We start from the raw sequence: 121,896 nt of genomic DNA, 5'->3' as shown, positions 1-121,896 counted from the left end.
ATAAACAAGCAGGATTTCTGGCTCTCACAGACCTGTAACTTCTTCTTTAAGAGGCTCCTCTGTCCTCCACTCGTTACCTGTATTAATGGCACCTGTTTGAACTTGTTATCAGTATAAAAGACACCTGTCCACAACCTCAAACCGTCACATTCCAAACTCCACTATGGCCAAGACCAAGGAGCTGTCAAAGGACACCAGAAACAAAATTGTAGACCTGCACCTGGCTGAGAAGACTGAATCTGCAATAGGTAAGCAGCTTGGTTTGAAGAAATCAACTGTGGGAGCAATTATTAGGAAATGGAAGACATACAAGACCACTGATAATCTCCCTCGATCTGGCGCTCCACACAAGATCTCACCCCGTGGGGTCAAAATGATCACAAGAACAGTGAGCAGAAATCCCATAACCACACGGGGAGACCTAGTGAATGACCTGCAGAGAGCTGGGACCAAAGTAACAAAGCCTACCATCAGTAACACACTACGCCGCCAGGGACTCAAATTCTGCAGTGCCAGACGTTTCCCCCTGCTTAAGCCAGTACATGTCCAGGCCCGTCTGAAGTTTGCTAGAGAGCATTTGGATGATCCAGAAGAAGATTGGGAGAATGTCATATGGTCAGATGAAACCAAAATATAACTTTTTGGTAAAAACTCAACTCGTCGTGTTTGGAGGACAAAGAATGCTGAGTTGCATCCAAAGAACACCATACCTACTGTGAAGCATGGGGGTGGAAACATCATGCTTTGGGGCTGTTTTTCTGCAAAGGGACCAGGACGACTGATCCATGTAAAGGAAAGAATGAATGGGGCCATGTATCGTGAGATTTTGAGTGAAAACCTCCTTCCATCAGCAAGGGCATTGAAGATGAAATGTGGCTGGGTCTTTCAGCATGACAATGATCCCAAACACACCGCCCGGGCAACAAAGGAGTGGCTTCGTAAGAAGCATTTCAAGGCCCTGGAGTGGCCTTGCCAGTCTCCAGATCTCAACCCCATAGAAAATCTTTGGAGGGAGTTGAAAGTCTGTGTTGCCCAGAAACAGCCCCAAAACATCACTGCTCCAGAGGAGATCTGCATGGAGGAATGGGCCAAAATACCAGCAACAGTGTGTGAAAACCTTGTGAAGACTTACAGAAAACGTTTGCCCTCTGTCATTGCCAACAAAGGGTATATAACAAAGTATTGAGATAAACTTTTGTTATTGACCAAATACTTATTTTCCACCATAATTTGCAAATTAATTCATAAAAAATCCTACAATGTGATTTTCTGGATTTTTCTTTCTCATTTTGTCTGTCATAGTTGAAGTGTACCTATGATGAAAATTACAGGCCTCTCTCATCTTTTTAAGTGGGAGAACTTGCACAATTGGTGGCTGACTAAATACTTTTTTGCCCCACTGTAAAAGGTGTTTCACAAAAGTAGTGCACTGGGCCTTTATTAGTATTAACGGCCCGATATAGACTCTGTAACTCAGCAAAAACATTTTTTTCCAGCATCTCCAAAAGGTAGTTGTATAACTAAGAACAGTATCTTTCAGGATTCAATAGTTGGAGTTGTTGCCCTGCCCCTTTCTCTGAAATTGTCATTCTAATGGAGTCTAGAAAGAACAAAACCCTGTCCTCAAACATTTACATCAAAATGTGCAAAGTTATGGGCAAAGATACAAAACATCCACATCAAATTAAATATTTTTCTTGATCAAATAACATGAAAAACAAGCTCTTTTTGTGCTGTATTTATTTACCATCCTTACAAACCACTTAATGTAAATGTACATTACTGTAATGTACATAGGCTGGTCATCTAGGTTTGTACCTGTGACTTTCCATCGCCATTAATGAAAACAAAGCACAGTACAGTAGAGTACATTGAGACATCAAGTGGTTTGTGATGATGTGATGTGATGATGTACTGTAGCTCAGTTGGTAGAGCATGGTGCTTGCAATGCTAGGGTTGTGCGTTCGATTCCCACGGGGGCTAGTACAAAAAGTATGAAAATGTATGCACTCACTACTGTAAGTTGCTCTGGATAAGAGAGTCTATTACAATGGAAAAGGAATTAATAGACCATTTCAGTTTTCACATAGAAATAAGTTGCATTTGCAAGGTATTTCAAGAAACTGGAAAACATATCAAGCAAGTATTTTTATATTCCACAAGTATTATGAGATTATCTGTTTCGTACAGATAATTATTAGACGCAAGTTACAAATGCTGGTAACACTCAAGTACATTGGGCCTTTACTATAGTCCTGTATTAGCAGACCGATATAAACATCTTCAGCGCGGGAAAATATTTTTCTGCATCCCCCTTCCCCAAATTGCAGCACCCCCACCCCAAACTACTTCATGTGGCTATGCACACCACCCACCCGTCTGTAAATCACACAGTTGCTCTGGATGACCACTCTGTAAGGCACAACTATTGCCCATTGTGAAAATGGGACCCCCTGTGATAATATCTGTCACTCCAGATTCCATTACATGCATCTCTGTGGGTTCATCTTGAGTGAGATGATTAAGAGACTGATCTCTCAAAGTTGGGAGGAAAGATTGTTCCCCATTTACTGTAAAAGAACTTTCATCATTCAGTAAACTTCAACTGAATTTCCTCATTGCCTCAGACAGTTTCCTGAATAGTTGTGACCTTTGTGTCAGGATGGACAAGTGATGTCCATAGTTGGTCATGTGTCCTTGTGACTGTGTCCAGTGAGGAACTTGATCATTTAACTGGTACATAAAGTGCATCGTCTACTACCACAGCAACTTCATAGAAGTAGTCCAGGGTCATGTAGATTATATTTCTTTATGGTTAAGGTTAGGATTTGAGTAATTTGATCCTAAATCTGTGGTCTACCTCGGGCTGGTCTTTCCACTCAACTGTCTGAAGTTGTCCTCTCTGTCCTTGTATGCTAACAGTCTGGTATTCACAGCAAATTTTGAAAAGATCTTTGATAAAGTAAAACTTCGGTGACTCTCTTTTAAAATGGGTCAAAGTAATGTTAAGCATTGTTTAAAAATTGCCTTTTTTCCTTTGTGCAGATTGCCATGTCTCGTTTTCGATTCATTGAAAAGTTTTGTTGTCCTGGATGTCTTTTGTTTTTTGCATTGTTGTTTTCTCTTTTCCTTTGTCTTTGTCTTTTTTCTCTTTTGTTATTTTTTTTGGTTGTTGGGAGGGTGGGGTCTTTGGTGGGTAATGGATTTATTTTACTTTATTACTTTTTTTCGATGGGCGGGGCTGTGGAGGTAAGGTCTCAGATGGTTGAGGAACAGCTCTCTGGAAACTGTGGGGTGGGGGAGATCTTGGAGGGCTGGTGGCCTGGAGGTTAAGTGCTTGGGCCTGTGGCTGATTGGTCGCTGATTCAGGTCCCCATTTTTGACCTTGTGGGAGATCTGTCAACGTGCCCTTGAGCAGGGCGTTGACCCTGGTTGCTTCCATGGGGTCGCTCTGGATGGGAGTCTGTTAGGTGACTGAATGTAATGTAAATGTTGAGCGGCTTTACTGCGAGAAGTAGATTGTATGTTTTGATATTACATTTAAAAAAAAATCAATTTAAGATAGACCTCAACCTTTCACATGAATGGTCAATAAGAGGATGAAAATTTGGCCTGTGGATATGAACCAAGGGATGACCTGCATACTCACAGGGATGTTATCAGGACCCCTAGACATGCTTGTGTAATTCTGCCTGATTATAAAAGGGGAAATGCTGGGACAGGAGTGCGTGTCAGGTTGTTTCCTGACCAGGATGTAAGGTGTGATCTGTGTGTTCTGTTTCAGTCATCAGTCTGGTTGGCCAGAGAAGAGGGGTCACCTCCTTTCCCAGTCGCCTCTCCCCACCTCCTCTCTCCTCCTCTCCCCTCCCTTCTTCTACCAACAGAGAATACCTGGAATGTTTTATTGACAAGTAATTGAGTTGTATTCTCACTTATAATGCAATATACACTACCTGTCCAAAGTTATACATTGTAGAATAATAGTGAAGACATCAAAACTATGAAATAACACATGGAATCATGTAGTAACCAAAAAAGTGTTAAACAAATTAAAATATATTTTATATGTGAGATTCTTCAAATAGCCACCTTTTGCCTTGATGACAGCTTTGCACACTCTTGGCATTCTCTCAACCAGCTTCATGATGTAGTCACCTGGAATGCATTTAAATTAACAGGTGTGCCTCCTTAAAAGTTAATTTGTGGAATTTCTTTCCTTCTTAATGCGTTTGAGCCGATCAGTTGTGTTGTGACAACGTAGAGGGGTTATACAGCAGATAGCCCTACTTGGTAAATGACCAAGTCCATATTATGGCAAGAACAGCTTAAATAAGCAAAGAAAAACTTTGAAAGTTTTTTAAAATACAGTCACAAAAACCATCAAGCGCTATTATGAAACTGGCTCTCATTAGGAACGCCACAGGAAAGGAAGACCCAGAGTTACTTCTGCTGCAGAGGATAAGTTCATAAGTTCATTAGAGTTACAAGCCTCAGAAATTGCAGCCCAAATAAATGCTTCAGAGTTCAAGTAACAGACACATCTCAACATCAACTGTTCAAAGGAGACTGTGTGAATCAGGCCTTCATGGTTGAATTGCTGCAAAGAAACCACTACTAAAGGACACCAATAAGAAGAAGAGACTTGCTTGCGCCAAGAAACACGAGCAATGGACATTAGACAGGTGGAAATCTGTCCTTTAGTCTGGAGTCCAAATTTTAGATTTTTGTTTCCAACCACCGTGTCTTTGTGAGATACAGTGTGGGTGAATGGATGATCTCTGCATGTGTTTTTCCCAACATAAAGCATGGAGGAGGAGGTGTTATGGTGTGGGGGCGTTTTGCTGGTGACACTGTCAGTTATTTATTTAGAATTCAAGGCACACTTAATCAGCATGGCTACCAGAGCATTCTTCAGCGATACGCCATCCATCTGGTTTGGGCTTAATGGGACTATCATTTGTTTTTCAACAGGACAATAACCCAAAAACCTCTAGGCTGTGTAAGGGCTATTTGAACAAGAAAGAGTGATGGAGTGCTGCATCAGATGCGCTGGCCTACCAAATTAAGATGGTTTGAGATGAGTCGGACCGCAGAGTGAAGGAAAAGTAGTCAACAAGTGCTCAGCATATGTGGGACCTCCTTCAAGACTGTTGGGAAAGCATTTTAGGTGAAGCTGGTTGAGAGAATTGCAAGAGTGTGCAAAGCTGTCATCAAGGCAAAGAGTGGCTATTTTAAGAATCTCAAATATCAAATATATTTTGATTTGTTTAATGCCTTTTTGGTTACTACATGAATCCATATGTGTTATTTCATAGTTTTGATGTCTTCACTATTATTCTACAATGTAGAAAATAAAGAAAAACCCTGGAATGAGTCAATGTCCAAACTTTTGGCAGGTAATGTACCCCAACAGCTCCTCAGCAGTGACAACATGTCAAGTACTTCACAATATACACAATATCATTAGAACTAAGGCACATTTGTATCTCACATAGCAAGCTGCCTGTATAGTTGTACTATGTGGGATCTCTGCCCCATCATCACAGAAAGACAGTTTGGTTCATCCATCTCTCTCCAGCCCCCCTCAGGGGTCATAGGTCAGGGTGTGTGCACAAGGTCACCAGGCTCTGATTGAACCAGGAAATGGCTAATTGCAGAGGAAAGGAGATTTCCTGAGCTGCTAGCATTAGCAGCCAAACCCTGCCTGGGCCAGACTGAATGACAAAGAGGAAGCACTTTATGACTCCCATTAAAGCAAACGTGTGTGTGTGTGTGTGTGTGTGTGTGTGTGTGTGTGTGTGTGTGTGTGTGTGTGTGTGTGTGTGTGTGTGTGTGTGTGTGTGTGTGTGTGTGTGTGTGTGTGTGTGTGTGTGTGTGTGTGTGTGTGTGTGTGTGTGTGTGTGTGTGTGTGGGTGGGGGGGGTGAGCAAGCATGCACGGGTGAGTTCGTGAGGGAGTTGGAGTGAAGGTTAACATGGGATATGATTAGTTTTCTTTCCCACCAGTCCAGGAGGACGAGTTGAAATAACATGGAGTGAGAAGAGACGGTCTGCCCAATCACAGGGCCCTGATAGCCTGATCACTTATGTAATCAGACAGCTGCAGACAGTTTTGTTATTGGACCACCATAGCATTGTATGTGGACAGTGTTTCCCATCCCAGTCCTTAGGGACCTCCAGTTGTTGTACATAATCACCAGGTTTCAACGGGTGAATAGAACAAATCATTCTAGCACACCTGGTAATACCTGATTCTACTAGTCCACTGAGCATCAAGCTGCTTCTCTCACTGGCCTATTGCTGGTATCATCTAGTCCACTGAGCATCAAGCTGCTTCTCTCACTGGCCTAGTGCTGGTATGATCTAGTCCACTGAGCATCAAGCTGCTTCTCTCCCTGGCCTAGTGCTGGTATCACCTAGTCCACTGAGCGTCAAGCTGCTTCTCTCCCTGGCCTAGTGCTGGTATCACATAGTCCACTGAGCATCAAGCTGCTTCTCTCACTGGCCTAGTGCTGGTATCGAACACGTACAACACCTGGGGGTTGAGGACCAAGTTTGGAAACTGTAGACACAACTTGAATAGTGTTGTCTGTCTGTCTGTCTGTCTGTCTGTCTGTCTGCCTGTCTGCCTGTCAGTCGGTCTGTCTGTCTAGAGCTGGGGGTCTGTGAGTCCAGAGCTCTGGGGTCTATGTAGACAGACCAGGGTTACACAGCATGTCTTCCTGTAGAGGGTGGAACTTCCGATCAATCAGCAGCAGGGTTGTTTCTTGTGGGGTTAAGTATACAAGCTCACTACACGAAATGGTACTAAATCTTCCCATCCATCCATTTTGTGCAGAGAGTGTGTAGTGAAGGGCCCTAGCTAGAGAAGTAAGATGAATAGAAATTCTACTCATGCTTCAACACTGAGCAGGATAAAAGCATGTCATTTTAATCTAACTCATTGTGCTTATATCTTGCAGCCTTCTGGGCTCTGGAACAGCATGCTATTATCCAGCCCTATCTCTAGACCTTGGCACTAGAGTGGCAGGAACAGACTGGCAAGGCTGGGTACAAAAGAGAGGGGGAAATAAAGAGAAAGCGAGAGGGAGGGAGAAGGGGGGCACCCAGGGACCGCCCTGGCTCAGCATAGGAGTGCACCAACACCCTTCCACCCCGTGGGACCGGGACCCACCACAATCTCTTTGACCTCTTAGCTCTCTGCTCTCCCAGGCAGAACACAATGGGTCGACAGGGAGGAGACAAGTAGCATGAGACCTGGAGAGACCAGACCAGACCAGCCAATATCCCACACCAGCCACTGTCAAGACGCACTTCAAGAAGTAGGTATGTTGCTTTATCTTACTTTTGGAAATCATTTGAAAATATGTTTTACAAAGGACTTGAGTTGTAAAAAATAACCATATGATTTGATTTTTTACAGGTGCTTCTCCCTTTGCAGCATAAGGGATAGGCGGATAAGAGTACCTTACAAACGCATCACCATCATGAGTCAAGGTTTGCTATCATACAGCATTCTCTCTGTTACTGTACTGTCATCCCTCTATTGAAACTAATACTACAGCCTAGCTCACTGTCATTAACAGCATGTTGTGATCGACTAAACTCAGCTGCATACCTGCCAGAAGGGTGATTTTGTGTCAGTCTGGACACAGGGATGAGACACAAGCAGTGGTGGAATTAAGCACAGGCGACATAGGCAGCCGCCCAGGGCGGCATGGGGCGCCTGCACCCCCAAAAAAATTTTTTTTTAAATTGAATGTAAAAAATATTCTGAAGGGTGACATTTGCACGATCGGTTTTCTATTGCTCATTTGCACATCACGTCAATGATATTATGTCACCGTGTGGGACTGTGGGTCAATTAACCTTGTCAGAGTGGGCCCCGTGATTCTAGTTTGTGAGCTATACAGTCCACTGCCTGGGAAGGTCTCCCACTCAGAAGTACGAGATGGGGAAGGGGCGGGGGTAAGTTGACCTCAGGTCTCCCCACTGGAAGCCAGAGGGAGGGGGAGCGGGAGAATCTATCAAATAGCGCACCTCTAACTTTGTACAGTACTAATGCAATTAGTTGTGTAATTTAGTTTGTGTGTTTCTTGTTTGAAGTGCAATAGTGTAATAATCAGGTTCTCTCCTTTATAAATGTGTTATTATATTTGTGTATTGTGTGATATAGGATTTGTGCAATTTAGTTTTGTGTTTTTTTGTGTGTTTTTTTGTTAAAAATAAATAGAATAGAAATATATATATATATACAAAAATAATACTCATAAGTATCAAAAAGAAGTAACAAGGACAAATAGAAACAAATTGTAGTATTACCTAGTGTAATAATGAGATTATTTTTATTTGTATGTTTGTAATACAATTTGTTTCTATTTGTCTTTGTTACTTCTTTTTGATATGAATGAGTCTTATTTCTGTATCTATATTTCTATTTATATAATTTAAATGTTAGGATTATTTATTTGGGTTGTTCCAGATGTCTGAATAAAAATTACAGTTAGTGCAGAATAGTGCTTTTTGTTGTGTGTTGGGGGGGGACAGGGATGAGACAGGAAAATGAGACAAAGAGATAAGACACAGGGATGAGACACAGGGATGAGACACAGGGATGAGACAGGGAGATGACACACAGGGATGAGACACAGGGATGAGACAGGTACATGAGACACAGAGATGAGACACAGGGATGAGACAGGAAAATGAGACACAGGGATGAGACACAGGGATGAGACACAGGGATGAGACACAGAGATGAGACACAGGGATGAGACACAGAGATAAGACACAGGGATGAGACACAGAGATGAGACACAGGGATGAGACACAGTGATGAGACAGGGAGATGAGACACAGAGATGAGACACAGGGATGAGACAGGGAGATGAGACACAGGGATGAGACAGGGAGATGAGACATAGAGATGAGACACAGGGATGAGACACAGAGATGAGACACAGGTATGAGACACAGAGATGAGACACAGGGATGAGACACAGATATGAGACACAGGGATGAGACACAGTGATGAGACAGGGAGATGAGACACAGGGATGAGACACAGGGATGAGACACAGAGATGAGACACAGGGATGAGACACAGAGATGAGACACAGGGATGAGACACAGAGATGAGACACAGGGATGAGACACAAAGATGAGACACAGGGATGAGACAAAGTGATGAGACAGGGAGATGAGACACAGGGATGAGACAGGGAGATGAGACACAGGGATGAGACACAGGGATGAGACAGGGAGATGAGACACAGAGATGAGACACAGAGATGAGACACAGGGATGAGACAGGGAGATGAGACACAGAGATGAGCAGGAAACCATAGTGGGACTTTAGGGACCCGACCAGAACATACCGGAAAAGGGAGGAGAGGACACACAAATAACTGGTAAAATCACAGACAGACAGATGCCATGTAGGTCCAGATTTGTGACCTTGTGTTACAGTGAGTGTGAGTGAGATGGTAAGGGTAAAGATTTGCGGCTTGAAATTATGTCCGACTAGTTCGCTGAAACAATAGAAGCTGTCTTTGTATACTGGTTGGTTTGTGGATGTTGTTTTAGAGGAGTGACAGCCTTTAGACCTGGATTCAATCAGATTGAGCGTTAACTAGCGCTAACCAGCGTTGGCCGGATCCATATAGCTGATGTTTTGACGGTGTTTGATGTGTAACTGTGGTATGAGCTGACGAATCAGGGAGCGGCTGCTGTTGTGTGTCACAAACCACTCCCTTACTTATTATCCCTCCTGCGTTAGTTCAAAATGGTACTAGACAGTGAAGGCTCTATCCATGGTAGAAATAATGACTCTCAAATGTCAAACCATTAATGTGAGGCTAATGCATCTTTTGATGTTAATTTCGATGAGGGGATTGTAGCCTGTCAGTCTAATTTGAGTGTTAAAACTTCATGGGATTGCATGGGATTATAGTCGGGATTGCTTGTGGATTTGACAGCTCTAAACACAGTTCTACCTCCGACACCACCAAAACAACCGCTATGCAGATTTTGGCTAAAGCGGATCTGATTGACTTTCTGAGGTTCTTTTAAAAAGTTGTGAAGCAGAAATCGGCTCTGCAGTACTGGGTGTCTGTGGGTTGCTGCGGTTTAGTTCAGATATTTAACAGCAGTATTTTCTGTACGAATCACTGCTTACTAACTTTTTCTGTGTTGGACCCCATAATATGCAACAACAACAAAAACTCTCACAGACTAACTGTTCACCTTTAAATTGGATACAAAATTAGATTTTTTAAAAATCAACAAACGTGAGCTTTCTAACAACGTGCCAATGAGTGAAGGTCCAGGACAAGTTAGTGCTTCATGTGTCGGTGACATTTGAAGGTTGAAGGTATGGTCGATGGAGGATGTAGAGGAAGGGTGGAGGAGATGTCCTGCTTAGAGAGAGAGAGATCTCTCCCCTGACTAGCACAGGATGTTAGTGAGGGGGGAGAGTGTTCCGCAGGGGAAAGAGATGGGAGGGGGGGTTCAGAAAGAGGGGGTTGATTGAGGGCCCTGTCCCACAAAGGACTCACTCTTACTGGAGATAAGACCAGGACAAAAGAGCAGGGCCTGAGCGAAGGCCCCAAAACTCTGCTGGCCCAGGAGATTCTCTGGGGCTCTCCAAGTGTTGTAGCCCTTATTGTGAGTTTCTCATTCTTTCGCTCTTTCTCTACCACTTCCCAGTCCATCCCTTTCTCTATTACCCTTTTCACAATCAATTATTTTGTGCATGTAAACAAAATATGGAAGCATATGCAGTTTGGTTTCCTCAGTTTTGTGTTGTCACCCATAGAGAAACCTTACCAATGTTTCAACTGCCTTGTATTTTAATGCTCATAGGCCAATGGTAATATGTATTCGTTTGTGTGTAGGGCTGGCATGATTTAAGTCAGCAGCATGCCACCCTGCATAGCACTGCTGGCTTGCTTCTGAAGCTAAGCAGGATTGGTCCTGGTTAGTTCCTGGATGGGAGACCAGATGCTGCTGGAAGTGGTGTTGGAGTGCCAGTAGGGGGCACTCTTTCCTCTGGTCTAAAAAAAATAGCCCAATGCCCCAGGGCAGTGATTGGGGACACTGCCCTGTGTAGGGTGCCGTCTTTAGGATGGGACGTTAAACGGGTGTCCTTACTCTCTGAGGTCATTAAAGATCCCATGGCACTTATCGTAAGTGTAGGGGTGTTAACCTGGTCTCCTGGCTAAATTCCCAATCTGTTCCTCAAACCATCATGGTCACCTAATAATCCCCAGTTTACAATTGGCTCATTCATCCCCCTCCTCTCCCCTGTAACTATTCCCCAGATCGTTGCTGCAAATGAGAACGTGTTCTCAGTCAACTTACCTGGTAAAATAACAGATAAGTAAAGTCTGTGAAGCCATGAGGTTCATCACTGTCTGTCAGCTGGAGGAGGCCAGAGGAACACTGTGGGCACATTTGAGTTGAGCTAGTGATGGTAATCATTTGACATTGTCACTCATACCAGAAAAATAACTGGTACATTTACAGTTGTAAAGAGCTGTATTATGTAATGATTTACTCTGTTAATTACTTTACCAGGTAAGTTGACTTCTAACACATCTGTTACAGCAACAATATTGCAATGCATTAAAAATAAAATAACTCCAATTGTCTTCCAGATTTGTTTTGAATTAGGTCTAAGTTTAGCATTTTGGAAATTGTGACATTAACAAATAATTGACCTATATGAAATTAAATGGAATTTTGAATATGATAATAACTGGGTTTGGTGATGTGCTGTTGGCTTTACACTAAATAATAAAATGTCAACACTGAAAAATGTAAAATAATGTTCTTGTCATTTTTTCTTATGTTGTCAGTATTCCAATCTTGGGTAGCTACGCATCACGCCCATTGCATCGTATACCATCTATCCAGGGCATAGAAACCTGTCCCCACATTGCATCTGTTTGCCTGCCATCTGAACACTTAAACATCTGCGATGTTCATTGGTATTTCCGATAGAAAAGCATTTCCCTGTCGATGTCCAGTACTGAAGGGTACTTTAATATGAAACCACAAAAACAATTGAATAGAAGGAAGCGCTGGTCACTGACTTTGTCCTTCCCAGAAGGCAACTTCCCTTCGACGCCTCAACTCATCTGAATCCAGCAGACGTGATAAACCGTTACAACTTGTAGACTAAAATGGATACTTTGTTTTTCGTTATCTTTATACTTTTTCGATGCTCTTCGACAAGTAAGTAGTCTGTCTTTTAAAGTGTGAAGAGGTTGGTTAATTAACTTGCTGATTGTTACAGTAGTCTAATAACCACATTTATTTTGCGTGAAGATAGTCAACAACGGAAACTTTAGTTCATCCTTGTCTATACAGGGAAGGGTCAGTCAGTGAACGAATTTTTTGATTGAGGTTATTCCAAATATTATGACCCAAGTAGGTTATCTCGCTGTAACAATAAAGAGTTCATTCTTTGTCAAAGAAAATATTTATTTTATCTCATATTGACCATGATCGTATTTAACGGACAGCTTTAGCCTAATATATTCACTCCGGTTTGAGATGAGGAATTATTCGTTAATAACAATAACGTCAATTTTACCTATTTTATTCAGCTACAACCAAAGAAAAGTACTAGTTGTAATCGAATAAAACTGTTGCCTTTTGAGAACTGATTTAACATAATCATGGGAAATGTTTGTAAACTATTTCTGTAAGCCTGTAGTTTTTGTAGCCCGTAGGTATTTGAGAAATGTTGGGCCTTATGCATTTCAAACATTACATTACTAAATTGCCTTCAAAATATTAATAATTTGGCATTAGTTGTTCATCCTTTCGATGATTGTTAGTCCCCCACTATTGACCATCTCTTTGTATCTCCCATTTAGACGGTTTCCTTATTGCGCACACACCAAAGAAACTGTGCCTGTCAACCCACAAAACGACTGTGATCCTCGGCAGATGCAATGTCACCAGTCCCTATCAACAATGGGAATGGACGAAAGATATGAAGTTGCATCACACACAATCAGCCAAGTGTCTCTGGGCCAACCCGAGCAGTGCAATACCTCGGCACGCGCGCCTGGCCACGATCAGCGACTGTGACAGCGCACCTGCTTGGAAATGCTACGACAAACGAGGAACTTTCGGGTTAGCGGAGAAGCCCATGTACCTGAAGAAACAAGGTTTACGGGTTGTGATCCGAGGAGACCAGAGGTATTCCAACTGGACTAAGTATGAGGAAATCTACTCTGGAGGGAGACAGGTGATTACCCATTTATGCCCGCTTAAAGGTGAGTGTTCTACTGAGGATTTAGGCTGCAGGTCTTATGTTCGTTTGCATTCAGATAATAATATATATCTGTGCATTCAACTACAATACATCAATTATAAGTAGGCATGCCGATTTAGTAGCCTTGAACTTTATGGATATTTTGTCTTTCCTCCTCTGAAGTTTGAGAAGAGAACATCTTGTAAAATGATAAGGCCCAACTACAGAATTAGTAGCCAACAGTATCTCTACATGGACCCAACAAACTCCTTATGATATAATTTACCTAGTTTACAGTAATGCAACGGATTGTCATTTTTAAAAAGCAGAATTATCACACAGATAAGATCTGTATCTAAATTACTTGCACCATGTCAGCTTTGGACTTGTCTGACATTGGTATGGTGTGAATGCTTGAGGAAAGCAGAGGATGACACTCTTGGTACTGACTTTCCTGCACATTGTTGTCAAGTGTTTTATCAGCCCACTCACTCAGTCAGGAAGAACGTCAGCAGTGTTCTTCCTGTGAACTTAATGGCCATACAGGGGACATAGAAGAGGCTATTAATTTCACACTTGAAAAAAACTACACATGCTACAATGTAAGCCTAACTGGTATTGTTTAATGTTAATTTACACTAAATGTTTATTCAGGCCACCTGTTATCACATATAATAAAATGGTAACACTTAATTTTTTTGATAGTCCATCTGTAGATGATCTACAGACAATCAGTAACATTTCAACTAACTATCTACTAACCCTAACCCTTATCCTAACCCGAAACTTAACCCTTACCCTAAAGCTAGCCGTAACTTAAACTTAACCCTTATCCTAAAGCTAGCCGTAACTTAAACTTGAACCCTTACCCTAAAGCTAGCCGTAACTTAAACTTGAACCCTTACCCTAAAGCTAGCCGTAACTTAAACTTGAACCCTTACCCTAACGCTAGCCGTAACTTAAACTTGAACCCTTACCCTAAAGCTAGCCGTAACTTAAACTTTACCCTTACCCTAAAGCTAGCCGTAACTTAAACTTGAACCTTTACCCTAACGCTAGCCGTAACTTAACTTTAACCCTTACCCTAAAGCTAGCCGTAACTTAAACTTTACCCTTACCCTAAAGCTAGCCGTAACTTAAACTTGAACCCTTACCCTAACGCTAGCCATAACTTAAACTTTAACCCTTACCCTAACGCTAGCCGTAACTTAACTTTAACCCTTACCCTAAAGCTAGCCATAACTTAAACTTTAACCCTTACCCTAAAGCTAGCCGTAACTTAAACTTTAACATTTACATTACATTTAAGTCATTTAGCAGACGCTCTTATCCAGAGCGACTTACAAATTGGTGAATTCACCTTCTGACATCAGTGGAACAGCCACTTTACAATAGTGCATCTAAATCATTTAAGGGGGGTGAGAAGGATTGCTTTATCCTATCCTAGGTATTCCTTGAAGAGGTGGGGTTTCAGGTGTCTCCGGAAGGTGGTGATTGACTCCGCTGTCCTGGCGTCGTTTAACCCTTTGATGTGGGTGTTTCCTCCTAGCGGGTGGTCCTATTAACGCTAGCCCTAGCCCTAGCCCTAACTCTAACCTTAACCCTTACCTTAACCATAACCTTAGCAAGCAGTTGCCTATAAACATAGTCAGTTGCTTATCAACAGATAGTTTGTCTGTACAGCATCTACAGATGGACTATCCAAGTAAAATGTGACCAATAAAACCAATACCTAGCTATTTATTTCACCTAATTTAACTTTTTTGTTAAAAAGATGAATAACATGACAATAAACCATTTATTACCATGTTATTAACATATTGATAAGGTGTTGTGAGCATGCAGTGTGTTTCTTTTAGGAGGAAACACCCACATCAAAGCACAGCGTTGTCTGGAACTTACGGTCAAATTCTTTAATTTCCCATTTAAGAACACTTGGGCTGGGTTAGCGTTATTACTTATGGAACACATACAGTATCTTGAATTTATTTCAATGTTATCCAATAATATTACAACCATGTGTATATGTCTAGTCACAATAACCCCTCTTTCTTCTAGGTTCCACCACCATCTCAACCTTAACCCCCACAATGTGTTCATCCACACACCAACCTTTGGCATACACCCATGTCATCAGAACAACCCCTATAACAATAATAAACACACACTCCTCATCAAACACTATGAGGACCCATAGTAGGACCACCCGGCAGATCTCTAAATTAAGAGTCCCGGTTACATCGACCAATAAGGTGGCGACATATACGTCTGTGGTGGCGACTCACACGAATGACATCGTCAAGCCTCGGACAAGGACGGACACGATGGGTCTCATTCCAAGTTCCATCCCAACGGCCGTCACAACATCACGGGCAGTTCTCAACCACAGCCATGATGTTCTCTCGTCCAGTCCTGCTTTGTCCACAACTGACTCTGCCATGGACCAAACGGTGAGTGCTCCCACCGAAAATGCCCTCCTCGACTCGAGGAACGAAGCCAAGACTCCATCAGTAAATCAACCAACTTCCAGTTCCACCACACCTAATGTACATGAGATGGTGTCAACTGCAGCTACCACTATGACTGTGGTTTCCTCTACAATTTCCTCAGTGCCCAACACAAGTTCTAAAACAGACTCAGCAGCTACTTCTACGGCAGTGGGCGTTACCTCTGATGCTAAAGTCACAACTTCTGCTGCTTTATCTATCTCGTCCTCTGTTTCAACCACTAACTCTGATTCTACCATCACACCTACCAGTACCACAGCTTTCCCCAAAACTAGGAAAGTACCCCCCAGAAAGTTTGTGGTTCCATCTACAACCAAAACCACAACTGTGCCGACTACAACAACAGCTGCCCCTACATCTCCTACTGTTGTCAGAACAACAAAGACTACAGCAAAATTCACAAGGAAAGTAGCCAAACCCAATGCTGCCACAGCCCCACCCACAACATTTTCAATTCAGCTCACAACATCCTCAATTTCACCCACAACCTTTTCAACAGTAAAGACTATAGCAAAACCCACAATAAAAATAGCCCTGCCCACAACCTCTACAGCCCCATCTACTGCCTCTTCAACTCCACCCAATACCACTCCAATCACATCTACAACAGCCCCGCCGACAATATATACCACACCACCCATAACTATAACGAACCCACCTACCACAACCACATCCACAACTACTACAGCTCCACCCAGAAGTACTACAACCACATCCACAACCACACCCACACCAACTACAGCTCCAACAACAACTACTACAGTACCGACTACAACCACAGAGTTGACCTCCATCCCACAGGTGCGTGATGATGACAGTCACTTGAAATTAACATTTCAATCGATTTTGAATTTGTGAAATTCCATAAAGAACGCTCAAAATCATATTTGCATGCATATTTGTACAAGGAACGTTAAAGGCAGTGAAGCTTGGAACAGACCTTCTGAAAGAAGGGCTATAGTAATGGCAATTTTTATTATTATTTATTTACCTTTATTTAACCAGGCAAGTCAATTAAGAACAAATTCTTATTTTCAATAACGGCCTAGGAACAGTGGGTTAACTGCCTGTTCAGGGGCAGAACGACAGATTTGTACCTTGTCAGCTCGGGGGTCTGAACTTGCAACCTTCTGGTTACTAGTCCAGCGCTCTAACCACTAGGCTACCCTGCAGAGTAAAAACAAGTAAATTCTGCAATCACAATAGTAGGCTATAAATTACACCCATGTCATGCCCTTTTAACCTACTGTATCCTATTGGTTTTAGTTTAAGTAGACCTAAAGTTCTTCAGACAGAGAAGGCAGAGAGACAGACAGGCAGGAAGGAAAGTAGGGTGGGGTATCATGGGGAGAGAAGGAGGCTACTCAAGGTGCTGCTGTCCAGACTCAAGTGAAGGTTAAGGCTGTGAGCAAGTAGACAGACTATTTGATAGGAACTTAGGCTACTGTAGCTGTTAGAAAAAATGTATATAGAGGGCGGAAGTAGATGCTGATATGGAATCAATTTCCCGAGCAGTCTGTCTACCTGACGCCGGTGATGGTGCAGCCTGAGAATTGAGGAAGGGTGTAGGAAAATAATGTGGACTAGAGATTTAAAGTGACGAGATGGTAGCGTGGGAAGAGACTGTGCGTGGTCTACTTTGCACAGATTTTGGGCACCCACAAAATCACAACGAGATGCCATGCTTGGTTAGGCACGTGCCACCCCTGTAGCCGCCTCCAACATGCCATTGTGAAATTCAGAAAATAAATATACATTGTTATTTTATGGAGCGATTATGACAACCAATGTTGGAATATATTTGATTTTTATTTATTTGTATTTATTGACCTAACGGATTTAAATCAACGACCGCAATGTTCAGATGTGCAACTATTATTTTGATCGTTTGTTTATGGTGGTGTTGTGTCGAGGTGAGTCATGGTTAAAGTCAATTTAACCTGGATTATTTTCCACTTGCTGCCTACTGTTGCTTAGCCTATCTTTTGGTTACATGTTGCCACTTCTGTGTTCCTTTCAGGCCGATACCACTAATGCTGTCAAATGTTCAGTCAACCTGACAGAGACCATCGCCAGGACGGATTCTATTGCACTCAAATTAATAACATCAGGAGAAGCTTGTAATTTCACCGTGTTTTATGAGAATAGTCGTTCCGATATAACGGATTGTGATCTATATGGGCAGTATAGTAATGTGTATATCTGCGATATAAGGGATTTAGAACCTGGGACGTTACACCACTTTGAAGTGATATCGAAGACTGATGGAGAGAGGAGAAACGTATCAGTGCGAACAGGTAAGCTAAGTGTTATAAACCAAAATTCGTTTCTGTTATATTTTAACCTATTTAATGGTATTCTATTCTAAATGTATTTTAGACTGTTAAATTGACTTTAATTCATCTTAAACGTCCTACAATATCAGAACCCCCCCTCCCCCAGTACCATGCACGATATATGTTTTCTGTTGATTTTAGTCTATTTCTATTGTTGATCATGATATTCGAATGATTATATTTCGTTAAAGATTAAGTTTTACACCTGATTAATTCAAAGATATCGAATTTGGCAGTTCACTTCAAACAGTTAGTAGTGGCATGATTCCTCTGATATCATAAACTCACCATCATTAAATATATCTAACACATATAATATCATGTTAGGACATCTTAGGTTCTAATGTATTGTAAACATCTAATTTATTCCAACAGCTCCTTTTGGTTGTCCTTCTGTTGGTGTTTTATTGCACAAACGTTGATACTTAAATTGTATGTAGCAACATTTAGAATTTAGCTTTCATATAATTTTACTGTAATATTTGATGTATTGTGAAATGGCTTGAAATTGTATATGTTCATTCATATCCTTTTGTATTATTTGATTTATGCTTACAGTAGTCAAGCCTTTGTTCTGCCCAGTATTGAACCATGTTGCACTGAATAGATTCTGTGCATCGCTTTGATAATGAAGAACATGGAGAATAGAGAACTATTGTGCCAACACCACTGAAGCCCAGTACACTTTATCCTTTGTAAAAATCCTTTGAACATTGTCAAGGCCACAACCTTAGAATGTCCTGCCAAGAACTTGGAGCCAGCCCTCTGGTCATTGGTCTCACAGCTCTAGATTAGAACCAGGGAAGTTCTGGAACACATTTCTGCTCCAATCACCTAAGGTTGTAACAGTAGAGGTCAGTAACAATGCAGAGCATCTAATCTTAAGTGTTTGTTTCCAGACAGATCTCCTTCTCCCCAGAGCCACTTCCCGCCAAGCATTGTTTCTTTGTACTAACGGATACAGGAGGCCTACATGTTTTGTTTTCACGGGACAAATAGATTAGACTACAGTGCACTCCAGAACTTTGCATTCAAAGTGTGGCCGAGATTTTTTTTCTTGGGTCTTTGTGTGTGGACTTTGAAATTTCCATTTTTGACAGAAGCCTACGAAGGATGAAATCCTCAAGATTAACAGTTCAAATCACTTGGACTTCCAAATCACTCCAGTACTGTTTTTATATTTACAGATACAATGTAGTTACTGTGTAATACAGTAGTGGTCTTGTAAAGTGCCCCAATGTGGCTCTAGGATTGGACGGACAATGTCCTTGCTGATTAGCCAATGTGATTCCTGGGGTTGCTCTGAAGAGCCCTCAGAGGGGAAGCATTACGAAGAAAGGGTCAAAGTTAATTGCTGAGCTGTGGGGGGCACCACTTACCCTGTTCTGCTCCTCTCTCTCCATTTGGTCTTTGTTTTTGTCGTTTCCTGTCAAGGCTCGCTCTCTCGCTCAAGACGCATGCAGGTCTCCCAGCGAATCGCCACATTCTTTAAAGAACCAAAACAATCTTATCGTTCTGCTCCATCGCAGGCAGCCACCACTGGCTTTCAGTGAAGCACAAAGACAGGATACAGATATTCTTCATGACCTTTTCTCCTAGTTGTATAATATCAAGATGTTTAATTGAGGTTTATATAATATCGACAAGATGCTGGCCCCTTGGCCACTTGTTTAAAGGATGTCTTTGTTGTCTATCATATTATTTATAGCAAAAATACTAACACATTCTCTCTCTCTCTCTCTCTCTCTCTCTCTCTCTCTCTCTCTCTCTCTCTCTCTCTCTCTCTCTCCTCCCTCCCTCCCTCCCTCCCCCTAGATCCGGTTAGTCCATCCAGGTTGGACGTCCTACCAGACCAGGTCCAGGCAGCGCAGTATAACAGTCAGGGTCACGGTGGCTCCCCAGGCCTGCATGTATCCTGGCCTCGCTCTCGCGGGCTGGTCGACTGGTATGAGCTCACACTACAGGACACTAAAACAGGAGAGAGCCGCAATACTCGCATCATGGGCACTGCCGTCCCTCAGTCAGGCTTTACCGCCCTCACCCCTGGCACCCTCTATGGCCTCAGCCTGGTAGCAATAGCTGGGAATAAAACTGCCCCGCCAGTGCTGGCCACTGCAACCACAGGTGAGGGACCATCTTGCTGTTGTTATGTGGTTTCACTGGTCTTCTATTTGCATGTAATTTTCAGGATTTCTACACCCAATGTGCTGACCACCTGATATTTATGATAAACAAATTGTGCACGATATTCTACTGTCTGCTCTACTGCCATTCTACCATACCCCTATTCCTATACTCACTCCAGTTCCTCCGTGTTTGTTTGACTTGGATAACATAGAAATCACTGATCTACTTTGTTAGACTTCAACAAGCTGCTCACTGGCATTGACCACTTTGTATTTCCCCCCCAGCTCCCTCAGCCATCAGCGGCCTCCAGCTCTTGGCTTCCTCCAACAGCCTGGAGGTTTCTTGGCAGCCCGGCCCAGGCAGGAGAGAGCGTTTCAGAGTGCTGCTGAGGGAGCGGCAGGGCAGCCTGGTCAGGAACATCACCCTGAAGAGTAGCGTCACCTCCCACATCCTTAATGACCTGTTGCCTGGGACACTGTACACTGTCACTGTGGTGACTGAGGCTGGAGGCCTTCAGAACGCTGTCTACAAACAAGCAGTCACAGGTATGGTAACAGTCACAGAGGAAATGTGTCATGCTAGTTATGTTTGGGAGGTAAGGTAGCAGTCACAAAGGAAATGTGTCATGCCTGTTCTGTTTTGGTGGTAAGGTAACAGTCACAGAGGAAATGTCATGCTAGCAATGTTTGGGGGGTAAGGTAACAGTCACAGAGGAAATGTCATGCTAGTTCTGTTTGGGGGGTAAGGTAACAGTGGTGACAGTCCTCACATGTATTATGGTAGGGACTCTGAAATTCACCTGTTGGAATAGTAAGACTGATACTTTTTTTGGTTGAAGTGTTCACCCATCCAACCACTAACCAAGTCTCCTCCTGCTTAGCTTTTGTTATCCAGCAAAGAGGAGTAGGGTCCTCGGGCTGCAATGTCAGTGAGTTCAATACAGGTTCAGGGTGGAATGTTTAACACACATTTATCTGGCTTAGTTTGCAGGGCTTTGTTTAACTTTCCAACACTGCACCCTTCTCTTTAAACAGTCCCTACCACCACCATGGCCTTGCTCTCTGTCGGTCGTTGTTTCCAAGATATTTTAGGCTACTCTATCCCACCCTTCCCTTCCTCTGTCTGCAGCTGGCTTGCCAATCAAGGCCTTCCTTCCCCTCCCAACCCACCATACAAATACGGATAGCCAGTAACACACTGCACAGCCACTGGACACAATGCTAGATTTTGTAATTTTTTATGGTCCTTCGAATTGGACGGGAACAATTGTCCTGGAAAGGTGTCGGTGTCCAAAAAGACCTGCTGTCACCTCCCTCAAATACATCCCTCTCAATCAACTGAAAAAAACAGAGTAAAAAAGTCCCTCTTTTTGGGTTTCTGAAACTCCCCCTCAAATGGAAATGGCTAAGAGGGATGTGTAGCCCATCATTCAGCAGTGCTCCCACTAGACCAGACTCTGACACGTGTTGTTTTTCTTCCCCTAGTCCCCGCGGCGGTGTCAGACCTCCTCTTGGAGAACAACGGCAGTCTGGACTCATTGAGGGCCTCCTGGGTCACAGCTATGGGCAGCGTGGACACATACCTGGTCTCCCTTGCAACCCTGGGTTCAGCCGATCAGGACAGGATGCTGCCACCCAATGCCACAGAGGTGGTCTTCCGCGGCCTGACCCCTGGACGATCCTATCAGTTGTCTATGAGGTCAAAGGTCGGAGAGCAGATGACTGAGGCTGTGACCATGGGCAGAACTGGTAAGTTGTTCTGGAGGGTCAATGTCAATGTCACACCAAAGTTTATGCCTATCTAGTTCCATATCAAAACTGTTTAAAGGGAAAAATTAGGGCTGGTCAAAAGCCACGAAATACTAATGTGCACCACAATCCTTAACTTCACCTCTGCATCTTCAATGAAGATCTGGCTGCATGAACACCTCCATTAACCTCTCTCTCCCTCCTCCCTTTTACACTGCCTCCTCTCTCCTGCCTCCCTTTACTCTGCCTCCTCTCTCCCTCCTCCCTTTACACTGCCTCCTCTTTCCCTCCTCCCTTTACACTGCCTCCTCTCTCCCTTTACATTGCCTCCTCTCTCCCTTCTCCCTTTACACTGCCTCCTCTCTCCCTCCTCCCTTTACGCTGCCTCCTCTCTCCCTCCTCCCTTTATGCTGCCTCCTCTCTCCCTCCCCCCTTTTATGCTGCCTCCTCTCTCCCTTCTCCCTTTACACTGCCTTCTCTCTCCCTCCTCCCTTTGCACTGCTTCCTCTCTCCCTCCTCCCTTTACACTGCCTCCTCTCTCCCTCCTCCCTTTACACTGCTTCCTCTCTCCCTTCTCCCTTTACACTGCCTCCTCTCTCCCTTCTCCCTTTACACTGCCTCCTCTCTCATTCCTCCCTTTACACTGCCTCCTCTCTCCCTTTGCACTGCTTCCTCTCTCCCTCCTCCCTTTGCACTGCTTCCTCTCTCCCTCCTCCCTTTATGCTGCCTCCTCTCTCCTTCCTCCCTTTATGCTGCCTCCTCTCTCCCTCCCCCCTTTTATGCTGCCTCCTCTCTCCCTTCTCCCTTTACACTGCCTTCTCTCTCCCTCCTCCCTTTGCACTGCTTCCTCTCTCCCTCCTCCCTTTACACTGCCTCCTCTCTCCCTCCTCCCTTTACACTGCTTCCTCTCTCCCTTCTCCCTTTACACTGCCTCCTCTCTCCCTTCTCCCTTTACACTGCCTCCTCTCTCATTCCTCCCTTTACACTGCCTCCTCTCTCCCTTTGCACTGCTTCCTCTCTCCCTCCTCCCTTTGCACTGCTTCCTCTCTCCCTCCTCCCTTTATGCTGCCTCCTCTCTCCTTCCTCCCTTTACCCTTCCTCTTCTCTCCCTCCCCCTTTACGCTTCCTCCTCTCTCCCTCCCCCCTTTACACTGCCTCCTCTCTCCCTCCTCCCTTTATACTGCCTCCTCTCTCCCTCCTCCCTTTACGCTGCCTCCTCTCTCCTTCCTCCCTTTACACTGCCTCCTCTCTCCCTCCTCCCTTTATGCTGCCTCCTCTCTCCATCCTCCCTTTACACTGCCTCCTCTCACCCTCCTCCCTTTACACTGCTTCCTCTCTCCCTTCTCCCTTTACACTGCCTCCTCTCTCCCTTCTCCCTTTACAATGCCTCCTCTCTCCCTCCTCCTTTTACGCTGCCTCCTCTCTCATTTCTCCCTTTACACTGCCTCCTCTCTCCCTTCTCCCTTTACACTGCCTCCTCTCTCCCTTCTCCCTTTACACTGCCCCCTCTCTCATTCCTCCCTTTACACTGCCTCCTCTCTCCCTTTGCACTGCTTCCTCTCTCCCTCCTCCCTATGCACTGCTTCCTCTCTCCCTCCTCCCTTTATGCTGCCTCCTCTCTCCTTCCTCCCTTTACCCTTCCTCTTCTCTCCCTCCCCCTTTACGCTTCCTCCTCTCTCCCTCCCCCCTTTACACTGCCTCCTCTCTTCCTCCTCCCTTTATACTGCCTCCTCTCTCCCTCCTCCCTTTACGCTGCCTCCTCTCTCCTTCCTCCCTTTACACTGCCTCCTCTCCCTCCTCCCTTTATGCTGCCTCCTCTCTCCATCCTCCCTTTACACTGCCTCCTCTCACCCTCCTCCCTTTACACTGCTTCCTCTCTCCCTTCTCCCTTTACACTGCCTCCTCTCTCCCTTCTCCCTTTACACTGCCTCCTCTCTCCCTCCTCCTTTTACGCTGCCTCCTCTCTCATTTCTCCCTTTACACTGCCTCCTCTCTCCCTCCTCCCTTTACACTGCCTCCTCTCTCCCTCCTCCCTTTACACTGCTTCCTCTCTCCTTCCTCCCTTTACACTGCTTCCTCTCTCCCTTCTCCCTTTACACTGCCTCCTCTCTCCTTCCTCCATTTACACTGCCTCCTCTCTCCCTTCTCCCTTTACACTGCCTCCTCTCTCCCTCCTCCCTTTACACTTCCTCCTCTCTCCTTCCTCCCTTTACACTGCCTCCTCTCTCCCTTTACACTGCCTCCTCTCTCCCTCCTCCCTTTACACTGCCTCCTCTCTTCCTCCTCCCTTTACACTGCCCCCTCTCTCCCTTCCTCCCTTTACACTGCCTCCTCTCTCCCTTCTCCCTTTACACTGCCTCCTCTCTCCCTCCTCCCTTTACGCTGCCTCCTCTCTCCCTCCTCCCTTTACGCTGCCTCCTCTCTCCCTCCCCCCTTTTATGCTGCCTCCTCTCTCCCTTCTCCCTTTACACTGCCTTCTCTCTCCCTCCTCCCTTTACACTGCCTCCTCTCTCATTCCTCCCTTTACACTGCCTCCTCTCTCCCTTTGCACTGCTTCCTCTCTCCCTCCTCCCTTTACACTGCCTCCTCTCTCCCTTCTCCATTTACACTTCCTCCTCTCTCCCTTCTCCCTTTACACTGCCTCCTCTCTCCCTCCTCCCTTTACACTGCCTCCTCTCTCATTCCTCCCTTTCACTCTGCCTCCTCTCTCCCTTTGCACTGCTTCCTCTCTCCCTCCTCCCTTTACACTGCCTCCTCTCTCCCTTCTCCCTTTACACTTCCTCCTCTCTCCCTTCTCCCTTTACACTGCCTCCTCTCTCCCTCCTCCCTTTACACTGCCTCCTCTCTCCCTTCTCCCTTTACACTGCCTCCTCTCTCCCTCCTCCCTTTACGCTGCCTCCTCTCTCATTTCTCCCTTTACACTGCCTCCTCTCTCATTTCTCCCTTTACACTGCATCCTCTCTCCCCCTCCTCCCTTTACACTGCCTCCTCTCTCCCTCCTCCCTTTGCACTGCTTCCTCTCTCCCTCCTCCCTTTGCACTGCTTCCTCTCTCCCTCCTCCCTTTATGCTGCCTCCTCTCTCATTTCTCCCTTTACACTGCCTCCTCTCTCCCTCCTCCCTTTACACTGCCTCCTCTCTCCCTCCTCCCTTTACACTGCTTCCTCTCTCATTCCTCCCTTTACACTGCTTCCTCTCTCCCTTCTCCCTTTACACTGCCTCCTCTCTCCCTTCTCCATTTACACTGCCTCCTCTCTGCCTCCTCCCTTTACGCTGCCTCCTCTCTCATTTCTCCCTTTACACTGCCTCCTCTCTCCCTTCTCCCTTTACACTGCCTCCTCTCTCCCTCCTCCCTTTACACTGCCTCCTCTCTCCTTCCTCCCTTTACACTGCCCCCTCTCTCCCTTCCTCCCTTTACACTGCCTCCTCTCTCCTTCCTCCCTTTACATTGCCTCCTCTCTCTCTCCTCCCTTTACACTGCCTCCTCTCTCCTTCCTCCCTTTACACTGCCTCCTCTCTCCTTCCTCCCTTTACACTGCCTCCTCTCTCCCTCCTCCCTTTACACTGCCTCCTCTTTCCCTCCTCCCTTTCCACTGCCTCCTCTCTCCCTCCTCCCTTTACGCTGCCTCCTCTCTCCCTCCTCCCTTTACGCTGCTTCTTCTCTCCCTCCTCCCTTTACACTGCCTCCTCTCTCCCTTTGCACTGCTTCCTCTCTCCCTCCTCTCTCCCTCCTCCCTTTTATGCTGCCTCCTCTCTCATTTCTCCCTTTACACTGCCTTCTCTCTCCCTCCTCCCTTTGCACTCTCCCTCCTCCCTTTACACTGCTTCCTCTCTCCCTTCTCCCATTACACTGCCTCCTCTCTCCCTTCTCCCTTTACACTGCCTCCTCTCTCCCTCCTCCCTTTAAGCTGCCTCCTCTCTCATTTCTCCCTTTACACTGCCTCCTCTCTCCCTCCTCCCTTTTACGCTGCCTCCTCTCTCCCTCCTCCCTTTATACTGCCTCCTCTCTCCCTCCTCCCTTTGCACTACTTCCTCTCTCCCTCCTCCCTTTACACTGCCTCCTCTCTCCCTCCTCCCTTTGCACTGCTTCCTCTCTCCCTCCTCCCTTTACGCTGCCTCCTCTCTCATTTCTCCCTTTACACTGCCTCCTCTCTCCCTCCTCCCTTTCACTCTGCCTCCTCTCTCCCTCCTCCCTTTACACTGCCTCCTCTCTCCCTCCTCCCTTTACAATGCCTCCTTTTTCCCTTCCTTAGTGCCAGACAAGGTGTCTCAATTGACCATGGTGGGCCTCAGTGACGGCAGTACTCTGAAGATGACATGGTCACCGCCTAGAGGGGAATGGGAGAACTACCGCATCCTGCTAATGAATGCCACAGTGGCTCTGGTCAATAAGACACTAAGCAGGCCCGTGAGACAGTACTCCTTCTCTGGGGCTTCCCTGGGGCTGGTGCCTGGCAGGCTTTACACAGCTCAGATCATGGTGGAGGCTGGCCCATTTGGCAACATTGCTCACTGCCAAGGAATGCTAGGTAAGTTATATTACAAATATTTTGATGCTTAGCTTGGTGTATATGTGGAATGTTTTTATCGGTCAAATTATATCAATGCTGGATGGCTCTTAAAATGAAATTGTCATGGCTCCTGAAGTTTAGCATTTTTTGCCCTCTCTCTCTCTTTACTTGTTCACATCTCCTTCCCCCTTTTCCCTCACCCCCCTTTCCGTCCCCTATCTCCCCCTTTACTTATTTACTAATTCTCTCCCCCTCTCTCAGCACCTCGGCCTGTCCAGCAGCTGGTCGTCGGTCACAGTGATGAGACGTCTCTGAGCGTGCTGTGGTCTCTCCCCGTAGGAGAGTGGGATGGGTACACTGTGGTCCTGAGACAGGGGCACACCGTCGTGTCCCAGAGGACACTGTCCCGTGACGCCAGGGAGTGCACCTTCAACGTCCTCACACCCGGACGCCAGTACGCCATTGCTGTCACGACCAACAGTGGGGGCCTAAACAGCTCAACTTCAGTGATTGGACGAACCAGTGAGTCACGTTTCCCAAGGGATATAAATAATGATGTTTTTGCCCCAGTATGGTTATGTTCTTGACGAGACACTAGAACTCTCAAACTCAACTCTGGACCTCGAAGTCAATTCCACAGCGTTTTTTCATTATTTAGTATTATTATTTTCTTTATTTAACCAGGCAAGCCAGTTAAGAACAAAATCTTGTTTACAATAACGGCCTACCCCGGCCAAACCCTAGCCCGGATGACGCTGGGCCAATTGTGCGCCGCCCTATGGGACTCCCAATCACGGCCAGTTGTGATACAGCCTGGAATCGAACCAGGGTCTGTATGGGCGGCAGGTAGCCTAGTGGTTAGAGCGTTGGGCCAGTAAATGGAAGGTTAGGTTGCTGGATCGAATCCCCGTGCTGATAAGGTCAATTCTGTCGTTCTGCCCCTGAGCAAGGCAGTTAACCCAGTGTTCCCCTGGCGCCGAAGACGTGGATGACCATTAAGGCAGCCTCCTGTACCTCTCTGATTCAGAGGGATTTGGTTAAATGCGGAAGACACATTTCAGTTGAATACTTTCAGTTGGACCACTGACTAGGTATTCCCCTTTCCCCTAGTGACGCCTCTAGCACAGAGATGCAGTGCCTTAGACCGTTGTGCCACTCGGGAGCCCAAATTGTTACCCTCGGGAGCCCAAATTGTTACCCTCTAATCAGGGACTGATTTAGACCTGGAACCAGGTGAATGCAATTAATTATCAGGTAGAACAGAAAACCAGCAGGCTCCATACCTGGCAGGGTAAGAATTTAAAGTTCTTGCACTACAACATTGCTCCATACAAGTTTTGTAGTCATATACTGTAACAGAGTTGTTGTAGTCATATAATAATGAGCTTTCCCCCATTGACTGAACTGATGCTGTGTCTCTGACTCAATGACTCTTTATGATCTCAATTTCTCTGTAATGTCTCACATCTCTGATGGCCTCTCTATCTCTCTCTGTCTACTCCCAGCCCCAGCGCAGGTGACCAGTCTGCGTGTGACCAACGGTGGCAGCACGGACAGCCTCCAGACCCAGTGGGAGCAGGCAACAGGAGAGCTGGACTCATACCACGTGCTGCTCATCCATGACAGCAGCGTGATCAAGAACGAGAGCGCCCCAGCCCACACCATGGCCTACAGCTTCCTAGCCTTGAAGCCTGGAGCCCTCTATAGTGTGGTAGTAACCACCATCAGAGCAGGACAAGCCTCCAGGCAGAGCGTGGCAGAGGGACGCACAGGTAGACAACTTTGTGATTACTGATTTATGGAGCCTACTTTAAATGTATAATGTTAAAATAGATACATTTTTAAATGATGTTTAGCTATCACACATGAATTCAGTTAAAGGGCACTGACAGATTTAACTGTTTGTGTGACAAACACCAGTATGCAAAAGAATGTATTTTATTATATTTAGGGTTGACAGGATATTATTCAGAACTTTTAGCTTTTATCTAATACAACAGGAATTTATAGGAACCACTGCCTCATGAATACTCAGGAAAGAAAAAGGTGTAGATTCATGCACAGAGCGGCAGGTGTTTATTAAGCCGTTGCAGAAGGCAGGAATTGTGGTCACCGGCAGGCAATGGTCAAACACAGGTAGGCAAACAGGCAGGTAAATCAAAACGAAGACTGAGCTGGTTCTCACAAACGAGCTAGGATAAGGCTTAGTAGAGTCAAAACAAACAATACCTCACAAAGGCACAAACAGAATGAACTCAACTAAATAAGGAGCTGATGAGACCTTGTGAGTAACTAACACAGGTGAAATCAATGAACAAAAATGAAAGACAGGGCTACGTTCCAGAACACAAAGAGACAGGGCTACGTTCCAGAACACAAAGAGACAGGGCTACGTTCCAGAATGCAAAGAGACAGAGCTATGTTCCAGAATGCAAAGAGACAGGGCTACGGTCAAGAATACAAAGAGACAGGGCTACGTTCCAGAATACAAAGAGACAGGGCTACGTTCCAGAACACAAAGAGACAGGGCTACGTTCCAGAATGCAAAGAGACAGAGCTATGTTTCAGAATGCAAAGAGACAGGGCTACGGTCAAGAATACAAAGAGACAGGGCTACGCTCCAGAATACAAAGAGACAGGGCTACGTTCCAGAATACAAAGAGACAGGGCTACGTTCAAGAACACAAAGAGACAGGGCTACGTTCAAGAACACAAAGAGACATGGCTACGTTCAAGAACACAAAGAGACATGGCTACGTTCAAGAACACAACGAAAAGAACACAAGGTTGACTAAGAAAATAAATACAGAACCTTACACCGACTACACAGCAAACATGTCAAGGTCTTCCTTTCAAAGACTTCCCACCATGAACGGAAAAGGATGGGGGGTCTTTTTTTGTATTGTTGAATTCCAGCTACCTTAATCTGAGAACGTTTTCATTTAAATGAACAAAGAATATACAACAGAATATAAAGTTCTTAAAGATACTTCCAAACTGGGCACAATGGTGGGTTTTGCTGATGCATCTAATCCTTTATACATACACTACCATTCGAAAGTTTGGGCTCATTTAGAAAGGTCCTTGTTTTTGAAAGAGAAGCACATCTTTTGTCCATTAAAATAACATCAAATTGATCAGAAATACAGTGTAGACATTGTTAATGTTGTAAATTACTATTGTAGCTGGAAACGTCAGATTTTTTATGGAATATCTACAGGCGTACAGAGGCCCATTATCAGCAACCATCACTCCTGTGTTCCAATGGCATGTTGTGTTAGCTAATCCAAGTTGATCATTTTAAAAGGCTAATTGATCATTAGAAAACACTTTTGCATTTATGTTAGCACAGCTGAAAACTGTTGTCCTGATTAAAGAAGCAATATAACTGGCTTTCTTTAGACTAGTTGAGTTTCTGGAGCATCAACATTTGTGGGTTTGATTACAGGCTCAAAATGGCCAGAAAAAAATAACTTTATTCTGAAACTCGTCAGTTTATTCTTGTTCTGAGAAATGAATGCTATTCCATACAAGAAATTTCCAAGTATCTGAAGATCTCGTACAACGCTGTGTACTACTCCCTTCACAGAACAGTGCAAACTGTCTCCAACCAGAATAGAAAGAGGAGTGGGAGGCCCCGGTGCACAACTAAGTACTTGTCGTACATTAGAGTGTCTCGTTTGAGAAACAGATGCCTCACAAGTCCGCTAATTTCTATTTCTGCTTTTGTACCCTTTTCTCACGGTCAGCCAACCTTTTCTCAGCGTCAGCTAACCTTTTCTTCCCTTTCTCTTCTCCTTCTCCAGGTTCTTTATCCTCTCCTGTTCTTTCTTTTTCTCTTCCTCTGGTTGAAGTTTCTACTCCTTTTATTTTTATTTCTCCTCCTTCTCCAGGTTCTTTATTCTCTCATTTTCTGTTTCAAACCTAAATTTCTCTTCCAGTTGTTGTTCCTTAATCTCATTCTCAAGGATCTTCAATATCTCCTTTTTCTCTTTTTTTCTCTTCTTCCAATTTACATTTCTCCTCCCTTTCTGTTTGCTTCCTCTCCTTTTCCAGGTATTTAATTCTCTCTTTCTCTTAGTTCTTTTCTTCCACCAACCTGAGTTTTTCCTTCTTTTCTTTTCCTTCCCCAACTTCTCCAGGATCTTCATCCTCTCTTTTCCTTTCTTTATCTCTTGTCAAATGTCTCCGCTAATCTTAAATCCCCTTCAGCCTTCAAGTATGATGTTGATGTTTCCAAAATGCCGTAGCAGTTCAGACGTCTTTGTCTTGTTGTGTCCCGTGTATATATATATTTTTTCCTTTGTATATATTTTTAATATTTTTAACCTCAGTTTTAAAATACTCTCCTGCTACCCGCCTCACCCAATGTGGTATGGATCTTCAATTTTCTATACTTTAGCACCGGAACCCCCAACAGAAGCTAGCTAGCTAACTAGCTACTAGCTAGTAGTCAGTTAACCTTAGCCCGGTCACCTCCTGCCAGTCTGCACAGCACAATTTTTCACCTTTTCATCGCACCTGGGTCATCGCAGCTAGCTAGCTGCTATCTGAGTGTCTACCCTCTGGCTAACATCTCTGTCTCGATGCAAGCACCAATGAGCCTGGAACTAGCCTCGTGCTAGGCCCATCTCCCGGCTAGCTGAACAGGTCCACCCGCCACTCCTTGGGCTACAATACATATTTTGCCAATTAGCCTGGATCCCTTTTACTGCAGACACAGAGCCCGGCCAATTCCATCACGACTGGTCTACCGATGTAATCCGCCCGAGGGTTTTCAACAGACTTTTTCCGTCGCGACGTCACCTTAAGGCCCTTCTGCTAGCCCGCTAGCCGTCTGAATCGCCGTGTCTCCAGCTCACCTAGCTACACACGGGTCCCTATGATCACTCGGCTACGGATGCCTCTCCCTAATGTCAATATGTCTTGTCCATTGCTGTTTTGGTTAGTGATTATTGTCTTATTTCACTGTAGAGCCTCCAGCCCGGTTCAATAAGCCTTAGCGAGCCCTTTTGATTCACCTCCCACACATGCAGTGACCTCACCTGGTCTAAATGATGTCTCTAGAGACAAAACCTCTCTCATCGTCACTCAATGCCTAGGTTCACCTCCACTGTATTTCACATCCTACCATACCATTGTCTGTACATTATGCCTTGAATCTATTCTTCTGCGCTCAGAAACCTGCTCCTTTTACTCTCTGTTCCGAACACACTGGGCGACAAGTTCTTATAGCCTTTAGCCATACCCTTATCCTACTCCACCTCTGTTCCTCTGGTGATGTAGAGGTTAATCCAGGTCCAGCAGCACCTAGCTCCACTCCCATTCCCCAGGCGCTCTCATTTATTGACTTCTGTAACCGTAAAAGCCTTGGTTTCATGCATGTTAACATTAGGAGCCTCCTCCCTAAGTTTGTTTTATTCACTGCTTTAGCACACTCTGCCAACCCGGATGTCCTAGCCGTGTCTGAATCCTTGCTTAGGAAGGCCACCAAAAATCCAGAAATGTCCATCCCTAACTATAACATTTTCTGACAAGATAGAACTGCCAAAGGGGGCGGAGTTGCAATCTACTGCAGAGATAGCCTGCAGAGTTCTGTCACTTTCCAGGTCTGTGCCCAAACAATTCGAGCTTCTACTTCAAAAATTCTCCTTTCCAGAAACAAGTCTCTCACCGTGGATGCTTGTTATAGACTACCTTCTGCCCCCAGCTGTGCCCTGGACACCATATGTGAATTGATTTCCCCCCATCTATCTTCAGAGCTCATACTGTTAGGTGACTTAAACTGGGACATGCTTAACCCCCCTGCAATCATACAATCTAAGCTATATGCCTTCAATCTCACACAAATGATCAATGTACCTGCCAGGTACAACCCCAAATCGGTAAACACAAGCACCCTCATAGATATCATCCTGACCAACCTGCCCTCTGCTGTCAACCAGGATCTCAACGATCACTGCCTCGTTGCCTGCGTCCGTAATGGTCTGCGGTCAAACGAACACCCCTCATCACTGTCAAACGTTCCCTAAAACACGCCTTTCTAATCGACCTGGCCGGGGTATTCTGGAAGGATATTGACCTCATTCCATCAGTAGAGGATGCCTGGTTATTCTTTAAAAGTGCTTTCCTCACCATTTTAAATAAGCATGCCCCATTCAAAACATTTAGAACCAGGAACCGATACAGCCCTTGGTTCACTCCAGACCTGACTGCCCTTGACCAGCACAAAAACATCCTGTGGCATACTGTATTAGCATCTAATAGCCCCCATGATATGCAACTTTTCAGGGAAGTTAGGAACCAATATACACAGGCAGTTAGGAAAGCAAAGGCTAGCTTTTTCAAACAGAAATTTGCACCTTGTAGCACAAACTCCAAAACGTTCTGGGACACTGTAAAGTCCATGGAGAATAAGAGCACCTCCTCCCAGCTGCCCACTGCACTGAGGCTAGGAAACACTGTCACCAGCGATAAATCCATGATAATTGAGAATTTCAATAAGCATTTTTCTACAGCTGGCCATGCTTTCCACCTGGCTACCCCTACCCCGGTCAACTGCCCGGCACCCCCACCCCCACCCCCACCATTTCTCCTTTACCCTGCAACTAACCCTGCAACCCCCACAGCAACTTTCTCAAACATCCCCCATTTCTCCTTCACCCAAATCCAGATAGCTGATGTTCTGAAAGAGTTGCAAAATCGGGTCCCCTACAAGTCAGCTGGGCTAGACAATCTTGACCCTCTCTTTCTAAAATTATCCGCCACAATTGTTGCAACCCCTATTACTAGCCTGTTCAACCTCTCTCGTATTGTCTGAGATCCCTAAAGATTGGAAAGCTGCCACAGTCATCCCCCTCTTCAAAGGGGGAGACACTCTAGACCCAAACTGTTACAGACCTAAATCTATCCTACTCTACCTTTCTAACACGGAACCCAAACCGGCTGCGCGCGTGCGCCATCATGCTCTATCGTGCATACATTTATTTTGTCCTCCTACACCAAACGCGATCATGACACGCAGTTTAAAATATCAAAACAAACTCTGAACCAATGACATTATTTTGGGGACAAGTCGGAAAGCATTAAACATGTATGGCAATTTAGCTAGTTAGCTTGCACTTGCTAGCCAATTTGTCCTATTTAGCTAGCTTGCTGTTGCTAGCTAATTTGTCCTGGGATATAAACATTGAGTTCTTATTTTACCTGAAATGCACAAGGTCCTCTACTCCGACAATTAATCCACCGATAAAACGGCCAACATAATCGTTTCTAGTCATCTCTCCTCCTTCCAGGCTTTTTCATAATTGAACTTATATGGTGATCACATCTACACTTTCATAATATTACCATGACAACCGGCAAAACAGTTTGTCTTTCAATCACCCACTGTAAAGGCGTGCGTAACTGGCTGCAGGGAAGTCAGGCGCAGGAGAGCAGAAGTGGGGAGCAAACGGAGCCCTTTATTGCGGCGAACAAGACACGGTATTCAGAAAACTAAACACACACGGTTTACAATAAACCGGCTCAAACCAGCCTGGAGTACACATACATTTACATATAACAATTACACACACAGACATGGGGGGAAAACAGAGGGTTATATGCAAGACGAGTCATGAGGGACAAGACAAAACAAATGGAAAATGAAAGGTGGCTTGAAGACCGGTGACGTAGACCACCGAACGCCGCCCGATCAAGGAGAGGGACCGACCTCGGCGGAAGTCCTGACACCCACGTGGGCATAACCAATGAGGAGATGGCACGTGGGTACCTGCTTCTATAAACCAATGAGGAGATGGGAGAGGCAGGACTTGCAGTGCGATCTGCATCAGAAATAGAAAGGAGTCCTATTTTAGCCCTTGGCATCGCAGACGCTTGTTAGCGCACGCGAGCAGTGTGGGTGCAATAATTGAATAACATGGATTTCTACATTTATTTTGTGAAGCTCGCGCACGCGACGTGTACGTTCTGGCCAGCATGTTAGGTCTTCGAAAACCAAGTTAACAAACAGATCACCAACCATTTCGAATCCCACTGTACGTTCTCCGCTATGCAATCTGGTTTCCGAGCTGGTCATGGGTGCACCTCAGCCACGCTCAAGGTCCTAAACAATATCATAACCGCCATCGATAAAAGAAAATACTGTGCAGCCGTATTCATCGACCTGGCCAAGGATTTCGACTCTGTCAATCACCACATTCTTATCGGCAGACTCAACAGCCTTGGTTTCTCAAACTACCTACTCGCTTGATTTACCAACTACTTTGCAGACAGAGTTCAGTGTGTCAAATTGGAGGGCCAGTTTTCTGGACCTCTGGCAGTCTCTATAGGGGTGCCACAGGGTTCAATTCTCGGGCCGACTCTTTTCCCTGTACACATCAATGATGTCGCTCTTGCTGCTGGTGATTCTCTGATTCACCTCTACGCAGACGACACCATTCTGTATAATTCTGGCCCTTCTTTGGACACTGTGCTAACTAACCTCCAGACGAGCTTCAATGCCATACAACACTCATTCCGTGGCCTCCAACTGCTCTTAAATGAAGCATCGTTACCCATCGCTCCACAAAAGCTGCGGCCCTTGCAGAGCAAGGGGAACTACTACTTCAAGGTCTCAGAGCAAGTGAAGTCACCGATTGAAACGCTATCTAGTGCGCACCACCACTAACTAAGCTAGCCATTTCACATGAATCTCTCAACAACTGTAGATACTGTGCTGAGGATTGACACATGCCTGTTTGTTTTACTGCTCTTGTTGTGGAGTGGAACCACCCGGGCTGTTTTGAGATCCTTGGGAAATGTAACGCTACTAATAGAAAGATAAGCATAGGTCAGCAGTGGGGAGTTACTGCTTCCTACAAGAGCACAAAACGTGTAGGCTACATATCAAGCTGTCTTAATTCAAGGGACAGTGTTGTATTTTGAGACAGGCTTGATTGTAGGCAGAGGGATAGCCTACATTATCTAATTCTCTGTATGGTAATAATAATTCATTATACTTTGTAAAGTGGTTTCTTGCATCTCACAATACAATGCAATTTACAGTCACCTATTTGGCCCATGGTGTTACAGATCAAGTAAAAGATCATTAATTAATGTCAAGCTCTTCATAATCTAAAAATGTTTTCTAAAAGTCTCATGCAATGTAGGCCTGCATTGAACACCACATATAGGTTACTGTAGGCTATATCATAGAAATCAAAACTATTTCCACGTGAAAATGTAATGGGATTTGCTCCATTGGGATTGTATTGTTCAAGTTTCCGCTCACAAGACCAAAAATTTGCTCAGTGCCCCAAAAACTTTGAGGGAACATTGCCTACATCTCACAATAATCTGAATAGCCTCCCAGTGCCGAGTCACCTTCCATTCCATTCATGACACTCAGTCCATTTCTGTAAGGTCTCCCTTTCTTTCTTTGCCGTTATTTTTTCAATAACTTTCTTATGAATGGCACATGAATGCCTCAAGCTTGTTGGGGTCACCTATCCACTGAACACACGCTACCAACTTAATGTTGTGTTGTAGCTTTTAAGTTATGTTCCTTACATGTCCCACAGTATTACTGAAGAGAAAACATGAACAACTGTTAATGTTCCAGTATTTACAAGAAAAATAAGCTATTAAACAAGTTTTTACTTTAATTTTATTCACATACATTTTTTGTTCAGGCTTCCCAGCTGCAAATATGAACAGTGATACACAGAATGACTGACTCAGTTCCCCTCTCTCTCCGTCTTCCAGTCCCCGCTGCCGTAGGCGAGGTGACGGTCAGCAACAACGGTCGTATGGACTTCCTCAGCGTGTCATGGCGTCCGGCCAAAGGTGACGTGGACAGTTATCTGGTCACTCTGGGGGACCAGGAGAAGACGGTCCACACCCTGGCCGTGTCCAAATCCAGCCCAGAGTGTGTGTTCAAGTCCCTGGTGTCTGGACGGCTCTATAACATCTCCATCACCTCCAGGAGTGGTGCCTATGATAATCACACCATCGTACAGGAACGCACACGTAGGTCTACCATGTCTGTCAGTCTGAAATGGGGCTCCTCTGCTTCAGTTTTCCATTCCGTGGTTTTCCTCATGAAGTGTCTAGTTAGACATGATAATACACTGGTCAATGTCTCAAAGTTCAATTCAATTGAATTCCTCTCCCCAGAGCCCTCTAGTGTCCAGAACCCCACAGCGATCCACTCGGCCAGGGATGACTACCTGAAGGTGTACTGGCGCCATGCGGCTGGGGACTTTGACTACTACCAGGTGGTCATCAAGCACAACAACATCTTCCACCAGAACAAGACGGTTATGAAGAGCCAGAACGAGTGTGTGTTCAACGGCCTGGTGCCCGGGAGGCTGTACACTGTCATCGTCAGCACCTGGAGCGGGAAGTATGAGACCAGCGTGTCTACGGATGGAAGGACCTGTGAGTGATACGAATAGTAATCTGTTATATATCTCTTCTGTTGTTTCAATGTACAATATGTAGATACAAGAGTGGTATTTGTCTGTAATAATAATTTGGCTCGCTACATTCAGGTAATAACTAGGTGTGGTAAAACAGGTTCTTTGTGCATGCTTCTTTTTAACCTGTCTCCCTATGTTCTTTTCCTTTGTATGCAAAATTAAGAGCCTCTCTGAGAATATTAAAGTTTTTCTATTCTATCTGGAATCTGTCTGTGACAGTCCCTGCGGCGGTGAGGTCACTAGCCCTAGCTGAGCAGGGAACGGAGGACCTGCGTGTCACCTGGTTGGCTGCTCCAGGGGACGTTGACCACTACCAGGTGCAGCTCCTCTTCAACGACATGAAGGTTAGTCTTCCTGGTCCAGTCCAGTGCCTGGTTAGCCTGTCTTCATGTTTACAGGACTTTTATATTTGTCATATTTTCTTGTGTGATTTTTCTTATATTTCATTGTTGCTTTATTTCTATTTGTGACTTTGGGTGTTTTTAAAAGCAAAATGTATTAATTGAATTTTGCAAAATGTATTAATAATCAATGTATAATCAATGTATTATGTATTATTATTATGAAGGTGTTCCCACCCATCACCCTGGGCAGCAGCGTAGGGGTGTGTCTCCTCTCCTCCCTCACCCCGGGACGCCTCTATAAGATCCATGTTTCTACCTTTAGCGGCCCCAACCAGAGGGCCCAATTCATAGAGGGCAGGACAGGTAAACCAAAACAACAGACTTGCTGGGTTCAAATACTAGGTTACATTTGTTTTATTTCAAATACTTCTGTTTGATTCAAGTCTGCCTGGGGTGCCCGATGGGCAGAATTTGTTTGCACTTTTGGAACTTCTCCATTGAATTAGGGTAGCAAAATAGAACAAAATGCCACAGAATCTAACACAAACAAAACATAAACTAACAACAATTTCCGTCCCACTTCCACCCCTCTTTCTCCCTCTCCTGCTATTTCTCCCTCTTTTCCTTTCTCCTCCTGTCTGCAGTCCCCAGCAAAGTCAAGAATATCCACGTGAGTAACAATGGCCAGAGCAGCAGTCTGAAAATCAGCTGGACCCCGGGGCAGGGTGATGTGGACAGCTACTCTGTGTCCCTATTGCTGGGTGGACCAGACGCACGCAGGCTGGAGACGCGGCCCGTACCCAAACACCAGAATGAACTAGGGTTCAGCTCCTTGCAGCCTGGGCAGCTGTACAGTGTGACCATTAAATCTATCAGTGGCATACTGTTGAATAACAACACGGCCAGCGGACGCACCGGTGAGGAGGCTAGATAAGGACTTCATAACACATTCATAACCCATACATACTGCATTCATAAGCAGTGCATTGGCATTTCATACTCTACAATTGGGTGTCAGTCTCACTGCGTCTGGCTATCTTTTATTTGTTTTTATTTGATTTGATTATATATCTGCAGTTTGAAATCAGTATATTTGACGGAACTGATTTGTTCTGTTTTCTTACCCGAATCAACTTTTGAAGGGTAATTAACAGATAGTGATTGGCTGGTGTAATGATGTGTGACATTGTCCCCTACATGGAGATACAATACTGTATGATAGTGTGCTCTATCTAATTCTGTGTCCCCTCTCCCCTCAGTCCCTTCTGCAGTGACGGGGCTGCAGGCTGACAACAGACACACCACCTGCACTATACAGGTGAGCTGGCAGGAGGCCCGGGGTGTGGCAGACGGATACAGCCTGCAGCTCCTGGACGACAGGGGACACCTGGTCACCAACAGGTAACAAACACCTGGGTTCACCGACACACCTGGGTTCACCAACACACCTGAGTTCACCAACACACCTGGTCACCAACAGGTAACCAACACACCTGGGTTCACCAACACCTGGGTTCACCAACACACCTGAGTTCACCAACACACCTGAGTTCACAAACACACCTGGTCACCAACAGGTAACCAACACACCTGGGTTCACCAACACCTGGGTTCACCAACACACCTGGTCACCAACAGGTAACCAACACCTGGGTTTACCAAAACCTGGGTTAACCAACACACCTGGGTTCACCAACACACCTGGGTTCACCAACACACCTGGGTTCACCAACACACCTGGGTTCACCAACACACCTGAGTTCACAAACACACCTGAGTTCACAAACACACCTGGTCACCAACAGGTAACCAACACCTGGGTTCACCAACACACCTGGGTTCACCAACACACCTGGGTTCACCAACACACCCAGATTCAAATGGTCAATACTTTGAGGCTTGGTTAAGCCTCCTACCTCTTGGGCCAGATGGGCAGTGTTAGCCATTTTGAGACTATTCCATTGGTTCAATTGCAGTAACAAAATGGTGCCTAAAAAAGTGTAACAAATATAATACACAGACAACACAGTACTCATTTTCGTAACCAACAGCTCCCAGGCATCCTCCGGCTCCATGCCGCTCCAGCATCGCTTCGACGGCCTCACCCCAGGGAAGAGGTACCGCATCCTGGTTCACACCACCAGCGGAGGGGTCCACAGCGAGGGTGTCACCGCTGAAGCACGTACACGTAAGACTGCATCTTCACTATGTCCCACACAAGTTCGTCAAGTGGTATTAATATGTGTACTGCAGGTTGTCCAAGCCTCCTCCTGGAGAGCAATCGTTTGGGGGCGGCAGGGTAGCCTAGTGGTTACAGCGTTGGACTAGTAACCGAAAGGTTGCAAGTTCAAATCCCCGAGCTGACAAGGTACAAATCTGTCGTTCTGCCCCTGAACAGGCAGTTAACCCACTGTTCCTAGGCCGTCATTGAAAATAAGAATTTGTTCTTAACTGACTTGCCTATTTAAATAAAGGTAAAATTGTTTAAAAAAATAAAAAAATGTAGGCTTTATTGTAAGATTACACAAATAATACAGGAGGTCTTAGTAAAACAGGGAATAGAGAATCAGAGTCACTGTGAAGATGTATAGAGGCAATATGGAAGGAAGATATATGTGGACCTGAGTAGTGTTGTGCTCCCAGGTCCGGCGGCGGTCAGCGACCTCTCCATCCAGGCCAACAGCAGTAGCAGCCTGTCCTTCCACTGGTCTCCCCCGCAGGGAGAGTTCGAAGGTTATGACCTCTACCTGTACAACGGAGATGACACGCTGAACGACCGGCGTAGCGGCCAGCCCAGCACACTGCAGGTCTCCTTCCAGGGCCTGAGGCCTGGTGCCCCCTACAAGATGGTGGTGTTGACACGCAGCGGGGAGCAGACCAACGACTCAGCTATCTGGGCCAGGACTAGTGAGTGAGCTGTACTGCTCCTGGGGTACTGAGATGCTGTGGGCAGGGGTATGAGAAGGGTTGGGGGGTACTGAGATGCTGTGGGCAGCAGTATGAGAAGGGTTGGGGGGTACTGAGATGCTGTGGGCAGGGGTATGAGAAGGGTTGGGGGGTACTGAGATGCTGTGGGCAGGGGTATGAGAAGGGTTGGGGGGTACTGAGATACTGTGGGCAGGGGTATGAGAAGGGTTGGGGGGTACTGAGATGCTGTGGGCAGGGGTATGAGAAGGGTTGGGGGTACTGAGATGCTGTGGGCAGGGGTATGAGAAGGGTTGGGGGTACTGAGATACTGTGGGCAGGGGTATGAGAAGGGTTGGGGGTACTGAGATGCTGTGGGCAGGGGTATGAGAAGGGTTGGGGGTACTGAGATGCTGTGGGCAGCAGTATGAGAAGGGTTGGGGGTACTGAGATGCTGTGGGCAGGGGTATGAGAAGGGTTGGGGGGTACTGAGATGCTGTGGGCAGGGGTATGAGAAGGGTTGGGGGTACTGAGATGCTGTGGGCAGGGGTATGAGAAGGGTTGGGGGTACTGAGATGCTGTGGGCAGCAGTATGAGAAGGGTTGGGGGGTACTGAGATGCTGTGGGCAGGGGTATGAGAAGGGTTGGGGGGTACTGAGATGCTGTGGGCAGGGGCATGAGAAGGGTTGGGGGTACTGAGATACTGTGGGCAGGGGTATGAGAAGGGTTGGGGGGTACTGAGATGCTGTGGGCAGGGGTATGAGAAGGGTTGGGGGGTACTGAGATGCTGTGGGCAGGGGTATGAGAAGGGTTGGGGGTACTGAGATGCTGTGGGCAGGGGTATGAGAAGGGTTGGGGGGTACTGAGATGCTGTGGGCAGGGGTATGAGAAGGGTTGGGGGGGTACTGAGATGCTGTGGGCAGGGGTATGAGAAGGGTTGGGGGTACTGAGATGCTGTGGGCAGCAGTATGAGAAGGGTTGGGGGTACTGAGATGCTGTGGGCAGCAGTATGAGAAGGGTTGGGGGTACTGAGATGCTGTGGGCAGCAGTATGAGAAGGGTTGGGGGTACTGAGATGCTGTGGGCAGGGACATGAGAAGGGTTGGGGGGTACTGAGATGCTGTGGGCAGCAGTATGAGAAGGGTTGGGGGGTACTGAGATGCTGTGGGCAGCAGTATGAGAAGGGTTGGGGGTACTGAGATGCTGTGGGCAGCAGTATGAGAAGGGTTGGGGGGTACTGAGATGCTGTGGGCAGCAGTATGAGAAGGGTTGGGGGTACTGAGATGCTGTGGGCAGGGGCATGAGAAGGGTTGGGGGGTACTGAGATGCTGTGGGCAGGGGTATGAGAAGGGTTGGGGGTACTGAGATACTGTGGGCAGGGGTATGAGAAGGGTTGGGGGTACTGAGATACTGTGGGCAGGGGTATGAGAAGGGTTGGGGGTACTGAGATACTGTGGGCAGGGGCATGAGAAGGGTTGGGGGTACTGAGATGCTGTGGGCAGGGGTATGAGAAGGGTTGGGGGTACTGAGATGCTGTGGGCAGGGGTATGAGAAGGGTTGGGGGTACTGAGATGCTGTGGGCAGGGGCATGAGAAGGGTTGGGGGGGTACTGAGATGCTGTGGGCAGGGGTATGAGAAGGGTTGGGGGTACTGAGATGCTGTGGGCAGGGGTATGAGAAGGGTTGGGGGTACTGAGATGCTGTGGGCAGCAGTATGAGAAGGGTTGGGGGGTACTGAGATGCTGTGGGCAGGGGTATGAGAAGGGTTGGGGGTACTGAGATGCTGTGGGCAGGGGTATGAGAAGGGTTGGGGGTACTGAGATGCTGTGGGCAGCAGTATGAGAAGGGTTGGGGGTACTGAGATGCTGTGGGCAGGGGTATGAGAAGGGTTGGGGGTACTGAGATGCTGTGGGCAGGGGTATGAGAAGGGTTGGGGGTACTGAGATACTGTGGGTAGCAGTATGAGAAGGGTTGGGGGGTACTGAGATGCTGTGGGCAGGGGTATGAGAAGGGTTGGGGGTACTGAGATGCTGTGGGCAGCAGTATGAGAAGGGTTGGGGGTACTGAGATGCTGTGGGCAGGGGTATGAGAAGGGTTGGGGGGTACTGAGATGCTGTGGGCAGGGTTGGGGGGTACTGAGATACTGTGGGCAGGGGCATGAGAAGGGTTGGGGGGTACTGAGATGCTGTGGGCAGGGGCATGAGAAGGGTTGGGGGGTACTGAGATGCTGTGGGCAGGGGTATGAGAAGGGTTGGGGGGTACTGAGATGCTGTGGGCAGCAGTATGAGAAGGGTTGGGGGGTACTGAGATGCTGTGGGCAGGGGCATGAGAAGGGTTGGGGGTACTGAGATACTGTGGGCAGGGGTATGAGAAGGGTTGGGGGTACTGAGATGCTGTGGGCAGGGGGTATGAGAAGGGTTGGGGGTACTGAGATGCTGTGGGCAGGGGCATGAGAAGGGTTGGGGGTACTGAGATACTGTGGGCAGGGGTATGAGAAGGGTTGGGGGTACTGAGATGCTGTGGGCAGGGGTATGAGAAGGGTTGGGGGTACTGAGATGCTGTGGGCAGGGGTATGAGAAGGGTTGGGGGTACTGAGATGCTGTGGGCAGGGGTATGAGAAGGGTTGGGGGTACTGAGATGCTGTGGGCAGGGGTATGAGAAGGGTTGGGGGGTACTGAGATGCTGTGGGCAGGGGTATGAGAAGGGTTGGGGGGTACTTGAGAAATTGATTTGGATCACTACTGAATGTCCTCACAACATAACGCATAATGTGTTTCTCTCACAGAAATGACGTGGTAACAAAGAACTAACTGGAGAACCTACTGGAGAACTAACTGGAGAACTAACTAGAAAACTAACTGGAGAACTAACTGTATGTCTCACTGACTTTACATCATGATTTGACACTGTCCAATTGTCCGTTCCGCCTCTTCAGTCCCGGCTGCAGTGACCTCCCTCCAGGCACAGAGTCGTAACCAGTCGGAGATGTTGTGGGTGTCATGGAAGCGGGCGGTGGGGGAGCTAAATGGCTACCTGCTCTCCCTCTACAACCCAGATGGCTCCCAGCAGGCAGAGGAGACGTTAGGGCCAGACGCCATGGAGCACGTATTCCCCACGCTGATCCCCGGGCGTCTCTACCATGCTGTCATCCTCACACGCAGCGGAGAGCTCACCAACAGGGCCACCGCTCATGGACGTACCGGTAAGACATTAGGACAAGTGATGTTTATTTAAAGGACATTGCACATGCACCTTAATTGGGGAGAATGGGCTTGTGGAATGGTATCAAATACATAAACACATGGTTTCCAACACAATTACGACATACACTATTCTAAAATCAGCTTTGAGGGTCGTTTTTAAGGTAAAATAGAGCCTGGGTTTGACAGTATTTGCTTGAAGTTGCTGATCTGCCTTCCTTTGTGTGTCCATCTTCTCCTCCTCAGCCCCCAGACCCCCTACCTCTGTATCATTTGGTGGAGTCACCAACACCTCCTTGGAGCTGACCTGGAGTGGTCCTGCAGGCAGCGACTATGACGACTTTGACCTGCAGTGGGCCCCCAGGGACCACCTGTCTGTATTCAACCCCTACCACACCCGGACCTCCGGCAGCCGCATTCTGAAGGGGCTATACCCAGGACGCCTGTACAACTTCATCCTGCGTACCGTCAGTGGGGCTGGTGGTGGTGTTGGTGGTGGGAGCTCTGCCTACAGCCCACCCATCTACAAGAGCATTCGAACAAGTAGGCTATACTGTACATTGTTCAAGTAGTGCAAGACTGAGGCGAGGTAGCTAAAGTTGTTGCTTGGCTGGAACAAAATCCTGTGCACGGTACAGCTCTGACCTCTGCACTAGAGAGAATATAGTGTGACCATGGCATTTTGATCTCTGTTCTTACCTCTGGAGTCCTCTACCGTTTATCCCGTCCATAGAGCCAGAGCGTGTCCAGTACCTGCACTGCCGCCCCCAGAACTCCACCTCTATCTCCTGCTCCTGGGCCCCTCCGGAGGCCGACTTTGACTCATACACTATTGAGTGCCTCCAGGACTCCCACGCCCTGGTGTACTCCCAGCGGACAGGCCGCGACAGAACCCTCTACCACATCACCCAGCTGGAGCCACACAAGCGCTACACCGTCTCCGTCAAGGCCATCTCCGACAGCATGACCAGCGAGGCCGCCGAGGACAGCGTGGTCACCATGATCGACCGTGAGTACCGACGGACTTGTGATTGCCATGTGGTCGGGGTGACCGTGTGATGATGAGCACAGGGATAGACATGATATGGTCAACGTCATTGCCATTAGCTGTTACAGTGTGTATGTATGTCCCTCTGGTCATTCTATAGTCATCATGACTGATTGTAATCATGATACTTATCCTTTTAGGTCCACCCCTTCCTTCCCTGACCACTCGGGTTAACGACAGGGCTGCTCTTGTCACCAAAAACACCATCTTGTTCAAGTTTAACTGCAGCTGGTTCAGTGATGTCAATGGAGCCGTCAAGTTCTTCACAGTGGTGGTGACCGAGTCTGAAGGTAAGGGGACTGAAGTTAGAACAAACATTGTACAAGTGTCAGTATGTCAGTGGATGGATGGCTGGATGATGTTTATTCTCCCTCAAAAGGACTTTCCACAGCAATAGGTCTGAGTCTGTTACTAAACCTCCTCATATGTGTGTTTTCTCCCTCCAGACGATGAAAACCTTCAACCAGAGCAGCACCACCCTCTGCCTTCTTATCTGGACTACAAATCCAACAGTTCCATCAAGGCCTACCAGACCAGCTACTTCCCTAGCCGCTGCACAGAGGGGCCAGGAGACAGCGGGACTCAGAGCTTTGAGATCAGCCTGGGTACAGGCATGGACACCCTCGGGGGTGGCTGTGACCACCTACAGGCCCAGGACAGGGAGCAGAACCCAGACACACACAGAGACCACAACCCATTCTGTGATGGCCCACTCAAACCCAAAACTGCATACAGGTAGAGTACAGGGTTCCGCCCAAATCAATCAAGTATTCTCCCACTGTCTGGGCAGATCTGTAGTTTCTTTGTTGCTGATTTCTGCCAGCAGATTTCTCCCTGTTGTGTATGATGATGTCATACCGCTGCTGGACAGCTAGATGTTAGACCGCTTCTCCCGAGTGCCGCAGCGGTCTAAGGCACTGCATCTCAGTGCTAGAGGAGTCACTACAGACCCTGGTTCGATTCCAGGCTGTATCACAACCGGCTGTGATTGGGAGTCCCATAGGGCAGGGCACAATTGGCCCAGCGTCGTCCGGGTTTGGCCGGGGTAGGCCGTCATTGTAAATAAGAATTTCTTGTTAACTGACTTGCCCAGTTAAATAAAGGTTGATAGTGCAATTTTCCTTTATCTGTAGTTGATCGAATTGGGGCCTTAGAGTTTAATTCGGTAACACTTTATTTGGATAGTTCCAAGTAGTTGGTATGCAGATTTTCAGTAGATGTTCAATAACTCAACAACATTTCAACTAACTATCCAATAACTAACCCTAACCGTAGCCCTAACCCTCATTCTAAACCTAATCCTAACCGTAATCTTAGCAAGCAGTTGATTATCAACAGATAGTTTGTTAATAGTAAGACCATCTGTAGATCATGTATATGGGACTATCTAAATAAAATGTGACCTGTAATTCAACTCTGTTATTGTCATGCAGTGGGACGATAATGAGATGTCATGGTTGTCTCTCTCTTCTCTCTAGGCTCAGTGTGCGTGCGTTCACCCAGCTCTTTGACGAGGAGCAGAGCAGATACAACCCACCCCTCTACACAGACACTTACCTGTCCCTTCCCCTGGTAACAGAAGCAGGTGGGACACTTTTCACAGACCACTCTGATTGGATTATGGTGTGTGATGCTGATGTTTCAAATCAAATCAAATCAAATGTTATTTGTCACATACACATGGTTAGCAGATGTTAATGCGAGTGTAGCGAAATGCTTGTGCTTCTAGTTCCGACAATGCAGTAATAACCAACAAGTAATCTAACTAACAATTCCAAAACTACTGTCTTATACACAAGTGTAAGGGGATAAAGAATATGTACATAAAGATATATGAATGAGTGATGGTACAGAGCAGCATAGGCAAGATACAGTAGATGGTATCGAGTACAGTATATACATATGAGATGAGTATGAAGTTAATGAGAAATGCTGGTGAGTGATGGGTCCTCTGTGAGAAACACCATTGATTGGTTGCTTCTTCCTCTCACAGAGCCCCTGAGCGGTGTGATCGAGGGCATCAGTGCCAGTATGTTCCTCATTGCCATGATGGTGGGAGTCACTGCACTGCTCATCTGCAGACAGAAGGCTCGCAAAGTGTCAGTTCCTGGCCCTCCCTGCCTCATATACTTTGACCTATACGCTGCATACTAGCATGTCCCTGGCTTGGCCTGGATTTGTGTTTTGTATTTATTATGGATCCCATTAGTTCCTGCCAAGGCAGCAGCTACTCTTCCTGGGGTCCAGCAACATTAAGGCAGTTATATACAATTGAACTTATTACATTGCATAACACTTTTCACATCACATTAAGTGTGTTCCCTCGGGCCGCTACTCTACTACCTCATATCTACAATACAAAACAAAATACGCGTGTGTAGTGTGTGTCTTATCATGTGTGTCTGTGCCTGTGTGTGTGTCTCTCTTCACAGTCCCCGCTGTTCCGTAAGGTGTATTTTTATCTGTTTATTCAATCTGATTCCACTGCTTGCTTCAGTTACCTGATGTGGAATATAGTTCCATCTAGTCATGTACACTACATTCTAGCTTGCACTCTACATACTACACCTGTATGCTGACATCCAAACTGTGATTACAGGAGTGTGCAGGAGGGGCCAGTGGTCCGAATGAGCATGAGGAGAGAGAGGCCCACCTCAGGAGTACACATGGGCGTCAGGGGGTAAGAGGAGAGGCCATATGTGATCAGTTCTATTGGGGTTTTATGTCTTATACAGTGGGGCAAAGAAGTATTTAGTCAGCCACCAATTGTGCAAGTTCTCCCACTTAAAAAGATGAGAGGCCTGTAATTTTCATCTTAGGTACACTTCAACTATGACAGACAAAATTAGAAAGAAAATCCAGAAAATCACATTGTAGGATTTTTAATGAATTTATTTGCAAATGAAGGTGGAAAATAAGTATTTGGTCAATAACAAACAAGCAAGATTTCTGGCTCTCACAGAACTGTAACTTCTTCTTTAAGAGGCTCCTCTGTCCTCCACTCGTTACCTGTATTAATGGCACCTGTTTCAACTTGTTATCAGTTTAAAAGACACCTGTGCACAACCTCAAACAGTCACACTCCAAACTCCACTATGGCCAAGACCAAAGAGCTGTCAAAGACACCTGAAAATTGTAGACCTGCACCAGGCTGGGAAGACTGAATCTGCAATGGGTAAGCAGCTTGGTTTGAAGAAATCAACTGTGGGAGCAATTATTAGGAAATGGAAGACACTGACCACTGATAATCTCCCTCGATCTGGGGCTCCACGCAAGATCTCACCCCGTGGGGTCAAAATGATCACAAGAACGGTGAGCAAAAATCCCAGAACCACACGGGGGAACCTAGTGAATGACCTGCAGAGAGCTGGGACCAAAGTTACAAAGCCTACCATCAGTAACACACTACGCCGCCAGGGACTCAAATCCTGCAGTGCCAGACGTGTCCCCCTGCTTAAACCCAGTACATGTCCAGGTCCGTCTGAAGTTTGCTAGAGAGCATTTGGATGATCCAGAAGAAGATTGGGAGAATGTCATATGGTCAGATGAAACCAAAATATAACTTTTTGGTGAAAACTCAACTCGTCGGGTTTGGAGGACAAAGAATGCTGAGTTGCATCCAAAGAACACCATACCTACTGTGAAGCATGGGGGTGGAAACATCATGCTCTGGGGCTGTTTTTCTGCAAAGGGACCAGGACGACTGATCCGTGTAAAGGAAAGAATGAATGGGGCCATGTATCGTGAGATTTTGAGTGAAAAACTCCTTCCATCAGCAAGGGCATTGAAGATGAAACGTGGCTGGGTCTTTCAGCATGACAGTGATCCCAAACACACCGCCCGGGCAACGAAGGAGTGGCTTCGTAAGAAGCATTTCAAGGCCCTGGAGTGGCCAAGCCAGTCTCCAGATCTCAACCCCATAGAAAATCTTTGGAAGGAGTTGAAAGTCCGTGTTGCCCAGCAACAGCCCCAAAACATCACTGCTTTAGAGGAGATCTGCATGGAGGAATTTGCCAAAATACCAGCAACATTGTGTGAAAACCTTGTGAAGACTTACAGAAAACGTTCTACCTCTGTCATTGCCAACAAAGGGTATGTAACAAAGTATTGAGATAAACTTTTGTTATTGACCAAATACTTATTTTCCACCATAATTTTCAAATAAATTCATTAAAAATCCTACAATGTGATTTTCTGGATATTTTTTTCTCATTTTGTCTGCGGCAGGGTAGCCTAGTGGTTAGAGCGTTGGACTAGTAACCGAAAGGTTGCAAGTTTGAATCCCTGAGCTGACAAGGTACAAATCTGTCGTTCTGCCCCTGAACAGGCAGTTAACCCACTGTTCCTAGGCCGTCATTGAAAATAAGAATTTGTTCTTAACTGACTTGCCTAGTAAAATAAAGGTAAAATAAAAAAATAAAAAATAGTTGAAGTGTTCTCCCACTTAAAAAGACGAGAGAGGCCTGTAATTTTCATCATAGGTACACTTCAACTATTTTTTATATATATATATAATAAAATATGTGTTTTCTGGCAGGATAAAACTCACAAAGAAATTACCATTAATGAGTTTCAGCCATTTACATGTATCTCCCTTTTTTCCCCAGTAATCGTCGTATTTCAAGGTATGTTTAAATGCTTTTGTTATTAGTTTCACCCAATTACTGTAAGTCCTTTTTGGTTTGTCTTTTGCTCTACTCTGTTTTGCTCAAAACGTTTTATCTGTTGATCCTGCAGCCCCATCAAGATCATGCACTTTGAGTCCCACTACATTAAACTCCAGGCTGACTCCAATTACCTACTGTCTGATGAGTACGAGGTAAGACTGGATCACATTCACTGTCAGTTGGGCAATCTCGTTCACACATATTAGCATTAGAGTACATTTAGTTGAAATCTGAATATTCCTATTACCTTTACTTTAATAAAGAAAAACAATATAGAAATGTCTATATTTATTTTCTGATAACTCTCCTTTAATTTAAAGTTGTGAAATGGTAGATTGATTGTGAAATGTTATGGAATGCATACAGTATTTACGTACAGTAGGTATCTATGGTAACCCTAACATGCCACTTCCTGTGTAAGGACCTGAAAGACGTAGGAAGGAACCAGCCCCTGGACACAGCCCTGCTGCCAGAGAACAGAGGGAAAAACCGATACAACAACATCCTGCCCTGTGAGTCAAACAAACCATGCTATTTCATAGGGTTCAAATACATAGACAAAAGACAAGGGGATTGAGAGATTTATTCATTGTCTGCTGAGTTTTGTCTGCAAGGCTCATGTACAGTAGTAATGCTCTTTACCTTATTTTAAAATGTATTATGTACATGGTCATGTATGTGTCATAACAGTGGAGGCTGTTGGAGGGAAGACGGGTCATAATAATGGCTAGAATGGAGTTTATGGCTGGAATGGAGTGAACGGCATGGTATTAAACACGTGTTTGATACCATTCCATTTACTCCATTCCAGCCATTATTATGAGCCGTCCTCCTCGCAGCATCCACTGTGTCATACTAAAATGCCAACTCAATGTCTTTGTACATGGCCTGTGTTGTGTAGACGATTCGACCCGTGTGAAGCTGTCCTATGTGGATGATGATCCGTGCTCTGACTACATCAATGCCAGCTACATTCCTGTAAGTTATCCAAACACACGGACAAATTAGAACCAACTGCCACTCTGGTCAAATCCCCTCTGTTGCGTGGTGTCGGGGATGGGGCGCTGGAGGTGGTTGGTTGGGGTTGGGGTGGAGCATTGGAGGCAGTGGGGTATAATGTGAACAAAGACAGTACTGCATGAACTCAGTTAGTCATGGCAGGATTGATTGTTTAATTATCAGCCTTATTCCTCAGTTAGTATACCTGGGATGAGCTACTTACTTTGCTCCCTGTCGAGCATAAGGCTTCAACAAGCCTACAGTCCTAAGCAGCTTTTTCATCTTCTCCCCAAACTTTCCTAGTGTAATAAAGGTCAGATGAAAAACAAAATGTAAATGAAATCTCTTCTTCTTTCAGGGGAACAATTTCCGTAGGGAGTACATCGCCACTCAGGGCCCACTTCCTGGAACCAAAGATGACTTCTGGAAGATGGTGTGGGAGCAGAACGTCCATAATGTTGTCATGGTGACCCAGTGTGTGGAGAAAGGCAGGGTGGGTAGAAGGAGCAGTCATTTTGCTTCGTCCGGGCCAGTGTTGTCCATTTGGGAGTAGCTGCTATCATGTTCTATTAAACAACATGTTATTACAACATTGTTACTAGTGTAATTACAATGTTATTATCCATGTGTTTCCAGGTAAAGTGTGATCACTACTGGCCCTTCGACCAGGACCCTCTGTATTACGGAGACCTCATAGTTCAGATGTTGTCTGAATCTGTGCTGCCAGAATGGACTATCCGGGAATTCAAGATATGTAGCGTGAGTGTGGATGACACTCACTGATTTTAAAAATACCAGGTTGTAATGTAGAAAGTTATATATTGTGTGTTGGCCTTATATACAGTTTCATACATAGTAGTGATTGGATTTTAACATATTGAAATATGACCATAATTGTCTTCACCTAATGCTGTCTTGATATATCATATGTGACAGACTACAGTATAGTAAATCAAATCAAAAATCAAATCAAATTTTATTAGTCACATGTGCAGAATACAGTGAAATGCTTACGAGCCCCTAACCAACAGTGCAGTTTTTTAAAAAATGGATAAGAATAAGAGATAAAATTAACAAGTAATTAAAGAGCAGCAGTAAAAATAACAATATATACAGGGGTGTGCTGGTACAGAGTCAATGTGCAGGGGCACCGGTTAGTTGAGGTAATTTGTACATGTAGGTAGAGTTATTAAAGTGACTATGCATAGATGACAACAGAGAGTGGCAGTGATGTGGAAAGGGGAGGTGGGACAATGCAAATAGTCTGGATAGCCATTTGACTAGATGTTCAGGAGTCTTATGGCTTGGGAGTAGAAGTTGTTTAGAAGCCTCTTGGACCTAGACTTGGCGCTCCGGTACCGCTTGCCGTGCGGTAGCAGAGAGAACAGTCTATGACTAGGGTGGCTGGAGTCTTTGACAATTTTTAGGGCCTTCCTCTGACACCGCCTGGTATAGAGGTCCTGGATGGCAGGAAGCTTAGGCCCAGTGATGTACTGGGCCATATACACTACCCTCTGTAGCGCCTTGCGGTTTCCATACCAGGCAGTGATGCAACCAGTGGATGGTGCAGCTGTAGAACCATTTGAGGATCTGAGGACCCATGCCAAATATTTTCAATCTCCGGGGAATAGTTGTGTGCTTCACGACTGTCTTGGTGTGCTTGGACCATGTTAGTTTGTTGGTGATGTGGACACAAAGGAACTTGAAGCTCTCAACCTGCTCCACTGCAGTCCCGTCGATGAGAATGGGGGCGTGTTTGGTCCTCTTTTTCCTTTAGTCCACAATCATCTCCTTTGTCTTGATCACGTTGAGGGAGAGGTTGTTGTCCTGGCACCACACGGCCCTGTCTCTGACCTCCTCCCTATAGACGGGCTCGTTGTTGTCGGTGATTAGGCCTACTACTGTTGTGTCATCGGCAAATTTAATGATGGTGTTGGAGTCGTGCCTGGCCATGCAGTCATGAGTGAACAGGGAATACAGGAGGGGGCTGAGCACGCACGCCTGAGGGTCCCCTGTGTTGAGGATCAGCGTGGCCGATGTGTTGTTACCTACCTTTACCACCTGGGGGCGGCCTGTCAGGAAGTCCAGGATCCAGTTGCAGAGGGAGGTGTTTAGTCCCAGGGTCCTTTAAGGGCACTATGGTGTTGAATAAGTAGCTAGCTGTGTGTACACTCTTAGAAAAAAGGGTTCCAAAAGGGATCTGGAGGTATAGGAGAGCCCTTTCTGGTTCCAGGAAGAACCCTATTTTGTTCCAGGTAGAACTCTTTTGGGCTCCATGTAGAACCCTCTGTGAAAAGGGTTCTAAATGGAACCAAAAATGGTTCTTCAAAGGGTTATCCTATGGGGACAGCTGAAGAACCCTTTAAGGTTTTTTCTAAAAGTGTAGTCAGCCCCTAGTAAGTCTCTCTTTCCAGCTGTGTCCTGTCTTCCATGCAGGAGGACCAGTTGAACTACTCCAGGGTGGTACGTCAGTTCCACTACACGGTGTGGCCTGACCACGGCGTCCCAGAGACCACCCAGTCACTCATCCAGTTTGTCAGGACTGTCAGGGACTACATCAACAGGACCTCCGGGTCTGGGGCTACCGTGGCTCACTGCAGGTGGGTCCCCCATTCAACACAAAACAACACTCTAGGACACACTGAGATATAGTGTATTATCTTCCCTGAAGAAACGGTTATAGCTACAGCATGCAGTAATGACCAGGGTTGAGGTCAGTTCATTTTCAGTTCAATAGAAATTGACTGAGATTATGTAGTCAAATTATATTTACCCTCTCCGTTTGGGTAGTGTGACTAAATTTGATCTGGCCTCTGACCCTCTGTCTCTTTCTTTCTCTCTCTGTCTCCCTCTCCTCCCTATGACAGTGCTGGCGTGGGCCGCACAGGCACCTTCATATCCCTGGACAGAGTGCTGCAGCAGCTGGACACCAAGGACACAGTGGACATCTACGGAGCTGTCTTCGACCTGCGCCTCCACCGCTCACACATGGTTCAGACTGAGGTGAGACTGTCTGTTGGGGTCCACTGGCTGTGTGTGTGTGTGAACCCCAGAACCCATGTTATGTAATAACATATCCTGTAATAACAGTTATGTTTCTGGATGTGGTAATTTTCTTTCCAGTGCCAGTATGCTTACCTGCACCAGTGTGTGAGGGACGTCCTCCGCGCCAGGAAGCTTCGCAGTGAGCAGGAGAACCCCCTCTACCCCATCTATGAGAATGTGAACCCTGACCCCCAACGAGGTAGGCCCTCACATTCTTTAGAACTCTCTGTATTGTAGTTCATAATTGGAAGACATCACAGATGATCTATTCTTTCAAATATTAGCCTGGTGCATGGTCCAGTCTGTTTGTGCTTAGCCAACTCCTGTCTGTGTTAGTAATATAATATACGCCATTTAGCAAATGTTTTTATCCAAAGCGACTTAGAGTTATGCTTGTATACATTGTATGTATGGGTGGTCCCGGGAATCAAACCCACTATCCTAGTGTAGCAAATGTGTATGACATGGCAAAGATAGTAGAGATGGCTTCAACACATACAGTGTATAAGACCAGGTTACTTAATAAGCAACTCTTTCAAACACACAATGCAGCTATGGTAGCACATATCTATGAGGTTTGCTAGTTGGCTGTCATCACAAATTATATTTTTTGTTTGTTTTTTTGCCTACAGATATGGTATATGCCAGTTATTAAAGATTGTAAGGACTACTGAAGGAGAGAAAAAAGAAAAGAGTTTGTACTTTCACAAGTATAGCACTGCAGGGATACGTGGCAATTTTATTTTTCTACTATTTTTGTTGATTGTTCTTTCCAGATATTATGAAATATAGTAAGATGTATAGCTATTTAATTATATTAGATAATATGAAATTTAACTGAATTGTATATACATGTCTTATATCTGTGTGTTTGTGTATATGCTTTACATTTGCATTGTTGGCATTTGTACACAGTTTTTTCATTTTTTTTTTGTTAAACTATCATTTGCACATTATTATGTGGCACAGACCAAAAAACATTATACACTGAAAACTGTAAAAAAAAAATATAATAATACATCAATCAAATTCCTATAACAGTATTCACATATTCAATAAGTGTATAGGCTACTGTAACTTTCACAAGTCACTTTTCTAAAATGTTAGACAAACATTATTTCTGTTTGAAGTTACACTTATTATCATAAGCACTGAGGACATACATAAATATATGATATATGTATGTCGATGAATACATTATACATGTATTTGTAGATATTGTATAACTGTGATATATCGCTTGAATATAAAAAAGGATTATCATATGCGTTATGAAAGCACACATGCATGTTGTGTAATTCACATTTGTGTGTAGCCTATGTAAAATAAGAATGATGTATTTTATCATCATGTCATGGAACTACAAATCACACATCTGTAAATCCACAACCCTACATTGTCAACATGACTGTAATCATATGAGTGAATGATTGGATTCTGTGAATCGTTACACAAATGATAGTAGTTACTGAATGCAGTTTTCCCATGTTGCAATCAATGTAAGCCTGTAATAATATCAAGATGAGGGAATTAATATATTCTTCAAGTGTTTCAATAAAATACTTACATACCTGAAAAAAATATAATTGATATATGATTCATTGTCAATATTGATGTATGCTGGAGTCATGATTTGGTGGGATGCCACCAAAAGTAACAAACCTCATCCCCGCGCGTGCGCAGTTCACCACATCGAAAATGATTGCTTCAAACTCTCGGAAGTTTAGCCAAGTTGCTGTGATGTAGCTGGCCAGCTAGCTAGTTACATACATAACGTTAGCTAAAAGACGGTGCGACTAAGGTAAAATAGCTTATTTTATTGTTCCACTCTATATCGAGACATAAAGGATTATACATGGAATTACATCAATTGGCGTTCGAAAACAAGAATGTTAGCCACCTTTGGAAGAAGTTGTGATTGTTTTTTTGGCGCTTTAGCAACCTAGAGGAAGGATGGTGGAGTTGAGCTAACACAACAGGCTAACGCTAGCTTAATATGCTATAGCAGAGCTAGCTAGCTTGGTTGCGATCGTTTGTGTCTAAAACGTTTGGAAGAACGACCCCATCCATTTGCCAGGGATTCGTATGTATCCGTTAATGTATTAGCAAAGAGCTGCATTTGATTCATCTTAGTTGTTGACCAATTACTAATGAGCTAGCTAACGTTAGTTATCTTGGCTAGTAAAGCCTAACGAGTCCGGAGAACTAGCTAACTAGTTAGCCAGAAAGCTACACATGAAGGTGCTACGCTAGTTTGTCCACACCACGTCTAACCAATAGATGAAGATACTATCGCTAAATTAACAATTATATTAGTCATACCGTTTCATATCAATACGGTAACTAAGTCAAAACCTTGTAATCCGATCTCATTTAAAAAAGCTTTGGCCCATGCTACTACAATGGAGTTAACCACCGTAGCTAGCTAATTAGCTTTCCTTGCTAGCGAACGTTACATTTCTTTTTAAACTTGGAAGACACAAAGGCTAACTAGCTAGCTAACTCCAATTGTATCACACACTAGCTTGCTAGATCATCAGTTGTCAAATGTATTCGTACAGCTAGCTACCTAACTTGGCTGACAGTAAACTAAATGTGTGCAGGGCAGGCCCACATTTTATGTTGGCATAGCAGAAAAAGCATCATGACTGCTCCTCCTCAGCCTCGGAGGAAAGAACCAGGGATACTGGTGGCTGGCTCTAGGTAAGAAAGAAACCCGCTGTTAATAAAGAGTTTGTCACTTTGTCTCTTTCACATCAATCACATGTAGCTAACTACAACTCCATGATGTTCATTCACTCACTGACACTGTATTGGCTCTAATGGTTTCACATTCCTTATCTCCCAGACATCAGATGGTGCTCTGAAGAAGCCATGGGAAGCTGCTTGAGCTGTCCAGAGAAGGAGTCAATCCCAGATAATCATCAAACCAAATTTAAGGTTGGTCTCTTGATCTTTTACTACAATCCTACTTCAATGGTGGGCCATTGCCGAGCGAAGTCAACCCAAATTCTAGGTATGACAGATTTCGCAACATGTAAAAAACAATCTGTGGACTTCCCACCTGAATTAATGGGAAATATTGTTTTCACAATGAATACCATCTTCAGTGTAGACATGTTTGTGTTGACTGACACAGAGTGTTGTCTAAAGTTATTGTTCTGTTGCCAGGTGATAAATGTGGATGATGATGGGAACGAGCTGGGCTCGGGCGTGATGGAGCTGACAGAGGCAGAGCTGGTCCTCCACACCCATCGCCGTGACGATGTTAGGTGGCCTTACATGTGCCTGCGTCGCTATGGCTACGACTCCAACCTCTTCTCATTCGAGAGCGGCCACCGCTGCAAGACGGGACCAGGTCAACTAATAGAGATTTCCATTCCACACAATTATTGTTTTAACTTATTTTATTCGTTGATTTTGTAATTTTCAACAACCATTCTCAGCGTATGTCACTCCAAAGCTAACTAACGTATGTTGTGCTTCAGCTGCCTGGGCTGGAGTATACATACAACGGTGTAATAATGTTGAAAATGTTATACACAGTGTTGTGGATCTTAACATGAACCATGGTAAACATCAGAATACATTGAATCACATCTGCAACTAGGTCCATTAGGCCCCAACAACATCAGATTTGTTGTTGATATATTGACTTGGACCTGTCATTGATTATGCTGCAATGCCAATGACACATATGTCTGTGTGGTTATTTTTGGACTCCATCCATGCTTTCAAAAGGATGAGGACTGGTGGTGAGAGAGAGGGAGGGGTGGGGGTTGTGACTGGGGGGTGGTTACTATGGGTTCCGGTAAGTCACACTCCTTGTGTTCGCACCTCATGCTGTGATGATGAATGACATAATACTGTGATTACCAGAAATATTAGTCAGAAATATAATCATTATGGCATCGTGGACTTAAGTATGGATTGGATGTCCATTTTAGTGATTCTATTTCTGTGGTTACAGTATCGATGCCTGTGTCTGACTCTGTGTGGTGTTGTGCTGTGAGAGGGAGTTTTTTTGTTTGTTTTGTTGCACAAGTAGAGCATAGCTGTGTGTTCTGTGTTTTCTCTTTGTGCATTATGCTGTGTTAGTTAGTTTGTCTCTTTTGTTATGTTGTAATTATGGTAGTTCAAATCAAATTTTATTTGTCACACATACACATAGTTAGCAGATGTTAATGCAAGTGTAGCGAAATGCTTGTGCTTCTAGTTCCGACAATGCAGTAATAACCAACAAGGAATCTAACCTAACAATTCCACAACTACTACCTAGTAAAGGGATAAAGAATGTGTTCCTTATTGATATTTTGCTATCTTTTCCTTGTCCTTTATCTCTACCACTCTGTTGCCTTCCCCTACCTAGTCCATTTAGATCAGTGATCACAAGGTAGACAAGGGTATAGGTTCGAAGACCCGATAAATGTACAAACCTTTTGTAAACATGAAGGTCTACGCAGTGCTGATAGTGTTTGTGCGTCTCAATTGTCTGTATTGCGGTCGTGCGCCCATATGTGATTCCTGGGTTGTTTTTTTAACTGCAATTTCACTGTTTTGACTGCAGTTTGACTGTGTTTTATTTGTTTCTTGTCTTTGCATTTGTTTGTGTTTTTAGGGATCTTTGCCTTCAAGTGTGTGCGGGCAGAGGAGATCTTCAATATGCTGCAGGAGGTAATGCACAGCCACAGCATCAGTGTGGTGGAGGAGGCCGTGCTGGAGGCCAACCACCAGTCTGGTAAGACCTTATTCATCCTACAACTAGAACTGGCCCAATTATGAATACTTCTTCCCATACTTGCAATGACCTGAAATGCCCATTGCCATATATACAACACAGAAATATATATGATTTCCATGTTGCCGGACATTTGAGAAATGTACAGGACCTGCATTGGGTGCGTAACCTGATTAGGGTATCCCCCCCCCCCCCCCTCCCCAGTGCTCAGAATGACAGAAATCGCATGTAGAATAAGGTAATTCATTTTAACAGAACATGCAAGTCTAGGATGAAACAATGTGCGGTCCGGTCCTTCTTACCCAATTCTGATGTGCTCTTTGAACATGTTAGAATAACTGTCCACGTTTACTTTTCCTCAGCCAATTTAAAAATGTATATATATTTTTTTATTTTACCTTTATTTAACTAGGCAAGTCAGTTAAGAACAAATTCTTATTTTCAATGACGGCCTAGGAACAGTGGGTTCGTTCTGCCTTGTTCAGGGCAGAACGACAGATTTGTAACTTGTCAGCTGGGGGATTCAAACTTGCAACCTTCCGGTTACTAGTCCAATGCTCTAACCACTAGGCTACCCTGCCGCCAATCACTAGAATATGTCAATCTACTATAGTTGAAAAGTTTAGGCTACCTATTCTTTTGTTTAGCTTGTTGAGAAAGAAATGGCCTGTTCCAAATAGTCTCTGGGACATTGTCCCCACTGACCCCCCCCAGTTCTTCCCTTCTCTATGTCTATCTAGCGCTGGGCTACTCTGTCCCCACCGTGCCCAATGGTGTGACCCGGATCCCTTCGGTGGGCGAAACCCCCTCGCACCCCTCCACGCGCCACCCGTCTGTGGCCAGCACCCGCCTGCCCTCGGTGGGAGAGGAGTCCTCACACCCCTTGCTAGTGGCTGATGATGCGGTGAGAGAGCAACTCAACACCAAACTATATATTTTTTCTGGATAAAAGGGGCTTAGGTGGAGGTCGGGGGCTTGGCAGGTGTGTCTGAATTTTAAAGAACATTTTAGAGGCCCCCGTCTTGGCGGTGTAAATACATTATTGCATTTGTAAACTAATTTCCTGCAATTCTATGCATTTTGCCATGGCTAATGCTGTGTTCTTTTGCTCAAACATGACTAAATCTATACTGCTAAATTCAAATTTTCAAATCTTTTTGTATTTTTTTTTAACCTTTTATTTAACTAGGAAAGTCAGTTAAGAACAAATCAAATCAGATTTTATTTGTCACATAAACATGGTTAGCAGATGTTAATGCGAGTGTAGCGAAATGCTTGTGCTTCTAGTTCCGACAATGCAGTAATAACCAACCAAATTCTTATTTACAATTCTTCATTCCAAGATGGCGTAGCAGTCGGTCGTGTGTTGTTATTGTGTGTTTTATCGTGTGTAAATAGCCTTTTTTTTTTTTCCTCGTATATATTTTAATCTCACTTTCTATCTATGAACAAAATATACTTTCCTGCAACCCGCCTCACCCAATATGGTACGGATCTGCTATTTTTATTCCGTAACTGAAACCTCCGTCAGCTAACTAGCTACTAGTCTTTGTTAGCCACGGCTAGCGGTCTCCTCCTTTTAGCTCGGACACCACCAGCTTCAGCTCAGACAATACATGCCAGTCTGCACAGTGCGATATCAACCCAGAGCATATCGGACTGCTTCTCCCTGCCACATCACAGGATTCCTGCCACTCTGGATCATTACACCAGATCATTGCAACTAGCTAACTGCTACCAAGTGGCTACTGTTAGCTAACGCCTCTGTCCCGAAGCAAGCACCAGTTAGCCTTGAGCTAGCCACGAGCTAGGCCCATATACCAGCTAATTCTAGGGCAACAATCCCTCTTTTGCCAATTGTGCTGGACCCTTTGTTGGCGGCGCGGAGCCCCGCCGTTCCATCATGACTTGTCTGATGACGCGGTCGCCCGATGTGGTCTCAACGGGCTTTTCCTTTGCGATGTCGCCAAAGACCCATCTTCATGGTACCCCATTTTGTTTCTGTCGGCCCTAGCCTCGAACTCAGGTCCTGTATGTACCTAACTGACCCGCTCTGCCCATTCATCGTCATTTAACCATTGCTGTCTTAGTTATCCTAATCAACAGAGCAATCAGTCCCGCAGTCACTGTAGAGCCATCAGTCCCGCTCACCTTGCCTTAGATAGCTCTTTTGTCCCACCACCCACACATGCAGAGACCTCACCAGGCTTAACTGGTCCCACCAGAGACGAAACCTCTCTCATCGTTACTCAACGCCTAGGTTTACCTCCACTGTACTCACATCCTACCATACCCTTGTCAGTACATTATGCCCTGAATCTATTCTACCACGCCCAGAAATCTGCTCCTTTTATTCTCTGTTCCCAACGCATTAGATGACCAGTTCTTATAGCCTCTGTGCCCAAACAGTTCAAGCTTCTACTTCTAAAAATCCACCTTTCCAGAAGTAAGACTCTCACCGTTGCTGCTTGCTATAGACCCCCCTCAGCCCCCAGTTGTGCCCTGGACACCATATGCAAATTGATTGTCCCCTCACTTACCTTCAGAGTTCGTACTGTTAGGTGACCTAAACTGGGGTATGCTTAACACCCCGGCCATCCTACACTCTGAGCTAGATGCCCTCAATCTCACACAAATTATCAATGAAACTACCAGGTACAACCCCAAATCCGTAAACACGGGCACCCTCATAGATATCATCCTGACCAACCTGCCCTCTAAATACACCTCTGCTGTCTTCAGCCAGGATCTCAGCCTCATTGCCTGCATCTGTAAATCGACCTGGCCTGGGTATCCTGGAAGGATATTGGCCTCATCCCGTCAGTGGAGGATGCCTGGTTATTCTTTAAAAGTGCTTTCATCACCATCTTCAATAAGCATGCCCCGTTCAAAAAAGAACTAAGAACAGATATAGCCCTTGGTTCACTCCAGACTGCCCTTGACCAGCACAAAAACATCCTGTGGCGTACTGCATTAGCATCGAATAGCCCCCGTGATATGCAACTTTTCAGGGACGTTAGGAACCAATATACACAGACAGGAAAGCAAAGGCTAGCTTTTTCAAACAGAAATTAGCATCCTGCAGCACAAACTCCAAAATGTTCTGGGACACTGTAAAGTCCATGGAGAATAAGAGCACCTCCTCCCAGCTTCCCACTGCACTGAGGCTAGGAAGCAATGTCATCACCGATAAATCCACGATAATCGAGAATTTCAATAAGCATTTTTCTAGGGCTGACCATGCTTTCCAACTGGCTACCCCTACCCCGGCCAACAGCAACTTGCACAAGCCCCCACCCGCTTTTCCTTCCCCAAAATCCAGATAGCTGATGTTCTGAAAGAGCTGCAAAATGTGGACCCCTACAAATCATCTGGGCTAGACAATTTTTATTTTTTTATTTTACCATTATTTAACTCGGCAAGTCAGTTAAGAACAAATTCTTATTTACAATGACGGCCTAGGAACAGTGGGTTAACTGCCTGTTGAGGGGCAGAACGATCAATAATGAACCCTCTCTTTCTAAAATTATCCTCCGCAATGTTGCAGCCGCAATTACTAGCCTGTTCAACCTCACTTTCGTATCATCTGAGATCCCTAGAGATTGGAAAGCTGCCGCGGTCATCCCCCTCTTCAAAGGGGGAGAAACTCTAGACCCAAACTGTTATAAACCTACAGTTGAAGTCAAAAGTTTACATACACTTAAGTTGGAGTCATTAAAACTCATTTTTCAACCACTCCACAATTTTTTTGTGAACAAAATATGGTTTTGGCAAAAGAAAATAATTTTTCCAACGATTGTTTAGAGAGATTATTTCACTTATAATGCATAGTATCACAATTCCAGTGGGTCAGAAGTTTACATACACTAAGTTGACTGCCTTTAAACAGCTTGGAAAATTCCAGAAAATGATGTCATGGCTTTAGATGCTTCTGATAGGTGAATTGATATAATTTGAGTCGATTGAAGGTGTACTTGTTGATGTATTTCAAGTCCTACCTTCAAACTCAGTGCCTCTTTGCTTGACATCATGGGAAAATCAAAAGAAATCAGCCAAGACCTTAGAAAAACAAATTGTAGACCTCCACGAGTCTGGTTCATCCTTGAGAGCAATTTCCAAATTCCTGACGGTACCACGTTCATCTGTACAAACAATAGTAAGTATAAACACCATGGGACCACGCAGCCGTCATACCGCTCAGGGAGGAGACGCGTTCTGTCTCCTAGAGATGAACGTACTTTGGTGTGAAAAGTGCAAATTAATCCCAGAACAACAGCAAAGGCCCTTGTGAAGATGCTGGAGGAAACGGGTACAAAAGTATCTATATCCACATTAAAACGAGTCCTATATCGACATAACCTGAAAGGCCGCTCAGCAAGGTACAAGCCACTGCTCCAAAACCACCATAAAAAGCAAGACTACGGTTTGCAACTGCACATGGGGACAAGGATCGTACTTTTTGGAGAAATTACCTCTGGTCTGATGAATTGTTTGGCCATAATGACCATCGTAATGTTTGGAGGAAAAAGGGGGAGGCTTGCAAGCCGAAGAACACCATCCCAACCGTGAAGAACGGGGGTGGCAGCATGTTGTGAGGGTGCTTTGCTGCAGGAGGGACTGGCGCACTTCACAAAATAGATGGCATCATGAGGTAGGAAAATGATGTAGATATATTGAAGCAACATCTCAACACATCAGGAAGTTAAAGCTTGGTCGCAAATTTATTTATTTTACCTTTATTTAACTAGGCAAGTCAGTTTAGAACAAATTCTTATTTTCAATGACGGCCTAGGAACAGTGGTTTAACTGCCTGTTCAGGGGCAGAACGACAGATTTGTACCTTGTCAGCTCGGGGATTTGAACTTGCAACCTTCCGGTCACTAGTCCAACGCTCTAACAACTAGGCTACCCTGCCGCCCCAAATGGACAATGACCCCAAGCATACTTCCAAAGTTGTTGCAAAATGGCTTAAGGACAACAAAGTCAAGGTATTGGAGTGGCCATCACAAAGCCCTGACCTAAATCCTATAGAAAATGTGTGGGCAGAACTGAAAAAGTGTGTGCGAGCAAGGAGGCCTACAAACCTGACTGTTACACCAGCTCTGTCAGGAGGAAAGGGCCAAAATTCACCCAAATTATTGTGGGAAGCTTGTGGAAGGCTACCTGAAACATTTGACCCAAGTTAGACTATCTTAAAGTCAATGCTACACTAAATTAGTTTTTAGTATGTAAACTTCTGACCCACTGGGAATGTGGTGAAAGAAATAAAAGCTGAAATAAATTTTCTGTACTATTATTCTTTTCACATTTTTAAAATAAGTGGTGATCCTAACTGGCCTACAACAGGGAATCTTTACTGCAATTAAATGTCAGGAATTGTGGAAAAACTGAGTTTAAATGTATTTGGCTAAGGTGTGTGTAAACTTCCGACTTCAACTGTATATCCATCCTGTCCTTCCTTTCTAAAGTCTTCGAAAGCCAAGTTAACAAAACAAATCACAGACCATTTCGAATCCCACCATACCTTCTCTGTTATGCAATCTGGTTTCCGAGCTGGTCATGGGTGCACCGCAGCTGCGCTCAAGATCCTAAATGATATAACCGCCATCGATAAAAGACGATACTGTGCAGCCGTATTCATCACCCTGGCTAAGGCTTTCGACTCTGTCAATCACCGCATTCTTATCGACAGACTCAACAGCCTTGGTTTCTCAAATGACTGCCTCACCTGGTTCACCAACTACTTCTCAGAGTTCCGTGTGTCAAATCGGAGGGCCTGTTGTCCAGACCTCTTGCAGTCTCTATCGGGGTGCCGCAGGGTTAAATTCTCGGGCCGACTATTTTCTCTGTGTATATCAATGATGTCGCTCTTGCTGCTGCTACCCTCGTAAAAATCCTACCGATCCTTGACTTCGGCGATGTCATTTACAAAATAGCCTCCAACACTCTACTCAGCTAATTGGATGTAGTTTATCACAGTGCCATCTGTTTTGTCACCAAAGACCCATATACTACCCACCACTGTGACCTGTATGCTCTCGTTGACTGGCCCTCACTTCATATTCGTCACCAAACCCACTGGCCGCAGGTCATCTATAAGTCTTTGCTAGGTTAAGCCCCTCCCTTATGTCAGCTCACTGTAGCAACTCCCACCTGTAGCACGTGCTCCGGCAGGTTTATTTCACTGGTCATCCCCCAACTCCCACTTTGGCCTCCTTTCCTTCCAGTTCTCTGTTGCCAATGACTGGAACGAATTGCAAAAATCACTGAAGCTGGAGACTTATCTCCCTCACAAATAATTTAATAATCAGCTGTCAGAGCAGCTTACCGATCACTGCACCTGTACACGCCCATCTGTAAATAGCACACCCAACTACCTCATCCCCATATTGTTATTTATTTTTGCTCTTTTGCGCCCCATTATCTCCACTTGCACATCTATCATTCTAGTCTTAATGCTAAATTGTAATTATTTTGCCACTATTGCCTATTTATTGCCTTATTTCCCTAATCTTACTACATTTGCACACACTGTATATAGATTTTTCTATTGTGTAATTGACTGTACGTCTGTTTATTCCATGTGTAACTCTGTTGTTTTTGTCGCACTGCTTTGCTTTATCTTGGCCAGGTTGCAGTTGTAAATGAGAACTTGTTCTCAACTGGCCTACCTGGTTAAATAAAATAATTACTTAAAAAATAAATAAATAATGAACCCTAACGATGTTGGGCCAATCTCAGCCGGGTGTGATAGTCTGGAATCGATCCAGGGTCTGTAGTGACGCCTCTAGCGTTGAGATACAGCGCCACTCAGGAGCCCCTTTTTATTCTCAAAGATATTGTAAAAAATATATAGGTTCATTATCTTTCTGCATACTTTATAACTGGATTTAGTCGTTGATTTATTATTTTTGTTACACTGTTTGGACTTAAGCGACATGAAATAACACTTAGGCAGCCCGCACAAAAAAATGTAATGGCAGAAAACTCCCTTCAAACACATTAACATCTGAGGGAATAGAATAAGGCCAGCACACTGAAATACTCCAGCCCCCATAGCTTTATATACTGAGTGTACAAAACATTAGGAACATCTTTCTTATATTGTGTTGCACCCCCTTTTGCCCTCACAACAGCCTCAATTCGCTTGGGCATGGACTCTACATGGTGTCAAGTGTTCCACAGAGATGCTGGCCCATGTTGATGCCAATGCTTCCCAAAGTTGTGTCAAGTTGGTTGGATGTCCTTTGGGTGGTGGACCATTCTTGATACACATGGGAAACTGTTGAGCGTGAAAAACCCCATCTGTGTTGAAGTTCTTGACACACTCAAACCGGTGCGCTTGGCACCTACTACCATACCCCGTTCAAAGGCACTTAAATCTTTTGTCTGGACCATTCCCCTCTGAATGGCATACACACAGTCCATGTCTCAAGTCTTACAAATCCTTCTTTAACCTGTCTCCTCCCCTTCGTCTACACCGATTGAAGTGGATTTAACAAGTGACATCACTAAGGGATCACCTGGATTCCCCTGGTCAGTCGGTCATGGAAAGAACTGATGTTCCTAATGTTTTGTGCACAGTGTAGATGAAACAAGACCTCCCAATAGAAATGTTTGAGTTGTTTGGCAGAGCGCATTTTGAGGTCTCCTAGACCAGGGGTTCTCAAACCTTTTGTGTCTGGGGGTACCTTTTTGTGAAAGAAAATTCAACAGGGAACCTCTCAAAATCAAAACACAACTTGTGTTAGATAAAAATGGCATATAAGGAGTTGTACTCCAGCAGTGCATGGCTGGACGAACCAAGGCTCGAGCCATGGGAAGGAACATTTTAAAGGCCTGCACCAGAGCATTAAAAAAAACTGTTTAAGCTAATTTCCTGCGTTCTATACATTTTGTCATGGGGCAGAGACATTTTTGTTGTTGCAGATTTAAAGCTGCTATCTTGAAATTTGACACATTTTACCATGACGGAGAAAATTTAGCAGTTTTAAAGTTTAAACTACAGTGCATTTGTTTTTTGGGGGGGGGATACGGTTGGAAAATGTATATTTGGGGGAGTTACTATGGATACCAATATCCCTGTGAGCCTCCCAGGCCCATGTTGCTCAGGGTTAAGAACATACATTTTGATTAATAATATTACCAGGATCCAACTTTTTTTCTCTCACTGGGATATCTACTGTTCCAGACAGGGTTTAGTTTTTAAATGCAGGGCCTCTTTATATTAATCTATTAATGGGCTAGATTTGGTTATAATGACTCAGTGCATTCAGAAAGTATGTTTCTACAACCTGATTGGAATCCACCTGTGGGAAATTCAATCTATTGGACATGATTTGGAAAGGCACACACTTGTCTATATAAGGTCCCACAGTTGACAGTGCATGTCAGAGCAAAAACCGATCTATGAGGTCAAAGGAATGGTCTATAGAGCTCCGAGACAGGATTGTCTCGAGGCACAGATCTGTGGAAGGGTACCAAAATAATTCTGCTGCATTGAAGGTCCCCAAGAACATAGGGGCCCCTATCATTTTTAAATGGAAGATGTTTGGAATGTCCGAAATCTTCCTAGAGCTGGCCGCCCTGCCAAATTGAGCAATTGTGGGAGAAGGGCCTTTGTCAGGGAGGTGACCAAGAACCCAATGGTCTCTGACAGAGCTTCAGAGTTCCTCTGTGGAAATGGGAGAACCTTCCAGAAGAACAACCATCTCCGCAGCACTCCACCAATCAGGGCTTTATGGTAAAGTGGCCAGACGGAAGCCACTCCTCAGTAAAAGGCACGTGACAGCCCACTTGGAGATTCTCTGGTCTGATGAATCGAAGATTGAACTCTTTGGCCTGAATGCCAAGCGTCATATCGAGAGGAAACCTAGCACCATCCCTACGGTGAAGCATGTTGGTGGCAGCATCATGCTATTGAGATTTTTTTCAGAGGCAGGGACCGAGCAAAGTACAGACACCGCTTGAGAGGATCTGCAGAGAAGAATGGGAGAAACTCCCCAAATACAGGTGTGCCAAGCTTGTAGCGTCATACCCAAGAAGATTCGAGGCTGTAATCACTGACAAAGGTGCTTCAACAAAGTACTGAGTAAAGTGTCTGAATACTTATGTAAATGTGATATAATTATTTGTATTTTTTTGTATATATTTGCAAACATTTTGAAAACCCTTTTTGTTTTGTTCAAAAAAAAATATATTTTACAATAAGTCTGTAATGTAACAAAATATGGAAAAAGTTAAAGGGGTCTGAATACTTTCCAAATGCGCTGTATGTGAGAATGGCGCGTTTCTGTTTCCTAGTAAAAAATAGAGTATGTGTTTCCAATGACATAAACCAATTAGTAGGCCATTTTTACTCATAATTGGTTCAAATCACACGATGCACACGGATGTCATTGGAAACACTTATCTTCCTCTATCTAACATAGAAACACACTATTTTCACATATGTTGCTGTTGGGGTGGTGCTGGAGATGATGAATATGAAATTCCCATTAAGCTGTTCTGCTTTCCAAACAAGATATGGACCTTGCTACAGTAGGCTAGGAAAGACAAATGCTAGGTGTCTTTGTAGCTTTCCTTTGGCAGACTATCAACAGTAGCCACTACTGAAGGTTTACTTCTATAAATCACTTTCCCTAAAATAATATCAGTAGGTAGATTGATGGGTGATTATTTTTGTTCTCACAGCTCGCGTGTGTGGTGTAAAGGAATCCAACTCATGTACTGTTTGAGTGCTTGAGAAGTTGTGGGAGCGTGGTGGTGCGTCAATGAATGGCCAATCATATTGTTAAAATACAAATAGCATGACTTTTCCGTGTGTAGTCTAGTCTTCAATGGTGGACTGCGACAGAGCAGGTAAATGTGGAACTGGAATGTTAAAATGCGCGGAGTTATTGTTTTTACTGGCCCCGGCCATAATGTTGGACTCTGATTACATTGTGTTGTATTACACCCACTAAACTTATTCCATGGATCCCTTGGCCAAAATAATGTTTATTTAAATTGAGAACCCTGTCCTAGACTAAAGAGAACATCCACTGTGACATTGATGGGTAATATGTAAAAGCTGCCGAGTTGGTGTGATGACGATGTTATATTAACCCCGTCTCCTGATCCGTCTACAGATCCACACCTATGTGAACACTACAGGTCTGCTGAATGACCAGCCTCGCCCTCTGACTGTTCCAGCCCCCCTAGACAGCCCCGACTCAGGCCAGTCCCAGGGTTCCCCTACACCCCCCCCTCCACGGGTAGCCAGACCAGAGCCTCTGCCCCCCATGCCCCAGCTCCAGGAAGAGCCCCAGGTACTGCTCGAGCCCCTGGGAGTGCGCTTTGTGCTGGGACCCACCCCTGTGCAGAAGAAGATGGCCAAGGGGAAGCAGTCTACTGGGGGTGGAGATGGAGAGGAGGCAGAGGAGGACCCAGAGTCCCAGGATCTTGGAGAGGGGGAGATTAACAGCCACACTGACACACACTGTGCCACAGAGGCCCCAGCCCTACTGGAGGGCCAGTCTCAGCCGCCCCACACACACTCCAACGGCACCTCTGTCGGGGTTACTGCCCCAATAACAGCCCCCCGCCTCCACCGCACGCCCCCCGACACCCTGCAGAATGTCAACAACTCAGCCCAGCGACGCACGGCCCTCTTGGACTATGAGAACCTCCCGGCTCTGCCGCCCGTCTGGGAGACCCGCAAGCCCAGCAACGAGGAGGTGGAGAACAGTGGAGGCGGCCAGGGAGGGTTGAAGACGCCATCCCTCAACGGCTACAACCACCACCACCACTCCTACTCCCACCCCCTGTCAGCCTACCCCTCTCTTTCAGCCATGGAACCCTCCCACAACTACGTCAACACAGAGAATGTGACGGCTCCTCTCAGCGCCCGCTGTGCCCCCGACATGGTACGCCGCCGCACCGACGGACCCACCATCTTCAACTTTGACTTCCGCCGGCCGTTGGGGCTGCTGTCTCAGGAGCCTCCCAAGACGCTCAACTACATTGAGGTGGAGATGGAATCTACCACCACCTCTTCATCCGCAGCTGCCAAGGGTGCCTCCTCGGACACCAGCAATCCCCACACACCCCGCACCCCCACCTCGCCGCTGCCACCTACCACCCCCACGCGCCGCACCGAGCTCTACGCCTTCATTGACATTGAGCGCACCGCCGCCATGTCAAGCCTGCAGAAGGCTCGGCCGCGCGATGACGGAACGTCGAGGAAAACGCGGCACAATAGCACGGAGCTGCCCACCAAAAGCACTGTCTGACTGAACGGATCCTCCTGGCACCTTTTTCTACTATGAACCCCTTTAGAAAAAAAATGTGAAGGCAGTCTACACAGGGGACTTTCTTAATTAACACAGGCCATGGAGACATTGGAAATGTATTCAAAGAGACTCCAGAAATTGGTCTTAAATGAGATTTAAACAGACTTTCTGTTGTGTGTGGTTGGTTACCAAAGTAGGTACTTACTTGCGATATACCAATTTATTCCTATGGTAATATAATACCTCTTCTCCTTCACTCATTCTACAGTGCATTTGGGTTGTTTATTATGTTAATAAGACTGGACTGCATTCCTCCTCACCCCCATCCCCTCTCTGGTACAAATCAGAATTATTGAACAAAGCATTCCATTTAGCCATTTTGAATGATATGATTCACTACATGCATTGCTGCTGTAATTTCAGTATCTGAGGATTACATAAGTACACTACATGTTTCTGACTATGTACACTAGATCCTGGCACAATAAATGTCTGTTCTGTTTTGATGTTTTCAACCCATCAATTGCCCCCCCCCCCAACTCTAGTCCTAGATGACCTAGCACTGATTCTAGTACTAAACTAGATATGAATATACGGCATGTTTCTCTGTCTAGACATTGCTGACGCATGCCAGATCTTATAACGCCCGGATAGGTATTTTACGTATTGGTAAAACACAGGTTCTAACAATCTGGTGCACGACGTCACGCCACCATTGGTTGTGATGCATGCAGCGTCGGAGCGGGGAACGCAACCCAAGTTTTGATGCAGTTTTGAGACTTGGTATTGGGTATGAGTCGATGTGTAAATGACAGGATGTGGTTCGATATCCCTCTTGTTAATTCTATTTGAACAAATCAGATTATGCCATCTGATATCTGTGCAGTTCTAATTTGGCTGTCAGCCCTTCAATTTATAATATTCTTTAGCGACAAGGTTATTTTTGTGGGTATTTATAGTGGAGCTGTCCCATCACAAAAAAATAAAAAATTGAGCCAGTCAACTCACTAGCCAACTGATTGTTCAAGATGTCACCAATAGTGAAGGAGCTAGGCACAACAGGGTGCCTTTAAAAACATGTTTTTACAATATGACGTTTAGGGCTCTGTTCGATATGTATCGCGGAAGTTCGATGTTCGTGTGATTGAAACTTCAAAGCCATGTTTCTGCATATAACGTCAACGCTGCATATGTCTGCTCAATTGGAAATTACCTTTACATTGCTATTACGCTATTTGAAACTCTAGGGGCGCAATTTCATTTTTGGATGAAAAACGTTCCCGTTTTAAACAAGATATTTTGTCACAAAAAGATGCTCGACTATGCATATAATTGGTAGCTTTGGAAAGAAAACACTGACGTTTCCAGAACTGCAAAGATATTTTCTGTGCGTGCCCTAGAACGTGAGCTTCAGGCAAAACCAAGATGAGACGGCATCCAGGAAATGAGCAGGATTTTTGAGGCTCTGTTTTCCATTGTCTCCTTATATGGCTGTGAATGCGAGAGGAGTAAGTCTGCCCTTTCTGTCCTTTCCCCAAGGTGTCTGCAGCATTGTGACGTATTTGTAGGCATATCATTGGAAGATTGACCATAAGAGACCACATTTACCAGGTGTCCGCCCGGTGTCCTGCGCCGAAATTGGTGCGCAAAAGTCAGCTGCAAGTATTTTTCCACAGAATTCAGAGAAGAATGCAGGCTTCCACGAACGATATATCAATGAAGAGATATGTGAAAAAACACCTTGAGGATTGATTCCAAACAACTTTGCCATGTTTCGTTCGATATTATGGAGTTAATTCGGAAAAAGTTTGACGTTGTAGGTGACTGAATTTTCGTTTCGGTAGCCAAATGTGATGTACAAAACGGAGCGATTTCTCCTACACACAGACGCTTTCAGGAAAAACTGCGCATTTGGTATGTAACTGAGTCTCCTCATTGAAAACATCCGAAGCTCTTCAAAGGTAAATGATTTTATTTATTTGGTTATCTGGTTTTTGTGAAAATGTTGCGTGCTAAATGCTACTCAAAATGCTAAGCTAGCTTAGCATACTCTTACACAAATTAGTCAATTGCTATGGTTCAAAAGCATATTTTGAAAATCTGAGATGACAGTGTTGTTAAGAAAAGGCTAAGCTTGAGAGCAGGCGCATTATTTTCATTTTATTTGCGATTTTCAGAAATCGTTAACGTTGCGTTATGCTAATGAGCCTGAGTCTTTAGTCACGATCCCGGATCCGGGATGGGGAGTTTCAAGAGGTTGGAAGCTTTTAAGAGCTACTGCCCCTAAAAACCAACTAATCGATTTGAAAACGACCAGAAAATGTATTAGTGTCAAAATAGTAACTGGGATCATTTTTTACAAAGACAGTCCCCTTTAAAACGGAGTTTGGGACACCGCCGGACCGCTCATTATTAGCATTTGCGCGGGTGTAGGTGAACAAGCAGCTGACCCGCACCACTAGTTTGAGTCCCCTGAGAAGGAAGCTATCATGCGGAATATGTGGTTGGAGTTCGTTGGTCCCCAGTGGTGGTGAGTACTATATACATGTAGCTAGACCATAGATTGATGGTCATCATTGCTAACTAGCTGACGAACGTTATTCTGCCTCAATACCACTCCGATTTGGCTTGGAAACAAACGTTTTAAAAGAAGGCAAATCATTAGTAGGACACCTTTTTTTTGTCGTGATTTTGATGTTGCCAGATTGACTTTACCCAGTTTACATTGTAACTTTACCCAGTTTACTAAAATTGAAGGGACCACCATATTTTTGCTATTTATTTATTTTGCAAGCAACAGTAACGTCAATGGCAACTTCTCTATAAAGTAAATTTGACATGGCAAAGTTGTTTCATACTAATTATTTAGCAGTGTCATCGTATTTCCATGCCACTATTACATTATCCTCCGAGGTGCAATCCATGTTTTGGGCACAAATAAATATTGAATGCAGCTGGTGGTACTAGCTAACTAATGTATGACCACAACAGTGTACTAACTAGCAACAAACTCCAACATGTCACAGTTGGTTGCATAGTATAACTGCGCCACCGGCCTGAATCCAATCAGTCTAGCATCCAAATGAGATTACTTTATTTCTCGAGCTATGTTTATAATTGAGAGTTGGTGGATTACGTTAAGGGACATTTCCATTCCCTATATAACACAAGACACCGATAACATTCACCCCCCACTGCCGCACCTCATGTAGTCAATTCTCTAACCAGACACTGGGGGTACCAACCATACTCTGGAATTCTTATTTCACATTGCCAAAACCTCATCCCTCAATAACTTCAAGCGAAGACTGGGTCAGCCTGCTGAACCAAACTACTCAGTAATCTCCTTCATATAGCCCAACTCACACACACATTTAAACAAAACATATGTTTATTTTGTGATTGTTTCAGGTCATTTGTACATTTGATTAGTGTGTTTCAACTAACCTTTTTATTTTTGTATCTAGTTTTGTGGTGAGGTGTTTATTTCAGCTCTTCTAAAACGTGCACACGGTTTATTTAAATCTATTGTTTATCAGTTCTTTGATGCAAATCAATTCAACCTTAAACTAAATGACAATTACTAACCCAGTTTTTATTTAAGACAAAGTGCACAGTTGAGTGCCAAACTGATCCCCTGGTTATGAACAGATGCCGGGACCTACCAGAAGGAGAAAAGGTAGGTATCATAAAATGTCCAGCAATGGTTTAGTGACCGCCAAAAACTATTTCCTTCACTGTTCACTTGCTATTTTCAAAGGTTGTCAGTTACGACCTCAGAATACCTCACAAGTACCGTTGTATCCCTCGACTCCAATGAAAAGGACACACCATCAGATGGCTTCGTCAACAACAGGTAAATGTATTATGTGAAAAGTTGCATTAGTAAATACCCGGCTTGATAAGGAGTAATTGTGAAGTGCTCAAAGCTCCATTTTTTTTTTTCATTTAACCTTAACTAGGCAAGTCAGTTGAGAACAAATTCAAGAAGTCATCATGGCACTTTATTCCTAGTTATATATGTACACATCTCTCAATTACCTCATACCCCTCTGCACATACACTCGGTACTGTTACCCTTTTGTATATAGCAAAGTTATCATTACTCAATGTATCTATTACCTTGCTTTAGTTCATTATTCTTTGCTCTGCATTGTTATGAAGGGTCCATAAGTAAGCATTTCAATTGTCGTTTACGATGCATGATGAATAAATTTGGTGGCCGCCCGCAATTCTTGAGCAAGCCAAAAACCGAGGTTAAATGAGCGGGTGCAGTTCCCCTTTAACTCTGCCAAAAAAAAAATCTGGCTCCAATTTTCCCTTCCTTGAGAGTTGCTTACATTTGATGAAAGCTAAGTGTCAGTCTTGAATATACTTCCCTGTGTATTTGAGTGCAGAGTTCATTGATTTTAAATAGGAAGTTGCCTTGTTGTGCATGATGTAATTTTGCCAAGTCTACCTTTAGTTTGTTCAATTGCTTTTAGGACAACTTCTTAATACTAAGAAACTTTACTGCCTGAACTTTTGCAATGCAAGTAAAGTACAAAACAACAATGTACCTCTATAAAAAATAAAAAACCTCAACGGCCAGTTTTAGGTAAACCACCCGTTCACAAACATGGATGGCTCCTAAAGCCACATTAAGCAGGCAGAGGCATCAACGCATTCAGTGACTGAACACAGTATGACCATTGGTGCCAGGCATGCTGGATCCAGTATCTGCCAACCTCCTGGGCTTTTGACACACAACAGGGTCTACCGAGAATGGTGCAACAAACAAAAAAGCATCCAGTCAGCAACAGTCCTGCCCGTGGGTAAACAGGTTGATGGAGAATGGCAAGAATCGTGCAAGCTAACAGGAGGGCCACAGACATAACGTCGCATCTCGTCGATCCTAGTCACAGATGGGCTATTGCAGCAGATGCCCACTCCTATCAACTGGGCACAAAAAAAAAAAATCCTGGTTCCCATTGCACCATGCTGACGGCAGTCAAGATTTGAAGTAAACAGTATTAATCCATGGACCCATCCTGCTGGCAGTGGTGTACGAGTATGGGGAATGATTTCCTGGCACACATTAGGTCCCTTGATACCAACTGAGCAACAAACATTTGAAACCTTGTAGAACCCATGCCCAAAGAATTCAGGCTGGAGGCAAAGTGGTCTAACCCAGTACTAGATGGGTGTACCTAGTTAACTGGCAAGTGAGTGTATACAGTAGATGTAAATGCAAAATGCAGGTAAGACTCGTCACTTTTTCCCCATTCCTCTTTTCCATATTCTTGAGCCCTCATTCTCAATGTTAGCTAGAAATTAGACAACACAAAAATGTCTGCCACAAAACATGGCGAAGTGCATACGAACAAGTCAGTTTAATTTACCCTTAATACAAAAATACATGCATTTCCCTTCCTCCATTGAGTCTGTTTTGTGTTCCACAGAGTCATGGCCATAGTGACAGCACCTGGAGGGGCAATGGGGCCAGGCTGTACCTGATTCTCTACCCACCTCCTAAAGTGTGCACCTCCATCTTCCCTGTCATGGAATTAGCAATGGCGGAAACATCCCCAAGCCAATTCTTACACCAATCCAATGCTTTGAAATCCATGACCGAGTGTGCAAGTGCACACTTTGGTAGCAGAGTAGAATCTAGATGCAAGCAGTGCTGTGTTTTGACTGATAGACGGTGCTTCTACTGGGCCTGGAGCCTTCTCCTCGTCATCTGGTCCACCAGTTTGTGGTAGTCATTCAGCTTGTCCTGCAGTTTCTTGTACATCTGAGATGGAGGTGACAAGTAATGAGTGTGGTGGTGCATGTTAACTTTTAAACTGAGGACAGTCATGTCAGGTTTGATATCAGTCAGCACAGGTTGTCAAACCGATTTCAAAAACAGTTTCGAATCAACTTACTCTGGTGTTGGTCTGGGTCTCGTTAAGCGACTGGAGGAGCTGGTCGATGGATGTGTATGGGAGACACACCAACGGCGCTGTGGCTGAGAGGGGCCTCTGTACAACACACCATTACCAGAGAGAAACAATTAAAGGACAAACATTTGACTTTTCAATCCATTATATTGACATTTTAGACCCTTCTCTAGAGATAAGAATCAAGTGTGTTCAACTAAGATGGGCAAAACAACCATGCATCATAAACATGGGAAGTGACGTACACCGAGTGTACAAAACATTCGGAACACCTTCCTAATTATTGAGTCGCATCCCCTTTTGCCCTCAACAGCCTCAATTCGTTGGGGCATGGACTCTATAAGGTGTCGAAAGCGTTCCACAGGGATGCTGGTCCATATTGACGCCAATGCTTCCGACAGTTGTGTAGATGACATTTGGATGGTGGAGCATTCTTGATACACAGGAAACTGTTGAGTGTTAAAAACCCAGCAGCGTTTTAATTGACACAAACAGGTGCACCTGACACCTACCATACCGTTCTTTTGTCCTGCCCAGTCACCCACTGAATGGGACACAAATATTCCATGACTGAAGGCTTAACAAACCTTTAACCTGTCGCCTCCCCTTCATCTACACTGATTGAAGTGGATTTAACAAGTGACATTTTTTATTTTATCTTTATTTAACTCAGTTAAGAAAATTCTTATTTTCAATGACGGCCTAGGAACAGTGGGTTAACTGCCTGTTCAGGGGCAGAACGACAGATTTGTACCTTGTCAGCTCGGGGGTTTGAACTTGCAACCTTCCGGTTACAAGACCAAGCTCTAACCACTAGGCTACCCTGCCGCCCCCGACATCAAAGCTTTCACCTGGTCAGTCTCATGTAAAGAGCAGGTGTTCCTAATATTTTGTACACAGTGTATAGTGTACCTCGATGCCAAAGCACTGGTGTCCCTTGCCCAGGAGGGCATCTACATATACTCCAACACCAGCTCAGCTGCTGCTTGCAGCAGGTCGTAGTTTAGGTAGAGCCGTAACAACGCTGCAGCATCCACCCCCTAAACAAAACAAGCTTGTTTTATCATACAACTACAAAAAGGTACATTTATGGACTCTTCCATTTAATTCATATCTAGGGGTCCTTCTCAGAAAATATGTCTTGCATTTAGGGCAATATAAATACATCCACAAATACTGCGCTCTCTCACCTTGTAGGCGTTGACCAGCCAGTCAGGCAGCGGTACACCATGTGACAGCAGCTTGTTGATGACACAGCGATGGTGCTGAGCATTCTGAGTAGGATGCTTCTCCAGGTAAGTGGCCAGAAGTCGCCACGCCTCATCTGTCGCACTGGCGGAAAGTCATATTTGAAATGTTTTACATGATTTCACTTTATTTTTATTGTTCAAGTTTACATTTTTAATATTCCCAACTGCACCACAAGGTGGACAATGTGGTATTTCCTAGCCAATTTGTACCAATAAGAGTACATACATTTAACCAACCTTGACTCTTTGGTTGTGATGGTACACAGCTGATTGGCAGCCAGCCAGTTGCAGGCTTCATTCTGATTCTCCTCTCCACCGTACTGTAACTTTATACACCTGAAAATACAAACTGCAAGCATCACCACACCACTATCAACCCACAGGAAGGAAACCCCTGTATCTACATGTTAGTTCAGATAAGGCAAGACTGATTACTTTGGTGTGAACACTACGGGTTGAATACTAACTGCATGCATAAATCATACATTGTCAACGAGAGATATGCATATACATTCAAGTCACTCCATGCAGTTGACTCTGCCCTAATTGAGCCTGTTACTTGAAGGCAAGTCCCTCAAAGACTGAAGTGAGGGAGAGTTTGAAGGTCTGGCAGAGAGAGAGGGCACAGTCAAACAGTCTTGATTGGACCAGTAGGGACACCATCTCCACTGCAGAGGCGCTGCCTGCAACACCACACACACAACCGTTACATTTTTTGGTGTTCGATTAGTTGTTTCGTTTCCTTACAGGAACAATGTTCCCCCCTCTAAATGATCACATTAAGAGGTATCAAGGCAAAACATCATTGGCGATGTCTTACTAACAAGTCACTTTCCATTCACCTTTGGGAATATGTTATCAGTGTTGTTTGTACCTGCAATGGCAGCGGAGGGTGGGTGATGCTGAGCCAGGGTGAGGCGGCTACGAGCAAAGGCGTACTTCTGAAGGTCCTTAAGCTCCAAGATGTCTATCTGACCACTCACTGTAGGGACACGGATGTTAACTCAATGACACAACGACAAGGTTCCAGTTTAACAACGTTTACGCAACCGTATTAGCACAATACACGGTTGCCATTGCACTCAGGCCAGGATCATCAACTACGAGACACTGGCACACTAATAACAGAGTGATAGCCCCGTAATAACAGAAATATAGAGATACTTAACATTAACTTAACGGACAAACAATTACAATACTGTGAATTTAAAGAGCATGTTATCATACACATTTCCTACCATGTCCCAAACATAGTGGTGTGTAAAGATGGTAATGACCAAAAAAGGAACATTTATAGCAGTAAATTATAATCATCACATAGTTATCTATGCCTATCGTATCTCACCTGGACCAGTAGTAAACTCTCCATCGTAGTTCCTCTTTGGTGATGCAGCGGGCCTCTCATACACCGCTCCAGAGGTGGGTTGGACAATCCAGGCGTAGTCAGATCTGATAAGCCGTAGACAGTTGAGGGAGGCCAGGCAACAGTTGACCTGTTTCTGTAGACCCAGTCCTCACCTCCCGGCCCAGACGCATGCCGTACTCAAACATCACCCTACCCACTGGAGGACACCGATAGGGCCAAACACATCAAAATAAAAACACACAATGGAGAGTGAGTAAAAAGAAATACCGCCAGCCCCATTTCTAAACAAAGTGCTAATATCTGAGTCCCAGGCTCCTCTCACCTTCCCTGTAGTTGCGTCTGTTGATGTGGAAGGCGTAGAGCAGCTCGTAGTAGTTGTGGGACATCAGATCCACTTGCTCTGGACTCTGATGCTGGCCACCTGCAGCCAGAAAAGAAACAAGGTCCAAAACTTGATCTGATTAATCTAATAAATTTATATAATCCATAATGCGCTCTAACCAAATGTAAAGAGAATGTACAGTAGTGGCCAAAAGTTTTAATGGCAAATATTAATTTCCACAAAGTTTGCTGCTTCAGTGTCTTTAGATATTTGTCAGAAGTTACTATGGAAAACTGAAGTATAATTACAAGCATTTCATAAGTGTCAAAGGCATTTATTGACAATTACATGAAGTTGATGCAGAGTCAATATTTGCAGTGTTGACCCTTCTTTTTCAAGACCTCTGCAATCCGCCCTGGCATGCTGTCAATTATCCTGACTGATGGCAGCCCATTCTTGTATAATCAATGCTTGTAGCTTGTCCACCCGCCTCTTGAGGATTGACCACAAGTTTTCAATGGGATTAAGGTCTGGGGGGGGGGGGGGGTTTCCTGGCCATGGACCCAAAATATTGATGTTTTGTTCCCAGAGACACTTAGTTAACACTTTTGCCTTATGGCAAGGTGCTCCATCATGCTGGAAAAAGGCATTGTTCGTCACCAAACTGTTCCTGGATGGTTGGGAGAAGTTGCTCTCGGAGGATGTGTTGATACCATGCTTTATTCATGGCTGTGTTCTTAGGCAAAATTGTAAGTGAGCCCACTTCCTTGGCTGAGAAACAACCCCACACACGAATGGTCTCAGGATGTTTTACTTTTGGCATGACACAGGACTGATGATAGCGGTCACCCTGTCTTCTCCAGACAAGCTTTTTTTTCCAGATGCCTCAAACAATCGGAAAGGGGATTCAGAGAAAATGACTTTACCCCAGTCCAATCCCTGTACCTGTTGCAGAGTATCAGTCTGTCCCTGTTGTTTTTCCTGGAGAGAAGTGGCTTCTTTGCTGCCCTTCTTGACACCAGGCCATTCTCCAAAAGTCTTCGCCTCACACCTGCCTGCTGCGATTCCTGTGCAAGCTCTGTACTGGTGGTACCCTGATCCCGCAGCTGAATCAACTTTAGGAGATGGTCCTGGAGCTTGCTGGACTTTCTTGGGTGCCCTGAAGAACAATGATTCCAAGCACCACCCTCCTTTTGAATCTTCCAGTCTGTTATTCGAACTCAATCAGCATGACAGAGTGATCTTCAGCCTCGTCGTCAACACTCACCTGTGTTTACGAGAGAATCACTGACATGATGTCAGCTGGTCCTTTTGTGGCAGGGCTGAAAGGCAGTGAAAATGTTTTGGGGATTCAGTTCATTTGCATGGCAAAGAGGGACTTTGTAATTAATTGCAATTCATCTCATCACTCTTCATAACATTCTGGAGTATATGCAAATTACTATCATACAAACTGAGGCAGAAGACTTTGAAAATGAATGTGTCATTCAACTTTTGGCCACTACTGTATGTGTGTCTACCTCATCGTGCAGGTTGACGTAGGAGAACTGGACCAGGTCCTGAAGTTAAACGCTCACACAAAACCACAACAAGCTGACGCAAACAGTCTAACTGGCTGCTGGAGTCAGGGTTCTGTGTGAGGGCTTCGTAGGCTTGGCTGTTGTGTCCCAGGTCCAGGTGATGCTTGAAGATGTGAGTCCACAGGGCAGCCCGACTCCTGGGGTCATTGACGGCCTCCGTGATGGCCAGAGTGGCTAGATGGATGACCAGCACTGGCAGACCAACATCCTCCAGCAATCGCAGCACCTAACACACACTTGAGAATAAGTAAAAACACTACAAAAAAACTCATTCCACACACACACACATCCAGATTGAAAGGGTTCGTAGGGCACGAGCACCCGACTACATTTAATAAATAATCCAATAATATATTATTTAAAGAACGGGTTCCCATAGTAACCTTGTTTTAGTACTGTAGTCTCAGTGCAGCCGCAGCTTCCTCCTCGGCTCCTGTCAATCTCAGAAGAAACTCCTCCCTCTCCACCTCCGCCTCCTGGAAACACTGCAGTGTCTGGACACAACATGCCACAAATGGGGGTCAGAAAACAGCTACTGGTGCTGCTCTGTCACACCTGTGAAGCAACAACTTTCAGCCACTACACCTTCTGTACTATCGCAACAACTCTTCCCATGGTCATAATGACACGTTGAAATGCAACCGCAACCCTTAAAGTGAAACTGACTGCATTTGAGCAACATGATATCTGATTAACATGTTAATGTGAACCCCCAGGAAGCATGACACTTTTTAAAACATTTTCTGACAAGTGAGCACTTAGTATACGTAAACTTGAAAATGACCATATCTAAGGCATTTGTAAAAGTTCAATAGCAGTATAGAGTGGGAAAGCAGCCATGCGTTTGGACACTTAACTGCAGTAAATATAACATCCCTCATCCAGGACCAGCGTCTACGCAGACCGGTGCGCCATAGCCAATCGGAGCTACAGTAGGCCTTTATTTGCCACAGGCCTGCCATCATTCACAGTGAACTGGACAGTGTGTTTACAGGCAATTACAACAGTACGACTTTTGATCATTAGAACGCAGTCGCCAAAAGCCTCAAAATACACCTGCATGGATTTCTGCAAATATGTCAATACCACTTGGGAGTCCTCTTACATTTGGGAACTTTACAGTCCTACTTTACAGTCCTATTTACAGTCCTTATGAAAAGGTAAGCTCTCTCCCTCAGTTATGGACAACATAAAGACCAACAACTAATGCTAGCCAGAGAAAGATGAGCTAACATCTAACAAAGGAACATTAGATAAACCAAAACTTCAACTAGTTGGCTGTCAAAATTGCACTGAAAATTATAGGGAATTGTAGCCTTTTCGTTCTTCTGCAGCTTACCTGCTAACAACGCATGCTTGTCCCAACCAAGCACCCAAAGCTAACTGATTGTATTGTCATTCCCAGCCTTTGTTACATTCGTCCTTTTTTTAATCCAAAATATTGAGCCTTTGAAACAAACGGTGCATCCCGAATGTAGGCAGCAAACATTGTACCAGGACAGATGTGATTTACAACCTGATAGCAATAGTTTGGCTGGCTTGCAAGCTAGCTCCATATACAAATGAGAGAACGCCTTACTCTGACCATTTTACTCAACCTAACAGAGCTGGTTAGGCTGTTTACAGGTTATCCAGAGCGTTCATGACTAACTTACTTTGCCTACGTTTACTGACACCAGCCACATTCAGCAGGTGTTGATGTTCGTAAATTCATCAGTTATTCTGAACTCTGGCATACTCAGATGAGTGCTCTGAAATTGGAGTAGATAGCCAGAGTGAATTTGCGAACGCAAGAGATATGCTAACTGGATAAGTCGTTCAAATTCTTGCTAGCTAACCAAATGACACCTGCATCTCTAGCTGTGTATAGCCACCGGAAAACGAAAGTCATTCGACCCACTCCTCCAATGACATGACATCTTCCTAGCAGCTAGCTAACATTAGGCTCCGTGTTTTTAGCTTGTTGCCCATTAGCCACATTATGACCGACTTGTGATCATCACCCTTGTTAGTTTGATTGTATTGTTATTTCCAGCCTTTGTTACATTCATCTGTTTTTGTACAAAATGAGACATTGAAACACTGCATCCCTGAATGAAGGCAGCAAAACATTGTACCAGGCCAGCTGTGATTTACCTGTTGGCAATCATTTTTAAACTACCAAGAAATGTACTGGTGAATTATATACACTGAACATGTAGTGTTGGTCCCATGTTTCATGACCCGAAATAAAATCTCAGAAATGTTCCATACACACAAATTTTTTATTTTTACATTTTGTGCATAAGTGTTAACATCAATGTTAGTGAGCATTTCTCCTTTTGCCAAGACAATCCATCCACCTGACAGGTGTGGCATATCAAGAAGCTGATTAAACAGAATCTTCATTACACAGGTGCACCTTGTGCTGGGGGCAATAAAAGGCCACTAGAATGTACAGTTGTCACAACAATGCCACAGATTTCTCAAGTTCTCCACCAGAAATTTTGCCTGACAATTTAATATTAATTTCTCTACCATAAGCCGCATCCAATGTAGTTTTAGAACATTTTGCAGTACGTTGAACCGGCCTCAACTGCAGACCACGTGTAATCAAGCCAGCCCAGAACCTCCACATCTGGATTCTTTACCTGCGGGATCGTCTAAGACCAGCCAACCGGACAGCTGATAAAACAGTGCTATTTCTGTCTGTAATAAAGCCTTTTCGTGGGGACAAACTCCTGATTGGCAGGGCCTGGCTCCCAAGTGGATGGGTCTATGCCCTCCTAGGCCCACCTATGGAATGTTGAGGCAAATAAAAAAAGGTTCTTTAAAGTTTTTGACTGATATGATTGTCTGTTTGTTCCATATGTGAAAAGTTAAAAACACTGTCAGTTCCACTTTAAAAACACACACCTTCTATCCCTCTCCGTTGGCCAGGTAACATTGGCCCAGCATGAAGCGGCAGGAGCCCACGTTAACCTGACACCACGGCCCAATGAGACGCACATACTCCTGAAGGGAGAGAAAAGGAGAGCTTAAGAAAATATATTTAAAAATGCATCAGTTGGCTTTTTAATTAAATCTGCTTCAATCAATAAATACATATTTATTGTCCCAGTTAGGACATTGGTTATGCAGTCAAGGTAACAAAACATGATGCAACACAAATAGTGTGTGAGAGAGTTGAGTCCGTGGGAAGCGTCTCACCTGTAGTTGTGCGTACTGGCAGTTGCCCATCAGACACTCAGGGAACTGGAAGCTAAGGTTGTTGGGCCAGCTATAAAGATAGTGTTAAGGGCCAACCTTGACATTATTTACAGTGCACCTCATTGCAACCATCTAAGGCTAAAGTAAAATCTTTGCCTAAAGCACATCAAATGTAGCTTCGCCTCACTTTAATAGCATAGCATGTGGTGTGTAATAACCTTGCGTAAAGCATATTAACTCTCGACTAGCCTAGCCGTGTATGAGGACAGAAATAACATTGCCTAAATATCCATTTTGGGACTCGCCCACCTTAAAAATATGCGTAGATGTGTAGATAACCTTTCCTAGGGAAACATCAACTTTTGCTTAGCCAAGCACTGTCCTGTGTGTGTGGTAGGATACAGTTGCCGAGCCAGCAGGGTGACCATACGATACTGGAGACCATGTGGGGCCAGTGGAGCAGGGCTGGAGTAGATTTGGGTAATGATGGCCTTCCGCGCTACGCTCTGGTAGAACAGCTCCACCACCGTCTGGGGGCTCCAGACTAAGGGGAAAAGAAAACGGAGTTGGATACAGGGATGTGATCAGGAAAATTCAGACAAAAGTATGATATTGGTTTGGGTTATCTAGGCATATTGCAATGATGTATGAATAGAGGGCAATGTCAGAAAAGCAGGAATTCCTGATTAAAACAGGAAAACAAGTAATTGCTTAGGAGAGACGGAGGCTACACAGCACCAGACCTGATCTCTTGCTAGCCATAGCTGGAGAATCAGACAGCTCCAGGACTGACAGGTGCTGTAGGTTGGCATCTCTGGAGGTAGAACACAATGTCAACCAGGCAGAATTCACTGAATTCAATACTGTGTGTTGCGATGGAATATGTGCGTTTGTGTGCGTACATGATGTCAAGAGGCACGGTGGTGGTCAGGCTCTGGGTGATGTGTTTGAGGAGAGAAGCTGAGAGGAGCGGGGGATCAGGTCCTGTTGTAGCTGGAGCAGCTGAGACCCTCCACCCGGGAACACCTGGAGAACACACAGTTAAGTCAAAAAGAGCAGACTGACGTGTGTGTGATGTAGGGCAGGCCATATTTAGTCGACTGGTCAATTGTTTGTTGGTCGACCAAGATTCCTTCAGTCGAGCAGTAACAAAAAAAATATTTCACGGTGTACAAGACACCCGTCTGATAGACAGGCGCACTATGTGGACTAATCCATTGTGGAGGCCGTGAGGATGGCAGTCAATCACTAAGACATGCGCTATTGAAATTGTATATGGTTATATTACCTAAGACCAATGGTGCAACACTAATACAAATATTTTATAACAAATGCACTTTCTCCTGCGTTGGATAGTGGTCGCTATCCACGGTTCTGAAACATCAATGCGCTGTTGAATTGGCGCCTTTTCCTAGACCATGTTGCTGTGTGCATAATAGCAAAGTTAACCAGCATATTGGTGTTGAGAACAATGCAGCAGAGGCAGCAGTTGGAGTTAGCAGAAGAGAAAAAGCCAACTTAATTAGGTCTATAATGAACAGCTTCACTTAAATACACCTGGCTTTATAAATCATACATAAACAGAAATAAGACAGATCCTGCTTCTGTTTTGTGTTTGTTTAATAGCCTACTGATTCTGTGAGCACCAAGCCTCAGCCACTACATGTCGGTCAAACAATTTCACAAATGTGGCTGTTTTAAAATCTTTGCCATGCTGTAAAGGCTTTACACTTTTCCCCATTAGAACAGCCTCTGGTATTACTTACAATTTAGTGTTGTTTACACTTCCAAATATTTATAATAACCCTCCTTTTTCTTGATATTATTGTAATGATGACATTGCTTATTATAATGATGACCAATAGGCTTAGTATAGCAGCCTTGTATGACAACCATCGAGCTGTAGGCCAAAGAGCGCATCCTGTTTATTCTTAATACTGTAACTTAGGCATGTATTTCAATTAGTGATGCACCGATATGACATTTTCAGCCAATACCGATGTCCGATATTTCCTTGCCAAAAAAAACCCGATACCAATACTTAATATTTTAGCGGCCTTAAGTATTCTAGTACAGTTTAATAGTTAACACGGACGCAGCAGTCTAAGGCACTACAGTCTATCACATCCGGCCGTGATTGGGAGTCCCATAGGGCGGCGCACAATTAGCCCAGCGTCGTCCGGGTTTGGCTGTCATTGTAAATAAGAATTTGTTCTTAACCGACTTGCCTAGTTAAATAAAGGTTTATATTGTAAAAATTATATTGTAATCCAACAGCACCTGTTTGGCACATAATATGCATGCAGTGCTTGCTCCTTACCTTTTTCTTTACCCAGTATTTTCCACAACTAGTCATTTATTCCACACATCCGACTTTCCCTTTACCCCCTGAACAACCAGTAAAGATTCCCGTTGCGAGTTGGTTCATCACGTCCTTTGTATTCATTTTGCTGTCACATGTGTTCCGAGTTTGTTATAACCAATTTATTAATGGGATTATGATATGCTATGCTATGCTATAGGTCAGGCCCCATTGGTCCCGTACATGCAATGTATACATGTGTCAAGTAAAGAGAGCAAAGGTTGAGGGAATATGGAATGCTTTTCCTAAACAAATGAGGGATTTCGGTAACAAATTCAGTCAGAAATGGCTGTAATTATGTTGCAGCTTCAGCAACATGGACAGCGTGATAAACACTTGAAGTTTTGTAGTGTTCGCTGCAACATGGAGGAGAGAGACAATGGGTGCTAGTCACACGGTCACTCACTAATTCTTAACACAGCATAGCAAGTCTGCAATTGCGGTCTGTCTGGTCATTAATGTGTCTTAATTATTTCAAACAGTGCGCTTAGAATTAGACAAGCTCAGTGCATATAGTTGCTTTGATTAAAACACACAGGCTGTGTCTACAAAAATAAGTTGTACAATTTCGATTGGTCGAAAGAACAGTTCTCAGTCAACCAAGATTTGTTTTTGTTGGGGTCAGCCCGAGTGTGATGCGTTTGTATTTCTGTCTCAGTGTGTGTGTACTACTACTTACATTGTCTCCTAGACAGAGGTAGTATGAGCAGGTCCCTACAGAACAGGGCTCTGGTCATGGCCATCTGACAGACAACCTGACACACCACAGCTCCCGCCACACTGCTACCATACAGCTGGGACAGACTGATCCGCCATGACATGGACTGGCCTGCTGGGGGGCACACATCAGTTTAAACCAGTCCATTTTCACACAGACTGAGCTCAAACTTTCAGTTTAAGTTCCTACTCAAATAATAATAAAAACTAAACTTACCGATCAATAAATGACACCATATAGAATTATCTGGGCAAATCTGTGTTGATATACAGTACCAGTCATAAGTTTGGACACACCTACTCATTCAAGAGGTTTTATTTATTTTTACCATGTTCTACATTGTAGAATAGTGAAGACATAACATATGGAATCATGATGTAAGCAAAGTGTTAAAATATAATTTTAGATTCTTCAAAGAAGACACCCTTGACAGTTTCGCACACTTAGCATTCTCTCAACCAGCTTCACCTGTAATGCTTTTCCAACAGTCTTGAAGGAGTTCTCACATATGCTGTGCACTTGTTGGCTGTCCTCTCTTCACTGTGCGGTCCAAGTCATCCCATTTCAAATAAATCGAAAATGTACGTCACGTGTGCCGAATACAACAGGTGTAGACCTTACAGTGAAATGCTTACTTAGACTCTAACCAATAGGTAAGTAAAAGAAATAAAACAGTAAGAAGACAGGCTATATACAGTAGCAAGGCTATAAAAGTAGTGAAAAATAGTGCAAAAAAGGTATTTGGTGAATAGGTGGCGTAAAGAAATAAAAACAATAGTAAAGACAGTGAAAAACCATAGCGAGGCTACATACAGTAGCGAGGCTATAAAAGTAGTGAGGAGAAACTGGGATGAGTTAGGGAGTCCTGCAGTGCCAAAATGGCAAACAATGTCTACCTTTTTAACAAGGAGAAACAAATTCACATTGAACCACTTAAAGTGTGAATGGCTACACTTGACAAAAACCCAGTAGGTAAAGAGCTCTCTGGATCTAAAATGGCTACTATACATTCTCAGACACAGATGAATGACAGGTCTTTACCCTCAGCCACAGGTGTCTTTTCCTCTGAGAACAGGTACTCATCAAAATACAGGTACAGGTGCTCCACAGCAAAGCAGGGCACCAGGAATGACAAAGCCCAGGATCAAACAGTCACGTATTCACTGCAATCCAACAACATTATTTTAATATGAAACATGAAAAAAAGTGTTTTAAATGACCAGGTTTCCTTTGTCCCCTTTTGGGTCACATGGTCCCAAATCAACTAAACATATGCAAGAATGTAGTGTAATGTGGTCTCTCTTCCAATCTGTACCTTCAGCACACATGTGGGTTGAGCAGCAGGCCCAGTGGTGTGGCCAGACCCTCCTGGTACTGTAGACAGCAGGCATAGAACTTGGCCCAGAACTCCACCTGTACTCCTCCTGGCTGAACTCAAACTGTTACACTGCTTTGCAGCTAGAGGGGGAGAGAGTCATACATGTAGGAAACGCAGCAGAAACAAGCTGAGAAAAAAGTCAAGAAGGAGACGGTGTATGAGTAAGATGGAGAGAGAATAGGCAGAAAGCAGGGAGACTTGTCTAGCTTACCTCCTTCTCCACAGCGACCGTCACCTCTTTCTTGAGGGTCTCCCATGGGAGATCAGTGATTCGCTCTGTGCCTCTCCTGTAAATCTGAAGGGCTTTGACTATAGCAGAGGCAGTGAATCTCAGGGGGGAGAAGAGCATGTCCAGGTAGGTCTCCTGTCATAACACAATAGATAGGACAAATTATATTTTTTTCTGATGTGGGTAGGCACAAGTGACAATATGGAATAAGAGGATACTGATAAATTGCAATGATGTTTGGATAGAGGGTGATGTCATCAAATCAGGTTCTGATTAATCAGTTAATTTAATAAATTAAATTCAGATTAATTAATTCAAATCCAATTTGATATCAGTGATGAATGTTGTGTTGTCTTACCCTGGGGTCCTGGTCTGCTCCGATGTGGACCTCTTCCTCAGGGCCAGGCTGCACAAACACCTGGTTCCACTGACCTGCCGTGGAACTGTGATGTCACAATGGAGGTAAACAGAGTAGGAAATGGACAGCACTCCAAATTATATTCATTTCCCCCAGAAAACGAAATTCACAATGTTACAGAGATCATCTCTTGATATATAGGCATACAAGTTACAAGTTACACTATCCAAAGGATAATCAAAACATGTCATACTCACTGTTCAAAGTTTATGTATTTCACCACGGTTTGTTTGGTATCGTCCAGCCACAGGCCCCAGATGTCCGTAGAAGTGAGAGCAAAGTCCACCAGTGTCTCCTAATCACACCAGGCCACACAGGAGAGGAGTCAGGCTGACAAAACATTATTTTACTGATGATACTTTCCACACAATATCAAAATTCCAGACCCATTCCAAACCGACAAACATTCTTCCGCAAAGACAACCCCTACCCCACTCTCTCACACACCCTCCACACCTCTCCTTCAGTTACCTGTGTGGCGAACAGTGAGGAGATGTGGTCCAGGCTGTAGCAGTTGTTGTCTGTGGCCACCGGCTGCAGCACAGTGAACTGTCCCCTGGAAGGTACGGCCAGGTAGATGGCCAGACACAGCCCCATGGAGGAGAAGGCTAGCCGCAGCCGATGGCCCCGTCCTGGGGAACGCTTCACCCCCCGGCATGCTGGCATGCATTTCAATATGTCAGCCTCCAGACATGCCTGGTCCTGTAGGGTGAGGGAGGAAACAGCTTGTTAGATTTTTAAAATTACTTATTTTGTTGATATCCAGGTTAATTTTCCTCATATTTTAATCAATTAGGCCTACTTTTAGATCCAAATGAAAAAGGATATAAAGTTGCAATCCATTGGGGTGAAACTGCTCTGTCCATTTGCGATATTACAACAGAGACGTCGCTTTAACAAAAAATAACACTTATTCCCTCAGCAATCATTGCACATGGGATAGAACGGCAGAGTATGTATGTACTACCATTTATTTTGTTCTACGTTTCTTGGGGAGACCAGTGGCACTGATTCACAGATCTCAGCTTTAACAGGATGTTTATTTTATTTAACTTGGCAAGTCAATTAAGGCAAATTCCTATTTACAATGACGGCCTACCCCGGCCAAAGCTTAACACCGGACAACCCTACGGGACTCCCTATCATGGCCGGTTGTAATACAGCTTGGAATCGAACCAGGGTCTTTAGTGATGCCTCTAGCACTGAGATTAATTGCCTTAGACCGCTACGCCACTCAGGACCCCAAAATGTCATGCTTCTGACCACAGAATTCAATAGAACAATCTCTCGATGGGACTGACCCTATAGGACCACACAGTTTATGGTCCTGACACAGAGCCAAGATGAAGGTGTCGTCCTCCAGTTCCCTAACTGCCAGACTCAGGGCCAGGTCCCCAGGGCCCTGCTCACCTCTGGACAGGACACACACGGAGGGTTACACATACACACAAACAAAAAAAACAGGGTCGGTTTACACAATGGGGCGATTACACGGACCACGTCAGTTGGCATCCAGCCAGCCAGTCTCTGCATCACAGAGCTCGTCTTCAGCTCCAGAATGGTCAAGCTGGCCTGTGTGTCGTGTGGGGGCAGTGTGATGACCAGGATACCCCCTGCAGGTGATGCAAGGGCGTAATGGGCCTCTCCTTGGTGGCTGAGCCAGGCTGCTGAGGCAGTGGGGCCTACTGTCTGGCCCACAGGGCTGGGGATGACTCCGCTGTGGGCCGGGTCCTGCAGACTCATTTTCCCCACGTCTGCAAATATGGACTGCATCTGGAGCTCTGTCACCTGCTCCTGTAGGAGAGAGGTAAGAGAGAAAAAAACTATATTTGTATACAGCACAGTGTGCTGGGAAAAGGTTGTTGCTCTGTCTGCCAGAAAAGTAAGAACATTGATTACGTCAACCAATTAAAAACAGAATGTTTCACACAATTTCTCCCCACTCCACTCCGTCGGACATACGATTCATGCATTTTGGTTTAGAAGCACCCTAAAGAGAGACTTACACTGCAGTATGGGGTGTGGCAGCACCAACCGGTGCACAGTCTGGTTGGTGACGATGAGGATGGTGACATTGTTCAGGGTCTCCTGGATGTGTACACCTCCGGGCAGCAGAGGGCAGTGTGTGATCTTGAGTTTAACAACACTGTTCAGTAGGTTGGTGTCCAGAGACTGCTCCACCAGCTGCACTGTGTCCCCGGAGGTGGACCTGGAGAGAAGACGTAGATGAGACAGCAAGTCAAAGCCAGATGGCTTTGGAATGTGCTGGGTGGATGGGAGGAAGTCACAGGATTGCTATAGGGGATACGGGTGTACATCTGTGGATTAAGCAAATGAGGGGGTTGAGGTCAGGTCAGATCCCCTTAAGGGAGAAATTATGGATATTACCCTCTTCCTGTCAAACCATATTTGATGTAAGGATTGAGGAGGAGGGCCTATATTGGAGTATGTACACTTGTGTTGGTGGAAACATGTTTTGTCTAATGCAGCTGTATTGATCCTCTGGGAAGAATAAACTTGGTTAAGCTTTCATAATGTCTGTTGAGTGTTTTACTCAGCATTAGAACCTAATAGTACCTAGTGATGTTACGTTTGATACCGTCGAAATCGCTAAGCAGTTTACTTCGAAGCAGTGGTCCCTCAAGACTAGTCTAGGTGGAGTGGAAACACGCGTGCAAGCAGTTGATCCTGACATCACTTGGGTACACTGCAGCATCCACAGAGAGGCTCTTGCTGCCAAGGGAATGCCTGACAGGGTCTTTAACTTTGTTAAAGCAAGGCCCCTGAACTCAAGTGTTTTCTGCACTATGCAAAGATATGGGCATCGACCATGTAACGCTTTCACAACATACAGAAGTGCACTGGTTATCAAGGGGCAAAGTATTGACATTTTTTTTTAAATTGAGAGACGAGCTTAAAGTTTACTTTAGACAGACAGAGATCATGAGCAAATTGTTCAGCATGCTTTCAAAAAAATCTGGAGGGACAGGATGCTACCCTAAACATAACATTCACTCCAAATTGAAACCTACAACCTGATTTTTGAATGGAATTTACTTGGAATGCTTCCTACACTCAAGGATTATTATTCCCAAACTAATAATTACACCAACAGTTGTTGCCTTCTCACCAAGCTGCTTGCCTATTGTCCTGTAGGCCATCCCAGCCTTGTGCAGGTCTACATTTTAACCCTGATGTCCTTACACAGCTCTCTGGTCTTGGCCACTGTGGAGAGGTTGGCGTCTGTTTGATTGAGTGTGTGGACAGGTGTCTTTTATACACGAAACAAGTTCAAACAGGTGCAGTTAATACAGGTAATGAGTAGGGAACAGGAGGGCTTCTTAAAGACAAACTAACAGGTCTCTGAGAGACGGAATTCTTACTGGTTGGTAGGTGATCAAATACTTATGTCATGCAATAAATGCAAATGAATTACTTAAAAATCATACAATGTGATTTTCTGGATATTTGTTTTAGATTCCGTCTCTCACAGTTGAAGTGTACCTATGATAAACATTAAAGACCTCTACATGCTTTGTCAGTAGGAAAACCTGCAAAATCGGCAGTGTATCAAATACTTGTTCTCCCCACTGTGTGTGTGTGTATATATATATATATATATATATATATATAATTATAGTCCCATTAATCAGTATCGGACTTTTTTGGTCCTCCAATAATTGTTATCGGTGTTGAAAAATCAGAATCGGTCGACCTCTAGTCTCCATTGTATGATTTTTTTTGTGTGCAAATTAACTTGAGTTGACAATGTCATATGTGATATAGCGAAGCACCTGAGTGAGTTGGGTGCACAATTACGCAGGTACCCGAAACAGATGACACAAACAACTGGATTTGTCATCCCTTTCCTGCCCTGCCTCCAGTCCACTTACCGATATCTGAACAAGTGAGCCTCATCGAAATTGCAACAAGTGGTTCTGTGAAAATTGAATTTAATCAGAAGCCACTGCCAGATTTCTGGATTGGGCTATGCTCAGAGTATCCTGCCTTGGCAAATCGCGCTGTTAAGACACTGATGCCCTTGCAACCATGTACCTATGTGAGAGTGGATTCTCGGCCCTCACAAGCATGAAAACTAAATACAGGCACAGACTGTATAAAATTATTTAAAACAGACTCTCTCCAGTACAACCCAACATTGCAGAGTAATGTGCATCCTTTCAAGCACACCCTTCTCATTAACCAGTGGTGAGTTATTCACAATTAACAAATAAGATTTTATATGTAAGATGGTTAAATAAAGAGCAAAATGATTGATTATATTATTTGTGCCCTGGTCCTATAGGAGCTCTGTCACTTCCCACGAGCCAGGTTGTGACAAAAACTCACTCATTCTTATGTTTAATAAATGTATCGTATAGTGTGTGTGGCAGGCTTACACTCTCAAATTAGTCTTTTTTGTCTGACCCTGGTGCAGCTGAAGGTTGATTGTTTGAAGGGGTACGGGACTATAAAAAGTTTGGGAACCACTGTTGTAGACGATTCTGTGCTTCCAACTTTGTAGCAACAGTTTGGGGAATGCCCTTCCCTGTGCACAAAGTGAGGTCCATACAGAAATGGATTGTCTAGATCGGTGTGGAAGAACTTGCCTGGCCTGCAGAGCCCTGACCTCAACCCCATCGAACACCTTTGGGATGTATTGGTTACACCGACTGCGAGCCAGGCCGAATCGCCCAACATCAGTGCCCGACCTCACTAATCCTCGCGGCTGTATGGAAGCAAGTCACCACAGTAATGCTCCACATATAGTGGAAAGCCTAATCTGTCGTTCTGCCCCTGAACAAGGCAGTTAAGACTGTTCCTAGGCTGTCAGTGAAAATAAGAATTTGTTCTTAACTGACTTGCCTAGTTAAATAAAGGTTAAAAAAACTCACCAGTGTATGAATCTGTTGCTAGTGATGGACAGGAGTTTTCCACTTCCCTCATAGTGAAAGCCTCCTGTGCTGTCTGGGTATATCACACTGCCAGGAAGAGCATTCAGACCTGTCGAGAAACCACACATGACAGTCTCAAACTGTTTAGGTCTGACCGGTGGTTGACCACTTGTTAGGTTTGCACCATCACAACCCTCTCTTTGCCCGATAACTAAAAGACAGCTGTCAATAAACGAGGAAAACCCGACTGTGGAAAGCTGCTAACAAACAACTCCTGCACCAGGATACCGATACTTGAGAATGATTTTGGCTAAAGTGGCGTACAGTACGGTTGGCTAACTTTGGTTTAGGTTGGCGCTCGGAGGTAACAAATGCACCTGCAAAGGATACAGTTATCATACTAACTAGCAATATAGCTTGTTGGCCACATGACAGCTACATGATGTCAATAGTTAGCATGCATGGTGGGTCACTCATGACCATATTCTATACACAGTTTCTCTTCCTCATTTTAAAACTGTATTAGCTGGCTTCTCCAGAGAGAACCTCTCTGGCTCTTATAAAACACAAGACCAATTAATTTAGCTACAGTAAAATAAGAAAAATAATACTAGGTGTAGTTAGTATTATGATTAAAAAAACATTTCACAAATAATAGTGATTAAGGACACTCAAATGTCCCAATTCTATAGAATAGAAAAGTTATTGTTGTGTAATTCTGAGCCTTTTGCTTCACACTGACATTTGCACCAACATCCAAGTATTTTCTGGATGTGTCAGAAGGGTCTAATTGGTTCCCCTAATAGTTAATATTGTACAGAAATGTCCTCATTGGACAGAAAGGGTCACACCTCCCACCCACCATTGAGCCATATTATTCTTTTGATCAGAGATTATTTTTTTTATTAAGTAATATTATGTATATGAAATATACAGCATGAGCCAACATTCAAGACAACTTGAAGTCGCAGATTAACCGACTTCCATAGTGTTGCTGTCACAGTAAAGGGCAAACAGTTTGGCTAATGACTCATATCATATCATACATACAGTATACTAAGTCTATACAATGTCAAAGTTTCAAATGGAAAAGATTAGGCTCAACTCTTTGCTGACTCTTTGCTGGTCGATGAACCTAAATGTACATTCATTTGACCTCATATCAATCATTTTATTAAGCAGTACAGTAAAACTGTGTGCAGTTCTGGCTTGGACAAGGCTTACTTACTTACAGTGCCTTCAGAAAGTGTTCACACCCCTTGACTTTTTGCACATTTTGTTGTGTTACAGCCTGAAATGAACATGTAATACATTTAGATTTTTTTTTGTCACTAGCCGACATACAATAACCAAAGTGGAGTTATGATTTTAGACATTTTTATAAATTAATAAAAAAATGAAAAGCTGAAATGTATTGGGAGTCAATAAGTATTCCATCCCTTTGTTATGACAAGCCTAAATAAGTTCAGGAGCAGTGTTTGGCTTGGGCAGGAGCTCACCGGAGCTGAGGACCGGCACCTCACATTTCTACTGATTCAGCTCCTGTGCCTCTAATAGAATATTAGCTCAAAAATATTGTGGAGCTCCTGCACCTAAATATAAACAGTACCGGCACCCAAAATGAGTACTGCCACCTATATCAGAACTTCTAAGCCTATTCACAATGATACTGGGCAGGATGCTGATAGAGGAAACTTGCTGAATAACCAGAGAAATTATAGCCAAAGCCTTTCTTTTAGGCTATTTACAGAAATAGATGTCCTCAATACTTTGCTTGCAATAGCCAACAAGTAATCCACAGGGGTTTCATGATTATTATTGGTTTTGTGATTATCTTACTGACAGAACTCAGGCCATGGGTATTTGCAAAATATTAAATAGCATTTTCAAGGAATAGAGAAGTTAGGAAAGGCTTTCCAGCTTTTTCTGATAAGTCTGAGAATTAGCCATATGTCATCGAGACAACATATCTGCATCTTATCAGCAGAAAGGGGTGTTTTCAATGTCATTGCCAAACTCGTCCAAAAATTGATAATGTTCCGGTAGATTCCACTATATAAGGTGCAGTGTCTGGACCAGTAAACCAACCTCACTTCATTTCCCGAAAGGTAAGAGTGTTGTTCATGTGCTTTGCATTCTCTAGCTATGTCATGCAAGCTACATGTGTAGGATCTTAATTTGACCAGTTTCTCAGCAGGAATATAATCCTGAGGCAAAAGGAAAGGTGATTATAATTAATGGACATTTATGTAGGCATTGATGCATTTTATGTTAGAGCAAATCAAGTCTGACATTTTTAAGTGTAAATTACAAACTTTAGAAGCATTACAAGCCTTGAATATACTACATATTTGCATTTTCTGCAACAACAATGTGATCAAATGAAGATCCTACACCTGTACGACAGGAAAGTTACAGTAAGTCAATTACTTTCTGTGGTGGTATTCAGATTTATTGACAGTGTCTAACCCTGGCAGGTTGTTTGTTGACATGTCTGCATTGAAGTACACTCTGGGCCTTCTGGCCCTGCTTGTAGTGGCCGCCTGGGCCGAGGAGGTGAGTAAAACTCTACTAAACTCTCTACTGTATGTGTTGTGTGTCTGCATCCATGCATGTGTGTGTGTCGTCCATGTAAGTGTGGACATATGCATATTTTGTGAAACAACCTAACTATTCATAGTAAGATATTTGCTGATTTGCAAAGACATTATTTCTCTCTGTCTTTGCTGCATGGTGCCATAGGAGCTCTCTGTCTCTGAGCTGCTGGAGAAGGCCAACAGGAATGTTGGTAAGACAGTTTTTAAATTGTGATATACAATACTCGCCAACACTTTCAGATTACATTATGAGTGATATGAAATATGAAATAAAGAACAAAAAAACCAATACATTATCGCATTGCTTTTCAGTCCAGGACTAGGCTTAATCAGAATCAGGGAAATTGATCCTAGGTGTCACACTTTGACGTCCTGTCCTGTCCCCGTCCCTCCAGTGCATACCCGTAACGAGCCCTTGATTGTGGATGACATCGCCTACGTCAACGAGGCTGAGAGGAACGCTGACCCCTGCACATCTCGCGGCTGCATGTGGCCCAAGTCCAGCGACGGCAGAGTCTATGTGCCCTACGTCATCGCCAACCAGTACTGTAAGTACCATGTCATGATGATATCTTATTTAATGATGTTGGATATTAATTTGAGCTAGTTTGCTAGAGCAGGAAAATAATCCTGCAGCAACAGCAAATGTGGATTGTAAATAATGGATTTGTTTTGTAGGGTTTGATCAAACAAAAAAGGCTCAAATCAAGTCTTACATTTTAAAGTGTAAATTATAAACTTCAGAAGCCCTTTTACACTACATATTAATGTCCTACATCTGTACATGAGTCCCAAACTACTGTATAAAGCTATATAAGTAGGCCATATAAGTAACAACTAATCATTACTGGCCAGGGTTGGGTAGGTTAGGTTAGGTAGGTCTAAATGTAATCTGTTAGTTACTAATTACCTGTCCAAAATTCTAATCAGTAATGTAACTTTTGGATTACCCAATCTCAGTAACGTAATCTGATTACATTCGGTTACTTTTAGATTACTTTCCCCTTAAGAGGCATTAGAAGAAGACAAAAAAGTATGTTACCAATTGAACAACGTCTATTGCAGGCTAAATCTATGTTAAAGTTTACATAGGTGGCCACATATGGAAGTTACATTTTCGTTTTTGGGTTGGTTATGTAGGCTTCTTCTAACCCATCACTTTCTACTACGGACTGACCCTCCATGATATAAACATTATTGTTTTAACCATGTTAAAAGACTACAGTGTTTCTTTACTTTTAGAATATTTACAAACATCGGAGAAAAACAAGATTATATTTTGGGATCTCATGGAGTGTGACAGTTGAACTAAACTCATACAACATTTATAAGTTATATCTTTCAAGAATGAATGGATTTATATAATTTATTTGTTCAAAGAATGGATGTAGCAACTACAGATTACCCCTTTAAGTCTATCAAAAGTGTGCGAGTTTGAGCATGTGTCCATTAGGCCTATGAAGTTTTTGATCAACATGAATTATATTGAGCACTTAAAGCCCCACTTTATTCCATAGGCTGTGATCTGCACTATGCAGCTGTTGCAAGAGCGCATTTTTCACTGGTTTCAAAAACAATGATTGATAGGCACCGTAAATGTTTTGAATTCAACCATTATTGGGTTTAAATACATATTTAGAATTGTGAACAGCCATACACAACAACCAACCGCAAGGCACAAATAGCTAAATGAGAAAGCAGCAGTGTGATTAACATCAATGCCCTATGTAGACATCAATAATACGTGATATCCGTATCGCCGTAGACTACACCACTGCTGTCATCCTGACCTCTAAACGTTTATTCAAATGAAATCATCTTTGGATGCCGACAGCAGTCGCACCGTTGGAAGACATAGCTTGGACTTTATCCTACAAAGCCAATTCCTGCTCTTTTCACACGATCCATCGAACAGATTTTGTGTCATCATAGTGGTCTCTGATTTGTGGTCTGACTTGCTCAGATGGGACAAATTTAAACTTGTGCCTTTTTTCAACTCTGATTTGAATGTCATTGAGAAAACAGAGAAGTGTCAATGATTTTTTTTCGCAAACATCCGTTCTGAATTTAAAGTAATCCTCGAAGTAATCATCTAGTTTTTCAAAAATATCTGTAATCTGACTACTATTTTTGCTGGCAATGTAACGGATTACAGATACCGGTTTTTGTAATCCCTTACATGTAACAGATTACATGTAATCTATTATTCCCCAACCGTGTTACTGGCCATTAACTGTATTGTGTAGCAAGTTTCATGATAGAGTAGTCATTTTTTAACAGTAGTTTTTCTTGTCCCATCTGTGTCCTGCCAGCCACCAGGGAGCTGGAAGTCATTGAGCGTGGTCTGCAGTCCTTTGCAGGCTTCTCCTGCATCAACTTCATCAAGCGCACCAACCAAAGAGACTACTTGCACATCCAGTCCCAGAACGGGTACGTGCACTATGGAATTACATATAATTCATAGGTCCTACTATTCTACATGAGGATCTTTATGACGTGCAGAACCAGGCTGAGTTAGGACCAATTATATATATATATTATATATATATATATATATATATATATATGAACCCTGGACTGCAGATGCTACGTATTGGCCAGTGAGAAGCTTTGAAGCCACTGGTCGGCCATATTGGCACTCCCCAGTTGGAGCAGTCCTCAATGGGAATGATATAATTCTACAGTATTTCAGTATTTCAACAAAATTACATGTATTTAAGTATTTTTTGTAGTGGAGACAGTAACATTAGTACTCTCTACTTCAAGGGAAATGTTTTTATATATTTGTATGTTTAGCTCACACAATATAATTTAAAATTATGCCATCTGTACAATAATAAATGTGTCTTCTTTTGGGGAAATCTGACCAAATTCACATAGAGATTTGAGTTATAGATCTGTCATTCTTGTTGAAAGCAAACCTAAGAAGCAGTAGACCTATTCTACATGCGCTATTTCTATGCTTTCCCTTTCAGTTTTGTACACCAGCTTCAAACAAAAGATATGTCACAGCAGTTTAGATGGTACAATGATTCTCTACACTCTGAAATAAGCCGAACTATTAGAATTTTAGCAACCAGGAAATGGAGGAACCATTTCTGCATATTGCATCTTTAATAAATGCGTTTCTTTTGCTTCCCCCAAGAAATTACAATAGAGGAGGAGTATCAAGATTGCTGCGGGGGCCTTCAATACAGCACCCAGTGTCAGGGTTTATATACATCATTGGTTAGGACAGTTCAGTGTGAGACATGAAACTGCATTATAAGGCATGACACACTTTTGGTAACAGTGTGTGTGTATAAGTACATTTGTGTGGGTCTGACAGAGACAATTAAAACTAATTGCACTGTTACAACTCTGTCCAACCCATTCATGGCAGGTGCTGGTCCTATGTTGGTCGTTCTGGCAATGCCCAGGTTGTGTCTCTGAGCCGATCCGGCTGTGTGTACCACGGCACCACCCAGCACGAGCTCCTCCATGCCCTGGGCTTCAACCACGAACAGACCCGCAGCGACCGTGACAATCACATCCGCGTTCTCCTCCAGAATGTCCAGTCCGGTAGGATCCCTTTCACATTCCCATGTCCCCATATTACCATGTACATACACATACAGTCTATTATATTCTTTGAATGTCCACACGCACACACAAACATGTACATTACAGATGCGGGCAAACACACACACTGTTGCATCGGTCACCAACCGTTGCATTCATTTATTAAGGCATGATAAATCTAACATATTCTCTCTCTTCCAGGCATGGAGCACAACTTCAACAAGATCGCCACCCTGAACCAGGGAACGGCCTATGACTACAACTCCGTCATGCAGTACCACAGGTTAGTCACTATTGTTTTACCACTTTCACACCAGTAGATGTTTAGACAGTTGAATAATTGTCTAACCAGCCTCATAGAATTCTAATTCTGTACAGAGCCTGTGGTTTAACAGTAAGATACCCAGCTCCTCGCACATGTTATTAATGAGGAATTTAACTTTATGTTCAATCCGATTCTTGGTTCCGCCCTTCCTACTGTGTCCCTTTCATCTATCTGACCGATTCTACTTCTAACCTGTCTAGATAAGCGTAAAACCATGCCCAAAACTATAATAATATGGTAAGCCTACCCCCACTCATCCCAAGTGTTCATGATGGTGTGATGTGATTGCAGGTACGCCTTCTCCAAGAACAACCAGCCCACCATGGTTCCCATCCCCAACCAGAACGTGGAGATTGGCAACGCCTCCCAGATGAGCCAGAGCGACATCACCCGTCTCAACAGGCTGTACAACTGTTAAACAGACACCTTGTGTTTCTGTCCTCTCACAAGGTTGCGTCAATGACTCAGTGTTGATATCAGAGTAAAGTTCAATAAACCGGCAAAGATATACGGTATTTTTGTTTCATCATTTTAAAGTCTTAATATATTTTTCTACGGCGTGGATTAAAGTCCTGGGTTGAAATATTATTTTTAATTTTAATCATATTAAATAGCCTACTTTACCTGGGCTTGATTGAGCAGGCGTGGCCCAATGGAAGCAAGGAAATAGTCTCCAAACTGTAAACCCCGCCCACCTGGGACAGTTGGGAGGCTAGAGAAAACACTCAAAGCATTTGAAACATTTTAAATAGTATTTGAACCCAGAGGACTGGTAGATATAGCTGTTTGCACCAATCAAATTGTTGGACACTAGCCCTGCTCTATCACTAGCCCTGCTCTATCACTAGCCCTGCTCTATCACTAGCCCTGCTCTATCACTAGCCCTGCTCTATCACTAGCCCTGCAGAGGTCCCAACTGCAGTCACACCCAATGCTGACCAAAAGGGGGCAACACAATACCACAGAGCTTTGGCAGTAACTGTCTATTCAAATCAAATCAAATTGTATTCGTCAAATGCATCGAATACAACAGGTGTAGACCTTACAGTAAAATGCTTACGAGCCCCATAGTTAAAAAAAAATACGGATAAGAGTAAGAAATAAAAGTAACAAGTAAACAATAACAATAGCGAGACTATATACAGGGGGGGTACCGGTACAGAGTCAATGTGCGGTGGTACCGGATAGTTGAGGTAATATGTACATGTAGGTAGAGTTATTAAAGTGACTATGCATAGATGATAACAACAGAGAGTAGCAGTGGTGTAGAAGAGAGAGGGGGGCAATGCAAATAGTCTGGGTAGCTATTTGATTAGGTGTTCAGGAGTCTTATAGCTTGGGGGTAGAAGCTGTTTAGAAGCCTCTTGGACCTAGACTTGGCCCTCCAGTACTGCTTGCCATGCAGTAGCAGAGAGAACAGTCTATGACTAGGGTGGCTGGAGTCTTTGACAATTTTTAGGGCCTTCCTCTGACACCGCCTGGTATAGAGGTCCTGGATGGCAGGAAGCTTGGCCCCAGTGATGTACTGGGCCGTTCGCACTACCCTCTGGTTGCATCACTGCCTGGTATGGTAACAGCTCGCACTACAGAGGGTAGTGCGAACGGCCCAGTACATGACTGGGGCCAAGCTTCCTGCCATCCAGGACCTCTATACAAGGCGGTGTCAGAGGAAGGCCCTAAAAATTGTCAAAGACTCCAGCCACCCTAGTCATAGACTATTCTCCCAATAGTGCAGCTGTAGAACCTCTTGAGGATCTGAGGACCCATGCCAAATCTTTTCAGTCTCCTGAGGGGGAATAGGTTTTGTTGTGCCCTCTTTACGACTGTCTTGGTGTACTTGGACCATGTAAGTTTGTTTGGTGATGTGGACACCAAGGAACTTGAAGCTCTCAACCTGCTCCACCTCAGCCCCATCGATGAGAATGGGGGCGTGCTCGGTCCTCTTTTTCCTGTAGTCCACAATCATCTCCTTTGTCTTGATTGTGGACTACAGGAAAAAGTGGACCGAGCACGCCCCCATTCCCATTCCCTACCCCGGCCGTCCACTATTGATCCCATGGATGAGTATACTACTGTGTCATCAGACTCCCCATCTCAAACATTAGAATGAATTTGAATCCAGATGATGTTTTAATGCATGAACATTTTAGACACTATTCCCAGGCTCCAGAGTGACAGGTGTCTAAGGCACTGCATCTCAGTGCTAGAGGTGTCACTACAGACCCTGGTTTGATCCCGGGCTGTATCACAACCAGCCTTGATCGGGAGTCCCATAGGGCGGCACACAATTGGTCCAGCGTAGACCGGGTTGGGGGAGGGTTTTGCCGGGGTAGGCCGTCATTGTAAAATAAGAATTTGTTCATAACTGACTTGCCTAGTTAAATAAAGGTTAAATAAATAACATATATTCAACAGAACACATCACCATCCCTGATTTTAAATGCTCAAACTGTTTAAATGTTTGTAAGGCAGAGAACCTACTATCTGTATTACTTAATGTAAGCACAGAGTTGTTTGCACTTCAAGCACACACCACCACCAGTAAGTAGTCTGGATAACCAGACCCGAGGTCAGAGCGTTTTTAAATTGTGGAAGGCGGATGTCTAGAGAGACAAACCAGTAAGTGTGTGGTTGTGATGAAGAGCTGACTAGAAGGATCAGTATATCTTCATTACCTGCCTAAGCCAAATATAGGTTATCACTTTCTGTGAAAGTATAGGTTATAGGGCTACTGTAATTACAAATGAGAGTTTGACGGCTGTCTGCATTTTGACTTGGATCCCAATGGACATGTTTCATAAACACAATTCTTCCATTCTTCCGTCTACTTGAGAAAGAGACACAGACTCTAATTAAAAAGGTTGGTTCTGAAATGCTAAATAGAGTCAAAGTTGAAATCTGATAAGCTTAGTGTTACACATAACTTTATTCAGGATCATTGATCTACACAATAGTATTTGTGGGCCAACTCCTGAATGAGTTTGTCTGTAACATGTAACTTCCTGGTAGGGTTGACTGCCATGCCATGTCGGTGTTAAAGTCATCAAGTTTCTACATCCATTTGAACTGATGTCGGGACCGTTTTTGAACAAGGGTGTCTTTCTCTCTGACGCTTGGTGCCAGTATCACATTCACAACCCCTAGGCTAGGAGTCAATATGAAAGCCTGAGTGGGTGGTTGGGGGGGTGCAAGGGAGGGGGTTAGAGCTGTGGCCCAGTAACTGAAAAATCTGTTGATGTGCCCTTGAGTGAGGCACTTAAACCTAATTTGCTTCAGGGGTGCCTACTACTATGGTTGACCCTGTAAAACATCACATTTCACTGCACCTATTCGGCAAAGGTTTTTATAACTAACCCAAGATAGACCACAGCCTGTCGTTTCCAATAAGATAAAATTAATCATAGTGGGCAGACCAAGCAAGGAGGTGGGCAGAGCCAAGCACAAGCAAGCGAGATCCTATTGGCGCATTCTAGCATGTATTTGCATATTTCTGTTAGGCAACGCCTACTCTGTGAAGTGCTCTTGTACAATAATTAAATTCGACCTTGCACTTCTAAAAAAAAATAATAATAATATTTGAAACTTTTGCAAAGGGTAAAGTGTCCAAAACATATTCAAGTCTGTTCATAACAGATTCTAGTTTTGGTAACAGAAAACTGTATTGAGATAAAACGTTTCATCGAGGAGAAAATTTGCAGAATGTCAGAAAAAATCCATCTCGCTCCATCTTCTCACACTGCCGGCCCCTGTGCTTCCTCTCATCACCATATTTGGTGGTGCGTGGAAATGCCAACCTGATCCTTCAAATTTATACATCCGATTAAACATCTGGCTCATTGTTCTATCGGTGAATCTGGTGAATGTGACAGTATGCATATTTTTTTTTAGCCCATACTTGCCATAGTGCAGACCTAACTTTTTCCACACCTCCTTCCAAACAGAATATATGCTGGGATCTCTCCCTGACAGTCTTGCTGCATGCCTCACACGTTTATCTCCCTAGCAACCTGTCTTCATTGTCTAATCCTTTGTGGTTTGTCATATAATTTCAAACCAGTTTGTGTTTTGATCTGTAGAAGTATATGTAGATCTTGCAATGGGTAATTGCTATGACAAATACTATTTCTTATTTACAAAATGCACTATTATGGGTAAACACACTCCTGCTCCACTTGTTCGACCTAATCCACCTGCTCCTCCTGCTTCGCCTGCTCCTCCTGCTCCTCCTGCTCCTCAAACAGAAGATGTTGGCCCAAAGTTTTAGAGGGAGAGGAAAAAGCACGGGCAGTGAGGACAGTGGTGACTGTTGTTCAGCCACGGGCCGCGGTGGTGACGCAACAGAGAGGTCTGCTTCAGCCATTGGCATCCACTCAGGACAATCAGGAAGAGATGTGGCCCAGTTCTCCATCCCCTCCTCCTCTTCTCCCTACATCCCCTCTTCCTTCTCTCTCTCTCTCTCTCTCTCTCTCTCTCTCTCTCTTCTCTCTCTCTCTCTCTCTCTCTCTTTCTGTTGGTCACTAGTCACTATCCGGACCTTCTGTGTCTCCCCATTTGAAGGTATCGCCAGGACATGCGATTAATCCGGGACAGAGTCATTTTATCTGGTCTGTCTGCCGAATGACCCAAACGCACAAGCACACTGGTACCCCTCCTCCCAGTCCTTCCCACCTCGTTGCCAACAGGAAACTATTGTGCCTACTGTGTGTCCCGACCAAGAGCAAGTCACTGTGAGCCAAGTCCCAAAAGAGGGTTTGTTCGGGAGAGAGGAAGAGGGGCATGTAGCCTAGCCTCAGGTCAGTTCCCCATAGCTGGCCTCATCTATCACTATCAGTCCAGTCCACACACCTCCAGTTACAGAGGCCTCTCTATCTCTCTCTCTCTATCGCTCTCTCTCTCTTTCTCTCTCTTTCTCTCTCTCTCTCTCTATCTCTCTCTCTCTCTATCTCTCTCTCTCTCTTTCTCTCTCTTTCTCTCTCTCTCTCTCTCTTTCTGATTGCTACTTCCTCTGTGGGCTGTCCTGAGTGTCCTCACATCCCCCAGGGAAGACACTCCTTATACTGTGTGTTAGAAACATATCATACATAGGATCATATTTACCCTCCTTGAATATTTACCTTAGTAACGCAACACTGATCTTGGGTCAATATGTAGGGGCATTCATGAGGACTTCTTTTAATCACCTCTTTTAGGTAGGATATCAATTACACAAGGCTTAAAGCCTGTGGGGCCTAAGGACCAGTTATTGTTTACTGCATATAACGTGTACGACAACACATTTCCTATGATGCATTTATCTCCATCATAATATTGCTCTGCAAAAAAATGATAAGCATCCCATAACAACTTTCTATATTGTTAAAAGCTTGAGATAAGCCCCTGTGCTGTGGTTTACCTCAGCTTAAGGCTAATAGTTCTGCAGTACATTGCATGAGCATATTGTATGAGCGTCATGTAAAATAAGGCTTGGTTAGATTACCATTCACATGGGGTCCTCCATGGGAGGTAGGGTAGGTCTACGTCTCCCAAATGGCATCCTATTTCAAAGGTAGTGCACTCTAAGTGAATAATGAGCCATTTGGGATGCAGCTCAGGTCTACTGTTCCCTAACCCCCACTATCCAGACCTGGCCAGTCCCATATCAATAGTTTATGCTGTGATGCCCCTGGCCCCCTCCTTGCACCCGCCTAAGCCTAGCCTCCGCCTGGCCCTGGGAATACTGGACGGCCAATTAGCCTAAACATGATTAGCCAGATTTGGCCCCGAGTCAGTTTTCAATTAGGCCGAGTCAACAGGAATAGTAGCCCCCTTCAGCGGTTTAAAAATAGCTGTTTTGTATATCTTACAGCAGGTGCGGAGTCAACAGTTTACACACAGTAAGTTACACACAGAGGGTAACTGTCAGTAACAAATGAGAACACATTTTCAGCCCCAACTTTGATCATTAGACAATGCATAGGGTCATTTTGCCAAGATCTTGAAAGTATGTAGAATACAGTCCAATTAGATTATTGTTGTGATAACTATATTTTGTATATCTTTTGTTTATGCTTTCACACCTTTAAGTTTCAGTTCCTTTGACACTTAGGAAGCAATAGAGCCATAAACAAAGTACCCATACAACCATCACCATCATATAACCATTCAACCATCACCACACCACACCATCACCACACCGCTCATTTGGAAAGAAATGCAATTATATATTTTGTGAGTGTGCGTGCGTTGTTAACATCTGCCCAAGTTATTGCCCAGATCTTCCAGTCTGGACAACCAGACGACGGGTCCGGAACGGCAATCCAAATCTGGACATCTGCTGCCCATCCTTGTGTCGGCCTGTTCCGCTTGTAGACATCCTACCCGGGTCGACCACCAGAGGGGGACTGCAACGGCGATCACCAACCGGACATCCACTGTCCATCCTTGTGGTGGACTGCTCCACTTTCAGACATCCTACCCGGGTCGACCACCAGAGGGGGACTGCAACGGCAATCACCAACCAGACATCCATTGCCCATCCTTGTGTTGGACTGCTCCACTTTCAGACATCCTACCCGGGTCGACCACCAGAGGGGGACTGCAACGGCGATCACCAACCGGACATCCACTGTCCATCCTTGTGGTGGACCACTCCGCTCTCAGACAGCCTACCAAGGTCGACCACCAGAGGGGGACTGCAACAATGATCCACAGCCAGGACATCACGTTGTCAGGATTTGGCCAGGGTTGTTCCGGGTTTTGGTCAGTAGATGCCCCCATTGTGCTTTTTGTCCTTATGTTTTTCCCTTGATCCCCATTAATTATTTGCACCTGTGCCTCGTTTCCTCTAATTGTATTTAAACCCTTAGTTTCCCTCAGTTCTGTGCTCTGTGTTTGTATGTTAGCACCCTGCCCTAGTGTTCTGTGTACTCTTGTCGATTCCGGGTGACGCTCTTGTGGTATTCTGTTTTTTTGTTTTTGTTTATTTTTTGTTAGTTTCTTTTGAGGCCTTTTTGTGCTTTTCCTACCACCTTTTGGATTTGCCATTTTTTGTATTTAAGGATTTTTTCTTTATTAAATACACCGTCTTAAGTACTGCTGTCTGCCTCATCTTCTGGGTTCTGCTGACTATTCGTGGCTCAGTTGGTTAAGTGACTGTTTCTCACTCTGGAGACCCAGGTTCGAAACCGGGTCCTGACACACGTGGTCATTATTTTTATGTTGGTTTGCAACTTGCAGGATAATCACAAGATTGAACCCACCAGAGGGGGACTGTCACAACGTGGCCTTTTGGGTGTATATCGTGGGTCCCCCCCTCCTTGTCTCTCCTTCTCTCTCACACGTCAGGTTTTACAATGGTCATAAATACCTGGTAGAAACTGCCATGCAGTACTGAGGGAGAGAGTCTACCAATCTCTAAAATGAGAGAACTAAACAATGTTTCTACTTTTGAGAATGTGGGAATGGTCCGTGGACACTTAAGGGACAGTCGTGACAAGTGTGCTTCATTTGGTGATCTCGTGAAGGACAGGAAACACATATAACTATATCTCTTAAAGTGTACATTTCCCAGCTGTCAGTTTTACATCTAAATATTGTGAAACGTATGTGATTAAACATGAAACTACTTGTGAAAAGATGGAATGTGATGTTAACCTTCTAAATGAGAGTATGCATTTTCATACAAAGATTAACTAGTCAGTGGCCACACCCCCGTGAGCCCAGACATCACATTAGGTGTCATAGAACCGCCCATTTTTCCACAGAGTATAAAACCCACTTCCTACAAAATATACATTAAGTCAGCGAGCGAGTCCCCATGTTGGAATGGCTACAATTCTATAGACCATTAGACCACACAGCTGTAGTTTTGGCTACACTGCTGGAAATAGTTCAACTCTGAGACTATCGATCACTATAGAATAAGAGCAAATCTTAGATGTATAATTACTATTCTGCAGCTATAAATTACGTAAGTCTAGTACGAGAATACCTACAACCGACATTTCAATGATTATATTTCCCGCTCTTTCTCAGTCCCCACCCCTTTCCTTGGTCTACCAAGCCGTCCTATCGGCTTTGTCCACTAGGGACTTTTTCTATATATCATGTAGTAACCCAAATATCTACTGTCTGTTTGTTATGTAATTTTGAGTGCTTATCTAGTTAGTTAGTAAATAAATAATTAAGCCAATTTGTATGTCGCTGATTCATGATTTAGGCTAGGGTTCATGCAGATATCCAAGGTTTTGTGACGTTCAGTAATGAGAACTGATGAGGTAATAATAATACATTAATGAGAATGACTAATTGATCTGATGTTGAATATCTGAAGAGTTATATTCGGAAAATTATAACTCTGTAAATCTCAACATTTTCCATGGTGCCCTGACTTCTTAGTTAATTAATGTTTACATGATTAGTTTAATCACGTAATAATTAAACCCAGCGAACTGATTTGATATAAATAAGTCTTGACATTTAATGATAGTCCAGACACGACAACTGTAAATCGGCCACTCAAGAATATTCACTGTCTTCTTGGCAAGCAGCTCCAGTGTACATTTGGCCTTGTGTTTAAGGTTAGTGACCTGCTGAAAGGGGAATTAATATCCCAGTGTCTGGTGGAAAGAAGACTTAATCAGGTTTTCCTCTAGGATTTTGCCTGTGCTTAGCTCCATTTTATTTATTTTTTGTCCTGAAAAACTCCCCATTCCTTAACGATTACAAGCATACCCATAATATGATGCAGCCACCACTATGCTTGAATATATGGAGCGTGGTACTCAGTAATGTGTTGTATTGGATTTGCCAGAAATATAATATTTTGTATTCAGGGCAAAAACGGAATTGCTTTGCCACATTTTTTACAGTATTTCTTTAGTACCTTGTTGGAAACAGGATGCATGTTATGGAATATTTGTATTCTGTAAATGCTTGGTTCTTTTCTCTCTGTCATTTACTGTAGGTTAGTATTGTGGAGTCACTACAATATTGTTGATCTATCCTCAGTTTTCTCCTACCACAGCCATTAAACTCTGTAACTGTTTTAAAGTCACTCTTGGCTTATGGTGAAATCCCTGAGCGGTCTCCTTCTTCTCTGGCAAATTAGTTAGGAAGGACACCTGTATATTTGTAATGACTGGGGTGTACTGATACACCCTCCAAAGTGTAAATAACTTCACCATGCTCAAAGGGATATTCAATGTGCAAAGGGATATTCAATGTGTTCAATGTGCATGAAAAATCATGCCAAACACTATTATTGCACACGGAGTGAGTCCATGCAACTTATTATGTGACTTATTAAGCACAGATTTACTCTTGAATTTATTTAGACTTGCCATAACAAAGGGGTTGAATATTATTTTTTTCAATACATTTCAGCTTTCATTTATAATTAATTTGTAAACGTTTTGAAAAACATCATTCCACTTTGACATTATAAGGTATTGTGGGGTATTGTTAAACATAATATATTTTGAATTCAGGCTTTAACACAAAAATGTGGAAAAGTCCAGGGGTGTAAATACTTTCTGAAGGCACTGAGCCCCTTTCATCCAAACAGTCCCCATAATCTCCAACTAATGACACGTTTCCCTTCAGCACCATGATTGAGAAAGGGGATGGATGGAAAAGATTATCTCTGCATGACATCTCCAGCAATGTCCAGCGATCTGCATCTGATTTCGACATGAGTTTTGGATTTGACGCATGACAGGAGCCAGGACAATAATAGGCTACGTCTGCGAGCCAAGGGCCTGGGCCACATCTTAAATGAACAGCACACAGACTGACTGGCAGCTGTCCACTGATTGCACCTGTAGGTGTGGTAATTGAGACAACCCAGTACTGTACTTTACACACTTAATTCTAACTGTGACATACAGTACGAAGCTAAGAGAGTCTGTGGAACAGAGAAATGGGACATCCTGTGGAAGTGACATCACCAAGGTATTCCACTGTGTGTGTAATTTCAAAGCAGCAATGGCACCAGCTATATAACAGTCCAAACACAAACGCCCGTCAGTAATTATCGCATGCCTACTGTACATCATCACAATGCTATTTGACCCAAATAGTGTATCAAGGCAATAAATAATCAGGCAGCAGGGATCAACTCTGTAATCCTAAATGGTACATCTGGAAACCCCAGTATAACTCATTCATATCAATAGTCGATCATCTGTCGAGACTGCAGAGCCATTATTGACAGCATTGAAATAAATGGTACCAGAAATGATACATGATCTATCGATCCAAAGGCATATCTCAGGCCACAGATCTAGATTACAAGCCTATAGGTCTCTGGGCCTACATGTAATAAAAACGTTTAGGCTATGAGGTAATAATTGCAGGAAAATATAACCTGTAAAAAAGGTGTATATCCTGGATATTTTAGCTGACATTATGCACTTTGAATATTTGATATAATTATACAAAACTGTGAATGATATAGGCTACTGTATCTATGGTGCATTCTTAGGCATATGTTATCCCAATAGGCCGAAACCGTTACTCTGACTGTCGGCATGTTAATATAACTCATGACAACACAACATGAAGACCATCCTTCATCAGGCTATGTTATTCACACATCCACCGATTCCACACAGTCATCGGAAGGGTAAGAGGTAGCCTAGGTTGTAAGCCTTGGCATGGTGGGTTGAGGCAGAAATAGGCCACAGCCTTGGCTACACTTGTCCCCACCACAAAATGTTTTGTCACTCTTTAGCCACCGCGCAACGCACCTCCTTTCAAATTGAGAACGCATTCTCATCTGGAATACGCCTAGGGTCCACGCCTACTGCCCTTAACCAACCTGCGCTCCCCGAAATGCCATGGTCTGGTCTAGTCTAGACTGTCTCATTCCCGGAGACACATTTTTCTCTCGAGTGTTTTTACAATTTGAGGCTACAGTCGTATGTGAAATTTGCATTCAGCAGCGTAGTAGTTAAAGTGGTACTGAATGCGTTGTTTTATGTTCTGTGTGTTGCCCGCACTCCAGCAGACCGCTACAGTAGGAAGATGGCGTCGGAGGGAGCGAGCGGGGAACAGCGTCCTCCGATACAAACACTGGCAACAACAGTGCTTGGAAGTGTCGAAGCGGTAAGCCCTTTTCATATTATAGCCAGGTCTATATGTTTCTATATTTGCATGATTCGTTTCGGAATAAAGGCACCGGGCACAGGAATAATGAATACAGAAAGACGGTGCATTTCTCTATGAACCTGAGTGTTCATCTTGAAGCAACAGCAAGATGTTATTCTTGTGACAATATAGCGAACAGCAAAACAAAGGTTCTCAGATTTTTTTCCAAATAGACTATAAACATATGATCTAAGTCTGTTATGAGAATTAAAATCAAAGGAATTGGGTTAATATATTTCTCACACCTCAAAAAACTCAGTCTGTTGGCACGGCCGATATGGGGAAGCGTAGTTGGCTATAAAGCACTGATTTGCGGTGTTGTAATACAGTTGTTACAGTGTGGTTAAAACGGTGGTTTCAATGTGTAGGCAACTTACATTTGAAACACAATTTATTTAGGCTATAGGTTTGCGCTGGCTCGTCTTCTGAATAAGCAACGATATATAGGGCGCTGCTTTTGAGATGGTTGTTCAATGCACAATGCTGTAATTCTTCTCTATACATCAAAAGCTCTAAGTTGAAACAAAATATGTTAATGGTTGGTTTGTGCTTTGTGTCATTGTGGCTTCAATGTGAATATATTGTTAACTGATGTAGCCTACATGCAAATTTGCGTTTGAAAAATATTGCCTTTATGGTTAGAAAAGAAAGGCCTATATAGGCGATTCTATGAGGACCCCCAAACCAAACCACTACAATCCAATATTCAGCAGCACTTGGCTGAACATAAAGCATTTTTGGCTATTTGCACTCAAAAAACCTTTTCCGTATTCTGTAGGCCTACTAATACTTCAGATTTGACCTGTGACCAATAGAACAGTATTAGACATCTTGAATCTTAGTGAAAGTGTTTGTTTGTCTGCAGTCTCCTGACTAATCAGGCTGAGTTGCACTTGTTTACACTCATCTATCTGGGACTTCTCACACTGGCCCCTCATCTTGCAGACAGGCAGGTTACAACATACATATGTGCCAGGTCAGCAGCTTGCTACCCCTCTGTGCAAATTAATCAATATTTTGCCCCGCGGGAGGGGTCCGTGGTACCTTTCTCTGGTTGTGGTATGCTTGGATGGTTCCATGTGCTCTGTTCAGTCAGACCATTGCTGTCTATCGACCAGTCAGTCAATTCATGCAGAATAGGCACTGGGCTGGCCAGTCTCCCATTAGCCCTTGACTTTACCATGAACGACGCCTATTCTATATATGTTTATATGTAATTGACCATTTCTTAAGCATTTGCATATTCTTATAGGGCACAGGAAATACAATAACTGTTCTGGGTTTGAGGCTCAAAGGCTATTGACATGATTGACTGGAAGATCCCCTTGGGGTGGGGGGAACGAGACAGGCAGGTAGCTGTTGAAATGGGAAGAAGAGAAGAGATGTGGGTGGTGGTAGAAGAACAAGGGTCGTTCCACCTCAAAAAGCACAAGAAAGAGGAGTTTCCACACCTACCATCTCAGATTGTTCTGAAATCGGTTGTGTTGTTAGTTGCACTTTCTTTTTTTTTGTGTTGATTGCACCCAAATTGGCCATTTTAATGTATAGGATTTAGATAATATTCAATAAATATAGTACCCAACATCCGATTTGGACCAAACTTCTTCCTACCAATGAGTAAGACAAACAAATTAAACCCAGCTAGGGACACCCCACACCAATCAAAATCACATCAAATTTTATTTGTCACATGCGCCGAATACAACCTTACAGTGAAATGCTTACAAGCCCTTAACCAACAATGCCGTTTTAACCTCTTACATCTATGGGGGCGCTATTTCATTATTGGATAAAAAAACGTGCCCGTTTTAAGCGCAATATTTTGTCACAAAAAGATGCTCTACTATGCATATAATTGACAGCTTTGGAAAGAGAACACTCTGACGTTTCCAAAACTACAAAGATATTGTCTGTGAGTGCCCCAGAACTGATGCTACAGGCGAAACCAAGATGAAACTTCAAACAGGAAATGAGCAGGATTTTTTAGGCTCTGTTTTTCATTGTCTCCTTATATGGCTGTGAATGTGCAAGGAATGAGCCTGCCCGATCTATCGTTTCCCCAAGGTGTCTGCAGCATTGTGATGTATTTGTAGGCATATCATTGGAAGATTGACCATAAGAGACTACATTTGCCAGGTGACCGCCCGGTGTCCTCCGTCGAAATTGGTGCGTCATCTTCAACTGCACGTCTTTTTCCAAGCGATACAGTGGAGAAAGTAGACATCCACGAACGATATGTCAATGAAGAGATATGTGAAAAACACCTTGAGGATTGATTCTAAACAGCGTTTGCCGTGTTTCAGTCGATATTATGGAGTTAATTTGGAAAACAGTTTGCCGTTTTGATGACTGAATTTTCGGGTTTTTTTGGTACCCAAACGTGATGTACAAAACGGAGCGATTTCTCCTACACAAAGAATCTTTCAGGAAAAACTGAACATTTGCTATGTAACTGAGAGTATCCTCATTGAAAACATCCAAAGTTCTTCAAAGGTAAATGATTTTATTTGAATCCTTTTCTGGTTTTTGTGCAAATGTTGCCCGCTAAATGCTACGCTAAATGCTACGCTAAATGCTACGCTAGCTATCAATACTCTTACACAAATGCTTGTTTTGCTATGGTTCAAAAGCATATTTTGAAAATCTGAGATGACAGTGTTGTTAAGAAAAGGCTAAGCTTGAGAGCTAGCACATTCATTTAATTTAATTTGCGATTTTCATAAATAGTTAACGTTACGTTATGCTAATGAGCTTGAGGCTATAACTGGATACAGGTTTTTTTCATAGCCAAACGTGAATAAAACGGAGCGATTTGTCCTACACAAATAATATTTTTTGAAAAACTGAACATTTGCTATCTAACTGAGAGTCTCCTCATTGAAAACATCTGAAGTTCTTCAAAGGTAAATGATTTTATTTGAATGATTTTCTTGTTTTTGTGAAATGTTGCTGGCTGAATTCTAGGCTTATAGCTATGCTAGCTATCATTACACAAATGCTTGTTAAGCTATGGTTGAAAAGCATATTTTGAAAATCTGAGATGACAGTGTTGTTAACAAAAGTCTAAGCTTGAGAGCAAATATATTTATTTCATTTAATTTGCGATTTTCATGAATAGTTAACGTTGCGTTATGCTAATGAGCTTGAGGCTATAAATAGCATCCCGGATCCGGGATTGCTCGACGCAAGAAGTTAAGAAAATACCTTAAAAAGTAAGAGATAAGAACAACAAATAATTAAAGAGCAGGAGTAAATAACAATAGCTGGGCTATATTCAGGTGGCACCGGCTATATTCAGAGTCAACGTGTCAATGTGCGGGGGCACCGGTGTCGAAGTAATTTAGGTAATTATTTACACTTGGGTAAGAGTTATTAAAGTGTCTATGCAAAGATAATAACAGAGAGTAGCAGCAGCGTGGGGGGGGGGGGTAGTCTGGGTAGCCATTCCCACCCTAACAACCAGTATTCAGTATCAGTTCTGTATGTTTCACAAGTAGTATGAAGATGTGGTTTGGAGTATTGCTTCTCTGTACTATGTTATGTAATTGTACTCCTGCACAAATCAACTCAGTACTGGTACCCCGTGTATATAGCCAAGTTATCGTTTCTCATTGTATATTTATTATTATATTTGTTATATACAGTGCCTTGCGAAAGTATTCGGCCCCCTTGAACTTTGCGACTTTTTGCCACATTTCAGGCTTCAAACATAAAGATGTAAAACTGTATTTTTTTGTGAAGAATCAACAACAAGTGGGACACAATCATGAAGTGGAATGACATTTATTGGATATTTCCAACTTTTTTAACAAATCAAAAACTGAAAAATTGGGGTTAGGGTTCTAACATGGCCAGCGAAGAGCCTAGATCAGAATCTCATTGAGCATGTCTGGGACCTGTTGGGGACTGGTGAGGGCTAGGGCCATTCCCCCCAGAAATGTCCGGGAACTTGCAGGTGCCTTGGTGGAAGAGTGGGGTAACATCTCACAGCAAGAACTGGCAAATCTGGTGCAGTCCACGAGGAGATGCACTACAGTACTTAATGCAGCTGGTGGCCACACCAGATACTAACTATTACTTTTGATTTTGACCCCCCCTTTGTTCAGGGACACATTATTTCATTTCTGTTAGTCACATGTCTGTGGAACTTGTTCAGTTTATGTCTCAGTTGTTGAATCTTGTTATGTTCATACAAATATTTATACATGTTAAGTTTGCTGAAAACAAATGCAGTTGACAGTGAGAGGACTTTTTAAAAATGTTTATGTTGTTTACAAGAGTTAATGGTTTCCATGTGATGGTCTTCAATGGTAAAAGTCCCAACACACACTGTATAGTGTTTTACAATGGTAATGGTATTGGGTTGGGTTTAATGGTAAATATCATAATATATATATTGTATAGCTGATATAGCTGATTCATGATATATCTTTTTGTTGAAAAACACAATACTGACATGCAATGAATTGTTTTGTTAGGGTAATTCCTAGCCCATTTCTCCATCAAAGTTTTGGGCTTGTAGGAAAAGTCAAAGTGATAGCCCTCTCAGTGAGCTGCCACTGTTGGACCATTCAACGGGAGTTGGGTTGAAGTATTAGGTTGCTAAGAGACGGACAAACTGAATTGCTTTCATGGAGGACTGACTTGCTTTCATGGAGGACTGACTTGACTTGTGAGGATGACCACACAGTTTATTTTCATCATGAGCAAAATCTATTGGTTTTCTACCCAAAGTAGCACACTAAAATGGATAATAGAGTGTGGTGGTATAGCAGGAACAGAGGCATCCACTGGTCAAAAACGGGTACTTCCACACTTCTTTATGGTAACTTCAATGACAAATTTCTCTGAACAGGGAAAAAAAAACATCACCAGATTCACAGGGAATATATTACATAGTATGAAGAAGCAATACTCCAAGTCACAGCTTTATTTTATACTTGTCAAACATAGAGAGCTGATACTGTATACTGGTTGTTGGGGTGGGATTGGCGTGGGGTGTGGAGGGTCCGTTGGTGGTTTCTGACAAAAAATGTCTTACTCTTTGGTAGGAAGATGTTTGGTACACATCTGATGTTGGGTAATATATTTATTGAATATGATCTGAATCCTATAAATTAAAATGGTCAATATGGGTGTAATTAATTAGCTTAAATTTAAACAAAATTATGTTTCAGGAATGCCAATCTTACCTGTTTCCAACTACAGAAACGATTTCAGAACCATCTGAGATCGTGGGTGTCATGGCTTGCTGAAATGACATGAAATGACTCAGAAGGCAAGAAAAGCAAGAGAATGTAAGAAAGTAATGGAAGGGGGCAGAAAGAAAGCAAGAGCGAGATGGAAGGAAGGAGGCCAGAGATAGAGCAGTGAGAGAAGGAGAGGGGAGGGGGTATGTACACCGGAGACGTTTCTAAATTGGTCTTAATTTCAGTGATTCAGCTGGCATAGCTCAGAGTACCGTGTCAGTGTCAGGCAAGCCAGCCCGCCAGCCCAGCTCTACTGAGTGCGTTCAGTGCACACTGCACTCCTTCCCTTGCTTTTACGGCCCGGAGGCTAGTTTACACTTAGCATTCAGCTGAACAGGTGCCTCGAGGACAGCACATCAACCAACCATCCGTCCTCTCCAGTAATATGGGTCAGATCATTTGACCTGTTTGGGCTAGAAGCAAGTCGTTTTCTCTGTAGTAATGGTGCAACCATGATGCTAACGATATGCACTCTGGTTTTTCTCTAGGGACTCGGAAACAATGGTACAGCGAAGCCTTATGATTACAACAATTATTATCTGGAATAATTTTTTCTAGGCTCATTGTGCTCCCAAAGTACAACTCCTGGTGGCACAGCAAAATATTTAGTCGCATTATAGAGTCCTGCCTGCAACACCCTCTTTTGTTGGCCCTCGGTCAGGGAGTTTCTTTTCTGAAGGGCCCTTGAGGACCGGTTCACTTGGTTTAGAGAGGGGTCAGAGGTTGATGAATGGTGGTGGTAGGGCCACACTGGTCAGTGATACTGGTATCATCACAGCCCTAGTTTCTAAGCATATGCAGTAACATTTTCCAATGTAACAAAAACACGAGGCCTTAAAGCTTGAAGCTGGTCTTCAGTCTTGTCCTCTTCAGTGTGTCCCAATGGGAAGTGACATAGTCCTGATTAACTCCAGTACAGTGAGGAGTTAGCTGAATACTAGCCAGGCTCCTGCCCTTTGCAGGCAGCACAGCACACCACGTCTGCTTCCCAAATGACTCCCTATTCCTTATGTAGTGAACTACTAGGGCTCTGGTCAAAAGTAGTGCACTATATAGGGAATAGGCTACCATTAGGAACTTAACTCACGGCTCTTGGAACAAATTAGCCTTAGCTTCCCTCACCTGCTCACTGTGCAGAAATGCAGGAGGGAGACATGCCAACCGAGTACATTGACGAAGACCGGGGGCCCACATGACAGCATCACGTACAGGCTTTGGTTGGGATAGTGTCATGCAAGCCTTCGAAGACTTCCAATTCTCCAAATGGCTCACTGGCAGCAGTACAGCATGGGGATAATGCTGCGTAGGGGTTGGGAATTCATTTGAAAGCTTGAAATAAAGTGAATCAATCGCTGGATTCTTCATTTTTAACCCCATCCTACAGTGCCTTGCGAAAGTATTCGGCCCCCTTGAACTTTGCAACCTTTTGCCACATTTCAGGCTTCAAACTTAAAGATATAAAACTGTATTTTTTTGTGAAGAATCAACAACAAGTGGGACACAATCATGAAGTGGAACGACATTTATTGGATATTTCAAACTTTTTTAACAAATCAAAAACTGAAAAATTGGGCGTGCAAAATTATTCAGCCCCTTCACTCTCAGTGCAGCAAACTCTCTCCAGAAGTTCAGTGAGGATCTCTGAATGATCCAATGTTGACCTAAATGACTAATGATGATAAATACAATCCACCTGTGTGTAATCAAGTCTCCGTATAAATGCACCTGTACTGTGATAGTCTCAGAGGTCCGTTAAAAGCGCAGAGAGCATCATGAAGAACAAGGAACATACCAGGCAGGTCCGAGATACTGTTGTGAAGAAGTTTAAAGCCGGATTTGGATACAAAAAGATTTCCCAAGCTTTAAACATCCCAAGGAGCACTGTGCAAGCGATAATATTGAAATGGAAGGAGTATCAGACCACTGCAAATCTACCAAGACCTGGCCGTCCCTCTAAACTTTCAGCTCATACAAGGAGAAGACTGATCAGAGAGGCAGCCAAGAGGCCCATGATCACTCTGGATGAACTGCAGAGATCTACAGCTGAGGTGGGAGACTCTGTCCATAGGACAACAATCAGTCGTATATTGCACAAATCTGGTCTTTATGGAAGAGTGGCAAAAAGAAAGCCATTTCTTAAAGATATCCATAAAAAGTGTTGTTTAAAGTTTGCCACAAGCCACCTGGGAGACACACCAAACATGTGGAAGAAGGTGCTCAAAATTGAACTTTTTGGCAACAATGCAAAACGTTATGTTTGGCGTAAAAGCAACACTGCTCATCACCCTGAACACACCATACTCACTGTCAAACATGGTGGTCGCAGCATCATGGTTTGGGCCTGCTTTTCGTCAGCAAGGACAGGGAAGATGGTTAAAATTGATGGGGAGATGGATGGAGCCAAATACAGGACCATTCTGGAAGAAAACCTGATGGAGTCTGCAAAAGACCTGAGACTGGGACGGAGATTTGTCTTCCAACAAGACAATGATCCAAAACATAAAGCAAAATCTACAATGGAATGGTTAAAAAATAAGCATATCCAGGTGTTAGAATGGCCAAGTCAAAGTCCAGACCTGAATCCAATCGAGAATCTGTGGAAAGAACTGAAAACTGCTGTTCACAAATGCTCTCCATCCAACCTCACTGAGCTCGAGCTGTTTTGCAAGGAGGAATGGGAAAAAATTTCAGTCTCACGATGTGCAAAACTGATAGAGACATACCCCAAGCGACTTAAAGCTGTAATCGCAGCAAAAGGTGGCGCTACAAAATATTAACTTTAGTGGGCTGAATAATTTTGCACGCCCAATTTTTCAGTTTTTGATTTGTTAAAAAAGTTTGAAATATCCAATAAATGTCGTTCCACTTCATGATTGTGTCCCACTTGTTGTTGATTCTTCACAAAAAAATACAGTTTTATATCTTTATGTTTGATGCCTGAAATGTGGCAAAAGGTCGCAAAGTTCAATGGGGCCGAATACTTTCGCAAGGCACTGTAGCTTGGTTGGGGCTGTTCTGAAGGAAATAGATTGCCATACTTTCTAAGGGCTTCAATCTTACTGTAACTTGGTTTACTTGCTTGCATGACTAAAATGATTTTACGGTATCTCAAGTAGAGGTCGACCGATCATGATTTTTCAACGCCGATACCGATTATTGGAGGACCAAAAAAGGCCAATACCGATTAATCAGCCGTTTTTAAAAATGTATTTGTAATAATGACAATTACAACAATACTGAAAGAACACTTATTTTAACTTAATATAATGCATCAATAAAATCAATTTAGCCTCAAATAAATCATGAAACATGTTCAATTTGGTATAAATAATGCAAAAACAAAGTGTTGGAGAAGAAAGTAAAAGTGCAATATGTGCCATGTAAAAAAGCTACCGTTGAACCTTTTACGGCTGCTGTACCTGTACAGGAACCAAATCACCGAAAATTCCAGAGCGCCAACTAATTGTACTCGATACAACTCAAACTTTCATTAAAACTCACATGCAAGGTACTCAATTAAAGCCACACTCGTTGTGAATCTAGCCAACATGTCAGATTTGTAAAATGCTTTTCGGCGAAAGCATGAGAAGCTTTTATCTGATAGCATGCGGCCCCCAGAAACACACAAAGGGGACGTAAACAAAGAGATTAGCGTAGCCGGCGCTACCCAAAACGCAGAAATAAAATATAAAACATTCATTACCTTCGACGAGCTTCTTTGTTGGCACTCCTATATGTCCCATAAACATCACAATTGGGTCTTTTTTTCGATTAAATCGGTCCATATATACCCAAAATGTCCATTTATGAACACCGTGAAATCCAGGGAAAAAGTCACCTTTCCCAACGCGACATCATTTTTTAAAATTCATAAAGTTGCTTATAAACTTTGACAAAACACTTCAACCTACTTCTGTAATCCAACTTAGGTATTAGTAAACGTTAATAAACAATCAAATTGATCACGGAGCGATCTGTATTCAATAGCTACAAGTTTGGAAAACTAAGTTCATTTTGTCACCTCCAGTTTTTCCAGCTGCGGACCCGAAGACAGGATGTCCCATTCACTAATCTGACCTATAAAGATAAAGATAAATAAGGATAAAGGTCCCTGGAAATCACAACACTGGCGACATCGTGTGGAAGCTGTAGGAATTGCAAGCCCAGTCCCATTAATTATGGCAAGCCATAGACAATACCGAGACTGGCGGATGGATTTTTTCTTTGTCGATTTTGTGATCAGGTTTTCTTGCGATTTTGACCACGGAACTCGTTCTGTTATAGTCACAGACACCATTGAACCAGTTCTAGAAACTTCAGAGTGTTTTCTATGCACACATACTAATCATATGCATATACTATATTCCTGGCATGAGTAGCAGGATGTTGAAATGTTGCGCGATTTTTAACAAAAAGTTTCGAAAATTCGCTGCAGCCATAACAGGTTTTAAGTTCCTTGCTCAGAACATTAGAACATATGAAAGCTGGTGGTTCCATTTAACATGAGTCTTCAATATTCCCAGGTAAGAAGTTTTAGGTTGTAGTTATTATAGGAATTGTAGGACTATTTATCTCTATACGATTTGTATTTCATATACCTTTGACTATTGGATTTTCTTATAGGCGCTTTAGTATTGCCATTGTAACAGTATAGCTTCCTCCCCTCGCTCCTACCCGGGCTCGAACCAGGAACACATTGACAACAGCCACCCTCGAAGCAGCGTTACCCATGCAGAGAAAGGGGAACAACTACTCCAAGTCTCAGAGCAAGTGAAGTCACCGATTGAAACGCTATTAGCGTGCACCCCGCTAACTAGCTATCCATTTCACATCGGTTACACCAGCCTAATCTTGGGAGTTGATAGGCTTGAAGTCATTAACAGCGCAATGCTTGAAGCACAGGGAAGAGCTGCTGGCAAAATGCACGAAAGAGCTGTTTGAATGAATGCTTACGAGCCTGCTGGTGCCTACCATTGCTCAGTCAGACTGCTCTATCAAATCATAGACTTAATTATAACATAATAACACACAGAAATATGAGCCTTTGGTCATTAAAATGGTAGATTCTGGAAACTATCAATTCGAAAACAAAACGTTTATTCTTTCAGTGAAATACTGAACCGTTACGTATTTTATCTAACGGATGGCATCCCTAAGACTAAATATTGCTATTACATTGTACAACCTTCAATGTTATGTCATAATTATGTACAATTCTGGCAAATTTATTATGGCCTTTGTTAGGAATAAATGGAATTCACACAGTTCGCAATGAGCCAGGCGGCCCAAACTGCTGCATATACCCTGACTGCTTGCCCGGAACGCAAGAGAAGTGACACAATTGCCCTAGTTATAAGAAATTAATGTTAGCAGGCAATATTAACTAAATATGCAGGTTTAAATATATATATACTTGTGTATTGATTTTAAAGAAAGGCATTGATGTTTATGGTTAGGTACATTGGTGCAACGACAGTGCTTTTTACGCAAATGCGCTTGTTAAATCATCACCCGTTTGTCGAATTAGCTGTGATTCGATAAGAAATGAACAGGCACTGCATCGATTATATGCAACGCAGGACACGCTAGATAAACTAGTAATATCATCAACCATGTGTAGTTAACTAGTGATTATGTTAAGATTGATTGTTTTTTATAAGATACGTTTAATGCTAGCTAGCAACTTACCTTGGCTTCTTGCTGCCCTCGCGTAACAGGTAGTCAGCCTGCCAGGCAGTCTCCTCGTGGAGTGCAATGTAAGGCAGGTGGTTAGAGCGTTGGACTAGTAACCAGGTTGCAAAACCCCCGAGCTGACAAGGTAAAAATCTGTCGTTCTGCCCCTGAGCAAGGCAGTTAACCCACTGTTCCTAGGCCGTCATTGAAAATAAGAATGTGTTCTTAACTGACTTGCCTAGTTAAATAAAGGTGTAAAAAAACTAAAAACAATATAACATTTTTAAAAAACAAAAAATTAAATTGGCAAATCGGTTTTCAAAAATACCGATTACCAATTGTTATGAAAACTTGAAATTGGCCCTAATTAATCGGCCATACCGATTAATCGGTCAACCTCTAATCTCAAGCCATTAGAGTCTTACGATGTCTTGTCATCCAGACACAGTATTGGAACGCCTACTATTTAGGAACACTTTGAACTCCAGCAGCCTGCTGAAAGACCAGGCTTGTTTCATAGGTTATATATTCTGTCTGTGATTTAATTGATCTTTATGAAGTA

The 121,896-nt window shown here is 43.9% G+C and overlaps 3 protein-coding genes and 2 pseudogenes across 4 annotated transcripts; 4 read left to right on the top strand and 1 right to left on the bottom strand.

Annotated features, from left to right (window-relative positions):
* The first annotated feature begins 11,796 nt into the window (after window positions 1-11,796).
* On the top strand, window positions 11,797-54,746 carry LOC135509054 (receptor-type tyrosine-protein phosphatase beta-like). Of its 2 annotated transcripts, XM_064929363.1 has the most exons (36): window positions 11,972-12,235; window positions 12,883-13,287; window positions 15,324-16,573; window positions 17,793-18,069; window positions 19,924-20,232; window positions 20,520-20,780; window positions 21,720-21,983; window positions 26,235-26,510; window positions 26,754-27,014; window positions 27,998-28,264; window positions 36,240-36,503; window positions 36,651-36,914; window positions 37,175-37,299; window positions 37,524-37,662; window positions 37,944-38,216; window positions 38,559-38,700; window positions 39,351-39,487; window positions 39,943-40,206; window positions 43,137-43,403; window positions 43,648-43,944; window positions 44,135-44,410; window positions 44,590-44,739; window positions 44,896-45,184; window positions 45,928-46,034; window positions 46,443-46,548; window positions 47,049-47,129; window positions 49,057-49,074; window positions 49,187-49,268; window positions 49,538-49,628; window positions 50,018-50,094; window positions 50,474-50,608; window positions 50,752-50,874; window positions 52,552-52,715; window positions 52,983-53,118; window positions 53,239-53,359; window positions 53,793-54,746. In XM_064929363.1, exons 1-36 carry the CDS (start codon window positions 12,184-12,186, stop codon window positions 53,813-53,815), a joined length of 7,773 nt encoding a protein of 2,590 aa, XP_064785435.1. In that variant the 5' UTR covers window positions 11,972-12,183; the 3' UTR covers window positions 53,816-54,746. The 2 variants fall into 2 exon arrangements, with proteins under 2 accessions (XP_064785436.1, XP_064785435.1); XM_064929364.1 differs by lacking the exons at window positions 47,049-47,129; window positions 49,057-49,074; window positions 49,187-49,268; ... (6 more) ...; window positions 53,239-53,359; window positions 53,793-54,746 and having other exon boundaries at window positions 11,797-12,235; window positions 45,928-46,072; window positions 46,443-46,579.
* A 95-nt stretch (window positions 54,747-54,841) lies between these two features.
* LOC135509055 (fibroblast growth factor receptor substrate 2-like) lies at window positions 54,842-69,677 on the top strand. Its single transcript, XM_064929365.1, has 7 exons — window positions 54,842-54,961; window positions 55,764-55,863; window positions 56,009-56,100; window positions 56,332-56,518; window positions 57,779-57,898; window positions 58,639-58,802; window positions 68,029-69,677. The coding sequence occupies exons 3-7, from the start codon at window positions 56,035-56,037 to the stop codon at window positions 69,169-69,171; spliced, it is 1,680 nt and encodes a 559-aa protein (XP_064785437.1). The 5' UTR covers window positions 54,842-54,961; window positions 55,764-55,863; window positions 56,009-56,034; the 3' UTR covers window positions 69,172-69,677.
* A 5,137-nt stretch (window positions 69,678-74,814) lies between these two features.
* On the bottom strand, window positions 74,815-93,201 carry LOC135508778 (nuclear pore complex protein Nup160-like; annotated as a pseudogene).
* Window positions 93,202-94,900: 1,699 nt separating this feature from the next.
* On the top strand, window positions 94,901-99,793 carry LOC135508649 (high choriolytic enzyme 2-like). Its single transcript, XM_064928889.1, has 8 exons — window positions 94,901-94,910; window positions 95,280-95,358; window positions 95,545-95,590; window positions 95,795-95,947; window positions 97,712-97,829; window positions 98,782-98,960; window positions 99,162-99,243; window positions 99,577-99,793. The coding sequence occupies exons 2-8, from the start codon at window positions 95,293-95,295 to the stop codon at window positions 99,701-99,703; spliced, it is 771 nt and encodes a 256-aa protein (XP_064784961.1). The 5' UTR covers window positions 94,901-94,910; window positions 95,280-95,292; the 3' UTR covers window positions 99,704-99,793.
* Window positions 99,794-110,086: 10,293 nt separating this feature from the next.
* LOC135508776 (cortactin-binding protein 2-like) overlaps window positions 110,087-121,896 on the top strand; it is a 124,081-nt pseudogene continuing 112,271 nt past the window's right edge.

The sequence above is a fragment of the Oncorhynchus masou genome, chromosome 22 (assembly GCF_036934945.1).
Source record: "Oncorhynchus masou masou isolate Uvic2021 chromosome 22, UVic_Omas_1.1, whole genome shotgun sequence".
NCBI classification, from domain to species: Eukaryota; Metazoa; Chordata; class Actinopteri; order Salmoniformes; family Salmonidae; genus Oncorhynchus; species Oncorhynchus masou.
This window is presented reverse-complemented; position numbering and strand designations above follow the sequence as displayed.

Bases quoted from the DNA above. Each gene is read 5' to 3' on its own strand.
- LOC135509054 (XM_064929363.1), top strand. From the start codon at position 12,184: ATGGATACTTTGTTTTTCGTTATCTTTATACTTTTTCGATGCTCTTCG. The intron at 13,288-15,323 runs GTGAGTGTTCTA...TCTTTCTTCTAG, and splicing joins CCATTTATGCCCGCTTAAAG to GTTCCACCACCATCTCAACC. The intron at 38,217-38,558 runs GTGAGGAGGCTA...CTCTCCCCTCAG, and splicing joins CACGGCCAGCGGACGCACCG to TCCCTTCTGCAGTGACGGGG.
- LOC135508649 (XM_064928889.1), top strand. From the start codon at position 95,293: ATGTCTGCATTGAAGTACACTCTGGGCCTTCTGGCCCTGCTTGTAGTG. The intron at 95,591-95,794 runs GTAAGACAGTTT...CCGTCCCTCCAG, and splicing joins GAAGGCCAACAGGAATGTTG to TGCATACCCGTAACGAGCCC. The intron at 98,961-99,161 runs GTAGGATCCCTT...TCTCTCTTCCAG, and splicing joins CCTCCAGAATGTCCAGTCCG to GCATGGAGCACAACTTCAAC.
- LOC135509055 (XM_064929365.1), top strand. From the start codon at position 56,035: ATGGGAAGCTGCTTGAGCTGTCCAGAGAAGGAGTCAATCCCAGATAAT. The intron at 57,899-58,638 runs GTAAGACCTTAT...ATGTCTATCTAG, and splicing joins GGAGGCCAACCACCAGTCTG to CGCTGGGCTACTCTGTCCCC. The intron at 58,803-68,028 runs GTGAGAGAGCAA...ATCCGTCTACAG, and splicing joins TGCTAGTGGCTGATGATGCG to ATCCACACCTATGTGAACAC.